Source organism: Telopea speciosissima, unplaced genomic scaffold, assembly GCF_018873765.1.
Source record: "Telopea speciosissima isolate NSW1024214 ecotype Mountain lineage unplaced genomic scaffold, Tspe_v1 Tspe_v1.0104, whole genome shotgun sequence".
Classification (NCBI taxonomy): Eukaryota; Viridiplantae; Streptophyta; class Magnoliopsida; order Proteales; family Proteaceae; genus Telopea; species Telopea speciosissima.
Genome location: NW_025317440.1, coordinates 1 through 112,035, shown reverse-complemented (window position 1 = coordinate 112,035; position 112,035 = coordinate 1). Strand labels below are relative to the sequence as shown.

The window sequence follows — 112,035 nt, the reverse complement described above, 5'->3', positions numbered from 1 at the left end:
TGAGAGAGATTGAATGATGAATCTAAATTAAAGTTGATTCAACCTAAAAACAGTATTTTTTCACCATCTTTTATTCGCTTTAATCAGTTGCTAGTGTTAGCTTTAAATTAATTAATTTACGTTTTTAGTTTCATCTTAGACTTGATTTAATATCGTGCAACTTAGCCTCTGTTCCCCGTAGTTCGATACCCGTACTTTCCACTATATTAGTGTTTAGTTAGGTTTATTTTTTATTGATTCAACGACTCGACTCGCACCATGAATCACCTCCCCGCATTCCAACTAACCCGTGGGAATATTACCTTGGCAATGTGACCATGTGGGGCCCACCTGTAAGCCTATGTACACTAGAATTGGGTGTAAGAATGCATTTTCTTAAAAACCTACCCAAGCCAAACAAAAGCCTAATCCCTATATAAACCACCTTAAGCCTTAGATTGCAACCCTATTCATTTCGTTGGGGGGAGAGGAGAGAAAAGAGAAGAGAAAGGAGAGGATGACGAGGAAGTGAAGGAGGAGCTTGGATCCTTCGTTGTGCTTGGCATCCATTGAGGTAACACACTTATGTAACCGGTTTTACGGGTCGAGGGCGCGGTCTTTATTGGTATCAGAGCCAGCGCTCGATGGGGGTGTGAATAGTGGCAAAGCTGCGTAAGCTTTAGTCCCACATCGCTCGTCGAGGCTGTATACTCTAGCTAATATATGATCCTATACCCTCACTTGTGTAACCGGTTTTACGGGTCGAGGGCGCGGTCTTTATTGGTATCAGAGCCAGCGCTCGATGGGGGTGTGAATAGTGGCAAAGCTGCGTAAGCTTTATTCCCACATCGCTCGTCGAGGCTGTATACTCTAGCTAATATATGATCCTATACCCTCACTTGTGTAACCGGTTTTACGGGTCGAGGGCGCGGTCTTTATATTCAGAGTATTCATTAATATTGCGGAACTTGATTACAACCAGAGCAGACGAGCTGCTTAAATAGAAAAACTTCTAACTACAAACATACTAAACCAAGGTTACTAACCAAGGTTAATTGAAGACATTTAATACAAACTATGGTTACATGAAGACTTTAAGACTAACTATGGTTATATGAAGACTTTATGACTAACCACAGTTACATGAAGACTTTTATGACTAACCACAGTTACATGAAGACTTTTATGACAAACCATAGTTACTGTACAATCCAAACCTGTTGACTAATACAATACAGGACAGAATAAGAAAAGACACGACAAGCACTAGTCCGTGTCGAAGTCGGTGTCACCTGTGTAAGGGATGAACATGTCCAATGCATTATCCACTTGAACTCCGGTGTTCGCTCATGATTCATTGAATGATGGGTCTTGTAATTCGTTGTTGACATCCCAAGGCTTGCGGGTGCTGCAAGAAGGCAAGTCGGCGGGGTTGTAGGATCAACATGGTTGTAGGAGCACATGGTGGTCATGAAGGTGTACCATCGTTCTTTGTGAGCCTCGGAATCATCACGGTGAACAAAGAGATCTTGATCTTAGTGCCATGGAGAGAAAAGTCGGATCATAGGCAATAAGATTGTGATTCAGATGGGAGGTGTGACCAGGTGATGATGAATGAAATCAGGTGGTCGATGGAAAATATAGGTGACGAAGGGGTCGTCATCAAGAGCAAGAGTGATAGAAGCCATTGAGGTATGGGAGCAAAGAGACGGAGAAAGCGGGCTAGACAAGGGGTCGTTGGAGATGAAAATAAACAGCCAATAGGATTGGAGAAGATGGTGGAGGCTGTACTCGAGATAGTGATAGAGAGTATGACGGTTGAAGGTGAGAGCAAGCTGTGTGAACAGCAACAAGGTGCGGAAGAACACGACACATTCTTTATCGAAGAGCGCCGGTTGATGGTGAAAGGGGTAAGGAAAGGGAAATCTGGATGACGACTACCCAATCAAACTGAAGGCCACTATTATGGACCATGGAGATAAGAACGGACTGGTAGGTAGAGATGCTATTGGTCTTGAGGGTACGAAGGGAAATATTGCGAAGAGGGATCTTTGGAAGATCGGGTAAGAGGTCAAGGAGTGGGTCGGTGGGTCGGGTGGTGGTGGAGTGGGGACGATGAGGAAGCTCCGGGGGTAAGGGGCATGCAAAGTACGAGGATGGAAGAAGATAATGGTAACTTCTTCTTGGTCCTAGAGAGGAAATCGGCAAGGACATTATCTTTGCCTTTGATGTGACGAACCGTGAAAGACCATTGTGAAAACCATTGTGCCCACCGAAGTAGCTGAGATTCAGGGAGCTGTTTTTGCTTGAACTGTAACATCTTTGGGAAAGCGGTCATGTCCATCTCGATCTGGAATGTATGGCCAATAAGGAAGAACTGGAATTTCTCGATTCCACGACGAACTGCAAGTATCTCTTTGAATGTGGAGTGGTAGTGTTGTTCATGGTTTGAACATGCCACTACGGTATCCGCATACACGTCGTAACTTGTCGGAGATTCTTCAAGTAGAACGCACCCCATTGGGTATCACTGGCATCTGACTATAGAATACGAAGTCCTGTGGATGGGATACGTAGAGTTGGTAAGGATCGGGCCGGGGCTTTGAGATCTTTGACTGCACAGGTATGAGCAGGAGGACCAGGGTGGTGCATCCTTTACGAGGAGTCGGTGAAGATGATGCGTGAATCGGACCTGGTGTGGTAAGAACTCGGTCATATAATTGATGATGCCGAAGCTGCTGCAACTCTTGCCGAGTGAAGGGGCCATCCGAGAAGTCGAGGAGGGAGAGACCAATATGTGGTGTAGCTGAAATTGTCCTTTGGAGATGGTAACTCCAAGAAAGTCAATAGTGTCGATTGCAACTTCCATCTTTGTGGGTGAGAGCATTATACCATAGGCTATGGTGATATCTAAGAATTGTAGTAGAAGAGCATGATCTTCTTACATCTTGGAAGAGGAGTATGTCGTCTATATAGATCAAAGCATGTTCTTGAATGGGAGCATAGACTGTGGCATAGCTTGTTGGAATAGGGAAGGAGCCACCTTGAGACCAAAGGGAAGAAGCGTCCTTTGGAAGTGTCCACGAATACGAGAATCCGATTTTGGACTGTCATCTGGATGAATTCAGCTGCCAAAATCCTGCTTTGAGATCAAACTTGCGAATATCTTCGCCTTAGAAAGTTGAAGTAGAAGGGCAGGCCTTGTAGGTAGCGGGAATTTGTCGTCGGCCAGAAATGCATTGAGGGGCTGATAGTTGATCACAAGCCTGAGTTTGCCACGCCTGTTCAGCTCTTTTGTTCACATAAAGGCTTCACAAGCCCAAGGGGAAGATGTCTTCTCGATAAGACCTTGTGCTTCTAGCAGGGCAACTTCTTGTCGTGCCTTTGGTGAGATGTTCGGGCTTCATACCGAGTGGTGGCTTTGGTAGGATTTGCATCCTCATTCTTTTTGAAAGGAAGCCGGATGAAGAACTTCGGTTCGCCGGAGGGGATGATCACACTTGGTAAGGAAGTCTGCATGATTCTCAGCACCACATCGGAGGAACAATTGTGCTTTAATATCCGCAATAGAAGTGATTAGTAGTAAATTAGGAACAGTTGTCCATGGGATGAAATGCTTCTTGTGGCTGAGACCATGTACACTCCATCGGAGGTGGGGTAACTGACAAAGGATGTCAAAACCAATAAGAGCATCACGACCTGGAAGAGAGGATCCTAGGACCGTATGACATAAGGTAAGAGAGGGAAATATTTGGAAACGGATAGGGTGTTTGGAGATGAGGTTGACCGAAAAGGTTTGACCATCGGCTGCAGTGAAGAACTGCTTGTGAGGTTTCCAACAGTCAGAAGGAAGGATATGGGGAGCTAATATGGTTGTGGAACAACCTGTATCAAAGTAACCAATAACTTTGATCGGACGGTCCCATGTGGTAGGAGATATGGAGAGGCTAGCTTGAGGAAGTGGGGTCTTGGTGATAGCAAAAGCTGGTGACTTAGAAGGGTTAGGAGGGGACAAAGGAGAGGCTATCGGGTAGATGGGATCAAATCCATCGGACTCGGAGTCGGGTGAGGAAGAGGTATCGAAGACTTCTTCTTCTTCATTTTGAAGGACAAATAGTAGGTCCGGGGAGAAGTCATCATCTACAGAGTAGAGTGATTCAACATCTGCATCTGGATCATCATTGATGGAAAAGGGGGCAAGCATATGCATTAGTTTGGCCTGCTTAGTTTTGTCGGGGGCAATTCGAGCAAAGTGGCCAATTTTTCCACACGCAAAACATTTGGTGGAGGTCTTACGCAAATTTCTTTCGTTTGAAGAACTTATAGGGCTGCTTGCCTATCTTGATCTTGATGCTTGCGTTTGAACCGATGAGATCTGTGCATTCCATTTTCTTGGAAAACCTTTACGGCGAGAATTGATCTTGAAGTGGGACGTCTTCTTGGACGGACAAGAACAGATCTTTGTCTTTGCACTTGATCTTAAGATGAGATGTGTCACACGCATCGGTGAGTCTATGAGTGGTCTTTTCCCATTGTTTGAAGAATACTTGCTGATCACACAACTTCTGCAGAGCACTAAGGATTTCTTGGTAAAGTCGACCGATAGGAGCTTGATCAATTTGGAGACCAAAATGGTGCAAGGAGTTTAGGGCTTCTTTGCCTAAGGGTTCAGGGAAAGAATTGAGGAACACTTGCTTCATATTTGGGTCATCCAATCCTCCAAGGATGTAAAATCGGTCCAACATCCGTGTATAGTGCTTAGCAAGATCATTCTTCTGAAAAGAGCAACACTTCATCTGGAAGTACTCTTCTCGGGCTTTGAGTCTGTTGTTCTCAATGGGTCCAATCATCTCATTGTACAATTGTGCGATGAAGACGTCAATAGGAATCTGAGTCCATTGGAGTTGGCGGTAACCACCAAGGGCCATAAACCATTCTCACGAGGGTTCCATGGAGTACGGGCCAAGAACTTGGTGATAACGATGCGTCGTGGCTCCGCAACTAACAATTCTGCGATGAGCCAAGCATGAAACTCCAAAATTCGCTCAGGCCATTTATGAAAAGGGAGACCATCAAAGGTGAAAAATTGCTTCGGGTCCTGATTGGTAAAGGGACTAGGATTTGGTGCCTGAGGGGAATATGAGGAGGCTGCAGGGGCGGCTCGGGCTGGTGTTCTCTTGTGGGCGATATCAACTTCACTTGTCATTTTTGTAGATAATGGGTTCATTGGAGCACGAGAGGCATCTGGCGCCGGGGGATGGGTTTGGTAAGCAGGTAGGGGACTCTGGGTAGTGGATGAGTCTGTGTCTGAGAAGGAGGTGACAGAGGCAACTTTGGCTATGGGCAAAACTGGTATGGTCTTGGGTGGAGTCAAGGTCAGCGGGTGAGAAATGTGCGAGGGTGTTACTCTGCGGGAGAGGAATAACGAGGACAAGGCTGAATCGGGGGATATCGGGTTTTGATGCAGGAGGAACCCAAGGAACAAAACCAGGGGGTCCTGGATGTTGGTCGAGGTAAAGGCTGGAAAGTGGGTTGAACCATGGGTTTTGCAAGGAAATAGGAGTAGGTTGGAAAACGAGGTTGAGAAGAGACAGGGTTAGATGTATGGGATCTCTTCGATTTCGGGGATCTGGCTTTGAGAGAAGCTAGATGTCTCTGTTGGTCCTGTAACTCCTTAAACATAGCAGTGGGAAAACTATGTGGAGCGGCATACTCATGCTAAGATGGGGTTGTGAATGAATCAGGGAAGAGAGAAGGGCTGGATGGGAATGGTTGAGTTTGAGCCACCCGAATGTTGTTCTTCCAACAATTTCTTTTCCTTTTCTCGACCGAGAGATGAGAAAGGAGGCATAAGAAGAATCTTTCACCGTCATAGCTATAGTCATCGGCTCCTGGTGGAGGGATTCAATCCGTGTCTTAAGGTAGCGGATGTCGATTCATTCTGCCGAGTGCAAGAGTATGGTGCTCTTGGTAGGAAAGAAGCTTGTTCGAATCTTGGTTACGGACCAAAGTATTTTACGCTTGCCGATTAAGTTGTACTTCAACCGTGGAATTGGCAGCCATCGGCCCATGTTGTCAAGGACATTGGGGGAGTGGCTTTCCATTTGTGGCGGCGACGATCGGCATCTTCATAGTCGTGAGTAGGAGGAAATTTACTGCTAATTCTGTGAGTGGAAGCCATAAAACATGGAATAGGATGCTGAACTTGAGTGCGCACAACATCAACGGGGGATCCGTTGGAGGGGAAGCGGGCCGGAGGTAGCTACGGTTTCGATGGGCGTGGCGGTGGAGGAGATGGAGCTGGTGGCGGAGAAACTGACCCAAAGAACGGGGTTTGTTGTTGCCATAGTCCACTATAAATTGGTATACTGCCACGATCTTCTCCAAGTGGTCCAACATTTGGACAGCCGGCTTGGTAGCGGAGCCATAGAGAATCTGGCTGGCGCTTTTTCTTCTTTGGCTTTGGAGGTGGAGGAGGTGGAGGATCTTCTTGAGATCATCGACGTCGTCCATCCAGTGGGAATGCCGTAGGGATCATAGAGCACATGTCTGCAGGCTTTGGATACGTGACAAGTGTACGGCCATCCTCAAGAGGCTTGTAGACAGGATTTGTAGCCGTCAGAGGTGAAGGAGCAGCTGGGATATTATGAGTAGACTCGTAAGCCGTGATCCATGACTCAGGAATGAGTTTGAGCAGGGCTGCTCTGTCGATTTGGCGAGGACATAAGTGATAGTAGGGATTCGGTCCTCTCAATCGAGCGAGCAGGGCTGCATCATTGCTTGGAGAATCCGATATTAAGGTTCATGGCATGATTTTGGAGTGCATGCGAACCTGGTAGTGAAGAGTGGCTGCTATATTTGTCTCTTTTGGCGCACGGTCAAGCTGTATCGAAGCTTGCTAAGCATCGGGCGGGTTCGGATCTTGCGAGAGATATGTTGTAGTTGGGATACACCGTGTAGAAAAGCGTGCCATCATTCGGGGGTGAGTGCGAGCGTCCGTAATAGTCGCATGCGGGAAATTCTTGAATACGGTGTCCGAAGATTTAGGCGCATGGCTCTTTGGGAGACCCTTACGACCGTGGAAGGTAACGGCTATTTTGACCGCACCAAGATGGAGATGGGTGTAACCTAAGCTGGATCCATTGTCGGATCAGCTCGGAAGCGATGTTCACGGGAAAATATTGCTCTTTGCCACTAGCGGTGATCGATTAGGAAAAGGAGGAGCTGGACATATTCCTTTAGACCACGAGTCTTTTAGGAGATATGATTGTCGGATCTTCCTGGTGACCGAGGTAGAAGAGCGGGGAAAAACATCATAAGGGTTTATGATGGGGAAGTTGGTAGGTGTGTTTTGTTGTTCAGCAGGGTATAATTCGAGTTCATATAAGTAGTCTACCTTAGAGGCATGGGAAGATTTAAGTGTCACTTTGGAGCGGAAGGAGGTTGTAAACTCATGATAGGAGGTAAGAGGATGTCTTCCGTCCTTGAGAGATGCACGGACTCTTATACGTCATGGGATGGGAATAGTAAGCATAGTGTAAGGCGAATAGTGTCCTTTTACGACCAGGCCGGAGGTAACCCGAGTGTGCCGGGATTTAGAGCGATCTCTGTCTGCGGACCCACACCTTACTCAAGGGACGTTACCAACCTGGTCGGAGAAGAGCACCGTACACCACACACACCTATTTACGATGCGAGAGGATCCGTCAAAGACGGCAAGCTGCGAGCATACTTAGGCTGCATAAGGAGATATCATCATCATCACGGATAAGGAGCCAAGGAGCGAGCTCCGTCGAGCGAAGGCAAAGGAACTGTCACGAGGCTCCGATACCATATTCGAAAATAGGTATCGAGGCCTTGTGAGTAGTTCCTTTGCCTTCGTCGACTCGAGCTCGCGCTCCTTGGCTCCTTATCTGTGATGATGATGATATCTCCTTATGCGAGCCTAAGTATCTGCGCGATTGCGTCTTTGCGGATCCTCCGCATCGAAAATGTGTGTGGTGTACGGTGCTCTTCTCCGACGGTGGTAACGCGTCCCTGAGTAAGGTGTAGTCGCGACGAGATCGCTCTAAATCCCGCGACACTCGGGTTACCTCCGGTCCGGTCGGTAAAAGGACACTATTCGCCTTACACTATGCTTACTATTCCCATCCCATGACAGATAAGAGTCCGGTGCATCTCCGAAGGACGAAGACATCCTCTTACCTCCTATCATGAGTTTACAACCTCCTTCTCGCTCCAAAGGACACTTAAATCTTCCCATGCCTCTAAGGTAGACTACTTATATGAACTCGAATTATACCCCTACGAACAACAAATACACCCAGCCAACTTCCCCATCATAAACCCTTATGATGTTTTTCCCAGCTTTCTACCCTGGCCACCAGGAAGATTCGACAATCATATCTCCTAAAAAGACTCAGGTCTAAAGGAATATGTCCAGCTCCTCCTTTTCCTAATCGACATCGCTAGTGGCAAAGAGCAATATTTTCCCCGTGAACATCGGGCTTCCGAGCTGATCCGACAATGGATCCAGCTTAGGTTACACCCATCTCCATCTTGGTGCGGCCAAAATAGCTTACCTTCCACTTCTGGCCGTAAGGGTCTCCCCAAAGAGCCATGCGCCTAAATCTTCTCGACACCGCATTCAAGAATTTCCCGCATGCGACTATTACGGACGCTCGTATTCCACCCCTGAATGATGGCACTGCTTTCTACACGGTGTATCCCAACTACAACATCTCTTCGCAAGATCCGAACCCGCCCGATGCTTGGCGCTTTCGATACAGCTTGACCGGTGTGCCTCAAAAGAGACAAAGCCTATAGCAGCCACTCTTCACTATCGTGTCTCACGTACTCCAAAATCATGCCATGAACCTTAATACCGGATTCTCCAGAATGATGCAGCCCTGTTCGCTCGATTGGAGAGGACCGAATCCCTACTATCACTTATGTCCTCGCCAAATCGACAGAGCAGCCCGCTCAAACTCATTCCCGAGTCATGGATCACGGCTTACGAGTCTACTCATAATATCCCAGCCTTGCTCCTTCACCTCCGACGGCTACAAATCCCGTCTACAAGCCTCTTGAGGATGGCCGTACACTCTGTCACGTATCCAAAGCCTGCAGTACATGTGCTCTATGATCCCTACGGCATCTTCACCGGATGGACGACGCCGATGATCTCGAAGAAGATCCTCCACCTCCTCCACCTCCAAAGCCAAAGAAGAAAAAGCGCCACCTGATTCTCTATGGCTCCGCTACCAAGCCGGCTGTCCAAATGTTGGACCACTTGGAGAAGATCGTGGCGGATACCAATTTATAGTGGACTATGGCAACAACAAACCCCCGCTTCTTGGGTTGCCGTTTCTCCGCCACCAGCTCCATCTCCTCCACCAAATCCACGCCTCATCAGAAACTGTAGCTACCTTCGGCTCCGCTTCCCCTCCAACGGATCCCCCCGCTGATGTTGTGCGCACTCAAGTTCAAGATCCTATTCCATGTTTTATGGCTTCCAGGTCGTTTAAGGAATTAGCAGAATTTCCCTCCTATCACCGACTTACTATGAAGATGCTGATCGTCGCCGCCACAAATGGAAAGCCACTCCCCCCAATGTCCTTGACAACATGGGCCAGATGGCTGCCAATTCCACGGTTGAAGCACAACTTAACTGGCAAGCAGAAAATACTTTGGTCCAGAACCAGTATCTGAACAAGCTTCTTTCCTACCAAGAGCACCATACTCTTGCACTCCGGCAGAATGAATCTGACATCCGTTACCTTAAGACACGGATTGAATCCCTCCACCAGGAGCTGATGACTATAGCTATGACGGTGAAAGATTCTTCTTATGCCTCCTTTCTCATCTCTGGTCGAGAAAAGGAAAAGAAATTGTTGGAAGAACAGCTCAGGATGGCTCAAACTCAACCATTCCCATCCAGCCCTTCTCTCTTCCCTGATTCATTCACAACCCCATCTTACCATGAGTATGCCGCTCCACATAGTTTTCCCACTGCTATGTTTAAGGAGTTACAGGACCAACAGAGACATCTAGCTTCTCTCAAAGCCAGATCCCCGAAATCGAAGAGATCCCATACATCTAACCCTGTCTCTTCTCAACCTGTTTTCCAACCTACTCCTATTTCCTTGCAAAAACCCATGGTTCAACCCACTTTCCAGCCTTTACCTGACCAACATCCAGGACCCCCTGGTTTTGTTCCTTGGGTTCCTCCCAGATCAAAACCCGATATCCCTGATTCAGCTTGTCCTGTTATTCCTCTCCTGAGAGTAACACCTCAGACATTTCTCACTCGATTGACCTTGACTCCACCCAAGACCATACCGCTTTGTCCATAGCCAAAGTTGCCTCTGTCACCTCCTTCTCGCATACGCACTCATCCACTACCCAGAGTCCCCACCGCTACTAAACCCATCCCCGGCGCCGATGCCTCTCGTGCTCCAATCGAACCCATTATCTACAGAGCGATGGAAGTTGATATCGCCCACAAAGAAGACTCCAGCCCGAGCCACCCCCGCAGCCTCCTCTTATTCCCCTCGTGCACCAAATCCTAGTCCCTTTACCAATCAGGACCCGAAGCAGTTTTTCACCTTTGATGGTCTCCCTTTTCATAAATGGCCTGAGCGGATTTCGGAGTTTCATGCTTGGCTCACTACAGAATTGTTAGTTGCTGGAGCCACAGACGGTACTGTTATCACCAAGTTCTTGGCCCGTACCCATGGAACCCTCAGAGAATGGTTTATGGCCCTTAGTGGTTACCGCCAACTCCAATGGACTCAGATTCCTATTGACGTCTTCATCGCACAATTGTACAATGAGATGATTGGACCCATTGAGAACAACAGACTCAAAGCCCGAGAAGAGTACTTCCAGATGAAGTGTTGCTCTTTTCAGAAGAATGATCTTGCTAAGCACTATACATGGATGTTGGACCGATTTTACATCCTTGGAGGATTGGATGACCCAAATATGAAGCAAGTGTTCCTCAATTCTTTCCCTGAACCCTTAGGCAAAGAAGCCCTAAAATCCTTGCACCATTTTGGTCTCCAAATTGATCAAGCTCCTATCGGTCGACTTTACCAAGAAATCCTTAGTGCTCTGCAGAAGTTGTGTGATCAGCAAGTATTCTTCAAACAATGGGAAAAGACCACTCATAGACTCACTGATGCGTGTGACACATCTCATCTTAAGATCAAGTGCAAAGACAAAGACTGTTCTTGTCCATCCAAGAAGACGTCCCACTTCAAGATCAATTCTCGCCCAGAAAGGTTTTCCAAGAAAAATGGAATGCACAGATCTCATCGGTTCAAACGCAAGCATCAGCATCAGCATAGGCAGCAGCCCTATAAGTTCTTCAAACGAAAGAAATTTCGGCAGAAGACCTCCACCAAATGTTTTGCGTGTGGAAAAATTGGCCACTTTGCTCGGAATTGCCCTGACAAAACTAAGCAGGCCAAACTAATGCATATGCTTGCCCCCTTTTCCATCAATGATGATCCAGATGCAGATGTTGAATCACTCTACTCTGTAGATGATGACTTCTCCCCGGACCTACTATTTGTCCTTCAAAATGAAGAAGAAGAAGTCTTGGATACCTCTTCCTCACCCGACTCCGAGTCCGATGGATTTGATCCCATCTACCCGATAGCCTCTCCTTTCTCCCCTCCTAACCCTTCTAAGTCACCAGCTTTTGCTATCACCAAGACCCCACTTCCTCAAGCTAGCCTCTCCATATCTCCTACCACATGGGACCGTCCGATCAAAGTTATTGGTTACTTTGATACAGGTTGTTCCACAACCATATTAGCTCCCCATATCCTTCCTTCTGACTGTTGGAAACCTCACAAGCAGTTCTTCACTGCAGCCGATGGTCAAACCTTTTCGGTCAACCTCATCTCCAAACACCCTATCCGTTTCCAAATATTTCCCTCTCTTACCTTATGTCATACGGTCCTAGGATCCTCTCTTCCAGGTCGTGATGCTCTTATTGGTTTTGACATCCTTTGTCAGTTACCCCACCTCCGATGGAGTGTACATGGTCTCAGCCACAAGAAGCATTTCATCCCATGGACAACTGTTCCTAATTTGCTACTAATCACTCCTATTGCGGATATTAAAGCACAATTGTTCCTCCGATGTGGTGCTGAGAATCATGCAGACTTCCTTACCAAGTGTGATCATCCCCTCTGGCAGAACCAGAAGTTCTTCATCCGGCTTCCTTTCAAAAAGAATGAGGATGCAAATCCTACCAAAGCCGTCCACTGTATGAAGCTCGAACATCTCACCAAGGCACGACAAGAAGTTGCCCTGCTAGAAGCACAAGGTCTTATCGAGAAGACATCTTCCCCTTGGGCTTGTGAAGCCTTTTATGTGAACAAAAGAGCTGAACAGAAGCGTGGCAAACTCAGGCTTGTGATCAACTATCAGCCCCTCAATGCATTTCTGGCTGACGACAAATTCCCGTTACCTACAAGGCCTGCCCTTCTACTTCAACTTTCTAAGGCGAAGATATTCAGCAAGTTTGATCTCAAAGCAGGATTTTGGCAGCTCGGAATTCATCCAGATGACAGGTCCAAAATCGGATTCTGTATTCCCGGTGGACACTTCCAGTGGATAGTTCTTCCCTTTGGTCTCAAGGTGGCTCCTTCCCTATTCCAACAAGCTATGCTACAGGTCTATGCTCCCATTCAAGAACATGCTTTGATCTATATAGACGACATACTCCTCTTCTCCAGTACAGAAGAAGATCATGCTCTTCTACTTCAGCAATTCTTAGATATCACCATAGCCTATGGTATAATGCTCTCACCCACAAAGATGGAAGTTGCAGTCGACACTATTGACTTTCTTGGAGTTACCATCTCCAAAGGACAATTTCAGCTACAGCCACATATTGGTCTCTCCCTCCTCGACTTCTCAGATGGCCCCTTCACTCGGCAAGAGTTGCAGCAGTTTCTCGGCATCATCAATTATATGACCGAGTTCTTACCACACCAGGTCCGATTCACGCATCATCTTCACCGACTCCTCAGAAAGGATGCACCACCCTGGTCCTCTGTTCATACCCAGGCAGTCAAAGATCTGAAAGCCCTGGCCCAGTCCTTACCAACTCTACAGATCCCATCCACAGGACTTCGTATTCTACAGTCAGATGCCAGTGATACCCAATGGGGTGCAGTTCTACTTGAAGAATCTCCAGACAAGTTACGACGTGTATGCGGATACCGTAGTGGCATGTTCAAACCAGCTGAACAACACTACCACTCCACATTCAAAGAGATACTTGCAGTTCGTCGTGGAATCGAGAAATTCCAGTTCTTCCTTATTGGCCATACATTCCGGATCGAGATGGACATGACCGCTTTCCCAAAGATGTTACAGTTCAAGCAAAAACAGCTCCCTGAATCTCAGCTACTTCGGTGGGCACAATGGTTTTCACAATGGTCTTTCACGGTTCGTCACATCAAAGGCAAAGATAATGTCCTTGCCGATTTCCTCTCTAGGACCAAGAAGAAGTTACCATTATCTTCTTCCATCCCTGTACTTTGCATGCCCCTTACCCCTGGAGCTTCCTCATCGTCCCCAGCTCCACCACCACCTGACCCACCTGACCCACTCCTTGACCTCTTACCCGATCTTCCAGCATCCCTCTTCAGTAATATTTCCCTTCGTACCCTCAAGACCAATAGCATCTCTACCTACCAGTCCGTTCTTATCTCCATGGTCCATAATAGTGGCCTTCAGTTTGATTGGGTAGTCTGTCATCCAGATTTCCCTTTCCTTACCCCTTTCACCATCAACCCGGCGCTCTTCGATAAAGAATGTGTCGTGTTCTTCTGGCACCTTGTTGCTGTTCACACAGTTGCTCTCACCTTCAACCGTCATACTCTCTATCACTATCTGAGTACAGTCTCCACCATCTTCTCCAATCCTATTGGCTCTGTTTATTTTCATCTCCAACGACCCCAGTGTCTAGCCCGTTTTCTCCGTCTCTTTGCTCCCATACCTCAATGGCTTCTATCACTCTCTGCTCTTGATGACGACCCCTTCGTCACCTATATTTTCCATCGACCACCTGATTTCATTCATCATCACCTGGTCACACCTCCCATCCTGAATCACAATCTTATTGCCTATGATCCGACTTTCTCTCTCCATGGCACCAGTACCGAAGATCTCTTTGTTCACCGTGATGATTCTGAGGCTCACAAAGAACGATGGTACACCTTCATGACCACCATGTGCTCCTACAACCATGTTGATCCTACAACCCTGCCAGCTTGCCTTCTCCGCAGCACCCGTACAGCTTGGGATGTCAACAACGAATTACAGCACCCAGTCATTCAGCGAATCATGAGCGAACACCTGGAGTTCGAAGTGGATAATGCATTGGACATGTTCATCCCTTACACCAGTGACACCGACTTCGACACAGACTAGTGCTTGTCGTGTCTTTTCTTATTCTGTCCTGTATTGTATTAGTCAACAGGTTTGGATTGTACAGTAACTATGGTTTGTCATAAAAGTCTTCATGTAACTGTGGTTAGTCATAAAAGTCTTCATGTAACTGTGGTTAGTCATAAAGTCTTCATATAACCATAGTTAGTCTTAAAGTCTTCATGTAACCATAGTTTGTATTAAATGTCTTCAATTAACCTTGGTTAGTAACCTTGGTTTAGTTTGTTTGTAGTTAGAAGTTTTTCTATTTAAGCAGCTCATCTGCTCTGGTTGTAATCAAGTTCCGCAATATTAATGAATACTCTGAATATGGTATCAAAGCTCCATGATCTTGCTATATAACCGTGATCCATTATGCCTACATATGAATCCCCATGGATTACTTGCTTAGGAACTAGAATTCCTTCATACATGTATGAATCTGCTCTTCTAGACCTTTCATCCACTTTTTCCTAAGTCCAGATTACTGTGATTACCATTCCAACCTATATATGACCAATTATCTTACCATATGGCAAGCTTAGAGTGTAGCTCTATGGTGTAGGACTTATTTTCCTTGATTGCATGTTCAGTCCATGACCTAAAGCTTGTATCAGTGTTGTTATAGTGTAGGTCAAACTCTTCCATGTATGAATTCTGCAATTCTTTAAGTGTGAAACCTATGCATGATGGCTATGTTGAGTCATGAGCCCCAAGATCACCATGCATGTTCAATCTTCTCATTCAACCATGAAATCCAACTCAAATATGACTTACCTACATTTCTTGATCATAAATATCAGCTTCGGATTAGTAGAATCAAGCCAAAACACTAAAATCGTACAAAATCCTTAGGCTGAACTATAACAAACAGGTCGATTGGATCAACCACTGCTAGAACTTTGAGCCAGATCTGAAACCAAACCATCCTATGGCCTGAGACATCATTTAGAGGGCCATTTGTGTAAACCAACTAGGAACCCATGACCTTTCAGCCTTGTTGTTACTTTTTGGTAATGGGTTGATTCACTCGGGTTGATTGGATCAACTAGTTCAATCAACCAGTTATGAACACTTAAATGAAACCCTTACCAAACCACATAGGAACTCTCAATTTGTCACTTGGGGCCTTGTGGAGTGAGACCATATGTGATTTGATCAAACCCCTTCAGTTTTGTTGCAGCCAGCATTACTGGTCGATTGGATCGACCACTTCAATCAACTAGTGTTGTTGTCTTCTCTATTTTGAGTCTGGTCTTGATTTAGATTTAAGACTAAAGGTAACCTTGGACTCCATGTCCACTTAAAAATTAATTAATACTTGCTTTAGATGCAACCAATCTTAGGATATAGCACTTTTCTCGACAAAGAGTATTGGAGTATGATCGAGAATTGAAAACCAGTTAAACAACGAGTTACTAGAAAAGATGAGTGGGTTTGGGTAAGTATTTGACTTGTTATTATTAAATATACATGTATCATGTTATTGCATCATTATCAAGTATGTTGCATAATCACATATTATTTATCTTGTTTGTGAACAGATATGATTGTGATATGTGATTTGCTTCACCTTGTATCAGGTTATGGTATCGGGAGTACCGGTACAGGAACTCCAGGAATGTTTATGAACTTCTATTGCTTGTCATATTGGTTTGTATGTTTCGTGTCGTGCTGGTACCCAAGTGCTAGATGGTATGGGACATTGATGCACCCGGAATACCTCTCAAGATGATACGATTTGCATGTTGTATAACTGTGCCTAGGTTTTGTTTCCCCTATGCTACGACCCTTACCAACAGGGATTTAGGTGCTAGGTGATCAAGGCTCCTTGTGCCTGTGGGGGAGAGATACTAGGTCAGGGATGACCACTGATCATTGGGGTCTACCTCTGGGTGGTTTTGATGGTTTCGACCGACGCGGGGCCCCTAGTGACAACTGAGGTTTCACTGTGGCAATAATATAAGTGATCCATGGTGTTTCCCAAGTTGTTATAGTAGCATATGCCTTGGACTTAGATTGTGTGTTAGGTGAAAAATCTATTAATATCTGTGGGCATCATGGACTATGTTTGAATTGCTTGTATGTGCATTCCCCATCCCCTCACTAGCCAGTGGAGCTTACCCCTGTTGTGCAACCCTTTTTAGTTGTATGCAGGTGGTGTTTGATGCCTCTTCCCTCCTTTTGATGTGAACTGATCGGAGTCGGTGACTTAAGGCTTTGATTGCTGGCGTACGCTTGAGGATTGTGCCATTGGGGCACAATTCTGTCTTTTATTATTTTGTTTATCATTTTCCTTGTATAACTTTGGTAATACTACTGTTGTCTCAATTTTCACTTAATCTTTTGGGTTGAAAAGTAATATTTTAAGTTATTTATCCCTTAGACTTGAACCATTTTTATAATGTAGACGCTTCCATTACTTTTGATCTCATTTTGGGAATGTAATATTCCTTTACTTTCCACACTCTGATATTACTGTAATTTAATATTAGTTCATGATTGTGGATTGGGATACTGTATATGTGATCCTGGTAGCTTAATGGGATGACGTGTGTCGTCCAAGTCACCCCTTTTATTGTATTTTATCCCTTGTCGGGATGGGGGTATGACACTAATGCTTGGGGGTTTTTCTCATGGATTATACGTGCAAGAGGGACATAAATGGGTTTGAACGGGGTACTAATAATGCACATAAAAATGTATTAAGGTGTTGATTGAGATACAATTATGTATACACAAATCAAGGAATTTTAGAATTGATGCTCACCTAGTCAAAGTCCTCCTCCGGAATTCCGAAGAACTTCCTCATTTTGACGCACACTTCACAGAGGCCCAAGTATCGATGTTACAAGACACCAGACTCTTCCTTCGGTACTCCTCAATTCGGGGGCTAGTGCTAGGAGGATAATCTATGAACTTACGGACAACGAATCTTCCCCACTCTCAATTGAGAAATCTCTCTTCTACTAGCTCTCTCATTCTTGGGTGAGAGATCTTATGTGTTGGTTTGATTGTTAGCTTAAATAGCTTGCTGGCAAAGGGGGCATCCCAAGCTACGCTACAACACATAAACAAGTTTAAATTAGCATGGATTTGGGTGCGGGTGTTACACTATTGAATGAAAATGTCGAGATACAATGATGTAATTGGAATGCATGCTAATGATGTTCGATAGATTAGATGCCATAGTCGGCTAAGAAATGAGGAGTGTGGTTGATGAGCACATTTATGTGTGAAATCTTAGGGTATAAAACATACATTTTACCACATTGGACAGAGTTACTTGGTGCTTTCATGTGCGTTTCAGGTTTTTGGGCTATTTATTGCTATTCTGGACTATTAGAGGCTACATCTCCAATTTTACACGTAAAGCTGCCCAATATTTTTGCATGGCTATAAAGAGGACTAAATTTGGAGTAGGTTGGACGTGACGGAACGCAAGTACGCATTCGTTTAGGCCTCAATACAGTGAATTATTCTTTTTAGCCCAAGAAATGATAATGGACCAGAAATGAGCCGAAACGCAAGCCCGGGCCAGTTTGAATTTTTTGGAGATTTATATTTGGCATCAAGGAAGGCGATTATGATCAAGGGTTGAGATCCTCTCAAGCATTTACCTCTTTTTGCATTGTTTGTACAATTGGAGGAGCGAGAAAAGCCAAATGGGACCCACACCTGTTCATATGTGACCAAGGGTAGGATGGGAATAATTCTCACTGAAGCTACCAAGGACAAAGGAGGAATTTCATATCTAAATTAGAAGTTTAGTGGGCTGCAAGCAAGGATCGGCCAAGATGAGAGAAATAGTAAGAGAGATAGGAGGAAACAGAGATTAAAGAAAAAAAAAAAAAAAAAAAGAGATAATCTCTCTCCCTCTTTCCTAACTTCTTCTTCTCTATCTCCCACTCACGACTCTTTCCCCTCTTTCCTAACTTGTTCTTCTCTCTCTCCCCTATTTTATCTCTCTTTCACTTTTTATTTATATTTTATTTGTTTTTTTTTTCTATTATCTTTTTTCTCTCTTATCCCATCACAAGCCCACGATTCCCATCTCTCTCTCCCACTTCCTCTTAAACTCTCTCTCCCTATCTCCTCTTACCCATCTCCCACTCACGACTCTCACTCCCCCTTTCCTAACTTATTCTTTCTCTCTCTCCCCCCTTCTCTAATTAGATTTTTACATTCTCTATCTCTTTTCTCTTATCTTTTATTTTTTTTTATTTTTATTTTCCCATCTTATCTCCTCTCCATGATTTTTAGAGGGAGAGAAGCCCCAAATTCGTTGGAAGCCTCTCTCCCCCTCTTCTCCTCTTTCCCCTATAAATACCCCCTCCTCTCTTGTAAAATGATGGATTCAATTAGTGAAATTTTCTTTTCTTTTCCTATTTTTTGCTTTAGTTCTTAGTTTTGATTTCATAAATTAGTTCTTTCAAGTTCTTAGTTTGCCTTCATAAGATTAGTTTAATGGTTGTAATTTTTGATTTCATAAATTAGTTCCTTCAAGTTCTTAGTTTTGCTTTCATAAGAATAGTTTAATGGTTGTAGTAGGTTTAGTTTATGCTTCAATGTCTTCAATATGATTGTAATAGTTTTAGTTTTAAGTTTCCTAGTCTAAGCTCCTATGTAGATGACAAGACTTGGAGATTTAGAGGAGGAAGTCATGGTAAGTTCATGCAAGTATTCATTCAAGGTTCTTCAATTAATCTGGTTCAAGCACATCTAGGTTTGCATTCTCTAAACTCTCAATCTCATTCTCTCCTTCTCCCTATATTTCTTTTATTTCTCTTATGGGTTACTTTGTTTATGTGGTTATTTTGTTTATGTGGATGTGGATATGTGGCTGCATTTTTATTACTTCCAACTTGCGTTAGTATAGGATTTTATTTTTAATTACTCTCAATTTGCGTTAGTTTGATAGGCTAGATGTTCATGTGTTAGGACGCCAACTTAATCCCGTAGATGCGGAATTTGTTAGATTCGTTAATTTAATTACCCTTAATTTAGTAATTTAATTAATTTGGTTCACTTCGCATTATTTTTAAGATTAGTAAAATAGAGTGGCGTATATCTCCTCGTGTTCGACCCGTAGCTACGATTGACCCGTACGCTTGCGGTTTTATTTTAACTCAAACAGTGGTGCCCGTAGTATGGGATGCGAATGGCACCATTCAACTCATACGATGTCATATGGAAAGCATGTGGCTAGGGATTAACATCACCCGTATTACGAACCCTTGCCAGCAGGGGTTAAGGTGTTGGATACCACAATTGTGTGAGGGCAATGCCTTGAAGGGGTGGTCAATCGGTAGACCCATCATGGTCACTAGGACATGGTGGTAGCATAGATATGTGTGAGGTCAGTGTCTTGGAATTGGCACTGGTTGGTCAGTAGATCCATTAGTCAATAGGGTTGGTGGTAGCATACTGATAACCTAGAGGGCAGGTCGGGCTGACCACGAAAGGGGATTGCAGGAGCTGGCTAGTCTTCTCTGACAACTCAATATTGTTACTACCAGGTACGGAATGCAATTTTGTACCCGGAATGCAGGTATTGGGGATTGTATTAGTACTTACTTACCTAGAGACTTAGTTTTGATATTATGTGGACTAAACAATAAAATTGAATCTCATGCATATATGATCATGTTGTGTTGCATCTGGATGCATGACTTATTATTCATTTATTGGGCTCAGCGGAGCTCATCCTCGTGGAATCTTTTCTTTTGAGATGATTTTGCGGGTATTTGTTTACCAATGGGTGATGAAGTTGTTGATGGAACTGTACATCTTCCTTATCTTGTTGTTCTGTGATGATTTTGTGGTTATTTTAATTTTCTTTCTTTCAAAAGCGTAATTATCAGGATATTGTACTTTTTTAGCATAAATAAATATGTATATGGTATAACATAGGTATTTGGGATTTTACTGTAAATGATATGATCCATCTATGGGTAGTTCAAGTCTTCTGTTGCACTTTGATATACTTTTATTATCTATCTACCCTTTTTATGTAGTTTGTGACATGTAAGTATTGCTTCTGGATCTTGGAGGATTGGCGAATATCGTAGGATATCCGGGTCGCTAGTTGAATCCTCCTAGGGGTGGGTTCGGGGTGTAATAGCAGGCCTGCGGTCTGTGCAGTAGACCTTACACCTAAGAAGATTCCATTCTTGAGGTAGATCTACGGACAATGCTGCATTATCCACTCCCATCGATCGCACAAGCCAAAATTGTTATATTTCAGCAAAGGCTTGAGTTGTTGATGGACAAAGCTCAAGGAAGCTCAAGGGGGCTTATTGGGGAGTCATTCTAGCATCCTAAGATCACCTGGGATCATTGGATTCAATCCTAATTAGGGCTCTATAGCAACATTGGGTTCTAAACTCAAGAATCCCCAAATTTAGGTGATTCAATGGAGGTTTGGCTATAGGTTGAGAAGGAGCAATTAGGGCTTGAAATTGATGCTTCTAGCATTCAATTGGAGGTCTCATTCAAAGAATTCAATAAACCTTAAGGTTTGAACTCAGAACTACAAACTACAACCTAAAACCTAGATAGAAATTAATAGAAATGAGAGGGAAATAGGATTGCTCACCAAGGGTTTAAATGGATCACTAGGGGGAGGTCCCTCAGAGCTCACTTCTACTCCTTTCTCTTCCTCTCTTCTTCTTCCCATGTTCTCCTTTGATTGGGCTAAGCTTCTAAGTGGCTGGAATCGTGAAAGAACTCATGAGGAGCTCCCAAAATGGAAGTAGGGCAGCAATGGAAGCTCCTTCCCTTCCTTTCTTCTTCTTTCCTTCTGCTTCTTTTTATTCTTCTCCACGTTTTCCCCTTTCTTGCCTTCTTGAAATGTCAGAAATGAGTATTTAGGGTTGAGGTTTTCTATTTATAGGCAGTGCCACTTAAGGGTTGTATGGCTGGGACTGTTTATTACATACTTAAATTTTTTAATCCTCGGTTGGGCTTAGGTGGACAATAGAATAGGTGTCCCAAGGGCATAGGTAGGTTAGGTAGGTCCCATACCACCTAGGAACACCAGGGGTCAATTCCCACTCACACCCATGTGGGGCCCACACACCAATAATCTTATTTCTGGGCAATGAAAACATCTGCAGATGATGCTGTGGTCGATGGACTGGATCATTTGTAGGGTCATCAGCCATGGTCCTCAAGTGTTGATTTTTGGTGATTTTGACTCCAATTGACTCGGGGTTTTCTCTGGGGTTCTCATACACACATGTGGATTTTGTTAAGGTGAATTGCATGATTTAAATGCATTAATTAACATGCATGATTAATCTAAATAGATCATTTTTAGTCACTTACCCCTAGTCCTCTAAAAGTAGCTTCGGTACCAAGTCCAGTTACTCCACTACCGGTCCTACATACAAAGTTCAAATTAGACCTCGTTCGGGTGTGGTAGTAACATATTTTCTCACCCAAAGGTATGTTATAACCCTACCTAGCCAAGTAATAGAAAGACCACCTAGTCTGAGCAGACTAGGGTGCCTAATACCTTTTCCGAACCATAACTTGATCCGTACCCAGACTAATGGACCGATCAGTCCCCAAAGGATGTTGCATGAGAGTCATGACAATTACATTTTGGGTCCTAGACCCTCCTCTAGGTAGCGACTTTGACATTCAATTCACCTCTCTTTCTCTTCCCCAAAGAGGGATGAGGTGGAGGACACATGGCGATCCCTCACCATGTCATTGTCATCGTAGATGGTCATGGTATAAACTCTACTAGGGACCTTCTGCTTCTAGTTCTCAACATTCTTCTTGATTGAACCCTCTTACTGCTCATGCCTTGGTAACCACCACCAAACCTACATTGTTTGGCATAGTGTCAACTCTTCTTGCATTTAAAACACAAGGTGGTTCCCGCCAATCATTCTCCCTTATGGTTCTTGCCACACTTGGGACACTCAATTTTGGGCACCTTCTTTTTCTGTACTTCATCCTCAGGCTGGGTGGTTTACCTCTGTTTACTCATAAATCTGAGCCTTCTACACAGCTTTTGTATAGATTCCCATCTAGAATGTAGCCATTTCCTTCCTAATATCTTGTCTCAAGTCCTGCTTGAAGTGTCTGGCCCTCAATTCCTCTGTGGTAATCATATTGGGGGCAAACTTAGATAGCTCCTCAACATTTCTCTCATAAGAGATAGCTCCTCAAACTTTCTCTCATGAGTCATCATAGACTGAGAACCCTAGGATAAATTCTATCATTTTCTTCAGCCTCACGTAAGGAGGGAAGTACTTGCTATCAAACTCTACCTTGAACTCGTCCCATAAAATGGCTCTTCCACCAGCTCCCAACATGGACTTGGTCATCTACTACCATTGGTCAGCTTCACCTTGAAGCAAGAAAATGGCACACATAACTTTTTGAACATCCGAGCACATCACAACCTTAAATATCTTCTCGGTCTCACGGATCCATGTTGTAGCGGGAGACGGATCCATACTTACACCCTTAAACGAACTTGAGTGTAATTTCTTGAAGTCCTTCAGAATGGACATATTTGTGGCTACTGAGGCCATCCGTAGGCCACTGCCACTTCCATCCACTGTACAATCACCCCCGTTAACTAATGTCTATGTTAAGTTTGTTGGCGAAATGCCCCTTAATCCTTAATAGGAATTGGATTTAGGAGGGAATAGTTAGTTAAGATTTTACATGTTTTAATCATTATTATTATTGTGTTTAAATGTTGTAGTTATTGTAGTACGTGGATAAATAGTTATAAGTAGTGGAGAGAAGTGTGGTAGTTAGAGTTAAATTAGGGAAAGAGTAAATAGTTATGGATAACTACTGATATATAAATCATAAATACTCGGGGCCAATCCCGATCCATCACGTGGCATGGCATGAAGGGAGGACAACCCAGACCTGGCTACATCAAGACCCATCTGCTAGACCTAAGAGGAAGAGACCCAGTAGGTCACGCAAGGACCAAGGTCATCACCCAAAGTCGACAAAGGGATCTTATCCCAAAGGATCTCAGATCAGTGTGTGTTCTTTCCACCGTCATGGTGAGCAAACCCCCCTGATTTCTTTTAAAGGGACCCTCTTCCCTATTCCCCAAGCATCGTTCCCCAGTACCACTGCTCCTCATTCCCACTGTCTTTTCCTCTAGAAAGCATCTGCCGTCTTCATAACCCAATCATGAGCGATATCCCACCACTCCACCTAACTCATCTACTCCCAAATCCACCACCTGCGCTAACCGCCACCCCGCACACAGCAGCTTCAACCTCAAAGGGCTCCACACCCACACCTACCATCCATCAAGATAGTGACTCAGACGATGATTTCTTTGCTCTAGACGATGACACAGAAACCCGTCTCAACCACTCTTGGGATCTAACCCTTGTAGGATATATCCTGGAAGGTAAGAGGTTTCGGCCTCAAGCGGTTACCGAAGCACTTCTACGTGCCTGGAATACGAAAGGAAAAGTCGAGGCATTCCCCATCAAGGAAAGAACCTTCACATTCCACTTTCAACATGAGTTGGGTTATGGGACCATGGGCGGTGGCTGGTAACCTTATTGTTTTGGAACGATGGAATAACGAGGAGAAGTGGAACTTCGACAGGGTGGCTTTCTGGATTCAGATCCATGGAGTCCCGCTGGAGCTACAAGACCTAAAGCTAGCACTGCAACTGGGTTCCAAGATTGGCCACTCATCCAAGGCAATGATTATCGATGGTAACCAGTTTGGTGAAAGAATCCGATTCCTTCATGTCCGAACGAGTGTCAACATCTTCAAACCTCTAAAAAACCACCTTACTCTACAAAGGAAAAATGATTCGCAATTCAAAATCCAAGTCAAATATGAGCGTATGCCATTGTACTGCTACTACTGTGGTACCATTGGACACGAGGAGAATAGGTGTACCTTATGGTTCTCGGAAGAGCAAAACCACCGTCAGGTTCATGGATGCTTAGCGGGCTCAAGATGTAAGCAACTCCCACGAGGCAGAGCTGGAACTGACATTAGAGGAATCACTCCTCCACCTCGAGTGATAGAACAGGCTGCGTGCTTGAATGTTGAAGAGTTGGAGCAGACACCGGCAGGGGAAGCTACTGGAGAAACTCCGACGTCCGGCGTCGGAAGAGATGATAGACCGCAGAGAGAGAGCAGGAACATGACCCCAAGCGAAGCAGGAAATCAGGCGTGCCCCAGACAAAATCCCCGTACTGTCAGCGCCATCAGCAGAGCTGTCGGCCCAGGTATCACTGCCAGCGATTACCCTGTTGATTGGCAGTTTCTGAATTGCCAGAACCTTTATCCTACTCCCATAAACGACACCCAACCTAACACTAATGACCCCATTACAGCCCCTCCATCACACCCCACGCAATTACTTGGCCAAAACTTGTTCTCTTCCATCATACCTAATCTCCCTGTGCACGCCTTTCTACACCCAACTTTTTCCCAATAACTACCAAATCACAACAACAACCCAACTCCAGCTACCCAAATAGCCTATCTCCAGGCCCACCTTACCCAGAGACCTGACCTCACCCAAGCTCTCCTCAGCCTTTTACCTCAACTTTCAGCGTGCTCCATTTCTAACCCTTACCAGGACCCTACCATTGACCCGTACCTTACTTTGCAGCCTTTGCTAAACCAGACAAACCTGGAAATGCAAACCAACACCCTTTTGAACACCCACCAACAACAATTGTCCCCACAAGCATTCCCAAACCAACCGCAACAGGTGTCCCCACCAGCCCTTCCCAGTATACAACCTGAGCAAATCACCCAGACTCCAGCAAAATAAATCACCCAGGCACCAAAGAAGCTGATCACCCCTACCAACCATGAACCAAGACAGGTCCCAACCAAAACAAATCCTACTGTGTCATTGGATGAGCCGATTCAAACCTGAGCCAAAGCAAAGAGAGCACGAAGGACTAAACAAAATGTTGAAACTGATATGGAGATTGAAGCAGCACAACCAGAAGGTGAACATTTTTTACTGCAGGACCCCGTGGCGGCTGGGGGATATCAGCCCCACGGGCAGATGTGAAGGTGTTGAGCTGGAATTGTCAAGGATTGGGGAGCTCCTTGACAATTCGCTCTCTGCGGAACCTCTCCAAGAGTGATAGACCGGACATTATTTTTCTTACGAAGTCGCGATGCAACAACACCAAGCTTTCCTGCATCTGTAAAAGTCTCAAGCTACATTCGAACTTCACTATCAAGCCCGTGGGCACTGCAGGGGGTTTAGCCATCTGCTGGCACTCAAGTGTAAATGTTCAAGTTTCATAGTCTGATAACCGTATGGTGGATTGCATGGTTTCTGCTAATCAAGAGGAACCATTTCTGCGTACTTGTATTTACGGCGATCTGATCCGAGCGAACAGTCAAGCGGTCTGGATAGAGTGACCAATCTGGGAGCATCGAGAACCGAGGCCTGGCTCTGTGTGGGTGACTTCAACTCCCATCTTGGTTGGTTTGAAAAAGTTGGTGGAAGTGTTAAGTCCTCATACGACTGCAGAAATTTTCAGAATATGATGGATAATCTAAATTCACGTGGAATAACAGAAGATCTAACCACGCTAATATTCGCATTCACCTGGATCGAGCTCTAGCAAATGCATCGTGGAGAAGGAGATTCGAAAATGCAGTCGTCTTCGTAAGACCGGCCATAGGCTCTGACCACAACCCAATCGTAGTCGATACAAATGGTGGGAGAGCCAAAGGTCCTAAACCCTTCCGATTTGAGGCGATGTGGCTAAGACATCCACAATGCAAAGCTACAGTGACTAAAGCCTGACACAGTCCAACGTGTGGATCGGCTGCTTTACAAGTGCACAGAAGAGCGAAGAATTGTAAGGAGGTCTTTCAGAGGTGGAACCGCGAAGTGTTCGGGGACGTCCAAAACAACATAAGTTCTCTCAAGAAGGAGCTGGACCGTTTGCAGGATTCAAGTCAATCTGATTTTTCTCAAGATTAGATCAACAAAGTCTCAGAGGCACTAGCTAAAGAATTTGAGAAAGAAGAAGACCTGTGGGCCCAGAAGTCTCGGATTGATTGGTTGAAGAGCGGTGATCGTAATACGGGTTTCTTCCATGCTACGATGATCCAAAGGCGTATCTCAAACAAAATCTTCAAGCTTAAGAGAACCTCGGGTGAGTGGACAAATTCTGATTCTGAAGTTTATGACCTTATTAAAGAGCATTTTAGTCAACTTTTTTCCTCAGAGTTAGTTGATCAAGACGGTTTTCAATTTGTTATAAATCAATTGGACCCAATGGTCTCAAGTGACCTCAATAATCTCCTCTGCATTGAACCAGCTCTTGATGAAGTCCATAAAGCGGTTTTCTCAATGGGCCCGTTGAAAAGCCCAGGCCCAGATGGGCTCCCCCCAGTTTTTTACCAAAAGCACTGGGACTCAGTTGGTGCTGACTTGTTCGACTTTGTGACTGAGTTTTTTAGAACAGGCAATATGCCCGCAGAGCTGAACAACACCCTTATTTGCCTCATTCCTAAAGTCCCATCCCCGGATTCGGTTGATCAACTGCGACCTATAAGTTTGTGTGATGTGGCATTTAAAGTGGTTACTAAAATCATGGCGTCTCGGCTTCAAGGGGTGTTGGACCATATTATTGCTCCCAACCAATCGGCGTTCATTCCTTCAAGACTCATATCAGATAATATTCTCATAGCACATGAGATCTTCCACTACTTGAAGAGGAGGAAAAAAGGCCGAAAAAAGTTTGTGGCTCTCAAACTCGATATGAAGAAATCCTATGACCGGTTGGAGTAGTGTTTTATTGAAAAGGTGCTTTCTAAATTGGGCTTCAGCGGCAGACGGGTGTCCATGGTTATGGCTTACATTTTGTCAGCTAAATATAACCTCCTTGTCAACGGCACAGTCAAAGGATCCATCAACCCGACAAGAGGAATCCGGCAAGGCGATCCCCTCTCACCGGCAATTTTTATCCTATGCTCACAAGCTCTCTCCTCCCTAATCATTAAGGCTGAAGGGTTCGGCCTTCTCCACGGTATCAAAGTTCGCAATAGAGGGCCTTCTATCTCCCACTTGATGTTCGCCGATGATTGCCTATTATTCTCAGAGCTCAAATTGGAGGAAGTCTGCCACCTCAAAGCTTGCCTAGATCTGTACTGCAAGGCAAGTGGGCAAGCGATCAATCTCAAAAAGTCCTCTCTCACTTTTAGTGCCAATACCCACCAAAAGTTTAAGAGGTGGTTCTCTAGAGTCCTCAAAATACCTTATGGTGATGGCCCAGCCAAATACCTTGGTCTACCAACGGAATTTGGGATTTCAAAAGCCCAAGCTTTCCAGGAGCTCAAAGAGAAGGTTGGGAAGAAATTCCAAAGCTGGAAACACCAACTCCTTTCCCATGCTGGACGTGAAGTGATGCTAAAAGCGGTGGCTTTCTCTATGCCAAATTTCTCGAGCTCTCACTTTAAGATCCCAGTGTCCATACATACCGAGTTAAGGAGGAAAGCTGCTGATTTCTTTTGGGGCAAGAAAGATCAACAATCCAAAATTCATTGGATATCTTGGGCCCGGCTCGGTCGCCCTAAGGACAAAGGAGGATTAGGATTTCGTGACCCGGCCCTTCAAAATTCTGCTCTCCTCTCTAAGGTCGCATGGCGCCTATGGACTCAACCGGAATCTCTGTGGGCTTTACTCATTAAGAGCATCTATTTCAAGGATACTAGCTTTATGGAAGCTAAGTTAGGGCATCAGCCCTCTTGGGCATGGAGAAGCCTATTGGAAGGGAGAAGAGTTATCTGTTCAGGTCTGTGTTGGAAAGTGGGAACAAGCTCTAGCATTCGGATTTGGGAGGACCGGTGGATACCCACGATGAAAGGTTATAAGGTAACACATCCTAAACCAGATGGGTGTGATTTATGCTTTGTTTCTGACCTTATAGACCATGACAACCGAACTTGGAAGAGGGAATTAATCTCTGAAGTGTTCTACCCTTTGGACAAGGAGGAAATTCTAAAAATTCAACTCAATATATTTCCCCAAGAAGATTCTCAGTTCTGGGCAGCTTCAAAGAACGGCTCTTTCTCGGTGAAATCGGCGTATCGCTTGCTATCCGATGAGAGTTTTCAATCACAGCAGGAGAGAGCTTCATCATCTACAACTAGACAAGCTTGGAATCAAGCTCATGACTCAGTCTGGAAGAACATCTGGGCATGCCTAACTCTACCGAAAATAAGAAACTTCTTGTGGAGGGCTTGCGCCCAAGGCATAGCATCGGCTGAGGCTCTTCACCAAAGACATATCCCTGTGGACTTATCTTGCCAGCGATGCGGAGCAGCAGTGGAAACTGTTGACCACATTCTTCTAGACTGCGATTTCTCTCGTGCGGTTTGGTTTGGATCCTCCCTCTCCTATAGTGTGCCTCGGTTGGAAGAACCTAAAGTCCACCAATGGATTCAGGCATGGAACGCCATCCACCAGGGAAACAAAAAAGTGGCGCAAGAGACTATTAGCTTGTGTTCGTTCATAGCTTGGCAGATATGGGTTGCGAGAAACGTCATTGTTTTTAAAAGGAAAGCTTGGTCCCCAGGGGAAGTGATTGAAGCAGCACAAAAAGCTTTTATTGAATTCAACCAAGTGGTGTAGAAGCCTACTGCCCCGCCTACTCCTTGAGCCGAAAACGAGAGCCCAGGCAGCTGGAAGTCCCCTCAGTAGGGTTGGTTTAAAATCAATTGTGATGCGTCATTGAAGCCTGGAGGTAATATTGGCGGTTTGGGTTTCATCTTTCGTAATCACTGGGGGGAAAGCGTGCTAGTCGTGTTGTCGCCAGCTCATTTCCAGAATATCCTGGTTGGGGAAGCTTTAGCTTTGCGAAGAGCCATCCTCCTAGCCCTTGGAGATTGCTGCGACAGAGTCATTGTTGAGTCGGATAATAGAGAACTAATTCTCCTTATCCAAGACCCATCAAAGAATAGCCCAATTGAAGTGTCCCCAGTCATACAGGACATCCACTATCTGGTTTCTCTTTTTGAGAGGTGTTCGATGAACCACATTCCTAGGGAGATTAACAGCCTTGCTGACTCCTTAGCCCGGAGGGCCCTGTCTTGTTTGTGTGAGATGGTCTGGCCCAATTCCACTCCCTGGATCCACGATCTTTGTAATCAAGAATCCTCAGTTGTAACACGAATTTTAGATCAATGAATTTGCTTTTGACCAAAAATAAAAAATAAAGCATACACGTACAAGTGGGTGATTCAGACCAGCAGGTCGCAGACAATATCAAACATACGCACGAGCCCTCTCTGCCGTAGGATAGATCTCTTAGCTCGAGATTGTGACCTCCGTCATCTTCCTCACATCTGTTGCCTGACACAGCTCAAGCTCGCTCTGATCACAGCCCAAGTTCAGTTTCCCCTGAAGGGAACAAAAACAAGGAGAATCCTTAATTCAGATCGGACCCTTTATATGTACTAAAGTTCAAGCTTGATGTACGTTTCTCAATCCTATTTTATTCCTCCCACTGTAAATTTTGATGATAGATCATGTTTACTTATTGATTCCTTAAATTATCTTCTGTGGTATACTTAATCGTTTTATAATACACATAAGCTCTTGTCCTAAAACGTATTGAGAGAACGACTTGATCTATGGGTTTCATTTCATTTTCCCCTTTAAGCTCTTGTATGTTTTTTGTTTCACAAGATTTTAAACAGGGAGAGAGAGGCTAACACTGTAGCAGAATTAGAAGTCGGTTGAGTACGAAATGTGAAGCTAGACTCTGAAATGAATTATGATCCTTCAAATTTGTCTATGAAATTGTAATAACTTTTGTTTTTTAGTGGTTATGGTGTTCAGAGTGCTTTGGCCAGAAAGGGGTGGGTGGGGGGAGGTTTCTCTAGCGAGCGAAGTTGACAATTATTGTCCTTGTCAATGGGAAAATAAGAACAAACCTTAAAAGACAAATCTAAAGCTATTTCTTGATAATTTCAGTCTAACCAAACAAACCCTTTTCAATGTTGGTCTCTAAAAGCTCAGAGGAACTGTAAAAGCCGTAATATATATTCCGTTCTCTGGGTATAAGATAGCATATTTGTGTTGGTCATCTTTTTTTCTTTTCCATACAATGTCATGTAATTGTCTCAGGAAAGACTACAAAGCTAAGATAAAGGTTACAAACTAAGGAGTTTATTTTGTTTTGTTTTATTTATTTTATTTTTAGTCCTGGAGCAGGATGTATTTAAAATTGATAAGGTTTTCCAAAGAGATCTTTTGGCTTAACATCGGGGTTACTCTAAAAATTTTATATTTCTTAACTAGCACAACATCTCCAGATTTTAAGGCCTGAATCCTATATCCTGCTTTTGGTTTCAGATGCTAATGATGTCAGATCATCGTTTTAGCTATTCATGGTCCGTGCTTGCTGACTATTATTCTAGCACACTGTCAAACAGAATCTTTTATTATATGAAGTGAAACTGCAAATTTTCCCACAAAAAAAAAGGACCAAAAATATGAAAAGCTAAGACTTGATAGTTTAGAGATTATAATTGTTTGTGAGGAGATCCAGCAAAAGAGGTTGTCTTTCTGTTGATCTTGAATGGACCGTAGAGTGATACTGTCCTTGAAAGGCATGTCTGTGAGGATGATCCAGCAAAAAAGGTTGTCTTAATTTATTTATTTGTAGACAACATAATGTATAAGTTGTAGGAAAGGTATATGCAGCATCAACTTCTTAAACTATGGATATTATAATTTCAATAATGGGAGATTTGTCTATTCATTGATTAATAAATTTTTGTGCTAGGAACCTAATGTCAAGCACCTTGGGTGAAGGATTTGGCTTCATAGAGAGTGAGAAGGGTTCTAATAGTCGAAATTTTGATGAGCATGAAACAAAAGAAGATGAGCTTTTGGAGTTTTGTGATTCACAAATAGATGGGAATAATGAGATGACACTGAAAGAAATGTCTAGAGAAGAGTTAACTCCAAATGATGAACCCTTAGAACCATACACTGGAATGTCATTTAATTCAGTAGATGATGCAAGGGAGTTTTATAGTGCATATGCGAAACATATAGGTTTCACAGTACGCACAAATCGTATTCGACATTCGCAGAAAAACAGGACAAATATAGCTCGGGACTATGTTTGCTCGCAAGAAGGTTTTCGTGCAGCAAAACATACACTTAGAAAAGATAGGATTCTTCCACCAAGGCCCATCACAAGAGAAGGATGTAAAGCAATGATACGGGTAGCTGCGAGGGATGGTAGTAAATGGGTTGTCACAAAGTTTGTACCTGAGCACAATCACAATCTAATGACTCCAAGTAAAGAACCAGGTCAACGACCCAGTCTGAGTGAGGTAAGTTTGAGATCAGCTATTATAGGTGATTGCAGTTATTAATAATCCTCCCATAATTCTTTCCCCCCTTTTGTATAGCTTATACCTGGAATTAGGGTACCATAACAGAATTTCAATCTGACTGAAAAATATGTCCTTTTCATTTTCCTAGTTCTTATATTAATGAACAGTATAACAGACTTCATTCATTTTTTTTTTGGATAGGTAGGCCCCAAGGAGAATTTCTTTATTTATTTCTATTTCCACATTGGGATGTCTAGTTGGACATGCATTTTATACCTGCACTTCTTTTTCATTAGTATTTGATGGCATTTTTAAAGGGAAAAACTAAGTGATACTGGGTCAGTGAACCTGGCAGGGCTCACTGCACATTTTTACCCTTTACATCTACTTGTTGGATTTAAGCTTAGGAACAAAAAGTAATTTGCCTTTCTTTCTCTTATTCCTTCTCAATACCCGATAGTGAAGGGCAATTTTTTCTTCTTTCTTCCTCCTTTCTGCAATTCCTACCATCTTGCTTCTCTTCACAACTCCAGTGAGCGGTTCCAGCAATACTTCATGGTGGGTTCAGTCGGTGGATTCAGGTTAAGGTTTCACAGTGGATTCATGTTGGATTCTGGTTAGGGTTTCATATTGTAAATTTAAGTGAAGAAGAAGAAGAAAGAAGAAGAGAGGTGAAGGAAGGAAAGAAACTGCACAATTGGGGCTGCAGTCGTAAGATTGACTGCTGCCAAATCAATATATTAAATAGGGTAAATAATAAACACACCATAGACAAAAATACCCCTCATTAGAGGAATCGTGAATAGGAGCTGATGCTAGCTCCCTATTCACGACTGCCCCTTACTCCTAACACTCCCCCTCAAGCTGGAGCATAGATGTTAATCATGCCCAGCTTGGTACAAATATAATTTATACTCATACTTCCCAAAGGCTTGGTGAACAAATCAGCAAGCAGCTCCCCAGTGCAAATATGACGAGGAGAAATAATCCCTTGCTGCAGCTTCTCATGAACAAAATGACAATCAACCTCAATGTGTTTCGTTCTCTCATGAAACACAGGATTCTCAGAAATATGAATAGCCGCCTGACTGTCACACCACAACAGCATAGGAGAATCATCACCAAATCCAAGTTCAGTCATCAACTATCTAATCCACATTAGTTCACAAGTGCCATGAGCCATAGCCCGATACTCTGACTCTGTACTAGATCGAGCTACTACAGTCTGTTTCTTGCTCTTCCATGAAACTAGGTTCCCTCCAACAAAGACAATAGCCTGAAATAGACTTTCGATCAATAGGAGATCTTGCCCAATCCGCATCAGTAAATCCGTCAATCCTTCTATGACCATGATTAGAGTATAAGAGACCACGCCCTGGATCCTTCTTAATATATCGCAACACCCTTATAACTGCCTCCCAATGAGCTGTCCGAGGCGCGTACATAAATTGACTCAGCACACTGACAGGAAAAGAGATGTCAGGTCTAGTCACAGTCAAATAGTTGAGTTTCCCTACAAGCCTTCGATACTTTTCTGGATCATCCAGAACATCCCCATCCTCTGCCATAAGTTTCACATTTGGATCCATAGGAGTATCCAAAGGCCTAGATCCCAATAATCCTGTCTCTGAAAGTAAATCTAGCACATACTTTCGCTGTGAGAGCGAAATCCCTTTCCTTGATTGAGCTACCTCAATACCCAAGAAATACTTCAGTCGTCCCAGGTCCTTAGTCTAGAATTGCTGTCCCAAATATGTCTTCAAGTTCTCAATACCTGAAGAGTCATCCCCTGCGATAACAATATCATCTACGTAAACTACCAAAAATATCTTCCCTGCATCTGACTGCCTGAAAACACTGAGTGATCACTCTCAGACCGAATCAAACCAAACTCCAGCACAACATCTGTAAAACAGCCAAACCACGCTCGCGGTGACTATTTCAGCCCATACAAAGATTTCCTCAACTTACACACCTTACCAGACTCCCCCTGAGCAACAAAACCGGGAGGTTGCTCCATATACACCTCCTCAAGGAGATCCGCCTGCAAGAATGCATTCTTGACGTCTAGCTGAAACAACGGCCAGTGATGTATAGAAGCCAATGAAATCAAAATGCGAACAGAAGTAAGCTTCAACCAAAGAGAAAGTATCCAGATAGTCCACACCATAGACCTGGGCATAGCCTTTAGCAACAAGACGGGCCTTCAACCAAGCCACAGACCCATCAGGATTAACCTTCACTACAAATATCCAGCGACAACCAATAGCAGACTTACCAGAGGGTAAAGAAACAAGATCCCATGTCTGATTGTCCTTCAGAGCAGATAACTCCTCAGTCATGGTAGCCCTCCACCCAGGGTGAGCCAAGGCCTCTACCACCGACTTAGGAATAGGATAACTGTCAATAGTAGACAAACAAGCAACAAAAGAAGAGGACAAACGAGCATAGGACATAAAATGATTAATAAGGTGTTGGGTACAACTCTGAACCCACTTACGGGTAGCAATAGGAACATCAAGATCAGAAATAGGAGGTACAGTAGCAGAGGAGGAAGTACTTGAAGGGGGATCTGAAGGCAAGGAGGACGTGGTAGATGGTGCTGCCTAGGTACTGTATCTCTCTATAGGTGTAATGCGATGTGTCGGCGCATCAGGTGGGCGACGACGAAAAATAGCCAGTGGTTGTGTTGGATGTGGCACTGGAGGCAAAGGATCCTGCACAGGAGAAGAAGTATTGACAACGTAAAGAGGGAGATCATCGTCCAACTCTGAAGCAGGCAGCGAGGATGTAACAAATGGAGTAGAATCAAAGGAGACATCAACGGTAACAAAATACTTTCTTAAATCAAAGAATAACAACGGTAACCCTTTTGGGTTTTAGAATACCCCACGAAAAGACATTTAAGAGCTCTAGGATCCAACTTTGAGCAACCAGGACGATGATCCCGAATAAAACAAACACACCCAAAAACACGTGTGGTAAGACAAACAATGGATGGGAAGGGAACAACAAAGAATATGGAATGCCACCACCCAAAAGAGAAGAAGGCATGCGGTTCATAAGATAACACGCAGTCAAAACAGCATCAGCCCAAAAAATTTTAGCCACTTTCATCTCAAATAAAAGAGATCGAGTAACTTCCATCAAATGTTTGTTCTTCCTCTCGGCTACACCATTTTGTTGAGGTGTATTCGCACAGGAGGACTGATGAATGATCCCATGCTGAACCATAAACTCATTAAAAGGAGTAGAAAAATATTCTTTTGCATTGTCACTTCGAAGAACTTTCAAAGAAGTAGTAAACTGATTCTGAATTTCAAGCACAAAGGTACAGAAAATGGAAAAAAATTCAGAACGATCATTAAATAAATCCAGGTGACTCTGGAAAAGTCATCTACAAAAGTGACAAAGTAACAAAAACCTAGCACAGAAGGAACAGGGCACGGACCCTACACATCAGAATGAACTAAAGAAAAAGGTTGGACGGCCCTGTTATTGACCTGAGGGGGAATATTTACACGGTGAAGTTTCCCAAACTGACAAGACTCACACTGTAAACTAGACAAGGACTGAAACCGACTATCTAAAATCTTCAAACTTTGCAATGAAGGATGACCCAAACGACAATGAATCTGATGAGTAAGTGCCACACTCGAACATGCCACAGTGGATGCGTCATCAAGAAGATACAGTTCCCCAGATACGCGACCTCTACCAATCGTCTTCCTCGACTGGAGATCCTGAAACTCACAATCATTAGGAAAAAAGGTAACCGAACAATTGTTAGCTTTGGTAAATTTTCGAACAGATAATAAATTAAAAGGAAATTTGGGCAAGTAAGAAATGGAGGACAACGACAAAGAGGGGGTAACTTGCACAGTACCTGTATCCCGAACTTTAGCAAGAGATCCATCGGCTAACACAACATTGGAAGAAGATTCACAAAATGAAGAAAAAATACCTGATGCTCTAGTCATATGGTCCGAAGCACCTGAATCAATGATCCAGGGATGAGAAGTAGATGATAGGCATGCAATAGCAGTACCTGGCTGAACTAGGGTAGCAGTGGAGAACTGAGATGACTGAGAATTCTGAAATTAAGTAAATCGCTCATAATCTTCATCAGACATAGTCACTGTTTTATCCTCAGGCTTGGAAGGAGGGGTAACCACCAGATCACTGCTGGATGAATTTGCAAACTGAGGTGGTTTACCATGAAGCTTCCAACAAAAGCGTTGAATGTGACCAGCTTTGCCACAATGATGACAAGTGCGCACCTGTCCTAAAGTCTCTGAAGTACCGGATGTGGGTGCTTTACTGTTACCTGACCCACGACCACGGCTACCACCACTGCTGCCTGTACCTGTCCCACCATTGGACCCACGGTCGGGAAAGGCTGTAAGAGCTGAACTCTCATTACCATGAGTGGAATCTTGGCTGTTCTCACGAGAAACCCGTAAAAGTCGAGAAAAAGCTTCTGGAATTGTGGTGACTCTATCCCCACCGAGGATTTGAGACCATACTGGCTCAAATTATTTTCGAAGTCCACCCAAAAATACCATAATTGCCAGCTACTCTCGCTGTTGCTGCATCTCTTTCACATCAGATGTGTTAGGAAGAATGGAATTCAACTCCTCATATAGTCGCTTGAATTCCGCAAAACATTGGGTTACAGTCAGAGTCTTCTGATCCACTTTATAAAAAGCTTGGGACAGGTCATAAATCCGAGACAAGTTGTCCTTCCCAGAATAGAGGACATTCAAGTAGTCCCATAAATCTTTTACTATGTCAATGTGAGTAACCAGGTTTGCAATTTGATTATCCATTGAGTTCAACATTTGACTCAATATTTGTGCATCCACCGTATGTCACGCCCCCATCCCAAAAAGGGATAAAATACAATAAAAGGGGGTATGATTAGGATGACACGTGTCACCCCACACCGCCAGGATCTCGATGCAGTGGCTCGAATCACAGTAAACTCAATACAACTTATATGTACGCCAAAGTGCGGGAAGAAATACATTTACAATAAAAGTAAATGTATATACAAAGTGCGGAAGCGTTTACAATAATAGAAGAGTTCAAAAGTCTAAGTAATAGACAACTAATATATTACATTTTTTCTCAAGAGATTAACTAAAACTAAAAACAACAGTAATATTAAAGAGTTTATACCAAACAAATGAGGAAACTTAAAAGGAACCAAGAAATAAGTGTCTCGATCCAAGTGCCCCATTGGCACAGTCATCAACATTTAATCAACATCATAGATAGAAGTCATCGACTGCACGTCAACAACACCGAGCAAAACTTATCCAAAAGAAAGAGCCACAGAGATTTCCACCAAAACATCACCTGCAATGCATCTAAAAAAAGTTGCGCAAAGAGGGGTAAGCTCCACTGAGCCCAGTGAGGGGATGGGGAACATACAAACAATAACACATAGTCCATGATGCATGAATTAATTAACAATATTAGCCACCTAGCAAACATGTCTAAGTCACTAGGTGCTTGCTACTACAACAATTCGGGTAACATCGCGGATCACTTATCTTATCACCGAAATGTGACCTCAATTGTTACAATGGGGTTCGCGCCGGTGGAAGCCACTCGCCACCCGGAGGCAAACCCCAATAACCAATGGTCATCCCTGACCTGGCCTCGAATCACTCCTCATGCACACAGGGAGCCTTGATTACCCAACACCTAAACCCCTATTGGTAAGGGTCGTAGCAAGGGGAACATAACCCTAACCGAATACTATATGAACTATCGTGTCGAGAGGTATTCCGGGTGCATCAATGTCCCATACCATCTAGTACCCGAGTACCAGCACGACACGGTGCATGACAAACCATATAATAGCACTAACCGTATGATGCAATATGATACTATCGTATCGAGAGGTATTCCGGGTGCATCAACGTCCCATACCATCTATCACCCGGGTACCATCACGACACGGCGCATGACAAACCAATTATAAACATGATGAAGACGTTAACAAGCCACATTCATAGCGCATACATTCGCAATTTCCACAAACATGGTTATAATAATGCAAGAATGAGTATGCATGAGAAATGACATACAAGCATAACATAATGCAAAACACTCCCAAATTAAATCAAATCCACACCCACTCACCTATTAGTTCGCGATTCGTTTATTCATCGGCGATCAACGTATGATAAGCCTCACCGTAAGAGTAATGGTGCCTAAAGAAGCGTGAGAAAGTAAGTTAGGTAAGGTAGGAGGAGGGTCCCAAAAGGTCTCCAAAGGTTAAGCTTTAAGGAAGGATAACAGAGTCCAAGTGGACTCTGAGTGGAGGCACAGTGCTTGGGTCCAACCAGGGCAAAATGCTCCAAAAACCAGGACCAGACTCTTGGGTGGACTTTGGTTGGGGTCCACTCTTGGGTCCAGCACAAACTAGCAAGCATGCGGACTCACGGGGCGGACTCTGGGCTGGGTCCACTCCTGGGTCCAACATGAACCAGCAAGCATGCGGACTCATGGGCGGACTTTGGGCTGGGTCTACTCCTGGGTCCAACATGAACCTGCAAGCATGCGGAGTCACCGGGCGGACTCTGGGCTGGGTCCACCTCGCTGCTGAATCTGAAATTCCTAAGGTTTGAGGTCCCCAACTCGATTTCACTTGGGTTTTAGTCCACAAGGACTTGGGGAAAAGGTCTTTAAGTCACCCAGGGTCATAATATCCCACCCCAATCAAGGGTTAGTTGGGTTCGAAGAGTAAATCATTTCAAATGATCAAAATCTAGGGTTTCTCCATCAAGAACCCTAGATCCAAGAAATCAATTCCAATAGAAGGTATAGAGAGGTCTTGGAGGTCAGCTTCAAGCCCCCAATAAGGTAAGATACCTAAACCATAGACATCCTTGGGTTCCAAGTGGAACCCTAGGTCAAAACCCCTCTACCTCAACGGTTCTTCCCCAAACCCAAAAGAAATAAAGAAGATAGAGAGAGACCCAAGAACTTACCTGAACTAAAAAGGCAAGAAGCACCTATAGTTGAACTCCACGAGCCCTAAATCTTCTGTTGAAGTACTGTTCATGTGACACTGTTCACGTAAACAGTGATTTGGTTGATATGTGTATCTTTTATTTTCCTAGTCCTAGTTGGAGTCCTAGTTTCTAATTATGTAAAGTCCTAATTCTACTGTGAGTTGTTAGTCTTAGTTTCAGTTTGAGTTGTTAGTTCTAGTTCTTTTCCTATTGTAACTTGGAATCCTATCATGATTAGGAATTCCTAATCTGATTAGGAGTTCCCCTTTCCATCTTCTCTTCTCTGTCAAGTTACTGGTTACAGGTCCTAGGTTTTCTACATGGTATCAGAGCTATAACCAGTTGCCGTTTTGAGAGTCGTCTTGGGTTTCTGGTTGAAGAAGGAAACCCTAGTTCAAAGAAGGAAAACTAGGGTTTTGTATGCGTTTCAATGAAGGTTTTTTATGAAAAATTATACTTGTGATTGTGAAAACGTTGTTCTGCTGATTTGATGATCGAAGATTTATATGGTCTTCTATCTATTACTGCTTCAATATTTGGGTATCGGTTTGCTGCTACTGCTGAAGATCATATTTGAACTAGGTTTTCTCGTTTCTATTGGAGGCTACACGAACAATGTCGAATTGAACAGAGATGTTGATGTTGAATCTGCAGCTAAGGGTTTCTCCACCTCGATTCCCCCTTGGATTAGTGCCTATCTTTCCTTGATTTCCACTGTGGGTTCTGGTTTCGAAAGGAAGAAGACTTCACGTTAGTTCGTTTTCTTTCTTGTTTCGATTACAAGAAAGTATTAGCTGTTGGTTTGCTACATGCGCCTCGATTTGCACTTGTTATACTACCATGATTTGTTGATCGATTGAACCGCTTTGCTGTCTCGCCTTCATTCTCCATCAAGTATTTGCTTGTTCATCAATATCTCGCTGTGCTAGCTGATCGATGCTGCGTTGTCTCAACTGGTATCGATTGTTGCTGCTATCTCTCGCCGATTGTTGATTGTAGTCCGCTATAAGAAGAGAGCCTACTCCCGCAAGAGTCGTGGTTTCACAGCCTTGTTGGTAACACTGCCTCTGTTTTGTGAGGAAGTAGACTTCCTCTTCATCGTGACTTCCCTCTTTTGCTAGTCATGGTATTTATCTTTAAACTGTTTTTAATATTGTTTCTCCAAACTACCCTTCCACTTAAAGTCCATCTACGGTATCTCCTTTAGTCATATCTTTATCTACTTTATGTGTTTCCGTATATACCCCTTCCTTTGTGGCTAAGTCTCCTTTGTCATTATTTTATAATTCATTCCAGATTTACCCTTTTGCCTTAGCTTGTGCTAAAATTGGATTTCACCTTAATTACGACTGTGCCATTCCCCTATTTATTTACCCAAGAGCCTCTTGAAAATTTTGATTATTTACCAAATTACCACTCTCCATAACCATCATTTTACTTATTGCAATCCATTGTTTTTTGATTACCAAAAAACCCTTGCAAAATTCTGGTTATTTACGGCACTGCCATTACCTATTTAATACATTCTCCTATTTGACTACCCAATTGACCCTTGAAAATTCTGGTTTATTACCAGTTTGCCCTTTGGCTTGGATTGTATTTAAAAGTGGATTTTTACCAAATTACAGCCATGCCATCCTTTTTTTCCAACACCGTTCCCTTTCAATAATTCTAATTCCCTTCATATCCCATACCTTTGGCATATACCCATAACCGCTTTGGAAGTTAATGGTATTCTCCAATTTTGCCATTCCTTCCTTTTTAATTACCCTTAGCACCTCTTGGAAAATTCTGGTATGTTATGTTTTTGCCCTATCTCTTACATCATCTCTGTTATGTCCACGTGTACTACACGTGAAAGGGGGATTTGTTAGAGTTGATAGTAAATATGTATCAGGGGTAGTTCAGGAACTAGACTTCTAACTAGTTCCCTTATTATGTATTTTTAACTTTTTATGTCTTTTTACCTTTTACCTCCCTAGGGAGGTGATTGTAATACTTTTAGTAATTCTATTTGAGCAATATAGGTGGGTTGGAGAAGTCTCTCTAACATACACAACTTTGAACCGTAACTCTCTCTTCTTCCCTCTCTTGTCTCCTTCTTCTCTAACATCTTCCTTCCTTCTCCATTGTTTCCCTAATCTGAAACTCAACTTGGTATCAGAGCAGGTTGGTTTGAGAGTCATATTTGGTTGCTCTTCTCTATTCTTTTCTTCTCTTTGGAATCCTAGGATTCAAAGGGTTTCAAAGAGAAGCTACCAATGTAAAAAATCTGTGGTATAGAAGTATGAAATAGGTTGGAAATAACCTACTCATCTATTTGGAGGTGTTCTTTGAGCTTGGTAGAAGCTATTATGAAGTTTTGAAGCCATTCCATCACCTGCAACTATTACCGCCAGCTTCAAGTTCGAGCCCCTGGTTCTCTCTCTCTCGGCCTTGGTTTCAGCCTTGGAATGGCTCCATAGAATCCCCAAGGGTGTTCTTTTCATCCCATCTCGGCCTTGGTTTCAATCTTCCACTCTCGCTTGAGCAGTACTCTCTTTCGTGGAATCTCTGTTTCGCCTAGGTAATATCGGGATGCAATTTCTCACTGCAATTTCTCTCTCCTCTTATTTACTGGACTGCTATGTATTGCTGCCTTTGCTGAGAAATGTTTAACATCAGCCTGTGTGAGGGCCTTAAGATTGTTTCAGATATGTTATTTCTTGGTGAATGCTAGGGTGAAGCCCCTTTTTCCTGCTTTTTTCCTTTACTTGTGCCTCTACAGGCTGCCTTTACTTGCTGGTTCTGTGTTATCAGACCTGTTTGGAAGTTTTTTTTATTATTTGGGTAGAGTGTGTACTCCCCACTTGAACAATGGCTGATTCTGAGATTTCGGGACCTGGTATACCTGTCCCTTCTCCTCAATTTGCCTATGAAAGCACACAGTTTCAGCTTTCCTTTGTGAAACTTGATGAGACAAATTACTTGGACTGGTCACATTCCGTGAAACTTTCCCTTAGGAGCAAAGGGAAGCTTGGGTACATCACAGGTGCTATCAAGCCTCCAGAGCCGAATGCACCTACTTATGAGAAATGGGAGACTGAGAACTCTACAGTCATGACATGGTTGATCTTCTCCATGAAGCCTGAGATTGGGAGAAGATTTATAAGAAAGGAGACTGCCAAGGCCATCTGGGATAGTGTCTCTCAGGCCTATGACAGAGTGGGTGACTCTGCCAAAGTGTATCAGCTGCACCAAAAGATTCATTCCATGCGGCAAGGGGACAGAACTATCTCTGAGTACTATCATGCCTTCCTTAGTCTTTTGGAAGAATATGACCACTACCGGGACCTCCATTTGATTAACCCGGCGGATGAAGCGAAGGTGTATCAGACCTTTGAAAGGGAGCGGGTGTTCACTTTACTTGGTGGTCTGAACCCAGACTATGAACCCATCCGGCTCCAACTCTTAGGCCGATCTCCTCTTCCATCTCTTAGTGAGGTCTGTAGTTACCTACAGAGTGAGGAGACTCGCCGTGTCACTATGGACTCCACATCAGCATCATCTCATGACAAGTCAGCTCTCAATTCCAGTTTTTTTCGAGACACCCTTGGGGGTAGTAGAGGCCAAGGGCCCACTCGTGAGGCAGCCAGTGTAGTAGAGACAATTGGTGCCAGTGGAGTTGGGAGAGACAGGTTTAAATGTGATCACGTGGGAGAACCGGGCACACCAAGGATAGGTGTTGGTCCCTTCATGGTCGCCCCTAGCACACGTAGTCGTGGTGGTCGTAGAGGGGAGCTCGAGCTCACTCCGTGACGATCGCGGATGCTCCACAGATGATCCTATCTTGGTTGACACGGCCGGATTATAGCCCGCTTGAGCACATCTCCTGCATCTACCGTGGCCAGCTCATCTTCGTCCTCAGCCTTGCAGGTCTCCGCTACAGCCTCTACTGCAGCCCAGTCTTGGGTCATTGACTCTGGTGCCACTGACCACATGACTGGTATGTCCTCTACTTATGATACCTATACCATTTGCTCTGGTAAGGATAAAGTCAGGATAGCTGATGGATCCCTTTCCTCGATATCTGGTAAAGGTAGTATCCCTGTTACCTCCTTTATTTCCCTTACCTCAGTTCTTCATGTTCCTAACCTTGCTGTTAACCTTTTATCTGTAAGTCACTTGACTAAATCCCTCAACTGTTGTGTCACCTTTTTTCCTTCTCACTGTCTCTTTCAGGATTTGGTGACGAAGAGGATTATTGGTAGCGGACGTGAGGAGAAAGGCCTTTACCTTTTTTATCCTAGTGTACCCACAGCTCAGTCCTATGTGTGTGGACGTGATGACAGTAGTTCAGCGGAGTCTGTTATGTTATGGCATCGGCGTCTAGGCCATCCATCTTTTGTTGTAATGAGGAAACATTTACCTCACTTATTTTCTTCTGTTGCATCTTCCCATGTTTTTGAATGTGAACCATGTATGTTGGCCAAACATTGTCGCTCCTCTTATCTATATCATGGTAATAGAACTGCTGCTCCTTTCCATATTATACATACTGATGTTTGGGGACCTTCTCCCACTACTTCTTTATTTGGCTTTCGTTACTTTGTCTCTTTTGTTGATGATTTTTCTCGTGCCACTTGGACTGTTCTTCTGAAAAATAAGAGTGATGTTTGTGAGGCATTTCAGAATTTTTATCAAATGATCCTTACTCAGTTTGATACTCGTATCAAAGTTGTCCGGTCTGATAAAGGGGGAGAATATATGTTTAGTGGTCTCCAAGCTTTCTTTACTAAGAATGGCATTCTCCATCAGTTAGCGTGTGTTGACACACCCCAACAAAATGGGGTTGCTGAGAGGAAAAATCGCCATTTATTGGAGGTCACCCGTAGTCTCTTGTTTGGTATGCATGTTCCCAAGACTTTTTGGTCTCCGCTCTTCTCACTCGCTTCTTTCCTCATCAATCGCATGCCAACCAAACTTCTTGGTTTCAAATCTCCCTTAGACATCTTATCTCCACAGTTTCGCTTTCTCTCTTCCTCCTAAAATCTTTGGTCGTGTTTGTTATGTGCATGTTAACAAATCACATCGCACAAAACTTGATCCCAAAGCCCTCAAGTGTCTTTTTCTTGGCTACTCTTCTACTTCTAAAGGTTACTGGTGCTACCATGCTTCTTCTCGCCGGTGCTTTACCTCTAAAGATGTCACCTTCCTTGAATCTATTCCTTTTTTTGCCCCATCTCAGCATCCTCTTCAGGGGGAGAATTGTGGGAATGAACAGGCTGCTGATTCTCTCCATTACCCACTACCTATCTCTCCCTTTATGTTTGACATTGGGAAGTCTGTGAATCTGGATGATGTGCATACTGATTCGGTGGTTGACAGAACTGCCAGTGGTCCTAGTAAGGAGAAAGATTACCACATTACATACAGAAAAGGTGAAGGCTTGCATAATGAAAGAAAGAAGACCTACCAAGAGTCCTCTTTGGATCCAGATCCACAACCTGAGATCCACTCTTCTAACTCAGGTGATCTCCCTTCTCCTTCTTTATGTGATTTAGACCTCCCTATTGCTGTTCGCAAAGGGAAAAGAGCTTGTACTAATCCTATAGCCCAGTTTGTTTCCTATGATGCTCTTTCTCCTACAGGTCTTGCCTTTGTTACTGCCCTCTCTGCTGCTTCTACTCCCAAAAATGTTATTGATGCTATGTCTGACCCAAAATGGAGACAAGCTATGTCTGAGGAAATGATGGCACTTGAGAAGAATGGTACTTGGCAACTGGTGGATCTTCCTAAGGGACGTGTCCCTGTTGGATGCAGATGGGTCTACACAATCAAGTACAAATCTAATGGGAGTGTTGAGAGATACAAAGCAAGGTTGGTGGCTAAGGGATACAGTCAAGTCTATGGAATTGACTATCAGGAGACATTTGCTCCGGTTGCCAAACACAACTCAATTAGAGTTCTTTTGTCATTGGCTGCCAATAAAGAATGGCCATTATACCAGTTGGATGTGAAGAATGCCTTTCTCCATGGGGATTTGGAAGAGGAAGTGTACATGCAAACTCCTCCAGGCTTCAAACTGCCATCAGCTGAAGGGAAGGTGTGTCTCCTCAAGAAGGCATTATATGGTCTCAAACAGTCACCAAAGGCATGGTTTGAGCGCTTTCGGCAAGCCGTTCTAAAGAATGGATATTCCCAGAGCCAAGCTGATCATACTCTCTTTACTAAGAGGGGCCATGGTACCATTACAGCCCTTATTGTTTATGTTGATGATATTGTGGTCACAGGAGATGATATAGTTGAGATAGATAACCTGAAGAGTTACTTGGCACGACAGTTTGAAATTAAAGACTTGGGTCCCTTGAAGTATTTCTTAGGCATTGAAGTATCAAGGACCAAGAAAGGAATTAATATATGTCAACGGAAGTTTGTTCTTGACTTGTTGACAGAGACTGGAATGTTGGGCTGCAAACCAGCCAATTCTCCTATTGAGCAAAATCATAAACTAGGAGAAGATTGTGGTTCTTCTCTAGTGGATGCGGGAAAGTACCAAAGGCTAGTGGGGAAGCTTATCTATCTTGCCATGACACGTCCAGATATCTCCTATGCAGTGGGAGTAGTGAGCCAATTCATGCATGCTCCCAAGAGTGGCCACTTGGATGCCGTTTACCGTATTCTTAGATATTTGAAGTCTTCTCCAGGGAAAGGATTGTTGTATGCCAGACATAACCACTTGAAAGTGGAAGGTTTCACAGATGCTGATTGGGCTGGCTCCATTACAGACAGGAGATCCACTTCCGGTTATTGCACCTTTGTTGGGGGTAATTTGGTTACATGGAGAAGCAAAAAACAGCATGTTGTAGCTAGATCCAGCGCAGAGGCAGAATTTAGAGCTATGGCCCATGGAGTTTGTGAACTTATATGGTTGAGAAGACTTGTTCAGGAACTGGGATTTGACACTGAAGGTCCTATGAGACTCTACTGTGATAACAAGGCAGCCATCAGTATTGCCCACAATCCTGTTCAACATGACCGAACCAAGCACATAGAGGTTGATAGACACTTCATCAAGGAGAAGATAGACTCTGGCTGCATTTGTACTCCCTTTGTGAAGACTGGTGATCAGTTGGCAGATATCCTCACCAAAGCTCTTGGCTCTCCTCAGTTTAATAGCCTTCTAAGCAAGCTGGGAATGCATAATATATATTCTCCACTTGAGGGGGAGTGTTAGAGTTGATAGTAAATATGTATCGGGGTAGTTCAGGAACTAGACTTCTAACTAGTTCCCTTATTATGTATTTTTAACTTTTTATGTCTTTTTACCTTTTACCTCCCTAGGGAGGTGATTGTAATACTTTTAGTAATTCTATTTGAGCAATATAGGTGGGTTGGAGAAGTCTCTCTAACATACACAACTTTGAACCGTAACTCTCTCTTCTTCCCTCTCTTGTCTCCTTCTTCTCTAACATCTTCCTTCCTTCTCCATTGTTTCCCTAATCTGAAACTCAACTGGATTATGTACAATACACCTGCAGACATTACAGAACGCAGAACTTTCAGGAACATTGGTGCAAAACATAAAAGATCAGTTTTCTCCACTATTGCCATTGGGTATCCTTCGTTATTGAGTTGAGTTTGCCGTAAGGGGGAGATTGAAGTATTGAAATATTGAAGATATTTGGTTGTTGCCTATTTGGGGACTTTCGATTGGGTTGATACAGTTTTTTTCCACTACCTGATTCAGTTTGTTTTCGCTACTTGCTGCTCTAGTTATTTCACTTCAAGATTCTATGTCACTATGACAATTTGAGATTCATCACTGGATAGCTATTGAAGATCGTTGAAAGCTGCCTTTTTTGGAAGACATTCTAGTACCGGTTTGCTGATCATGTATGTCCAAGTTTTGAAGATCTATTTTTTCAAGTTCTTGAAGGTTTATTTGGGAGCTGCATTCATATGTCAAGCTGGATTTTGCTGTACCTTAGTTTTTTCCCATTTTGTTCAAGTTGGGCATTAGTACCTTGTATGCGCCAATTTGAGGGGGAGTGTTAGCATTATTATGGAGTTCTTTTTTCCCTTTTAGTTCAAGCTGGATCTTCTTTCTTTACTTATTTGTATAATCCAGCTTGAGGGGGAGTGTTGAAGTACTGTTCATGTGATACTGTTCACGTGAACAGTGATTTGGTTGATATGTGTGTCTTCTATTTTCCTAGTCCTAGTTGGAGTCCTAGTTTCTAATTATGTCAAGTCCTAATTCTACTATGAGTTGTTAGTCTTAGTTTCAGTTTGAGTTGTTAGTTCTAGTTCTTTTCCTATTGTAACTTGGAATCCTATCATGATTAGGAATTCCTAATCTGATTAGGAGTTCCCCTTTCTATTGTAATTTCCCCTCTATTATAAATAGAGGGGCTTACCTATCAATTGAATAATTCAAGCATTACAATCAATTCTTTTTCCATCTTCTCTTCTCTCTCAAGTTACTGGTTACAGGTCTTAGGTTTTCTACATCTTCCTCCAATCTCCCTCCTTGCTTTCCTTCTCTTCTTTCTTCTTTCGTTTCTCTTCTTTCTTTTTTCCCTTCTTTTGTTTCCACGGCTCTAGTTAGGTTAGAGAAGTTATGACCATTAAATGGTTATGACCCTTATTTATTGTTGGCTTTAAGTAAGGGCATGTTTGGTTTAACCACATAACCCCAAAACCCATTTTTGGTCTCAAGTGGGTCCCTAGGCACACTTTTAAGGCCTAAAACAAAATATAAAAGAAGAGGGTGGAGCCCACTATGTCTGGGGACACCACGACGAAATCCGAGATATGGGACAATTGGGTCCCACAACACTTTATCCAAAATAAACCTTACAGCAATTGTGGACTCACCCCTGTGAGTCCAGCTCAGGGTCTAGTCCTTTAGAAATAGGGTAAACCCAAGGCAATAAACTCCGGGCTTTGGCCCATCTTTCGAGGGTTACGAAGGGAGCACGTAAACATGATATTTAAAGATTAAATGCTCACCTTCACGTGGTCACATTGCCCATTAGATCGAAATTCCACCCTTTTATTCCAGTTATCCCCCTGACTGCCATGGCTCAAGGTCATAGGTGTTGTCCATTGGCAGCGTCGCAACATCTACCAATGAAAGTTCAACGTGGCCCGAAGAATTAGGGTGTAGTTTGGGTGCGGGTATAATATTCCCCTAACCTTACAAGAAATTTCGTCCCCGAAATTTGGCATACCTTGTAACTCGAAAAGAGAGGGGTACTTCGTCTGCAATTGTATATAAGACGAGTCATAAAAGGTGGGGGACAATAAGGAGAACGAGTTGGCCCTGCAAAATGGGCTAAAATATAGGTGTTGGCCTAATCAGATTCCCAGTTGGATCTTCCTGAGAGATGATTTGATCGAAGATCCGACGGATTTTGGCTAAAACCCCAATCTCGAATTTGAAGTTTTCACTTCCCAAACCCAATTTCCAACCTTATAAATTTCTAGATTTTACTACTTTGGGTTTATTTCCAATTCTCTTTGTTCATACATGTAATGGACTAGGTTTGTGTTTTTCTTTCTTTTAAATCCATCAGCATCTAACATGCTAATGTATGCTTTATATTTGATTTAGAAAAGTCTAAGTTATTACATCAAATTTGAGATCGAAAATTTATAATCCTAAGTTGTAGAAAATTCTGCTGTCATGCTTTCTTTATTTATTAAAGCATTGTTTGTAGTTATGTCCCAACTCATTTGTATTATGGAGGCCTGGTTTAGCACTCAACTCATGGACTTTGCCCTTCCAAACCATCAATCTAAGTCAAATTTGGGAAACCCCCAACCTTACAAGAATTCTCATTCTCTCCCCGAATTAGACATGGTTTTGTGTTTTCTTTTGAATTTCTTTCATCAATTATGGCCATTGTGAGTATTCCATTTGATTTTTAAGCATTTCAAGCTATGGTCTCAACTTGAGGTCGAGAACTAAAATCCCTATTTGCAATTTTTTTTGCTGCTGTGCTTTATTTCCTATTGGTGCATTGTTTATGATTGAATCTTGATCCATTTGTCCTATGTGTGGTTTGTATAGAATTGACTCCATGTTCCTTGGCATGCTCACCAAGGGTTTCAAGAAATTTTGGGGAAAAGCCCCTACTCTAGGTCAAATCTTTCATAATCTTTGCCTTTTATTAAAGAATCAAGCACAAATGACATCAATCTTGTCATTGGAGATTGGTGTATACTACCTAGATCATCCATTCACTGATTTCAGAATTTTTATACTTAAGTTGTAATGGATTGGTACTTTTCCCTTTTTCTCATATCTCTACTTGAATGAGGTTTGATTTTTTTTTTTTTTTTTGTATTCCCCCTTTCCTTTAGTTTACATTGATTATTCTTTGTGCAAGTGTTTGTTTAACTCCAAGTCTTTAGAGCTATGCCCTCAAGTTTGGGGTCGAAATTGATAAACCTAGGTTCTTTCTCAGAACCTGCTATTGTGGTTTTGTTTCTATTAGGTATTTGTTTGCAGCATAATATCAACTTATTTACACTATATAAGGTTTATATAATACTACTTTCATGGACTTTGCATTTCCAAACCAAGGATCTAGACGAGGTTTTGAGAAAGAAAACCCAACCCGAGGTTTAATTCCCAATTTCCTTTGTTATATACGGATTGGATTGTTAATGTAGGATTTTAATTGTGTCTCTACCACTTGGTACAAGTTGTGTATATTACACCTCCCTTGTTTTACCAATCAAAACTAGATTTAAAAAAAAAAAAATAATATATGTTGAAGTTGCTTGCATGCTCTAGGTTGGATTTTTATTTCCTTTATGTGGCATACCATGTCCTAAGCATATGTTAGCATTATAGTTTCAGGTTAGTGGTGACATTTGACCATCACCTAAATAAATCTCATTTTCCTTAACTTTTAAGTGTTCTTCATTTGTGAATCAAGGATTTTCCCCTCAAAATTTACTATTTATTTTTCAGATGGAGTTAGAGATTTTGCACATGGGGCTATTAGTCTTATTTATATGCCTTACTAGGATTTTGGCATCCAAACATGCAAATTCCATTTGTTCTCTCTGTTTACGCCCTTCTTACTTGTTAACAATGTACCATGTTCGATACATAAAATAACAGTAAAACTTCATATTTATGATTCCATTTGGTCATAGTATAAATATTTCTATTTCTAACAAAATTTTCTAGGTCTTACCCCTTTGTAATTTAAGGATTAAATCCTTGATTTTGCTGTATTTTGTGAAAAGACAGAGGAATTAGGTACTTGGGTTTGTATGGCATAGGTCTGTACTACTTTTCTTACAAGGCTTTTACTCTGAAGACTTTCACTTCTGATTCTCCAATACCTAACTCAACTTTAGAATGAATTGGAATATTGATGGGATCCCTGCTGTTCACTCCTAATAACGGAGGGACATTCGGTGACCCATTACTCTACTCATACCCATTGTTGAGTAAAGTTTTGTCAAATCTTTCAGTTCCAGTTTCCATATTCTTACCCACACAAGACTACAAAACCAACACCCTACACAATACCATACACTAATTAAGCTTCTGGATCGAAAGGTTCTATCCATCGGTTTGCGGGTGCATAACTTTATCGAAACTCAACTACGTGCCTACGCAGTACGGAAGAGAAAGGTAAAACCTCCTCTCCAACCACTAGACTAAGTAACAAGCCCTTCAGTGAGTCCCTCACCGACAGTCAGACTAAGTACCAAGTGATTCTTAGCAACCTCAGCTGGCGGCTAAAAAGAATGCAACCCCAAAAGACAACACATGCACAGGTCATAGGTATAGATAAGGTACCTGTTACGGTGCCCGGTGTTGACTCTGTCTTCTCTATAGTTAAGGTGAAAAGCTACCTTAGGACCTATCATCCTATTATAGCTGCTCGGGATATGCAATATGTGGATTCGACACATACTTGGCTCCACGATATGGGCAACCCTGGCTGTATGCCCCAGCTGATTTGCAGTCGTAACACCGGAAATTTGGCCTAGACGATTGAGGTGTAACTGTGAATTGTGCCATTGGGCCAGGTAGGTTTGCATCCCTTCTACCAGAGCTTGTTGGAGTTGAACAGGATAGGGTCCTTTGGGAGCCTTACTAGGTGTCTCTGACTCTTGCGAGGTCATAGGTTTCTTCTTAGATCCTTGTGTTCGAGGTGGCGGTATAGGTTGATCCTGAGGTGCAGCGCTTGCAGATGGTGCAAAAGCTATGGAGGAATCCGCTAGCATGGTCTACGTCTGTTGTGCCAATTGGATTCATGCGTTCACGCTAGCCATGAACTCATATTGTTGCCTTCTTATGGCCGCCAACATATCCTGCACATACTTGCCTTGTTGTTGTTGAAAACTTCTCAGCATATCGTTCACTATGAAGATAACATCATCACTAGTAAGGGAAGTTGAGCAGCAGGTGCAGGAGGTGGTACTTGTGCAGGAGTCACTGGTTGTCTTTCTCCTTTCCGCATTAGAATTAGGCAATCAAGGTTTGTATGAAGGTCCAATGTTCCTGTTTCATGACTCACAACATACTCCCCAATATTGCCGTCACGTTTGCATTGTTTTAGGCAGGAAGGGAGAGTGGTACAGCCGTATCCGAGGCATCTGAGGCCTCATCATGGGGAGGGGAGAAATTCTCATTTGAACGGGTGTGAACCATTGTAAATACCTGTTCAAAATTCTCAACCCATCACGCACATTTAGTAGGTTTCAAAGCGTGAAAGAGAAATCTAAGTCTATAGAGTCCTCACATACATATATATATATATATATATATATATATATATATATATATGCGACAAATCAAAAGTAGTGAGGGAGGTTATAAGGAAAGAGTACTAAAATCTAGAGATGATTTGGCAGTGACAGTGACATGGGGCTAGGCTTAGAGTCCATGGCCCACCTTTATTATGTTTTATGCTCTTTATATTTATTGGTTTAAGTTGTAGTAGCTTATTTACTTCCTTCTATGTAAGAATAACAAGAAACCCAGTTGAATTTTTTTTTTGAGGATTCAACCTTTGTAAATGTCTCAAGGGGGAGGTCTATGTAATCAAAGCTGAATCTAAGAATGCAACCCTAATTCGTCACAACTGTGTTATATTATTCTTGTTTTATTATTGATTGATGTTATTGGCTTTCACACCTATCTAGTCTTCTGCCTTGGTTTTGTTATACAATGTCGTTGTCTTGTAAGTCTTTTAATTAAAACCTACTTGTGTAGAGTAAATCGATGTTCTGCTCGACTGTGATTCCAAGTGCAGAGCATCACGCTTTGATACCATATTGTCACGCCCCCATCCCAAAAAGAAATAAAATACAATAAAAAGGGGTATGATTAGGATGACACGTGTCACCCCACACCGCTAGGATCTCGATGCAGTGGCTCGAATCATAGTCAACTCAACACAACTTATATGTACGCCAGAGTGCGGGAAGAAATACATTTATAATAAAAGTAAATGTATATACAAAAGTGCGGAAGCGTTTACAATAATAAAAGAGTTCAAAAGTCTAAGTGATAAACAATTAATATATTACATCTTTTCTCAAGAGATTAACTAAAACTAAGAACAACAGTAATATTAAAGAGTTTATACCATACAAATGAGGAAACTTAAAAGGAACCAAGAAATAAGTGTCTCGATCCAAGTGCCCCATTGGCACAGTCATCAACATCTAATCAACATCACAGATAGAAGTCATCGACTGTACGTCAGCAATATTGAGCAAATCATATCCAAAAGAAAGAGCCACCGAGATTTCAACCAAAACATCACCTGCAACGCATCTAAAAGAAGTTGCGCAAAGAGGGGTAAGCTCCACTGAGCCCAGTGAGGGGATGGGGAACATACAAACAACACATAGTCCATGGTGCATGAATTAATTAACAATATTAGTCACCTAGCAAACATGTCTAAGTCACTAGGTACTTGCTACTGCAACAACTCGGGTAACATCGCGGACCACTAATCTAATCACCGAAATGTAACCTCAATTGTTACAATGGGGCTTACACTGGTAGAAGCCACTCACCACCCGGAGGCAAACCTCAATAACCAATGGTCATCCCTGATCTGGCCTCGAATCACTCCTCAGGCACATAGGGGGCCTTGATTACCCGACACCTAAACCCCTGTTGGTAAGGGTCGTAGCAAGGGGAACATAACCCTAACCGAATACTATATGAACTATCGTGTCGAGAGGCATTCCGGGGGCATCAATGTCCCATACCATCTAGTACCCGGGTACCAACACGACACGGCGTATGACAAACCATATAATAACACTAACCGTATGATGCAATATGATACTATCTTATCGAGAGGTATTCCGGGTGCATCAACGTCCCATACCATCTATCACCCGGATACCAGCACGGCACGGCGTATGACAGACCAATTATAAACATGGTGAAGACGTTAACAAGCCACATTCATAGCGCATACATTCGCAATTTCCACAAACATGGTTATAATAATGCAAGAATGAGTATGCATGAGAAATGGCATATAAGCATAACATAATGCAAAACACTCTCAAATTAAATCAAATCCACACCCACTCACTTATTAGTTCGCGATTTGTTTACTAGGGCTCATCGTCGATCAACGTAGGATAAGCCTCACCGTAAGAGTAATGGTGCCTAAAGAAGCGTAAGAGAGCAAGTTAGGTAAGGTAGGAGGGTCCCAAAAGGTCTCCAAAGGTTAAGCTTTAAGGAAGGATAACAAAGTCCAAGTGGACTCTGAGTGGAGGCATAGTGCCTGTGTCCAACCGGGGCAAAATGCTCTAAAAACCAGGACCGGACTCTTGGGTGGACTCTGGTCGGGGTCTAATCCTGGGTCCGGCACAATCCAGCAAGGATGCGGACTCAAGGGGCGGACTCTGGGCTGGGTCCACTCCTGGGTCCAACATGAACCAGCAAGCATGCAAACTCACAGGGCGGACTCTGGGCTGAGTCCACTCCTGGGTCCAGCATGAACCAGCAAGCATGCGGACTCACAGGACGAACTCTGGGCTGGGTCCACCTCTCTGCTGAATCTGAAATTCCTAAGGTTTGAGCTCCCCAACTCGATTGCACTTGGGTTTTAGTCCACAAGGACTTGGGGAAAAGGTCTTTAAGTCACCCAGGGTCATAATATCCTACCCCAATCAAGGGGTAGTTCGGTTCAAAGAGTAAATCATTTCAAATGATCCAAATCTAGGGTTTCTCCATCAAGAACCCTAGATCCAAGAAATCAATTCCAATATAAGGTAAAGAGAGGTCTTGGAGGTGAGCTTTAAGCCCCCAATAAGGTAAGATACCTAAACCATAGACATCCTTGGGTTCCAAGTGGAACCCTAGGTCAAAAACCCCCAACCTCAATGGTTCTTCCCCAAACCCAAAAGAAATAAAGAAGATAGAGAGAGACCCAAGAACTTACTTGAACCAAAAAGACAAGAAGCACCTATGGTTGAGCTCCACGAGCCCTAAATCTTCCTCCAATCTCCCTCCTTGCTTTCCTTCTCTTCTTTCTTCTTTCCTTTCTCTTCTTTCTTTTTTCCCTTCTTTTGTTTCCACGGCTCTAGTTGGGTTAGAGAAGTTATGACCATTAAATGGTAATGACCCCTATTTATAGTTGGCTTTAAGTAAGGGCATGTTTGGTTTAACCACATGACCCCAAATCCCATTTTTGGTCTCAAGTGGGTCCCTAGGCACACTTTTAAGGCCTAAAACAAAATATAAAGAAGAGGGTGGGGCCCACCTTGTCCGGGGATACCACGACAAAATCCGAGATATGGGACAAGTGGGTCCCACAACACTTTATCCAAAATAAACCTTACAGCAGGTGTGGACTCACCCCTGTGAGTCCAGCTCAGGGTCTAGTCCTTTAGAAATAGGGTAAACCCAAGGCAATAAACTCCGGGCTTTGGCCCACCTTTCGAGGGTTACGAAGGGAGCACGTACACATGATATTTAAGGATTAAATGCTCACCTTCACGCGGTCACATCGCCCATTAGATCGAAATTCCACTCTTTTATTCCAGTTATCCCCCTGACTGCCACGGCTCTAGGTCGCAGGTGTTGACCGTTGGCACGACGCAACATCTACCAATGAAAGTTCAACGTGGCCCGAAGAATTAGGGTATAGTTTGGGTGTGGGTATAACACTGTATCCCATGTCGTGTTTCCTTCAGGCTTTGGCTTTGTGATGATCCTGTTGATCGCGCCCTATCAAGGCCAATCGAACCACCTTTTTCCATTGCTAAAAATTAGAAATCCCTTCAAGTTTCCTTTCGGTAATGCGATGAGAAGAGGAGGACAGTTCAGTCATAGTAGTCTTTGCATCACCCATGTTTAACTAAACAAATTAAATCTTCACAGACAAGTCATAGACAGAGTGAAATTGATGGACAACAAACACCTCTTAACTTGCAAATACTTAAAATTACAAACGTTCAAAGCTGAGGACCAAGATGGTGATATGACCTTCAATCAATCACAACCAACAAACACCAGCCAGCAACAAGCAATCACCACCAAAAATAAACCACAAAACCTGAATCGATCTCAACCTTGGCACATACCAAAGATAAAACCACAAAACCGAGACCTAGTTCTTGTGTATAGTCATGAACTAGTCTCAAATAAAACCACAAAACTGCAGCAAAGGGTGCTGCATCCCCTTTAAGATAAGATCACGAGAAGTCCCAAAACCTTAAGTCTTCAAAACCGCAAGCTCATTCACATCAAAACGCAGGAACAGAGATAGGATTAAGGATGAATGATCGACTCCTACAGTCCCAGCTTTGATACCATGTAAATTTACGCGAAGAAGAAGAAGAAAGAAGAAGAGAGGTGAAGGAAGGAAAGAAACTGCACAATTGGGGCTGCAGTCGTAAGATTGACTGCTGCCAAATCAATATATTAAATAGGGTAAATAATAAACACACCATAGACAAAAATACCCCTCATTAGAGGAATCGTGAATAGGAGCTGACGCTAGCTCCCTATTTACGACTCCCCTTTACTCCTAACACATATTTTCAGGTTATGTGTTTAACTGGCCATTGGTTTCATAGGTTGAGCTTCAAGTTTCATAATTTTCATGATTTAGGGGTTTCATAGTTTGTAGTTTAAAATTTGTGGTTTCAGGTTTAAGGTTTTAAATTTTCCGGCATTTTAATGGTGTTTTCTGCCAATTTCAGTTTACTTTGTGACCCTCACAAAGTTCACCTGAGTGGTTGTTGCTTATTGTTCCTCTTCATTAAAGGAGAACTAAGCAAAAAAATGAAATGCAAGGGGGGGGGGTGTGTGTGTGTGGAGGGCATCAAAGTTGAATAGTCTTAAGAATGAGGGACTTGAAGATTGAAGCAGCTTCATACCAGCACCCACAATGCACTTACATGTTGTCAGTAAAAAAGTTCATTGTGGAGATCCAAATCTAATACCTTATAGTCAAACGCAATCTACTAAGATATGCTGAACATGGTGGGATCTCTCTCTTAGTATTCTTGATTTCCTCTCCTCTCAAGGTTCAATAGACTGGCTGCGTCTGTGCATAAAAAATGAAGTTCCCATTCTTGTTAGACCTGCAATAATTCATACTATAGAGTTAGAACTCAACAAGGTACAAGGCGACTGTTGTGACTCCTCTATTATTGAATAGATATGCTCACCTCTTAGGCTCTGATCATCACATGCTATTGTAGCCAGATCTTGTGGTGATTAGGGCAGTGTTTGGTATGCATTCTTGGAACGCATTCCAAGTCGATTTCGCATTTTCGGATGATAAAAATAATTGTTTTTATAGCCCGAGAATGCGAAGACCTAGAATACATTCCAAGAATGCATACCAAACACAGCCTAGGTAAATGACCTGGATCCCTTAGAGAAAGTGTCTAGGTTTAGGGGTGGGTTGTGAACAACATTTTTTTTTTGGGATTAGTGAGACCATTTTAATGCTTTGCAAAACATATTTGTAGAGACGAAGAATTTCACCATAGAGTTTAGAGATACAGAGGAGATTGAAGGGGTTACCATTACTAGAATGGAGCTAATAGGGCGCTGCAAGAAGCGCTTCATCTTGTAGCTGATGTGCAGATTTTGACTCTGGATGCCAGACACCTGTTGCTGTGGTTCAGTGCTCACTCGGACTTTGTTAGGGTTTGGCTCAAAGAGTTGTTTGTTGTCAAGGGTTTCCGTCTCCAGTTCTTCAAATGGATGAGGTTTTTCAAGGCAGGCAGGGAGTCCCTGATCGCCCCTGTCAGGGTTTCTTTTGCAAATCTGCCAATCAACCTCTACCAAGGGAATTTCTTTTGCTCGGTGGCGGGTGCAGTTGGGAAAGTGGTGAAGATTGACGACGCAACGGCAGGGTGTACTAGAACTGTGGCGGTGCGTGCTTGTGTGGAGGTTGATTTGCGCTCGAAGCTCCCGAATTGCGTCTGGATTGGGTGTGGTTCGACAGGTTTTTTTCAAAAGGTTATCTTCGAACACGTCCCGGAATTCTGCTTGGGGTGTTCGAAGATAGGCCACTCGTTGGTGTCTTGTAGGAAGAAAAGGATTCCGGGTCCAGAGGGCTTGGATTACCAAGAGGGTGATACAACAGGGAGAGTGCAGGCGAAGAGGCAACCAGTTCGGGCAACAGTGCAGGCGGAGAGGCAGCCAATCCGGACAGTAGAGCAGGCTGCGCAGGGAGTGGGGAATGGCAGTAACGAGGAGACTCATGTTGCAGTTGAGAGTATCGATAGGGGTTTGAGCCCGGAGAATTAAGTGCAGGTTATTGAGGATGGCCTTTTGGAGAAACCAGGAAACGCACTCAAGATTGCAGAAGTCGCAGCTACGGATTCAGAAGAGGAGGGTTGATTTGAGTAGCGCCCCACAGGCAGAGTTTTTGTTTCTTCTCATGGCGGACTATGGGTGGAAATTGCTACAGATTCTGGGGAATCCAGGGAAGGGACGGTGAATGCTGATGCTTTGGGGAGACAGGTTGAAGGAGGGTCTTGTAGAAGCTTAAATCTTCCAGGGGCAAGGAGAACAGAGGCTTTTATGCAGGGAGGAGCTCTCTCTACTCGTAATGACAGCTGGGGGTTTCAAGCAAGCAGAGCTTGGACAGACAGGAGTTAATGGAAGGGCTTCGCAACGCCCAAAATCTGATTGACTTAAGAATCAGGAGGCGGTTTGGTGGGCCATTGAAAGATCTGGATATCTTGAATGATGAGCTGGCATGTTTTCAGAGACTGGTTCGGTAGGGGAGGACCCCACACTTCGTGAGATGCAGGAAGAAATTTCGCAGCGACGACGTGAGAAAAGATCTTCGGGATCCGTGAACTCTCTCCCCTTGGTTTCCTTATGAATTGCTTATTCTGGAATATAAGGGGGGGTGGGAAATAAGCCTTCCATAAGGCGTTTGAAAGCTACTATTGCCTTTTCCAAGCTTACTATGGTGGCACTTGTAGAACCAAAATTACCTTTCTCGAGTTCTTCTCGACTCATGCATAAATTGGGTATGGAGGCTGTTTGTTCTAATGGCTCGGAGTTTGGGGACAGAATCTGGATCTTCTGGAAGGGTGACATGCAGGTTACGATTTTAAAAAACCACAGGCAATATGTGACATTGGATTTTGAATTCCTCAAAGCTTTTAATAACTTTTGTTCATGCACTGTACACGTCAGGGGAACGTCGTCTGCTTTGGTCAAGCTTAGTTGAAGATGCGGAAAACATTTTTGTCCCCTGGGCGATTGGAGGGGACTTATATACTATTGTTAACCCCTTAGAAAAACTAGGGGGTAGGCCTGCCTGCTTGTTATCTATGGATGATTTTGGTAAATTCCTTAGGATGCTACTCTAATTGATGAGGGATATGAGGGGAGCATGTTTACTTGGTGCAATAATCAAAAGGGAAGGAGTAGAATTCTTGCTCGCCTGGACAGATTCCTGTTTAATGATCGTTTGGCGATTTTTTTTGCAATAAGTAGGGTTATCCACCATAACAGAACTTGCTCTGACCACTCGCCTATTCAGCTTGATTGCTCACTGCAACGGGCTGCTCGTTTCTCAACTTTTAAATTTCAGCAGGTATGGATCTCTCACCCGGATTTTTTGAGTTGTGTGGCCAGTTCGTGGGCGGCGCCGGTGGTGGGCTCCCCCCTCTATATTCTTTTTGCCAAATTGAAGGTGCTCCGTTCGCACCTTCGTTCTTGGAATAAATACACTTTTGGTAACATTCACCAAAATGTTCGTGATGCGGAGGATAGAGTTTGTCGTATGGAAATGGAGTGGGATAAAAATCCAAGTGATTCTGCTAGGGTGGAGTTGGCTGCTGCAAAGAAATGTCTTCATGAAGTTTTGTTGCAGGAAGAGATTTTTTGGAGGCAAAAGTCTAGGGTGAGGTGGTTGAAAGAGGGGGACAGAAATACCAAAATTTTCCACACACTGGTCAATGTCCGCAGGCAACAGAAGGGAGTTAAAATTAAAAATAGTAGCGGAGTTTGGGTGACGGGGGAAGATAGAGTGGAAGAGGAAGCAGTCAATTTTTTTGTAGCAGCTTTTACTTCCCAAGATGCCCATAGGGATGATGATCATCTTCTGCAGTATATCCCCCATCTTATTTCTGAGAATGATAATGCGGGTCTCCTAGCTACCCCTTTGTTCGAGGAAGTGAAGAAGGCGGTCTTGATCTGCCGGCGGACAGCGCCCGGAGTCTGGACGATTTTATGGGTTACTTTTTTACTGCTTGCTGGGAGCATGGTACTAAATCTCGTTTCGTTTCGGTGTTTCGGTCTGACCGAAATTTCCGAGATACCGAAATTTCGTCGAAATCTCGGTCGAAATATGGTATTTTTCTGTGGGTGTAAAATGCCAAAAATGTTCGAGATTTCCGAAATTTCCGAAACGAGATGACCGAAATTTCTGAAATTTCGTGGAAATTTCATCGAAATTTCCGAAATATTCGAAATATTGCATTTTTTTCATTTCGAACTTGCATTTCGTTTCGGACAGGTCAAGATACTTGAAATATTCGATATCTCGACCGAAATTTCGCGAGTTTTAGTACTATGGCTGGGAGATCGTAGGCAATGATGTATGGGAGGCGGTCAAGGACTTCTTTGCCGGCGGTTTCGTCCCCAGGAGTTTTACATCGGCTCACCTGGTGCTTATCCCCAAGAAAGAAGACCCTGAGGTAATTTCTGACTTTCGCCCTTGTAGCCTTTGTAATTTTGCTTACAAAATTATTGCGAAGGTCATTGCATCCAGATTAGCTCCAATTCTTCCCTCTATTATTTCGGAGGAGCAAGGGGGATTTGTGAAAGGCCGATGTATCCATGATAACATTGCATTGGTTCGGGAGGTTGTGAATGATATAGATAGAAGGGCCCATGAGGGAAATGTTGTTCTCAAATTAGACATGGCCAAGGGTTACGATCGGCTTGAGTGGGACTTCCTATACAAGGTTTTAGAGAAATTTGGGTTTGCTACCACTTGGATTAATCTGATCAGAAAAACTGTGGAAAATTGTTGGTTTTCTTTAGTTATGAGCAGAGGCCCTACGGGGTTTTTTAAATCTACGAGGGGGGTGAGACAAGGTGACCCACTGTCCCCTTCTCTCTTCATTCTAGCGGAGGAGGTTTTAAGCAGGGGCTTTAGATCGTTGTTCTTGGAAGGGAGGGCGAGGTACTTTCACCTTCCCAGGGGCTGCCTAGGAATTTCCCCCAGCCTCTTTGTTGATGACACAATCATCTTTGTCAGAGGACTAAAAAATTCACTGAAACAAATCATGGGGTTCATCACCAGGTATGAGGTCTCTTCAGGGCAGCTAGTTAATAAGCAAAAAAGTTGCTTCATTGTTGGGAAAAGAATAGAGGAAGGTAGGTGTCGTCTCATTGAGAGGATCACAAGGTTTGGCAGAAAAAGACTTCCCATAATCTACCTTGGGGCTCCTCTGTACTCCAGGCGACTTCGAGTTGCTTTTTTTGATGACTTTTTGGCAAAGATGGGCATGAGAGTGGCAGGATGGAAAGGAAAACTATTATCTTCGGGAGGGAGGCTTATCCTTTTGAAGCATGTTTTGAACTCTATGCCAATCCACATTGTTTCCACTCTGAATCCGCCAAAGGCTGTTATGAGGAAATTTAATAGTATCTGTGTTGATTTTTTATGGGGTCACTCAGAGTGGGAACAGCGCCATAACTGGGTGGGGTGGCATAAGATCACCCAACCTTTGGATAAAGGGGGCCTAGGCATATGCAAATTAAATGACATCAGCTTAGCTTTGAGGTTAAAGGGTTTATGGCGAATTATGTCAGAAAATTCTCTTTGGTGCTCTTTCTTTAAAGCAAAATTTCTTCAGAACCAACATATTGCTTCGGCTGGATTAAGGAAGGTAGGAACAGTTTCTTGGAGAAATGCTCTAAATCACAAGGAACTGTTAATTGCTAATTCCAGATGGCTCATTGGCAAGGGTGACATTAACTTCTGGCTTGATAACTGGTCAGGGTGGGGTCCTCTTATGGACTATGTTGACGAAGCAATCAATCTTGATTTAGAGACTCAAGTTAGGGAAGTGATATAGGCTGATGGTAGTTGGAAAGATAGCATTCTGATGCAAATAGATTCCCATGAAGTCATAGACAGTATTTTGGGTGGCAACTTTTCACTGTCACACAAGGAAGACAAATTAATTTGGTCATTCACTAGTGATGGTATCTTTTCGACAAAGTCAGCTTGGAATCAAATTAGAGTCCCTTCCGCTTGCAAACCATTTGCAAAATGGTTCTGGAACCGATCCCTCCCCCCTAAAATCAGTTTCTTTTCCTGGCAAATCATGTGTGGGAACATCCCAACACATGAGTCATTGAAAAGCTTGGGTGTTCCTTTGGTTTCCAAATGCCTTTATTGTGCTTCATCAACTTCTGAATCGACCTCCCATTGCTTGGTGGAGGGTGTGATGGCGTCCAAGGTTTGGAAATACTTCGCCTTAATCTTTGATGTAGTAGTTCACACGTCACAGGATGCTAGGGGTCGTATGTTATTTTGGCATGAGCAAGCCAAAGGGAGAGGTGATAGGGGAAAAATCATGGGCTTGGTGGCTTCCCTCATCATTTGGGAGTTGTGGAAAGAAAGAAACAATAGAAGACAAGGCGGGAGACCAAGACCTGCTAGTGTCATCATAAAGGTGGTAAAGAGTTGGGTGAAAGAAGCTTTCTTCGTTGATTTCCCTACAAGACCTCCCTCTTTTAGAGAAAACCTCGTCTTTTAAATTTTTAATATTACACCAACCCCCCCTCGGTTAAAGCCGCCTCTTGCTGTTTATTGGTGCCCCCCCCCCTTCTTTGCAGGAAAGCTTAATGTGGATGGAGCTTGCAGGGGAAACCCCGGTGTGGGTGGAGGAGGATGAATTATTAGAGATGGAGAAGGAAAAGTCCTGGCTGCCTTCGCTAACTATTATGGAGCATGCACCAACTCAATTGCAGAATTCAGGGCCTTAAGGGATGGTCTGAAGCTCTGTGTGGAGATGCAACATTTGGAAGGGGTGGTATTGGTTCCATGAGATCCTGACTTTGACTCAAGCTTTTCAGCCCATGGTTACTTTCACCTTTAGAGAAGGAAACAGAGCAGCTGATTGGTTAGCCACTATGCTTGTGATTCGGCGTCCAACACTACTCTCAATGCTTGGGCGGATATTCCGCCAGAGCCAAGGAAAATTACTTGGGAGGATGCCACGGGTTTATCTGTAATTCGTACATAGTATTCTTTTGTGGGTACAAGGTTTTTAGTGCGCAGATTCTTTATTTGATGAGAGAGTGAGATTCTTTTGTATCCTTGGGTTGGGGTATGGTGGGTTATGTCCCCCCCGTGTAATTCTTGATCATTTAATTTTGGATTATTAATAAATTGCCAGAGGCCAGCCCGGGTCCCAGATAATAAAAAAAAAAAATGGGGCTAATTGGGAGACCATGCAGCTAACAGAAAATGTATGTAGAGGTTTCTGGAAGTGTTGATAGAAGATGTAGATGATTAGATTACTGATTTTGTAAGACACATGTAATCTTATTGCAATGTGAAAATTAGATTTGAATACAGTGAAATGCTCTGGTCTTCATCATAGTGAATAGTTAAAGGTGCTTCCTACGGGAAGGACATCTTATTGCTGTCAGACTTGTGTGTGTAGTTGACACAGGGCTGGTGCATATGCTGCCAGGTAATAATCTGATGTGCTACCAATTAGCATTGCAATAGAACCTACACAACTTCTACTAGTTAAAGAGGCTGCAATGCAGCTCCAGTACTAACGAGAATGCATAGTGCTCATCATAGTTGTCAAGGCGCGCTTAGGGATCATTTAGGTGCCGCTTAGGCATCCAGGCTTTTTCTTGGGTCAAAGGTGACAGCACGCCTTGTTAACGCTTCACGAATTTACGTTGATCTATGTTTATTGCTTTGTTTTTTGATGAATATGCTTATATTACATCTTATAATTTGCTTATTATATGTCGGTCTTCTCATATTAAGATATTGCTATAAGTCTATAATAATATCATATTGCATTGTTATGGCTTCCATGTTGCATATAAAAATAGTTATATAAATTATCATTGTTATATTACATATCATCATTAATGCATGCCTAGGGTGCCTAGGCAATGGCTAGGCTGGCGCCTTGTCGCCTAAGCGCTCCTCAGCTCCTTGGGCGCCTAGTCGACTTAACAACTATGGTGTTCATTCCTGTGGGGTCAAACTTGAGCTGAAAATCTCTCCCCACCCTCCCCCCCACAAAAAAAAAAAATCTGAATCAGCTAAAGCTTTGAAGCAAGATACTTTTTTCATAAATGAAATCAACAAAGGAGTTTAATCAAAATCTGCAAACCATTGGTAATCTATCCAGAAAAAAGAAAAATGGAAACCATTGGTCATCCAAATCATGAGCTGAAATCAACAAAGAAATTTGATCAAATCTGCAAACCATTGGTAATTTATCCAGAAAAAAGAAAAATGGAAACCATTGGTCATCCAAATCGTGAGCTGACCAGGTTGTTCAATCAAGTCAGTTCACTTAAAACCAGAAGAAATGACAAGGATAGAAACCCTAGTAAATCTCCAATCAAGTTGATTCTATTAGGTTTAAGAGGCCACTTATATTGGTGATATACCGCAAAATACCAGTTCAAAGCAGTAGCGGTAGCTTTTGTTTTTATGGTTCGTGACCAGACTGAATTTTCTGGTCCAAATGATATTTTTTACGTTGCCACCTTCACAAATGCAATTTAAGAAGATTTTTAACTATTCACTCTGAGGGCAGGCCTTGATGCAACGGTAAAGGTTGCTTCATTGTGACCAAGTGGTCACGGGTTCAAGTCTGGAAACAGCCTCTCTGCGAAAGCAATGGTAAGGCTGCGTACATTATGACCCTCCCCAAACCTTACAGTGGTGGGAACCTGGCACTGGGTATGCCCTTTTAACTATTCACTCCATCACACAATTGTCGTCTATGGAAAATCCCAGATTTTATGGAGGCTTAGTTAACGAATAGAAGATCCACTTCTTTTCCAATATTTCCTCATGAGAGATCTACTACCTTTGCCACTTTGTTATAAATTTTGAAAATATGGTAATAAATGACTGAGTAATGTAGCTTATCACAAGAAAAAAAAAAGGACAAATATAATGAATTTATTAAGTCCCATAACTTGATCTGTAAGGTGCATATACATTTTTCGTATAGCTAAAAGAGATATTTGATAGTCACTATGGGACAAAACCATAGAGGATTATGAAGTGCCCATAGTCATTGTTGGCTTTTGTTATCTATGTGAAGAGTCAGATCTATCCGATTACTTGAGTTGTAAGATGTTGATGTCCACAACTATGATCATCCAACCAGGAATGGATACACAGACACTTTGTATATAGCAGTTGTATTCAATTAAAAGTAAGCAAGTTATATACTAGATGCATTCAGTTTCTCCATCCCAAAATGGAAAGATTTAACAACACAAGTATGCAGTTATGTGCTTGCAACATGACATTAGGGACTACAAATATAATAGTTCTGTAAAATCTAATATTCATGGTTAAAAATGATTAGGGACTGTTATGAATACAAGTTAACAGTTGTTGTGTAGCTGTACAAGTAATTGCTACACTGTCAAAAAAAAGTAAAGAAATAAAAAAAAAGGTATAGATTTGGTGGTTCTGTCATATATCCCACAACATTCCCAATTCTAGTTATGTGAAGGTCCAGGTATTGCAGTGAAAAAAAAAAAGAATTGCTGCGGTTATGGTATTAATATGATAGGGGTTCCATAACGGCAGTCAGTTGGCTGTGGAAAGAAATCCTTGCTGCAGTGAGGAACCACTTCTTATTTTTAACAACAACAACAACAACCATAACCTTATCCCAACTAAATGGGGTCGGCTACATGGATCCAGTAAATAACAGAGAAATAGGAGAAGGGAAAGAAAGAAAGAAAGAAAAGAGAAGAGAAGAGGAGAGGAAAATGGGAAAGTTGGACTCTCAATAATGTGAGAGAGGCCAGTATTATCATTAATATATAGAGACCTTTATAGGGGTAAAACAGGAATCAAAAAGAGAGGAGACAAGCCCAGCGCCATATGGCTGACGCTGTTCTCAAGAATGGGACATACCCATTTTACCCTCCACAAGATACTTCTAGCACTCCCCCTCAAGCTGGAGCATATATATCAACCATGCCCAGCTTGTTACAAATATAGCTAACCCTCTCACTTTTAGAGACTTAGTAAGCATATCAGCAAGTTGTTCTCTAATCTTGACATACTTTATAGAGATTACACCCTGTTGAAGTTTGTCTCTTACAAAGTGACAATCCACCTCAATATGTTTAGTTCTCTCATGGAATATGAGGTTTGAGGCAATATGTATTGCTGCCTGGTTGTCACACCACAATTGCATTGGTGTAGAGCTCTCAAACCCAAGCTCAGTCAACAACATCTTCAACCAAACCAGCTCACAAGTAGCATGGGCCACAATTGCATTGATCTAACCACTACACTCTGTTTCTTAATCTTCCATGAAACAAGGTTCCCTCGAACAAGTATACAATAGCCTGTAGTTTACCTCAGATCCATTGGTGATCTAGCCCAATTTGCATCAGAAAATCCCTCAATTTGTGTATGACCATGATCAGTGTATACTAATCCTCGTCTAGGAGCCTTCTTGAGATACCTCAAAATCCAAATGACAGCATCCCAATGAGGCATCTTAGGAGTTGACATGAATTGACTTACAATACTCTTCAGAAATGAAATATCAGGTCGAGTGAATGTCAAGTAATTCAGCTTTCCAATCAATCTTCTGTATTTTTCTGGATCATCAAGGGCATCTCCCTCATCTGCAACAAGGTTGATATTGGGATCCATTGGGCTATCAAGAGGTTTGCACCCTAGCATCCCAGTGTCCATAAGTAAGTCAAGAGTATATTTTCGTTGTGAGAGAGATATGCCCTTCTTGGATTGAGAGCCACTTCAACCCCTAAGAAATGATTCAACTTTCCTAAATCTTTAGTTTGAAATCTCTGTTGAAGATGAGTTTTCAAACTATTGATTCCTGTAGAGTCATCACCAGTAATCATAATGTCATCAATATATACAATGTCGAGTGTTGGAGTGTGTTGCGTCAAGAAATCGTCGAGTGGTCCTGCGAGTGCCGTCACCTGCAAGTGGACCAAGGGGTCAACAGAGAGAACCGGTGTGGTTCCGGCCTGGGGCTTTCCGATGCCAAAGTTAGATCTCCTGAGCAAACAGATGAATAATGATTATTCAATATGAGTTTTGATCTCCCGCAATGGGGTTGTGTACCTTACCTTTTATAGTAGTGTATGGCGGTGTGGAGAGTCCCAGTTTGATGGCGAGTGTGCCGTTGAGTGGATAGAGGCCCTGGGTAACGGGGCTCTATCCTGATTGGCCATCTCCCCGCGGGAGGGAGTGTCTTGGTGGTATCAAGATCCTTGGCGGATAGATACCCGCGTGTGGTGATAATGTCATTGGTGCTTGAATCCGTCTGGGTGACGTGACTTCTAAGCGGTGGCCTAGAGTCCTGGTGGTGACGTGAATCTGTAGTGATACGATTGGGTCATAGACGAATGGCCCCGATGTCCGTGTACATCACGTTTGCGTCCACGATGCCGCTCCTGGGTGCAGGCCGCGCCTGGGTGCAGGCCGCGCCTGAGTGAGAGGCCACGCCTGGGTGAGTGGCCGCGCCTGGGTGTGGCCACGCCTAGGTGAGGCCACACCCGAGTGCAGGCCACGCCTGGGTGCTGGCCGAGCCCGGGTGGGACCCCCAGTTGGTTCTCCTTGGTTCTGGAGCGGGTCGCTCGGTGACACGTGGCAGCCGCTGATTGGTCCAGTGAATCTTGGATGTATCATTTGCCCCCCACTCTCTTGCCCCCCACTCTCTTGAGATAGGATGTCCAAGAGAGTAGATGCCTTTATATAGTGAGGGGTCCGCTGCGAATAAACTTTCTTTACGGGGCTTGCCTGTAAATCTATTAGTGAGGTAGGAGAGGTTGGGGGTTCAAACCTTTCCTCTTACACTTTTTCTTCTTTTGTTTTTTGTAGATATATGTTCCTCTTCTTCACTTTCTCTTTTTTCACTTCTCATTTCTCTTTCTTACTTTTTGTCTCCCCTTTTGCTCTTCTTGAATTTCTCCTTTGCATTACACTTTTGGCTTGTGTCCTCTTTTTGGTGCTCACCATGTGCTTGTCTTTGGGTCACCAAGACTAGTATCCATTTTGCTTGATTTTGGGTCCTTGTGTTTGCTTTGTGCTCACTTGGTGCCTTGTTTACTTGGAGGGCTTGAGTGGTGCTTGGCTTGGGTGGCTTGCCTCTGGTGGTCTCTGTCACTTGATCGTGCCAGTGGTGTGGCCGCGTCGTCGTGTGCCTGCCTCCCCGTGCGATCGGTTTTCCCCTTAGGTAAGTTCGATCCCTTCTCTTTCTTTTTCTCTTTTTTTTTTTATTCTTTTATGAAGGGCAGCGCCTAGGTGAGGCCGTGCCTACGGGTGTGGCCACGCTTAGGGTGGCCGTGCTTGTGGGGCGTGAGGCGCGCCTGGGTCGCCGCGCCTGTGAGGCGTGTAGCCGCCGTCGGCAGGTGTGAAGCCGTGCCTATGGTGGCCGTGGCGTGGGTGTGATGGACCCTCATGCTTCTCCACTTTTCTTCTTCTTGTCTGTGATGGATCTGCTGTTTATACTTTGCAGGTGGCCTTCATTTCATTTTTCTTGCTAGCTTCTTATCTTGGAGATCGCTTTCTCAAGTAAGTAGTCCATTCCTCTCTTGTCGTTTATGTCGTTTCCGGGTGACCTTGGCCCCGCTTCAGTCGGGGTTGGATCTTCAGAGGAGCGTTCCCCAGGATCGCCTTCTTCGGTGGGTACTCCATCCTCTATACCCTCCCCCGGTGCTGTTGATGGGGGTGTGAGACCTTCTAGTGTCTCTGGTCCCAGTAGGGATCGTAGGCCCTCTGGGGCGGCGTCCTCAGTCGCCAGTCCTGCTGATAGGTTGGGTCATGTTGCTAGCATCTTGTCCCATTCTGACTTGGTCTCCCTCCGTGAGGAGTTCCATATTCCCGCTGAGGTCGTGTTACGCACTCCTGAACCTGACGAGTATGCCTTCTCTCACCGTGCGGATGAGATCTGTCTCTACCGTTCCTTTTTTCTCCAGGGCCTTCGCCTTCCTATCCCTCGCTTTGTCCAATTGGTGTTAGAGCATTGGCACTTCACCCCTGGGCAGGTGTTGCCCAATTCTTGGAGGGTGATCTTGGGTTTCTATGTCTTTTTCGCCCGCCTGGGGCGTGCCGCCACTGTTCCCCTGTTCTCCCACTTTTATTTGTTGAAGAAAAGGAATTATGGATGTTATCACTTTGCTCGCCGCGTGCTCAAGGGGCCCTATGCCTCTTTGGAGCTTCTCACGGGGATTACTAGCAACGTGAAGTATTGGAGGGATCGCTTCTTTTTTGCCATGGTCCCTCGATGCCCACTACGGACTGTTAGGGAAGTCATTGACCTCAAGAGGGTCAACCGGGGGCTTGAGCTGAGTGATTTTGAGGGTGACTCCCTCAAGCTGTGCCTGGGTCGCGATCCATTCCACGTCCAGGAGTTGGACTCGGAGGCCTTCCTGTCCCTCTGGAAGCTGAGTCCTGGTAAGAGCACTGTCTTTTGTACTTGATTGGCATGTTTATATTTGAATATATATGTCATCTGACTGGTTGGGCGGTCTATGCAGTGGATATGCGTCCGGACTTCAGTTTGCTCCGTGGCAATCTACGGAGGAAGGCCGCTTCTCAGGGTGGTCCATCTGCTGGAGTGACAGATGTTGGTGGTCCTGTGCCTGTGGCTGTTGGAGCGAAGCGGAAGGGTGGTCCAGGACATGCCCATGTGACGAGCTCTGGTGTACGTGTCCTTCCCCGTACTTCTCCTGATGATGATGGTGTTTCGGGCTCTGTGCCTCTGCCTCCATCTGTCGCCCCTTCCGGGTCTTCTGCATTGCCCCTCTCCAAGGGGAAAGGGGTGAGTTCCTCTGGTGGTACTGCCACTGATCTTCCCGCGATGGATGAGTCCCTGGTGATCACCTTGGGTGTGCTGGAGGGCTCGACCTTGGCTGGAGCCGGCGTGTCACGGGAGTGGGTGGACAGGGGTAGGCTCCCTACCGCGAGGGTGGCCTTGCAGAGGCTTAGCGATGCGTGTTTGGCCCAGACTCTCTACCATGATATGGCTTCGGTGAGTTATCCCTTTTTTGTCTCGTCATGTTCGCTGCTCCACTTATACTAAGAGTGTTTTATCGCTTGCCATGTTGATTGTAGGTCCATCACCGTGTTGCTGAGGCGGTGCTTCGATTGGAGAGTCACGCTTCTCGCGAGGTACAGATACAGCGCACCCTGCATGATGTGGAGAGGGAGCTCCAGGGACAGATCGATGCCCGTGAGAGGGCCGAGGCCGACGCGCAGAGGGCGTCGGAGGAGCTCGCGGTGGCGTCCGGGAAGCTCCTGGAGGTGTCTGAGGAGCTTCGTGTGACCTCTGCTGGTGCGGCCGAGAGTTCGGCCAGGGTTCTTGCCTTGGAGGAGGAGCTTCATTCGTTGAGGGGGAGTCATGAAGCGGAGCTGGCATCTGCAGGCGAGCGAGCTGTGGCTGAGTTCCAAGCGTCCTCGGCGTTCTCGGTGCTGTATCAGGCGCAGCTTCAGCCGGCCTATGAGGGAGGGGTCCGAGACTTAGCCGCTTATGTCCTGGAGGTGACCCCCGATTATGACTTCTCTGTCTTGGGGTTCTCTGAGTTTGCTGTGGCGCTTCCTGGTGTAGCGGTGGTGGAGAGCGTTCCAGTGTCAGAGGTGGAGGCTGCCCTGCCTGAGGGGGGTGCTGCTGCGCGCCTTCTCGAGGTGGACATGATGTCTCTTGCTGGGTCAGAGGTGACCTACCCCTCTGTGGTCCCTTGACCCTATGGCCGTACCGATCTTGTAGACATCTTGAACTTTTTCCTTTTTGAACTTGAGTTGTAACTATTATGACTTCTCTATGTGATCGCTGTTGCTTTTCTTTGATTGTATTGTCTCTTGGTGGTTGATTGCACATTGGTGCCCTATGACCCTTGATAGTCGTGGGATTTTGGTAGTGGCGTTGTGCCTTGGTGGTCATCGGACCTTGGTGGCCTTGTGCCTGGGCGGTCATCGGACCTTGGTGGCATGACGCCTTAGGCGTAGAGCCTCAGTGGTGGCATGACGCCTTAGGCATAAAGCCTCGTTGGTGGCATGACGCCTTAGGCATAAAGCCTCGGTGGTGGCATGACGCCTTAGGCATAAAGCCTCGATGGTGGCATAACGCCTTAGACACGAAGCCTTAGTGGTGGCATGACGCCTTAGGCATGAAGCCTCAGTGGTGGCATGACGCCTTAGGCATAAAGCCTCGATGGTAGCATGACGCCTTAGGCTTTAGGCATAAAGCCTCGATGGTGGCATGACGCCTTAGGCATAAAACCTCGATGGTGGCATGACGCCTTAGGCATGAAGCCTCAGTGGTGGCATGACGCCTTAGGCATGAAGGCTCAGTGGTGGCATGACGCCTTAGGCATGAAGCCTCAGTGGTGGCATGTTGCCTTAGGCATAAAGCCTCCGTGGTGGCGTAAAGCCTTGGTGTAGTGGCAGTGATTCAATTGAGTGGTAGAAGAAGACAAGTATTCCTGAAACACCTCTTTATTTTGAATGAAAATTTTCAAATTGCCCTTGAAACAGTGATGTCGTCTACTGCTACTATTGCTGCTACTACTGCTGTTACCACTACCACTACTGCTACTACTTGATTGCTACTATTGATGGAGCTGTTTGCTTTTACTGGTAATACTTTTTCAGGTGTTCTGAGTTCTAGGTACAGTCTACCTTCTTGCCCCCCGGAGTCTTCAAGCGGTAGGTCCCTGGACGTATCTGCTTGGAGACTATGTAGGGTCCTTCCCAGTTGGCTGACAGCTTCCCTGCCTTTTGTGGCTGTGATGCACTTGCCCTCCGTAGGACTAGATCTCCCTGATGGAATAGCCTTTCCTTGACCTTGGCATTATAGTACCTGGCAGTATGTTGTTGGTAGGCGACGTTCCTTAGTAGTGCTCTCTCACGGACCTCATCTATAAAGTCTAGGTTCGCCCGTAGTCCGTCGATATAGGTACGTTCGTTGAAGTGCAGAACCCTATGGGACATGGCGCAGACCTCTACTGGCGCCAATGCTTCAGTGCCATATGCTAGGCGGAATGGGCTCTCTCCTGTGGGTGTCCGTACTGTAGTTTGGTACGCCCACAGGACGCTTGGTAGCTCTTCGACCCATTTTCCTTTGGCTCCCTCTAGCCTTTTCTTGACTCCTTCCAGTAGTGTTCTGTTGGTGACCTCCACCTGACCATTGGCCTGTGGGTATGCTACCGATACAGGCCGATAGTCGATGTTGTAGCTGTGACAGAATGCTTGGAATTTGGGGTTGTTTGCCATTGTCTGAGACGAGGATCTGTGGTACCCCAAACCTGTAGATGACGTCGTCGCGGACGAACTTCTCCATCTTTGTCTCTGTTATCTTGGCCAAGGGTTTAGCTTCGACCCACTTGGTGAAGTAGTTAATCGCAACGACTAGGTACTTTCTGTTTCCCGGTGCTGCGGTGAAGTTGCCTAAGATGTCAAGTCCCCACATGGCAAAAGGTATGGGGTTGAGGATTGATGTCAGCTTGGTGGTGGGTAGATGGGGTACTGGGGCGAACAACTGACATTGCTCGCACTTCTTGGCATATTGGATGGCCTCCTCCTGCACTCGTGGCCAGTATAGTCCCTGGCGGAGGATTTTGTAGGCTAGGGCTCATCCCCCCATATGGCTTCCACATATCCCCTCATGGACTTCTGCTAGGACGTACTCTGCCCCCTTGGGTCCTAGGCACCAGAGTAGTGGTGTTGTTGCCCCCTGCTTGTACAGTACCCCATCTAGGACGGTGTACTTTGCAGCTCTCATCCTGATCTTCCTTGCCTCGGCCTTGTCTCCTGGTAAGACGTCGTTCTGGAGGTAGTTGAGTAGAGGGTCCATCCAGCTAGGTCCCTCCTCGATTTCGTTAACCTGCTTTTCCTTATACGTTGGCTCATGCAGGATCTCAACATAGACTGCACTAGCCTGGATAGGGCATCGGCTGCGGCATTCTCGTCCCTGGGAACTCGAACCATCTCGAACTTCACGAAACCCTCAATCAATGCTTGAGCACGTGCTAGATATGATGCCATCCTATCATCTTTCGCCTCGTACTCTCCATTCACCTGATTCACCACAAGCTGGGAGTCGCTCCAGGTGGATAGGTGTGTGACTTGGATGGCTTTGGCCACCCGGAGTCCAGCTAGTAGTGCTTCGTATTCTGCTTTATTATTGGATGCTTGAAAGGTGAATCGGAGAGCATATTGGATACGGAATCCTTCGGGGCTGATTAATATGAGGCCAGCGCCGCTTCCCGCCGCGTTACTCGACCCGTCCACGAACATGTCCCACAATCCGTGATCCTTCTCCTTGGGCTCCCCTATCTCTGGTTCGATCTCAGACAGGGTACACTCTGCAATAAAATCTGCAAGTGCCTGGCCTTTGATGGCTGTCCTTGGTTGGAACCTGATGTCATGCTTACTTAACTCCACTGCCCATGCTATTAATCGTCCGGAGACGTCTGGCTTGTGGAGTATCTTCTTCAGAGGTAGGTCTGTAAGGACCGTGATGGTATGGGCTTGGAAGTATGGTCGTAGCTTCCTAGCTGGGATTACCAATGCATAGGCTACCTTCTCGATCCTAGTGTACCTGGTCTCTGCATCGATCAGAACATGGCTGACGTAGTAGATAGGCCTCTGGACTTTGTCTTCTTCCTTCAGCAGTACTGTACTAACCGCGACAGGGGTGGCGGCCAGGTAGAGCTGCAACTGTTCGTTAGGTTCTGGTCGCCCAAGCAGTGGTGGGCTCTCTAGGTACTCCTTCAATTCTTCGAACGCCTTCTGGCATTCTTCTGTCCATGTGAAATCTTTGGGGCTTCGGAGGTTCTTCAATGTTTTGAAGAATGGTAAGCACTTATCACCTGATCGTGACACAAACCTGGAAAGGGCGGCGACCCTTCCATTCAACCTCTGCACTTCCCTGACCGTCCGAGGAGGTGCCATCTCTTGGATGGCCTTGATCTTGGATGGGTTGACTTCTATTCCACGTACTGAGACCATGAACCCCAGGAATTTTCCTGACGTTACACCGAAGGCGCACTTTGTAGGGTTTAGCTTCATCTGGTTCCTCCTCAGTACTATGAATGCTTCCTCTAGGTCGGTCAGGTGTTGGTTGGCGTGGATGCTTTTCACGAGCATGTCATCCACATATATCTCCATGTTGCGCCCGATCTGCTCCTCGAACATCTTGTTGACCATCCTCTGATAGGTGGCCCCTACATTCTTCAACCCGAACGGCATGACGTTGTAGCAGTAGTTCTCTTTGTCCGTCCGGAATGGGGTGTAGGACTCATCACCCTCATGCATGAGGATCTGGTTGTACCCGGAGTAGGCATCCATGAAACTCAGCATCTCATGGCCGGCGGTGGCGTCGATCAGTAGGTTGATCTTGGGCAGTGGGTACTCATCTTTTGGGTATGCCTTGTTCAGGTCGGTGTAGTTGACACACATCCTCCACTTCCCACTTGGCTTTGGTACCATGACCACGTTTGCGAGCCAGGTTGGGAACTTCTCCTTTCTGATGAACCCTGACTGGCTTAACTTCTCGACCTCTTCCTTGATTGCTGCTTGTCGGTCGAGGGCGAAGTTACGCCGCTTCTGTTGAATGGGCTTCCTGGTTGGGTCGACATGTAGTCGGTGCTCTGCTATGGAACGTGGTATTCCCGGCATGTCGAAGGTCGACCATGCAAAGACATCCATATTCACTTGGAGGAGGTGTCCAAACCCTTCTTTCTGTTCCTTGCTTAGTAGCAAGCCAACTTGTACGACCTTGGAGGGGTCGTCCCGGCTGAGGGGCCATGGGATGAGGTCTTCTACTGCTCTTCCCCTTCTCTCTGTCAGTTCATCTCTCTGGTCACTGACTATGTTCTCTAGGCAGAGTGCCATTCCACGGGTGTTACCATTGTTCTTTTTCATGAAGGTGGCGTAGCACTCCCTTGCTTTCTTCTGATCTCCTCGGACTTCGCCTACCCCATTCTCGGTGGAGAACTTCATCTTCAGGTGAAGTGGCGATATGACTCCTCTAAGGGCTGTCAGAGATGGTCGCCCTAAGAGGCCGTTGAAGGACACCATGGACTTGACTACCATGAAATTCACCATGATAGTCACTTGTCGAGGGTGTACCCCGAAGGTGACGGGTAGTTCTATGGTATCTCTGATGGAGGCGGTGGCACCTGAGAATCCATGGAGGTAAGTGGGCTCTGGTTTGAGCTGATCGTCCCTGAACCCGAACTATCGATAGGCGTCCAAGGAGAGTACGTCAACAGACGCCCCTGTGTCTATCAGTACCCTGTGTACAAGTCGGTTGGCTACCTCCACCTGTACTACTAGGGCATCCTCATGTGGGAAGTTTAGTCCTTCTAGGTCTTCATCCGAGAAGGCGATCACCGCCTCAGTCTTGGCTATCTTGCTTGGCTTCTCTGCCACTCCTATGAACCTGGCATGGGCTTTAGCTTTTCTGGTGGACTCTTACCCCGGTCCTCCAAGTATGGTGAGGATAAGAGGTCCCTTGGTGCCACTAGGTTCTGTTGCGTCTCTCCGCTCCTCTGGGCGGTCTCTCTCTCGATCTGTTCTTCTTTCTTCTCGTCTCGGTTCCACTCTGTCTCCGTCGCGACCTCTATCTCCTTGGCTTGAGCGGTTGTCACGTCTCCCCTTCACATACTTGTTCAAACTTCCTGCTCTTACAAGTTGTTCTATCTCTCTCTTCAATTGATAGCACTCCTCTGTGTCGTGCCCATTCTCTTTGTGGAAGAGACAATACTTGTTAGGGTTTCGCTTCTCTGGTCCTGCTAGCATGGGTCGTGGCCAATGGAGTAGGTCACGGTCTTGGATCTGCATGAGTATCTGGGACCTGGTGGTGTTTAGTGGTGTGAACTCAGGGGTGCTTGCCCTCTCACTTCTCTCTGGGCGACGGTCTGTCCTCCCAGATGGGCGGTCGCCCTTCTCTTGTCGACGCTCTATCCAAGGATTTAAGTCTCGGTGCGTATCGTATCGTCTCGGCCGATACGTCTCGGTATCGGTCGTGGTCGATACGATACAGGCCGAGACGTATCTTTTTTTTTTTTAAAAATAAATGTCTCAACTGTGTCGAGACGTATCGACCGAGACGTACCGATACGATACGATACGATCGATATGTATCGATACAGCCGAGAGTTTTTAAAAAAAAGTATTTTATTATATTTAAAAAACGATATGTATCGAGACGTATCGATACGTCTCGATATGTATCGATATGTATCGACCGATACATATCGATACATATCGAGACGACTCGATACGTCTCGGTATGTATCGTTAACTTAAAAAACACATGGCCATTTCATCATTTTCACCCAAAACTCGATTTCTAGCAGTCCAGGCGGAAAAAAGGTCTTCCCAGCTTTGAGAAACCCTTCCAAAAACACATTTAAACTTGCTTTTTGGGTAAGATTTCTTGAGGGCTTTCAATTCTTTGCCAAAAACGAACTTAGAGGAGCTGAAATCACATCATTTGGTGGATCTAACAGCCTACATTCGAATTCAAAAGCTGTTCTTGAAGGGTTAGGTAAGTTTTTTGAAAAAAACTTGAATCTTTTGCTTTAATCTTTGATTATTAGTATGTTTTTTGGTATGAATCAAAGAGAATATGTTAAACAAACATAGAAATTGCATTCTTTGTATGCATTTACAAAGATTTGGTTTCAAATCCATGTTTCTTTGATCATTTTTACCCAAAATCGAAAATTCCTTCTTTAAAATGAAAATTTTTTTTTTTTTCTTCTTAACTTTTAAACAAATGGTAATGTTTATAAGATATGGAGTACATTATGTATAGATGTATGACATCCCAAGAAGATTATACATTAACCTAAAATCTGTATTTTTTTTTTTTTTGTGGGTATTTTCTGAATTTATAAAATACTGAAAAAAATGTAAAAAATCAGATTTTTCCATCTATACTCTTTCATTATAGTTTGATAAAATGTATAATTGGCTGAAATAGAATCAAAGACTTAGATTCATATATGTAGTACATTATGTTATTTTTTTTAATTATTTAAAAAATTAAATAATGTGTAACTAGTTGTAGAAAATATAAAAATGTTTAAATATTGTTTATGGCAACTTTGCTAGGTAGTAAATAAAAGAAGATGATGCAATGCATGACATGCATCATAATGTGTGTCTATACTTGTATAGTTGTATAAATAATAAATTATTGATGTGTGGATTTGAATATTGTTTAATATATATCTTATATAGTTATCTACTTTTGTTTGGTATTTAGGACGATGCCACGACAACAAGACATTGGGTGGTCTTATTGTACCAAAATAAACAATAATAGATGGCATACACAGTGCAACTTCTGTAACACCCAACATCTTGGAGGTGGGGTAACTCGGCAAAAAGAGCACATGGCAGCCTGGCAGGAGGATATGGAAATGTTTCCAAGTGTACACAGTGCCCTGTAGAGTTAAGCAGGGCAATGCAAAAACACCTTAGAGATTCCAAAAAAAAATCCAAGCAAGCACATGATGATGTTGATGCATTGGTGAAAAATTTGATGGAAGATTTTGAAGATTATGAAGGATCGGATATGGAAGCAGAGGAGGACCCAGAGTTGGCATTGGCGATGAAACAATCAAGACATGAAGCAAAAGAGCAACAATGGAGAGCTGAGCAATTGATTAGAAGTCAATCAACTCGACCCAGCCAGGGCCCTGTAGATATTGGTGTTGGCTCCTCTTGTCGTCCATCTCTAAGTAAGGGTAAGCAGCCTGTTGGCCTTAGTAGAGCAACCTGTGTGAAGGGGATGTTTGACCGGTTTACAAAGAGTGGTAAGGGTAAGAGAAAGAAGAGCCCAGATATCAGAGACATGGATCCTAATGTCTATAGAGCAAGGGATGCTAGCCAACAGAGGATTGAAGAAAGCTTTCAACCCAAAACACTTAGTAAAAGGATAGGCAGAGCAATCTCCAGATGGTTCCACAGTTCTATGATTCCACCACATAAGGCCAAAGATCCCCACTTCAAGGCCATAATAAAGGAGATTCAGCGGTGTGGAAAAAATGTTAAGCCACCCACACCTCATGAGATTGCTGGGCCTTACTTGGATGATATTGTCCAAGAGGTGCATGAGTATGTAGAGAGGTTCAAGGAGAAGTGGCCACTATATGGAGTGACCATCATGTGTGATGGATGGAGTGGACCAACAAGATTATCCATCATCAATTTTCTTATCTACTATGATGGAAGGACGATCTTCCACAAGTCGGTCAATGCATCTAGTGAAATCAAAGATGCCAACTACTTGTCCAAGTTAATGGATGAAGTTGTGGAGGACATAGGAGAAGAAAATGTTGTCCAAGTAGTAACTGACAATGCAGCAAATTTCAAGAAAGCTGGTCAGTTGCTTATGTTAAAGAGGCAACATTTATTTTGGACACCATGTGCAGCTCATTGCATAGATTTGATGTTTAAGGACATAGGAGAATTGCCCAAGGTCCAAAAGTTGGTTGGTAATGCAAGGAAAATCACCAACTTTATTTACAACCATAGTTGGGTTTTGGCATTGATGAGGAGTTATACACAAGGGGATTTAGTGAGGCCTGCAACAACTAGATTTGCAATAAATTACATTGCAATTGATAGCCTCATTTCCCGAAAGCATGGGCTGCTACAGATGTTCACCTCTACTGAGTGGTTGACTAGCAATTATGCAAGGTCTGAAATTGGGAGATTTGTTCAAGATCTTGTTACCTCCTCAAATTTTTGGGCTGCAATGGGCCGACTGTATAATGTTATGATGCCACTCTTTTGTCTGCTTCGAGAGGTTGATGGGGATAAAGAGCAGACCACGGGTAAGATGGTAGATGCCATGGGATGTGTGAAGAGAAAAATACATGAGAATAATCCAACATCAAACAAGAAGTATTTGAAGATTATATCCGATCGATGGGAAAATATGTTGGTTCAAGATGTTCATTGGGCAGGTAATCTTATAAGTATATGACTTTGGTTTCATTTTAAACACTTAGTAGTTAGTAAGTTACTATTTATTTATTTATTATTAGAATTTCTAGGTTTCTAACCATCCATTACAAACCATGTGCAGCATATTATTTGAATCCGGATATCCAATACTCCAATGATATAGGGTGTAGACCGGATCTATTGCGTGCCCTAAGGAATGTTGTGAACAGAATGGAGCCAGATGTAGCAAAGGCCACACTTGCCATGGATGAGGTTAGAACTAAATTAGTTGTATAAATGATTGAAACCAAGAATAGAGTGATTGGTGGAAGTGGAACTAATATATATATTTTTTTAATACCTCTCTAGGCTAAGTATTTTCGGGAGGCCACTCGTGGTTTTGCTGATAGAATGGCTATCCATGCTAGGAGCACACAACGCCCAGGTAAGTTAGGTTTACCTAATTTATTATATCATTTAAAATTTGTTTTAAGGTTTTGTCTTTTAATATTTCATTTATTATTGTGCAGCTGATTGGTGGCTCAATTATGGGGGTATTAGTGCTCCACACTTAACCCGAATTGCAATTCAAGTATTATCCCTGACGGCATCCTCTAGTGGCTGCGAACGTAGCTGGAGTACATTCGGGTTGATACACACCAAACCCCGGAATCGTCTCAGTTATTCAAAGTTGGAGAAGCTAGTGTATGTCCATTACAACATGAAGCTGAAGCTTAAATATTTAGAGCTGGAAAGAGAAGGAGATGATGTAGATGTCAACCCAATCGACATCAACCACCTACTTGACGATGAAGATCCAGTTAGAGCATGGATAGAAGATACCGATAAGGTATTGGTGATGGATCAATTAAGTGAGGATCGCCAGACAACCAAACCTGATCCAGTGATAGAGAGCATCATTCAACAGATGGATGAGGATGCAACACAGCCACCATCACAAGATCCTTGTCCTAATGTTGAAGAAAATGAAAGTAGCTCTGAAGAAGGTTTAGTCAGGAGGACGAGGTCAGGTCATCCGTATGGAGGAACTCAACAACATGTTGATGATGAGGATGAAGACGACGATGGTGATGGTGATGGTGATGGTGGTGGTGGTTCTGTTGTTGCTGCTGCTGCTGATGATGATGATGATGATAATGATGACGATGATGATGATGGTAGTGGTGGTGGCCATGGTGCTGGAGGTAGTGGTGGTGCTGGAGGTAGTGGTGGTGGCCATGAGGCTTCACAACATTGTGCTGGGGTTTAGTTCACATGTGAGGCAGAATACACACATACTACCCAAGATATGGATCATGGTGCTGAGCCTGCTGGCCATAAAACTTACTCGCGGAAGCCGCATAAGGGCAAGTCTGCCAAGTGCTCCCACAATCCATATGATAGTGATGTGCTTATGAGTGGCATGGAATCACTTAGCATTAGTTCTGATTATGCTGGTGCTTCATCAGGCCATGGGCATTATGCATCAGGTTCTTCTTCAGGCTATGGACATGGGGCTTTTGTAGGGTATGGAAGTTATGGATACGGAGAGAATCAAGCACAAGCACAACCTAGTGCTGTCGTGACATTAGCCACTCCAGAGCAGTACACACGATTCTACTATGAGTGGGAGAGTCACTACCATCAGTATTTTGACTGGGCTCGATTGTGCTTATGTTCGGACAGTACACAACATCATCCTAGTCGCTCCTATTGTTAAAGACCCTTACAGACATGACTTTGATCCACCCCGACATTCTTCATGGCAATAGAGTGACTCTATATGTAAAGAATTTCATCATTTAATCTTTTATAACAATTTCAAAGTGCTGCACTTGTCTGGTTATTGATTATTCACAATTCTTAGTATATATGCATAATATATGACACAAATTGCTTGTTTATATTGTTTTTTGTGTCCAAAAGTGTATTTTCATGTGTATTTTGATCATTTTCATACGTTTCTGCACCGATCGATACGTATCTCCGATACGATACGTCTCTTAAAATCGCCTGACCGATACGATACCCGATACCGAGACTTAAATCCTTGGCTCTATCCTCGACCTCTTACCTTTTTACGGTCATCAGGTGCTGACCTCTTGTTGTCCTGCTGCTTGGCCTCGATTATTTTCATTCTAGCTTGTAGTACCTCGGCCATATTTGCAAACTCGTTGCACCGCTCCAGGAGCTCTTTCATAGTCCTGGTCTCATGACGTGCTAGGTCCTTGATCAGGTCCAGGTCCCTGATGCCTCCTGCTAGGGCTGCATGTTGTGTCTGGTCGTCCAAGTCTCGAACCTCCAGGGACTCTTTGGTGAATCTGCTAACGTACTCCCTGAGAGATTCCCCTGGGTTCTGTACCACGTTCAGTAGATTGACGGTGGTCTTCTTCTGCTTGACACTGCTTTGGAAGCGGGTGACGAACTGTTCGCATAGCTCTGCGAACGAGCATATAGATCTCGGTCGTAGCCTGGAGAACCATGATGTGGCTGCTCCCTTGAGGGATGCAGGGAATGCCCGACGGGAGACCACGTCCGACCCACCATACAGCGTCATCATGCCATTAAAGTAGTTGATGTGGTCATTAGGGTCAGTGGTACCACTGTAAAGTTTAAAGGTGGGTAGTCGGAACCTGGAAGGTAGCGTGGCTGACATGATCTTTGTCAAGAATGGGTGTTGTCCAGGTACGGAATGTGTCTCGCCTTTGGTCTGCTTCTTCAGCCCTTCCAGCTTCTCATCCAGGTCGCTGAGTCTTCGATCGAGCTCCTCGTCCCGTGTCTGTCCCTCACGCCTGGCCGGACGTTCGCTGCGACCCCGTTCACGCTCTCTCCTGGATGTCCCCTCCCGCCTTGAGTGTTGGCGGGATGGTGAATGGTCACGTCGTGATGAACCCTGTCGTGAAGGTGACGGGCTTTCCTCCCTGTAGGTCCGGCTTCGTCGTGGTATGTGACCTTCTTCAAGTCGTCCGTCAAACACAGACCTCCGGACCGATCTCTGCGGCTAGGCACCCTCGCCCTGGGTGTTGGTGTCCTCCCACGTTCTGACCGTGGCGAGAGGTCTCTTGTTCTCCTGGGACGCTGGGAAGGCTCCCCCCGCTGCGGAGTGGGGGTTGCCCGTTGCGCAAGTCTCTCTGATCCCACGCCCCTGGGAGATGATCTCCTAGGGTTCGGCTCTTGTCGAGGTACGGACTTCACCCTTGCTGATGGCGACGTCCTTCGGCGGTGAGACATCGCACGCTGTGTCAAGTATTCTCGAAAGAGTCGTTGTTCATCGAGGATCTGTTGTTGCAGGTCGTTGATCTGACCCACAGTGGCTGGAGCATTGGGGTCAGGTATCACCTCCACCACCACATCGTCTGCCTCGTCATTGTTGGGCTCGTCGACCGCAAACTGGTCATTAAGGGGGATCTCTTCCTCCAGAGGGACATGGTCCTGGTCATTGGCTCTGCGGCGAGAGCATCCGTTGTTGGTGGTGGTAGTCTTCCTTCGTGCCATTGAATGTATATGGAAGCGAGCTAGTAGCTGTAATGGCTAGCGTCGTTCCCACAGATGGCGCCAATCTGTTGTGTCAAGAAGTCGTCGAGCGGTCCTGCGAGTGCCGTCACCTGCAAGTGGACCAAGGGGTCAACAGAGAGAACCGGTGTGGTTCCGGCCTGGGGCTCTCCGATGCCAAAGTTAGATCTCCTGAGCAAACAGATGAATAGTGATTATTCAATATGAGTTTTGATCTCCCGCAATGGGGTTGTGTACCTTGCCTTTTATAGTAGTGTATGGCGGTGTGGAGAGTCCCAGTTTGATGGCAAGTGTGCCGTTGAGTGGATAGAGGCCCTGGGTAATGGGGCTCTATCCTGATTGGCCATCTCCCCGCGGGAGGGAGTGTCCTGGTGGTATCAAGATCCTTGGCGGATAGATACCCGCGTGTGGTGATAACGTCATTGGTGCTTGAATTCGTCTGGGTGACGTGGCTTCTAAGCGGTGGCCTAGAGTCCTGGTGGTGACGTGAATCTGTAGTGACACGATTGGGTCATAGACGAATGGCCCCGATGTCCGTGTACATCACGTCTGCGTCTACGATGCCGCGCCTGGGTGAGAGGCTGCGCCTGAGTGAGAGGCCGCGCCTGGGTGCAGGCCGCGCCTGGGTGAGAGGCCGTGCCTGGGTGTGGCCACGCCTAGGTGAGGCCACGCCCGAGTGCAGGCCGCGCCTGGGTGAGGCCGCGCTTGGGTGTGGCCCGCCTGGGTGAGGCCGCGCCTGGGTGCAGGCCGCGCCCGGGTGGGACCCCCGGTTGGTTCTCCTTGGTTCTGGAGCGGGTCGCTCGGTGACACGTGGCAGCCGCTGATTGGTCCGGTGAATCTTGGATGTATCAGAGTGTATGGGCCAAAATACCGTGGGGGGTATTCTAGACTTTTTACTATTTCTATCTTATGTACAGCCATCTCGGCTATGTTAGGAACAATTCTGTCCATGAAATTTTGACTCTTTATTATAAATACAGAGCTTGGGGTCTGTCTTTGATCATTCAAGCATTATTCTCCAAACCAGTTTTGTTAACAACCTTTAATATTGTGCAAATTCAAAAGGCATTAGAAATTTGGGTGGTAGAGTCTTCCACTATGTGTTAGTTCTGTAACATTTGTTGATTTTCCTGTTCGTGAAGATTCCTCATCCCTTTTGTAAATAATAGTTGAGGTAGGAAGTTTTTTTGGTTCGCTGTCAACTTCAGGTTGCAGTGGTTCTGGGATAGGGTAGTTGTGTTACAATCATGTGTTATCTCAGTTCTGAAGGCTGAGGAGTTGTGTTCCTTTGGTGTCATTCAACAATATGATTTCTAGAAATGGGGAAAAGAAAACACAAGAAGAAGAAGAAGTAAAGATTTAGAAGTGAAGTATTTGATATGGTATCTATATACTGTTCAGGATTTTAGACAGGAGAAAAGACTTTGAAAGATTATTAGGAGAATATTTGATGGGAACCTCAAAGAATGTAAGAGGATACATCATCAGAACCTTAATTCCAAGATATATTCTTATTTGGCATCACCACCCACCAAGATGTTGGGTTCCTCACATGGGAATTTGGCTGGCAGTTGTTAATCCTACACGTGATTGTGAAATCAAGTTGTCACACCCGACTCCTTATAAGACCAGAGATGTGACTAGGATACCTACCAATATCCTACTAGACCTGCCAGGATCTCAGATGCGGTATCTTACACTCACAATCCACAGTCGAGAATCATAATAAATCAGAGGCAGCGAAAGAATAATGATATTATATAAACTATTGATTCTCGTATCAGGTTATCTGCAACTGATATATATTTACATAACAAGATTATGTTTGTTTTTCACTTTACACTGACGTAACTTGTATTTACAATAAAAAACTATTTACATCAAAAGTTTAATTACAACAAAATAAATATCTCAAAATATGGTAGTGAGCAACGCCACGCCTCATAAAAAAAATATGATTGAAATCAAATGGACAGATCTGGAGTTATGGACTAATTCTACTTGGGATAGGATTCTAGAAACAGATGTCCAGAACAGTAACTGGTAACAGCATATAACGGGATGAAATCAGCCAACGAAAGAAGATCAAAACCACAATAGATTCCAGAAATAGATACTAATCTGAAACAGAAAATAAAATCTGATCTTTTAAATAAGATAAAATTGAGAATCCAACCTGTTGATGTATACATTGATGCTGCCCTTCCCTAACAGTTCAAGCTTTTAGGTGAAACGGTAAGGAACACAACCTGAAGTAGGATTCCAAGAAAACAGAAACATAATTGAATTTTGAAACCATAGATCAGTAAAGCATGAAGGGGCAGTTACTGGATATATGATCAGATCTGAACTCTATGGTTTATTAATGGAGAAAACTCAGATTCAATCAAGTATGGTATACATATAACCTGAGAAAGAATTTGTTTAATAACTTGATTTTCTTGATCGATAATGAAGAAGAAGAATGGAAAAAGGATAGAAGGATATGGACCAGGCATCTCACTTGGAACTAGACGGAAATCCCATCAGCCACTATTGGCTTCCGATCCTCACAACAGATCTGAATCTCACAGAATAAAGAAAAGGTTCAAGCCAAAATCTCATTAATCAAATTCGTGTACAAGGCTGGACCCCTTTACAATCTTATATAGAAGACTCGAAATACTAAAAAATAAATAACCTAACCCAATCCTTAACTAATAAGGTAACATAAACTGATTGGGAAACTAAAATAATGAAGGAAATTGACTCAAACGCTTACTTAACTAATCCCGTATGTCTAGCCTCTACCCATATTATAGGCCCATTAAAGTGGTCCATTTACAAACAAAACCCATTGGATTAAAGGCCCATCACATACATAACATAACCCAAAGCCGTTCCAATAAAATAAATCCATTTAGGTGATATAACTGCATCAATGAGTCCTTATGTTAGTATTAAATCATCTCTTTCTCTTATGACACTTAGTCACCTTAAAACTTCACCCACATATTTCTTTTCACATCATTAATTCTGAGTTTTGCTTAACACTAGCTTTAGTACCTTACATCAGTATTATTCTCTCTGCATGATTCATCTCTCAAGAGAATGAAGAGCTAATGGTGCTATGCCATCTCCATCATTTTGTTGTGAAATCTATTAAGTTCTAGCTGTTTTGACTTTTGAGCATGTATAATTGTTGAATTAGTTATAATATCATGAGATATAGGTTTTTTGGAACATGAACAAGGAAATGTCCTTCTGCCCTGGGAGCAAGGTGTTAAGGGAAACTTTTCTCCAGAATTGTGTTATTAAACATTTCATGCAGGCTGAATAAGGAGGACAAAAATGGATGAAGAGTTGGGTGTCAACAGTTGGGAAATTATAATACGTGCCTTTCCATCTGAATGTCATGCCTTCAAGTTTTAATAAGCTAGAGAACTTCAACAGTTTGGAACATTGAATGGTTGTTTGGTTTGTGTCATATCTGTAAAAACGGTCCTTCTGGGTTAAACCTCTGGTCTGATGCAGAGAAGAACATCCTTGCACCCATTTCAACAGATCCAGTCAGGTGTTCGTCCCTTTTAAACCTGGGGGGCCCATAGGTCATTTTTTTTGGGTGGGTTAGGGGGCGGGGGGAGGAAGCGTGGGGTTATTTAATGTGCATCAGTAGGCAGAAATCTTCTTGCCTAAGATTTAAGTTGATTATTGGCCTAGTGGTAGTTTGTAGTTAATTAGAATAGTTATTTTGATTGAGACATTTTTTTGTAATCTCTTGAGTTATGGGGAATACCAGGTTGGGAGGCTGCCTTGATTTCAAGTTCCTTTAATGGTAGTTGCATCATCTATAGCATATTTAAAGGGGTGTCATTAAGTTGATTTTACGCATTACTGTAAAGTGGGGGTTGTTCCAATAGCTGCAGCCATGTGGATTGGTGTTTGGTGTTGTGTGTTGATATACATTGTTGTAGCCCCTTACTTAAAAGCTTGAGCTTTTAGGATAAACGACTATAACATGGTACCAGAGCCACGTCCGTTTGTTGTCCTCCTCAAGATGTATATCCATATGCAAAGCCAGGTATGCCGAAGCTACATGTGCGGGGGAGTGTCGAGATGTTGGGAATTATAGAAGTATAGTCCCACATCAGTTATTTGGGACCTTCGATGTGTCTTAATATACCCTTGGGCCATCTCCACCTAAACTGATGAGGGGATAGATAAGATAAGCCCTAGGTTCAGATTAAACACCTCCCAGACAAGATCCCAACAACAACAACCATAACCTTATCCCAACTAAATGGGGTCAACTACATGGATCCGATAGAGGCTATGACAGTAATAGAAGTAAGAGAAATAAAAAGAAGTAAAAAAGAGTAAAAGGAAGTAAAAAGAAAATAAGTAAAGGTAGAAGTCAAAGCAGTAGTCAAAGCAGTAGTCAAAGCAACATCCTAGGAACATCCCCCTACAAGGGGTCGGTTACACAGGTCCTTGTCCTCCAAACAACTCTATCCGCGGTCATACTAGAATCGAGCCCTACCACATGCATATCCTTTCTTACCACTTCTCCAATAGGCATTTTAGGCATGCCCCTTCCTCTTTTAGCTTCGTCAAGCTGAATCTAGTCACTCTTCCTTAGTAGTGCATCCATGGGTCTCAGTTGGACATGACCATACCACCTCAAGCGGCTCTCACGGAGCTTGTCTTGGATTGGTGTAACTCCCAAATCGGTTCTAATAGAATCATTCCTTACTCTATCTCTCCTGGTCTTGCCGCACATCCTCCTCAACATCCTCATCGCCGCTACACTCATCGTATCTATCATACTCTTCTTAACTGTCCAACATTCTACCCCAAATGTCATAGTTGGTCTTATTATTATCCTGTAGAATTTCCCCTTAAGCTTAACAAGCATGCGTTTGTCACATAGCACTCCCGATGCATCTCTCCACATCATCCATCCTACTTTAATTTTGTGGGAAACATCATCCTCTGTATCACCCTCTTTGTAAATGGTTGACCCTAGATATCTAAAACATTCATTTTGTGGTAGCTCTTGCTCCTCAAGTTTCACCACTTCATCACCTCCCCTGGTTTGATTGAAGTTACACATCATATATTCTATCTTTGTTCTGCTTAACTTAAATCCTCTTGATTCCAAGATTGATCTCCATAACTCTAGCTTCACATTAATCCCTTTCATTGTCTCATCTATCAAAACAATATCATTAGCGAATAGCATACACCAAGGAACCTCATCTTGGATGTGCCTGGTTAAATCATCCATTATGAGTGCAAACAAATAAGGGCTTCAAGCTGATCCTTGGTGTAACCCAACTGTAATTGGGAATTCACTACTTTGACTCTCTACAGTTCTGACACTTGTCATCATGCCCTCATACATGTCCTTTATTATATCCACAGTTACTTGAGGTCCTTCTCTTCCTTAAGACATGCTGCATGAGCTCTCTAGGGACTTTGTCATAGGCCTTTTCTAGGTCGATAAAGATCATTTGGAGGTTCCTTTTGTAAGCTCTAAAAATTTCCATAAGCCTCAGAAGGTAAATAGCTTCTGTCGTGGATCACCCTTGTATAAAGCCAAATTGGTTCTCCGATATATCAGTTTATCTTTTTAGATGGGCTTCAATGATTTTTTCCCATAGTTTCATGGTATGACTCATTAGTTTTATGCTTCAATAGTTATTGCAATTCTCACCTTTATTCTTATAAATTGAAACTACAGTGCTTCTCCTTCAATCATTTGGCATTTTCTTTGTACTCAAAATCTTGTTAAACAACTTAGCCAAGATACCCCCTGTATTCCTAATCTCTTTCACACTTCAATTGGGATCTCATCCAGTCCCGGTGTTTTACTTACCTTTATTTTCCGTGGGGCCTCTTTAACTTCAGCCTCGCCAACTCGTAGTAGATGTCCATGACATGTGTTGGCTTCAAAACTATTCCTCTTCACTTCTGAATCCCATCCTATCAGTCAAGGTAGTTCCATTTAGTAAGTTGTAAAAATATTCACCCCATCTCTGCATAATGTCCTCATCTCGTATTAGTACTCTACCATCCCCGCTCTTACTGCATCTAACATGGTCCAAATCTCTATTCTTCCTTTCTCTTATTTTAGCTATCTGAGAAATCGCATTTTCCCCTTCCTCTGTAATAAGTTTTTCATAAAGGTCATCATATTTCTTCACTCTTGCAGTTAACAGGAGAGATTTAGAGCTCAATGCTTGGATGTGTTAATGAACATCCAAGCCTCTTTATTTATAATAGAAGAAGGGAGAGAGAAGTTACATAATTGCCTTCGTATAACCGACTCTATTAATTAGAGTCATTACAGTGGAAAAATATAAATAAAGACAAAAATACCCCTACGGTTCACTATTACAATATTTTAATACTCCCCCTCAAGTTGGAGCATAAATATTAAACATGCTCAACTTGACTAAAATAGGATGAAAGACTTTACCACTTAACTCCTTAATGAACACATTAGCCAATTGATCTGTAGACTTCACAAAAGGAACACAGACCAGTCCTTCTTCCATTTTCTCTTTGATAAAGTGCCTGTCAACCTCAACATATTTGGTATGATCATGCTGAATAGGATTGTGAGCAATGCTAATAGCAGCCATGTTGTCACAATACAACATCATGGGGAGACAGACAGGAGCACCAAGATCTTACAATAAACTTCTAAGCCGCAACAGCTCACAAATGTCTTGTGCCATAGCACGAAACTTTGCTTCAACACTAGACCTTGCCATCATGATCTGCGTTTTGCTATGCCAAGTGACAAGATTTCCACCTACAAGGGAGCAATAACTAGATATGGACTTTCTATCAGAAGATCCAGCACCCAATCAGCATCAGTATTCGCTTTAACTCGTAGATGGCCATGAGGAGATAAAAGAATTCCTTTTCTCGAGCTGACTTCAAATAGCGAAGAATACGAAGAACATCTATATGAGAGGAATAAAGATCATGCATGAACTGACTTGCCAAACTCACGACAATGGCTATGTCTGGCCCTGTATGAGAGAGGTAAATAAGTTTTCCCACCAGCTCCTGGTAGCGACCTTTGTCAACTGGTTCACCCTCTTTTTCCTTGAGCCTTGTAGTAGCTTCTATAGGTTTATCAAAAGGGTGACACCCTAACAACCCAGTCTCAAACAATAGATGTAGGATATACTTCCTTTGAGAGAGAAAGATGCCTTTTGAAGATCGAGCAACCTCCCTAGAAAGTACTTCAGCTTTCCCAGATCCTTTATTTCAAATTTACGGTCAAGGAAAATCTTCAACTTGTTGATCTCATTACCATCATTCTCGGTCACCACAATATCATCAACATAGACTATGAGAGTGGTTATTTTATCACCATTCCTTTTAATGAACAGAGTATGGTCAACATTACTCTGCTTATATCCCATGAAAACCATAACCTTATGAAATCTTTCAAACTAAGCACGAGGTAACTGCTTCTACCCATATAAAGCACGCTTCAATTTACATACCTTGCCGCTAGTTTTGTCCATGAGAAACTAGGTGGAATATCTATATATACCTCCTCTTCAAGCTCTATGGAGGAAGACATTCTTCACATCTAACTGTTGTAAATCCCACCTTAGATTTACTGCACAAGATAATAGCACTATGATAGTGTTTAATTTTGCAACAGGTGCAAAGGTCTCCTAATAGTCAGTCCCATATGTCTGAGTAAACCCTTTGCCACCAGCCGTGCCTTATAACGATCCATAGTGCGATCTACCTTCTGTTTCACCACAAACACCCATTTACATCCTAATGGTCTTTTCCCTAGAGAAAAAACCACAAGATCCCATGTATCATTTTTTTGTGAGACTCTCATTTCTTCCATCATTGTTACCTTCCACTTTCCATCTGTAAGAGCTTCCTGCCAATTCTGGGGAATATGAACAGAAGAAAGAGAAGACAGAAATACACGAAAGGATGGAGAAAGGGAATTATAGGAGACAACATATGATATAGGATGCTGAGTACAAGTCCTAGTATCTTTGCAAAGAGCAATAGGTAACTCAGGAAAAGCGTTTTGACCTAGACTGGGAAGATGATCTGGATCCAGAGTAGGCAACTGGATGGTTATTGGTGCTGCAGTAGATGGAAGTTGCTTGTTTCTGGAACATCCTCTGATATATTTTGAGATTGGCGTCATTGATTCTCCTCTGAAATTCTCCAATGGTTTTCTGGATTGGAGTAAGCTCCCCCTGAACAGGAACTGCATCATTACCAATATCCAAGGTCTCCCCGTGTAAGATCCTCTCCATTAGACGGCATGTGAGGAACAAGAGGAGTTGGTTGAGGTTGGTTATACACCGGAGCCTCAAGAGGGGCCCCAAGAGTCAACGCATCTTCCCTGGAACTCTCCCCCTGAAGAGGTGTAGTGGGATAATAGGAAAGGGTTTCATAAAAAATAACATCCATACCACCGTACGACTGGTGGGTGGATAGTAACATTTGTAACCCTTCTGGGAAAGAGAATAACCCAAGAAAATGAACAAGAGTAGTAGGTTCAAGTTGGTTATACACCGGAGCCTCAAGAGGGGCCCCAAGAGTCAACACATCTTCACTGGAACTCTCCCCCTGAAGAGGTGTAGCGGGATAATAGAAAGGGTTTCATGGAAAATAACATCCAAACTCACCACCATACGACGGGTGAGGGGTTAGTAACTTTTGTAACCATTCTGGGAAGGAGAATAACCCAAGAAAATGCAGCAAAGGCCACGGGACTCAAGTTTACTAGGCGACTGAGTATCCTGAGCATAACAAACACAGCCAAAAAGTTTTTTTTTTGGTGAATAGAAAATTCTAATACCAAACCCCAAGAGGGGGCGGGGGGAGAAAAGGGGGGGAATATACAAAGGAGGAGAGGAGGGAGAGAGGGGGGAGAAGCAAAAGCCTCAACCTTGAGACTGCCTAAGAAGAGGTTGGAGGCTGCTAGAGAGAAATATCAAGACCCTAGGATACAACAATATGTTTGTTCCTTGGGGTATAAAAAATGGACCTATGAGGGATAAAATTGAGCTTGGAGAAAACATCGAAAGAGATGGCTTTCCAAATCAATTCAAAAGATCTAGAGTTGGAGGTCCATCTCCTAAGATTCCTTTCCATCCTGATGTGGTAAATAGCGGAGCCAAATACAAGCTTTCCAACAATGTCACAGATAGTGTCTCCAGTGAATGTCATATCCAATCAGAGCCATTCTCTATCAAAGGCCAGGGGTCTCCTGCAACGGGACCAAATGGTCGTAGAGGCTTTTTCCCAAATGGTGGAGGTAAATGAGAAAGCAAAGAAGAGATGGGCTGTGTCCCGTGGCTATTCCACCAAAAGATGCATGGGGAGACAGGGATGTTTCGGTGGAGAAGGAAGGCTTGGGTTGGGAGGCAAAGGCTAAGGGATCTCCAAACTGTGAAGCTATGGTGAGGGATGTGGCCTTTGAACCAGACTAACTTGTGCCAAGGGACAAAGGGGCCAGGGTTCCGAACAAAATTCTAAGTAGTATTCTTTTTTATCTTCTTTATCATAAGTTCACCTCCCTCAATGAACGACGAAGACCTATATTCACTTTATTAAATTTTTATTAAATTAACAACGAGATCTATTATCATTTCTCGCATGTCCTCGGAAATTTATAGTGGGTGCAAATTCTCCCAATTTGTGACCTACCATACGATCTGTTATAAAAATAGGCAAATGTTCCTTGCCATTATGAATAGCAATTGTATGGCCGATCATTGTAGGTATAATGGTAGATGCTCGGGACCAAGTTATTATTATCTCTTTTTCTGCCGTCGTGTTGAGTTTCCTAGAGCTAAAGAGGCCATTGGAGGAGGGATGCCAAATAACCTTATCCGCGTGAGTTGGGGGGGAGGGGGTGAAGGGGGGGAGGGACGGCCAGATCTAGGATAGAATAGATGGATGGAGAGAGGGGGGGACCAAGAGCCCTGAGAAATGATGGAGGGGGGCAGATTGGGAATGCCAGAAGAATAAATCGACCTGGGCCCAAAGACATTATAAAGGACCCTTAGGGGGTGCCAGGGATCAAGCCAAACGGAGGTGGAAGATCCATCAACAATAGTGGAGGAGGTGGCTCTAAGGGTGTTAACAGAACACGATGGGATGTAATGCTTGAGTGAGTAATGATCACCCCAAGCTCTTTTATTTATAATATCGAAAAGATAGGACAGAATTACAAAGAAGCGATGTGGGACTAAAACCCACATAGCCAACTAAACAACTTAAGAATACAAAAGACAAATATACCCTTTCGGGTTTGACTACTCAACACTCCCCCTCAAGTTGGTGCATAGACATGCCTAACTTGACCAAATTACGATGAAACATCTTTCCACTCTATCATTTAGTGAAGACATCAGCAAGTTGATCACTTGACTTTGCAAAAGGTATACAAATCTGTCCACTTTTCAACTTTTCCTTGATGAAGTGTCTGTCAATCTTCATATGCTTGGTATGGTCATGTTGTACTGGATTGTAAGCAATGCTAATTGCTGATTTATTGTCACAGTACAACACCATAGGACGATGAACAGAATCACTAAGATCTTGGAGTAAAATTTGAAGCCACAATAACTCACAAATTCCTTGAGCCGTAACACGGAACTCTGCTTCAGCATTGGATCTTGCCACTACATTCTATTTTTTACTACGCCATGTGACAAGATTACCTCCAACAAACGTGCAATACCTTGAGGTAGATTTTTGACCAGGATTACCTCCCCAGTCTGCATCTGTGTAAGCTTCAATACGAAGATGATCATGCAGGGACAAGAGAATTCCTTTTCCCGGAGCTGACTTCAAGTAGTGGAGAATACGAAGAACAACATCCATATGGTTGGAGTACGGAGGCATGAACTGACTGACAAGGCTTACCACAAATGCAATGTCTGGTCTTGTGTGAGAGAGATAAATCAATTTTTCCACCAACCATTGATAACGGACCTTATCAACGGGAGTAGCATCTTTCTCTTGCAGACGAGTATTAGCTTCCAAAGGAGTATCACAAGGACGACAACCCAACAAACCAGTCTCTGAAAGCAGGTCCAGAACATACTTCCTTTGGGAGAGATATATGCCTTTGGAAGAACGAGCAACTTCAATCCTAAAGAAGTACCTTAGCTGTCCAAGATCCTTTATTTCACATTTTCGCCCCAAGAAAAGTTTCAGTTTAGAAACTTCATCAGCATCATTACCAGTCACAATTATGTCGTCGACATAGACAATAAGAAGAGCAATCTTATCTCTGCGGCGTTTGATGAACAATGTGTGGTCAGCATTGCTCTGTTTGTACCCTATAGAGATCATAGCTCTATGGAATCTCCCAAACCAAGCCCGAGGAGATTGCTTCAGTCCATACAATGCGCGCTTCAGTCTGCAAACCTTCCCATGAGTTTTTTCAGAAGAAAAACCTAGAGGAATCTCCATATAGACTTATTCTTCCAGCTCCCCATGAAGGAAGGCATTTTGCACATCTAATTGGTGCAAGTCATAGCCCAGATTAACAGCATATGACAATAGGACTCTAATAGTATTCAACTTTGCAACTGAGGCACAGGTCTCCTGGTAGTCGATCCCATAGGTTTGAGTAAACCCCTTAGCGACAAGTCTGGCCTTGTATCTATCAACTGATCCATCCACCTTCTGCTTGACACCCATTTACAGCCAACCGGTTTCTTACCCGAAGGAAGAACCACTAGCTCCCATGTCTCATTTATGGATAAGGCTTTCATTTCCTCCATCATGGTTGTTTTTCATTTTGGATCTGCAATTGCCTCCTGCCACTTCTGTGGAATAGAAATAGAGGACAGAGAAGATACAAAAGTGCGATATGAAGGAGATAAGGAGTCATATGAAACAACATGAGAGGTGGGATGTTGGGTACAAGACCTAATGCCTTTACGAACAGCAGTAGGAAGATCAAGAGAAGGATCCTTACCAAGAGGTGGAGCAGTCTCTGGATCAAGTTCTGGCGATTGGGGAAGAGGTACGGTAGTGCTAGTAGTCTCAACATGCTCTTGTTGCTGCTTTCGATTTCGGGTATGGACTGTATCAACAGGAATCTGACTCACAGGTCTACGCTCCCCTTAAGCAGAAATTAAAGTAGACGTCAGCTCCCCCTGGACAGCAGGCACTAAAGTAGACGTCGGCTCAAGCACATCTTCAAGGATAACTGGAACATGCTCCCCTTGAAGAGGTGGCTGAGAATAATAAGCCAAGGATTTATGGAAGACATCGTCCATAGTCACCAGAGTACGCCTAGTGGGAGGGTGATAACACTTGTATCCCATTTGAGTAGCGGAGTACCCCCAAAAAAATACACCGAATGCTACGAGGATCAAGCTTGCCATGAGGAAGATGATTGCAAGCATCACAGATAGCCAAATATTTTTTGTGGCACCACCAAAGAGGAAGAACCCTGTAGCATGTCAACAGGAGCACGGCCAGCAAGGACAGGAGTAGGCATGCAGTTGATCAAGTAGGCAGCGGTGAGAATAGCATCACTCCAATATTGGGTAGGGACTTGCCGGGCAAACATGATGGCCTGAGCAACCTCCAAAAGGTGTCGATTCTTCCTTTCAACCACTCTATTCTGAGCAGGAGTGTCAACACAGCTTGTCTAATGAATTATCCCACTTTCGGCTAGATACATTTGGAACTGCCCCTCCATGGACTCTCTACCATTATCACTTTGCCGAATTTTCAGAGATGCATTGAATTGGGTCTGAACCATACGGTGGAAGAGCTGAAAATAGCGAAAAACTTCACTCTTGTGCTGCATCACGTACACCCAGGTAGTACGAGTATAACAGTCTATAAAGGAAACAAACCATCTAGAACCAGACATTGAAACACAATGAGAAGGTCCCCAAACATCCGTATGAACTAAAGCAAAAGGTAAAGTACTTCTTTTATTAGTGGAAGAATAACTAGAACGAGTCTGTTTGGCCAAGACACAAGCCTCACATAAAAACTCATCCTTTTTACCACCTTTGACTAACTGAGCAAATAAAAAGGCTAAAGTTCGAAGAGGAGGATGGCCGAGTCGTCAATGCCATAGGTGAAGATCAAGTGATGTGGCTGAATGTAACTGATGAACTGGAGATGGAGTTAATGGAAGTGAAGATTTACCCGTGTCGAGTAAGTAGAGACCACCATGTACCTTACCACCTGATGAATTATCCCATTTTCAGCTAGATACGTTTGGAACTGCCCCTTCATGTACTCTCTGTCATTATCACTTCGCATAATTTTCAGAGATGCATTGAATTGGGTCTGATCAATACGGTGGAAGAGCTGAAACAGCGAAAAACTTCACTCTTGTGTTGCATCATGTACACCCAGGTAGTACGAGTATAACAGTCTATAAAGGAAACAAACCATCTAGAACCAAATATTGAAACACAACAAGAAGGTCCCCAAACATTCATATTAACTAAAGCAAAAGGTAAAATACTTCTTTTATTAGTGGAAGAATAACTAGAATGAGTTTGTTTGGCCAAGACACAAGCCTCACATAAAAACTCATGCTTTTTACAACCTTTGACTAATTGAGGAAATAAAAAGGCTAAAGTTCGAAGAGGAGGATGCCCGAGTCGACAATGCCATAGGTGAAGATCAAGTGATGTGGCTGCATGTAACTGATGAACTGGATATGGAGTTAATGGAAGTGAAGATTGACCCATGTCGAGTAAGTAGAGACCACCATGTACCTTACCACCCCCAATAGTCGTCCCTGTCGCCAGATCCTGTATGACACAATGAGAAGAAAAAAAGGTTATTTTGCAGTTTAATTGTTTAGTAAGACTACTAATTGAAAGAAGATTTAGTAGAGAATGAAGGAACATGCAAAACGGAATTTAATGTAAGGAAAGGAGAACAACGAGTGGATCATTTTCCAAAGATAGGGGAAAGGGAACCATTAGCTACTCGAACTGTGTCGTTCCCGGAAGAGGAAGAATACTGGTGAAAAATATGGGAGGAACCAGTTACGTGGTCAGTTGCACCGGAGTCTATAATCCAGGGACTGGTAACAGCCGTTGCACAATAACGACCGACTAGAATACCTGAGGCAAAGTGCACAGAAGAGGTAGCAGGTGCAGCCGATGGTGTTGATGAAGCCTTGAGCATGCGACGGAAGGCTAGGAATTCATCTGAAGTAAGACCAGCGAGACTAGTGTCAGAGGATGGAGCTGCAGGAGCAACAGTAGTTTTTGTGTGATTAGCCTTGAACTTGGACTTCGCCTTAGCAGTCCGTTTAGCCTCAAAATCAGCCGGCTTTCCATGTATCTTCCAGGATGTAGCCTTAGTGTGATAAGGCTTGTTGCAGTGTTCAGATTTAACTGGCTCCTTGGAGGCAGCATTACCACTATCAATAATAGTATTAGAAGTGGTGTTAGAACCAGTTTGCAAGGGAGATTTTTCAATAGGAGTAATGTGCAACATAGTAGCTCGACGACGCTTCTCATTATTGACCAAAGCAAAAACCTGCTCCAGTGTAGGACTGGGGATTTGCCAAGAACTTGGACTCTTATGGGATCAAATTCAGCATTCAGCCCTGCCAGGAAAGTATAGATACGTCTTTTCTCCACGTGTTTATGGTAGGCAGCAATGTCGGCTGCAGTAGAAGGCTGATAATCTGAATAGTGATCTAATTGTTGCCAAAGTCCTTTTAGGGAGGCATAATATTTGGAGACGGACAGTTCCTTCTGAGTTGTTTCATGGACCTTTTTTTGAAGCTCATACACCTGAGCATCATTCCCGTTCAGCCTGAAGGTCCGCTTGGCTGCACTCCAAATAGAATAGGCTGTATCCAACAATAAGTAGTTGCTGGAGATGTCTGGTTGCATAGAGTGCAGCAAATAGGACATCACCATGGCATCATTGGATACCCATCGATCTTGAGGTAAACCATCTTCAACAGGTTTCTTTGTACTGCCAGTAATATGGCCAGTAAATCCTCGACCAGCAATGGTCAAATAAGTAGACCTGGACCACGTCAAGTAATTTGTTCCATCCAGTTTGATTGGAGCAGCGAAAGGTAAATATTCAGGCCTTGGCTGTCCATCAGTTTCAGAACCAGAAGTAGCAGTAGTAACAGTCGAACCAGGCATGGTAATTAAATAAACAAGGAACCAACAATAATGAATCTGAAACAAAGAACAACAGGCTCTATGCAACCATCCAAAGAAGTGCCAGAGTCAAATCGATAGTTTAGAGAGAAAAAACCTGATTTGTGCAACAAAAATCAATATAAATGGCTGAAAAACAGATCGAGTGCTCCCCCGGTATGGATAGAACTTCCCTCAAAAAATCAGCCAAGGATGACAACCCTAACCCTCAAATCGATTTTTGTCGGGGTTTTAGAAAGCCCTGAAAGTTGAGATCGATATAGGGTAGGGGGCTTCCATTGGTGATGATGATTGGTGATAAATGTTGTCCCAAGCTGCAAGAATGGGTCTCCAATACGAACAATCAATCTCCAATGATAATTGAGATTTGATCTTCAAGAGGGAGAATTCCCAAAAAAAATCGCAGAAAAGATGGGCCAGCTGCAACTATCGAACCTTCTTCATAATATAGTGGAGCTTCCATGGAGAGCAGCAACTAGATCATCGATCACCTTCTAAGTGCTGCCCTTCAATATGGAAAGGAAACTAAAACAGAAAAAGAAGAAGCTAAGAGAGAGGAGAGATGAGGGGAAACGATGGGGGGGGTGTTCTGAACTAGATAAATCTAGCTTTGATACCATGTTAACAGAACACGATGGGATGTAATGCTTGAGTGAGTAATGATCACCCCAAGCTCTTCTATTTATAATATTGAAAAGAGAGGACAGAATTACAAATAGGCGATGTGGGACTAAAACCCACATAGCCGACTAAACAACTTAAGAATATTGAAAAGAGAGGACAGAATTACAAATAGGCGACGTGGGACTAAAACCCACATAGCCGACTAAACAACTTAAGAATACAAAAGACAAATATACCCTTTCGGGTTTGACTACTCAACAAAGGGCAAGGGGGCGAAGAAGGAGAATCTTGCGCCAGACCCAAGAGGAGTCAAAGGGGGTGGGAACAGTCCAGATGGAATCATTTTTTAGAAATGGAAGTAAATCCAGTTGACCCAGATGGAGTCATGTCTAGAGAAGATTTTCCAAATGAGTTTCAGGATACCTGTGGTATTGGAATCGCAAATGCGGGACGAATACCCAGGCCCCCTCTTCAGATTTGGGGAGACAGATGGACTTCCAGCTAATTGGATGGAGAAATTTGGAAGTTTCTTTCCCTTTCCAGAGGAAGGCACAAAAAAGGTGTTCCATAGCTTTGATAGTGGCTTTAGGTATACTATAGATACCACACCAGTAGATGTAAGAAGCTTGGAGAACCGATCTAATGCACGTGAGTCTGCCAGCATAGGACAGCCAAAAACTTTAGGGGGTACTTTAAAGGTTGAGGAGCCATGTAAGGTCAGCTGGGGTACGAGAGTCAAGAACTCGTGTAGGCATCCTATTAATGAGGTAGGCTGCAGCAATAACAACATCCCCCCAATATTATTCACATTCCTCCCACGGAACTCCATTGATTGAATGCTCCCTGGCCATTCTCCACATGGGGCATCGACATCATAGGGAAGGTGACGCCAAAAGCATCCAACAGACATGAATTCATCCTCGTCGCCATAGATTATTACACCAAATGGGTAGACGCACAGTCCTACCCCATCTTGACGGCTGCAAAAGTAGCGAAATTCATCAAGGAAAATATCATTTGCAGATACAGAGTGCCACATGCCCTCATATCTGATCAGGGAGCACATTTTTTGGGAAAAACGGATAAGTTTTGCGCCAAGTTTGGTATCAAGAGGCACCGGTCTACGACTTACAGTCCACAGACTAACGGAGCAATGGAAGCAGCCAACAAAAATGTCAAAGTTATATTGCAAAAAAGGGCTGATACTCATAGAGATTGGACAGACAAACTCCCGTATGCGTTATGGGCTTATCAGACATCCATTTGAACTTCTACTGGGGCAACTCCTTTTTCATTGGTCTATGGAATGGAGGCAGTATTACCTGTAGAAATCCAAGTACCACCCCTTAGAGTATTGATGGACTGCAAATTACCCGAAGGAGAATGGATGTAGGAATGGCATGATGAGCTCAACCTGCTAGATGAGAGAAGGATGAAAGCCATGGATCACCTTAAAAAGTACCAACTCAGAATGGCGAGGGCTTTCAGCAAAGGAGTTCACCCGCGGAACATCAAAGAAGGAGATTTGGTCTTCGAGAGCAAAGGGCACCAGTCCACGACCCAAGGGACAAGTTCAGGCCGAATTGGAGCGGACCTTATCAAGTAAAGGAAATCCTAACCGGGCAAGCTGTTCGACTCGTGGATCTTGATGGAGAAGATGTCAAGGGCCTTGTCAACATGGACCAACTCAAAAAATATTTCGTGTAGCCGTCAGGTCTACATGAACTATGTTTGACCTGATTCCTTTTCAAAGGATACATAGATAACTTGGCATGCTCAAGTGCGGTCACAACAACCCTTCACCAGGGGCATATTCCTAAATCCGCTACCCGGCAATCTCCATCACCCATAAAAAAAATAAAAATTCCCGCCGTCTAACAAAAATCTGCCATCCGGCACCTTCTCATGTGTTACTAATAGGAGCTGACTATTCCTCAAGTTAAAAAATATATAAAAAAAAAAAAGAGATCTTTTCCAGTTTACTAAGAAGCTCTTTAGTTGGGTACAGGCAATATGCATCCCCCAAAGAGGGCAACTCTCAACGAGACCTTACGTAAATGGACTGTAGACATGAGCTCAGAAGATCCAACCGCTTTGGAAGATGTACATCTACCGATTCTTAGAAGGATTATATATGTGGAGATCCATCATGACATGCTTTGGCAAGTATACCAATGTTGGGATCCAGAACTGCACGTTTTTAGATTTGGAGTGTGAAGACAACCCTCACAATTGAAGAGTTTCAAGCTTCCATGCTTTCACCACCGTCAGAAAGACTTTTTCGTCCCCCTCTACGCAACAGCTATGAAGAAATTCTGCAAGATTTCTTCGGATGGACCAAGAAGGAAGTCAAGAAGGTCATGGAATATGGCAGAATTGACATTATGAAAGTAGCAAGAATCTTTTCCAAGTAGGAAAGCATCGGAAAAACTCGACAAGAGAACAGAAGGAAAGCCTATTTATTTTACATGATCGGGAGATATTTGCTGCGCACCCAGAGAAAAGGTGTTCTTGTGACAGCCGACATCGTTCAGCAGCTTCTAGAAGGATGTGTTATCACCCCTATAGTGCTAGCTGAGACTTTCAAAGGCCTGGACAGCATGAGTGCTTCCCAAAAATACGGCACAGATTGTTGTGCAGGATTGCCTACAATCTTACAAGTATGGTTACTAGAAAGGCTACGATTGCTCCAACCAATACCTGACGCCACGCTGCACCTGAACCATTTCCGAATCCGAAGAGAAATGATAGAGTTTCATGCAATCAAGGATTGGGGGAAATATTTGGAAGAAAGAAGGGACAAGAAGATTCAGTAGAACTGCCATTGGTGGAATACAGAAGCCCAGATCTTCAAAATCTAAGATTGTGATTATGTGTGGTTGATGGGTTTGACCCACACCACTTTCTATCTCCCTCATCTTATACCCATGCAGCATCATTTGGCTCCGAAAGCATCAACGGTGAAGATTCGACCACCAGAAGAGCTAACGCCGAAGATCGTGAATCTACTTGATGAATTATGGATGAAACATGTAATTGCGGGGTAACCTTATTGGACTATGTCTCATTTCCATCACTCTCTTTTCCATTGCCTTACCATTCCCATGCATGCGACAATCAGGGATCAAATGAAAAATGTTTGGGATTGTGCCTTGCAAAGGAAAAAGTAAAAGTTTCAAAATAATTAACCTGTTTTGTTCATAAGACAAAATGAAGAAAAAAAACTACAACGTCTAACATCCAAACAACCCATCTAAAATCCATACAATATCTAAAATCTATACAACTTTCTAAAATCCATACAAAAAAGGTTTGTTTAATAACCGGGGAGGGGGAGAAGGTTAATTCCTGCCGCCAAAGGATGAAGCCTCGCTATCAGCCTCTGGGATGAACTCATAACCACCGTCGTCGTCATCATCATCATCATTACCCTACTCTGCGGATGGCGATGGAAAAGTACGGGGAAAAGAGTCCCTGCACACGCTAGCTGCCTCCGCAGGCGCGCCATGTTCTCCTCGAATCTGGGCTGACAACGATTCTTGAAGTAGTCTCGAGATTCCCTCATCTCATTAAGCTGACCGCTCTAGAAGAGAAAAGGATTGAGATTACTTCAAAAAAAGGGAAAGGATCCCAAAGAAAAGAAAGGAACCGTCGAAAGACATAGAAGAGGAAGTACTCACCAACCACTGCATATCACGTATCCGCTCCAAGAACTCGGCATCCACGCTCGCCTGCATCTGGCGCATGTCAGCGTATCTTTCAGCACTAATCTTTTATGATGATAACAAGCAAAGGTCAGCGCCAAGACCAAGGGATTAATCATAAAGCGAAAGAGAAAGAGAAGAGGTAACATACCCCAGAAAGGGAATCGGGAGTCCCAAATCGTGATCGGAAACCCGGCAAGCAGGAAGGATAGTCTGGAGACTGATATCAAATCTGGAAGGGATGGTCCATCCCTTGTACCCTGGGATGAGGTCACCCATTTGCGCGATAGGCAAGTCAGCACCGGCAGCATGGGAAGGGTGAGAGCTCACACTGCAGCCACGTGAGGGGGGCAACCCGTACTCGCCAGGAATCAGACAGCGGCCTGGGTACTGCAAAAAGGAAGAAAGAAAAGAAGAGACAAGATTGCCAATTTCAAAAAAAAAAAATAAAAATAGAAAATCTCACAAAGGGAGATAAAATTCAAGGAAATACCACAGGACCCTCCCGGGTCAAGTGAACACAGACTGTCTTCCGATAAAGGAAGTCCTGGTAATTCTGATCTACCATAGTCAGCTCCGAAGCTGAGATCCCAGCCCTCAAGACCTCAATATCAGGAGATAATAGAGGGGCAAGCATATGAGTAGGGGGAGGTCGAGGCATCATCTGAGTAGAATGCCATTAGAGGGTTACCCTCTCCCCAAGATAGAGCTCAATTCCAGAAGGACCCTCAAAGGCTATCCACTTCTGGACAAGTTCTGAGACATACTGATACTCGTCCTGGTCATCAGGATCGTCAATCTGCTCCTAGTCGTAAGGTCGCCAGCGTATCTACCAACAGGATCGATTTGGCTAAACCAAGCAAAGGAGAACCAATTCAAAAAAAAAAAAGAGGGGAAGTTTCTTTGATTACCCAGTTGACTGCTAAATCATTAAGCTAAAGGCATACTTGCAGCTCGTCGATAAAAGAATACCCGGCCTTTCCCCAACGAGTTGCTCGGGGGATGTAAGGAGCCGCTTCATCAAGGAGACAAGGGGCATGAACCCCCCGAACCTCGTAACACCATACCTGTCAAAAAGAGAAGAGAGCAATATCAAGAACCAAACAAAGATTGAAGGCTAAAAAAGGGGCCAGGGGAGCGAAGCGTACCCAAAGAACGTAGACACAGCCAATCAAGCCAGGCGCGCCAAAAGCAAGGCGATCTAACATCTTCAAGAAATGGGTATAAGCAGACCCACCCCAGTCGAAGGACGCTGCCTCCTCAAAAATCTTCAAAAACAAGCAAGAAGGGTATCTGTGCGGCCTCGTCCATCACAGAAGAGGACATTGGAGACAAGATAAAGGAGAAAACTCCTAGCAGCCTGGTCCAATAACTCTTTAGGGGAGTTGTCATCAATCACCCGGTTGTCCTACTCTTTCTCCAAGGTGGACAAGAGAATGATGCGGGAAGTCACTTTGAAACCTAGGAGTTCACCAATCTCCTCAAGGGATTTCGTCGGAATGGATGGAGTCAAAACAGGGTCTCCTAGAGAAAGGGATCCCCGTCATCATGAAGAAGTCTACAGGGGTGATAGTTACCTCCGCAGCAGGCAGATGGAACGTTTGGGTCGATGGTCACCAATGGTCCGCAAGAGCCTGAACTACCGGTATCAAGCTTGGTTGAAACTACCTGAGCAGTACGACCCAGGCCTATCAAGTTCACCCTCTCCCTCACAGCAGGATGGAGTCACTGGTACCATGACAAGACGTCATTGGTATGACAATACTTCTTATAACTGGGCGAGTAAAGCTCCTATAAGATAATGGGCATGAATCAAATATTGAACAAAACATGCATTGCATGAAAAAGAAGAGAAGGCAAACACCACTTACCTTCTTGAGAGCCTGACCCCAGATGGTGCAACATTTGTGGAGGGCAGTGTCCACCAGAATACTGCCAGGGTACCGCTCTGCCTTTAAGTTGTTGGTCACCTCAGAAGAAGAAGATGATGGCCTACCCCGCTTTGAGGAAGACATGGCAGAGGGCCAAACTAGAAGAAAGCAGGAAAAACACAAAGAAGAGAGAGAAAGAGGAGAGAGGGCAGACCCCTAATGGAAAAACCAAGCCAAGAAGAAGGAAAAGTGGGAAATGTAGACCACCCCCTATTTATAGAAAAAGGATGCCGGTGGCACTGTGGGACCGTGAGCGCACGCCTGGCGGCAGCGCCTCGCAGAACCGGTGGCCCGGCATGGCAGCGCCGCAAAAAAAAAAGTTTCTTTTTTGGTTGCGATGCCACCTCATCGTACATTTTTCAAAACTCAATCGCGATGCCGTCTCATCGTACACTTTTCCAAATTGGTTACGATGCCATCTCATCGCACGTTTTTCCAAACTGGTCGCGATGCCATCTCATCGAACATTTTTTTTTAAATTGGTCGCGATGCTATCTCATCGCACGCTTTTTCAAAAAGTCGGCCATGATGCCATCTCATTGTACGTTTTCAAAAACTTGATCGCGCTGCCATCTCATCATACATTTCCCGAAAATTCAGTCGCGATGCCATCTCTTCGTACATTTTTCAAAACTCGGTCACAATGCCATCTCATCGTACATTCCCAAGAGAAATTTAGTCATAATGCATTCCCAGTCAAGCGTTGCTCAAAAATAGATTTCCAATCGAGTAATGCTCAAACTCTAAACTTTGCTAAACGATGCTCAAAATCAAAAATTCCTGCCGACCGTTGCTCAAAATCAGATTTCCGATCGAGCAATGCTCAAACTCTAAACTTTGTTGAGCGATGCTCAAAACAAAAAATTCCTGTCGAGCGTTGCTCAAAATCAGATTTCCAATCATAGTTGTCACGGCATCACCTTATCAACGCCATGGCGCAGCGTCATATCGCTGGAGAAGTGGGCATATCGACCGCCGATATGGATGATGTAAGAATATCGACCGATATGGCCATATCGGGCGACATGGTTGTTTCAAATTATAAAACTTAATTTTTTAACAATAAATTTTTTTAACCATTTTTTATTTTAATGTTTTTTCCTTAACAAAAAAAATTAAAAAAAATCAAACAAAAAACACTAATACATTATTGACTAATACACAATCACATATTCACATCAGCAATTTTTTTTTTAATTTAGATGGGTTGTTTATTAGCTTTATTCACTCAATATAAATTACGTTCTTGTAATTGTATTTTTGTTTTGTTACTTTTATAGTCACTTTCATATGAATCATATCTCAACTCTCATGATTTTTCAACTTTATTATTAGCAAAACTATTGCTATCAATTATTTGATAATCCATGATTTCATATGCACTAATGGATATTACACTTTCATGAATTAAACCATAGTAGATTAGTAGTACACTTTCATGCTAATTTTTTATGTATAGGGTATATATTATAGCATACTAAATGACATTAAAAATAGAGAAAATAAAAAATAAAACATGGTCCATATGATCGCCATGGCGGGCGACATGTCGATATATCGACATGACACCCCTCCACCGACTTGGATCGCCGTGACGACGTGACAACTATGTTTCCAATCGAGCAATGCTCAAACTCAAAACTTTGCTAAGCAATGCTCAAAACCAAAAATTCCAATCGAGTATTGCTCAAAATCAAAACCTCCAATCGAGCATTGCTCAAAATCAGATTTTCGACCGAGCAATGCTCAAACTCAAAACTTTGCTGAGCGTTGCTCAAAACCAAAAATCCCTGCCGAGCATTGCTCAAAGTCAAATTTCCTATCGAGTGTCGCTCATAAATCAGAATCCAATGGAGCGTCGCTCAAAACCATTCCCCTTTTTGATCTGTTGATCACCCATTGTCATCCGATCTTTCGATCGCCCGTTGCCATTTGATATGTTGATCACCCATTGTAATCCGATGTTTTGATCGCCAGTTGCCATTTAATCTGTCAATCACCCATTGTCATCCAATCTTTCGATCGCCCGTTGCCATTTGATCTGTCGATCACCCATTGTCATCCGATCCTTGAATTATCCGTTGCCATTTGACTTTTTTATCATCCGTTGCCATTTGATCTATTGATCACCCATTATCATCTGATCTTTCGATCGCCTATTGCCATTTGATTAGTTGATCACCCATTGTCATCCTATCCTTGAATCGTCTATTGTCATCTGACTTTTTGATCGTCCGTTGCCATTTGATCTGTTGATTGCCCATTGCCGTTTGACTTTTTGATCGTTTGTTGCCATTTAACTTGTTGATTACCCATTGTCCTCCGATCCTTGAATCACCCGTTGTCATCCGATTCCTGGATAGCCCGTTGCCATTTTACTCTGTGATTATCCGTTGACATCCAATCTGTTGATCGCCCACTACCAGATCTTCAATCTCCCATTGACAATCAATCCTCTAGATCGACTGATTGAGCACTAGTTGCTATCGGATGGTTTGCTGAGATAGGTTTTATCGTTCAAAATAAAAGATTTCATTAGATGGTTTGCCGAGATAGGTTTTATTGTCAAAAACAAAGGATTACATTGGACGATTTGTCGAGATAGGTTTTATCGTTCAAAACAAAAGATTTCACCGAGCAATTTGTCAAATTAGGTTTTATTATTCAAAACGTTGTCACCTATGAGAAAAGTGACGATAGTCGTTGCTCAACTCGAGGAAGTTTATCGGATGGTTTACTAAGGGACCTCCATTACCTTTAAGCAAAGTAATGGAGTAGTTGCTCGACCCAAGGAGGCTCACTGAAAAGTTTGCCGAGGGAACACTGTCACCTATGAGCAAAGTGGCTGTAGTAGTTGCTCAAAAAATTTGTCGAATGGTTTAGCGAGACACGGTTTTATCGTTCAACTCCGCCACCAATGAGCAAAGTGGGGGTGATGCATGCCCTTGGTGACAAAACCAAATGGTCTTTTGTCTTTGCCCTTCAGCTGCTAGCACAGGTCTCGGCAAAAGAGGGGCAAACTATAGACGCTGGATTTTGCCACCCCCCCCCTAGGGATGATGAAAACCGGACACAAAAGACTAGCAATTCCCTTTAAAAACTCTTTTCCTTCGGAGTGACTCGGACACCCCCTGTCCCAATCTCGTTTCCACCCGCAGTCCCCCACATCCCCGGAACGACCCCACATGACGCCCCCGGCGGCACCACGCGCGGCTGCGGCACTGCACGACAGCACCACACATGGTGGCGGCGGCACCGCGAGGCAGCGCCTCATCCAGCCTTGGCGTCAAACGACAGCGCAACGTCTAGTAAATCCTGGCCCCGCAGGGGACTCGAAGTCAAATTTTTTTGGTCCAGCGGCTCCATAGGTTTCGCCACGGCGCCGCTAGACGAAAATTTTGCCTATAAATACCCTCCCACCCCTCATTTCAACAAGTTCTAAGTTAAGGAGAGGGGGGACCCCAGAGCTCCAGCTTTTTTTTTCCTTTTTTTCAGTTTCGGGGCCCTGCCCTAGTCCGATTTTGAGTTTTCGAGCCTTGTCCCTCTATCCGGAGTCCGGGTCCCCTGGACCCGCCTTACCTAACTCGTTTCTGCCCAAAACCCCAAAGCCTCCCATAGCCTAGTCACCCTACCCGATGTCCTAATCCCTAGTTTCTGAAGCTTTTCGACGTTATTCTGTCCGAGATCCTAGTACCCGATACTCGTACACTGTTACTCTGCCCGATATCTGAGAAGCCTAGCTTCCGAAGCTTTCCAACATCGTTATTCTGTCCGAGGTTTTAGTACCCGACACCCGTACCCCGTTATTCTACCTGATATTCAGGCAATTACTTTCTGACACTATTACTCTATCTGATGAAGGACAAAGCTAGTCTTTTGCCTCCACCTGAGCTAGGGGACGTGATCTGTCTTATATAATTGCATTGGTTTAAGGCATACAAGTATTTAATCCTTTCATCGCATTTTAATTTTGTAACAATGTAGACTTTTAAATCATGTGTGTACAGTAGTTAATTTAATTATTTGTGTATCATTTTAGCTATACATGTGGAAATAGGACATTTATGAAGGAAGAATATTTGAAAATCAGCATCTAGTAGAAAGACGGGTTTACCTGGGCGTGGTGGGAACCTAACACCTTCCCACTCTCGTAACCTGACCACTTACCCCGAATCTCTTACCAGACCAAACGAAGTCTTGTGACCCCTCACAGGGCTACACCAATGGGTCCTAGACCCTAATCCTAGGTAGCGACTCCATTTCATTTAATTGTATGACCCCCATCCCCTGATAAATCATGAAGTTTGAGAAGACGCATTCCTTCTCTCTCTCCAACAAGGGAGCATAACCCAACCCCGTCCAGACCAAGCGTCGTTTAAACGTGCGTGGTTCCCGGAAAGGAACCGGTCCTCACAATGAGGAAGTTTGGTTTTAGTGAGGTTTTGGGGTGAAGAGGGGACTTCTCTAGGGGGATCCAATCTCTCCTATGTTATTTATCTTGGCAGATTAAGTTCTTTGCAGGGGTATTAGAAAGTTGGTGCAGGAAAAAAAGATGTTGCCTTTGCAGGGCCTTAGAGGTACTTCGGTTCCATCTCATTTATTTTATGCTGATGATATCTTTATCTTTTTGAATGGGTCTGTAAGATTTTCTAGGAACTTGAAAGGGTTTCTGTCAAAGTATGAGGATTTCTCTGGTCAGCTCATGAGTTTGGAGAAAAGCAAGATGTTTGTAGGGAATGTTTCTGCTTCTTGAGACAGAGATTGATTGATATCATGGGGATCTCATTGTGTCACTTCCCAACAAAATATTTGGGTGTAAATATTTTCAAAGGAAGAGTTACAAAAGACCTACTGCTGCCTTTGGTGGACAAATTTAAAGGCCGTTTGACGGATGGAAAGGTAAGCTCCTATCTACGGCTGGTAGAGTGGAGTTGGTTAGATCTGTGATTTTGGGTATGCCTGTGTAGTTTTTCGGTTTATTGGTGGCCTTCCTCCTTAATTGTGATGTTGGAACGTTGGATAAAAAAAATTATTTGGACGGGTGATGTTGATTCAACCAAAGCTGTGCTGGTTAAGTGGATTGATGTTTGAAAGCCTCGTTCTGAGGGTGGGTCGGGAATTTGTCGACTCCGAGAGCTAAATCAGGCTTTGCTATGTAAGTTGGCTTGGAATATAAAGCATGGTTCTTCTATTGGGGCAAAATTTTTTAGGGCAAGATTTTTGAATTCAGCTGGACAGATGAAGCAGGGTTGTAAGGCATCTTCGATTCGGCCTGGTGTTCGGAGGGTATGAAATTTTTTGTCTACTCAGGAAAATTGGGGTGTGGATGATGGGCATCTATTAATTTTTGGACTGACAGATGGTTGGAGGGGGGTGTGGGTGATGGGCAGTCTATTAATTTTTGGACTGACAGATGGTTGGAGGGGGATTCGATTCTGAGGCTTCAGGGTTGAATCCGAATTTTTTTCTAATTTCTCCCTGAAGGTAGCAGATTTTATTTCTGATAATGGGTGGCAGTTCCTGTCAGTTAACTCCAGCTTTTTGAGTAGTGTGTTTGAGAAAGCAAAGTGTATTAGAATTCCTTTGATTTTACATCGTGATTGGTGTGTTTGGATATTGGAGCCATCAGGCAGATTTTCTGTGAAGTCGGCTTGGGAAGAGATTCGCTTAAAAAATCCAAAGGTTCCCTGGTGGAAGGTGGTCTAGAAGTCCGGTCTACTCCCTAGACACTCGGTGTTTGGGTGGAGGTTTTTTCTTCGGAATTACCTACGGATGAGATAATTGTTTCCAAAGGGATAACTCTGGCTTCTAGATGTGATTTGTGTAAGAAAGGGGGTGACTCTTTTATGCATCTATTTTTTTGAATGTGAGTTTGCTTTGTCGGTGTGGAGTCAATTCACTGGGATTTTTGGGATATCTTGGCAATCTCACATCTCATTAGATAGTTTGTGAAATTGGTGGTTAGGAAAAGGTCGGCTGATGGGTGTGGAAGGGGCTTGGATGGCGGGGTTGGTGTTAAGCCCTTATTATGTATGGTGGGAACGGAATTCTAGAAGGTACAATGGTGTGGAGCGTCTTTCGAGATTGGTCTGTAGCCGTGTCTTGGATTCAATTAGGGAATTGGGAGGTTGTTTCAAGGATATTATAAAGTCTACCTCAGATTTGGTGGTTGCAAGCATAATTGGGATTAGTGTTCCTCCTCCTAAGTCTCCTAGGATTCTGGAGGTGTTTTGGTATAAACCTGAGGCTGAGTGGATAAAGCTAAACATTGATGGTTGTTCCATCGGAAACCCAGGGCGTGCTGGTGCAGCCAGTGTGTTTCGGGATCACACTGGAACAGTGGTCTCTTATTTCTCTATTTTTCTGGGCATAACGACAAACTTTGAAGCGGAGTTCAGGGCCTTTACAAATGGTGTTGTGCGGGCGATGGAGGCAGGGATCCAAAAACTTTGGTGTGAATGTGACTCGGCTGCAGTGGTCATTTCAGTTCAGAAGCAAGAGTGTCCATGGTTTGTTAGACAGGATTGGATGTACATTCTACCGTTCTTGTCTTCCATCTCTTGGAAGATAACTCATTGCTTCCGTGAAGCTAATCTAATTGCGGATTTTTGGCAAAAGAGGCAACAAAGCGGGGTTAATCCAGTATGGATTTTCAACTGTCAATATCGGTGCAAGATGCACTTTCTTGGGATGCAGCTGGGAAATCTAGATTCCGTTTTGTTGAGGTTTGTTGGGATTCAGCTCCTCTGTTGATGGCATTGCCGAAGGTGGGGGAGCTGGATCTTTTTTTATTTTTTCTGTTCCTCATCTAGGGTTGTCCAAGTTGAGGCGCTTTTGTACATTCTTTCTATCTTATTTTAATACAATCTGATCTTTAGCAAAACTTTTCTTCTTTCTTCTTCTCTATCCTTCTTTCTGTCTACCCTAACCCCACAACCATTTCCCCCCCCCCCTCCCAAACCCCTATAATCTCTCTATAGAACCACTATCAAATGAACCCTAAACAGCTCAATCTAAACCCCATAACAAGACCCTTGCCTACTGGACTGCTTTTCTCGTTTCTATTTTCTGATGTATCATGACAGAATCTATTAGCATTCACTAGAACAATAAGAAACCCTATTTATGCGCTAACATTCATCAAAACCTGATGCTGGAATGATCCTAAAATCCTCATTTCCGTATTATTTACCCGATTGTTTTGTCAGGGTTTTTTGGTGCTTCATCTCTATCTCTTTTGGCATGTATTGTGGGAACCTAATCTTATATCATCATGGCTTTACATATGTACTAGCCATATTATTTAATGCTGTACTCTGATGATTGGAAATGCCCCATGTGGCTTCTTAAATCATAACATGTTCGTATCAAATGTTTATTCTAAATAATAAATAGGAATCTGTTTTTTTTGTTGGATAAGGAAATGTGTTTTCATCGGATGTTTTTGAGTTTGAAGGGGAGGATTGGCATCCCTTTCGGTTCCTGGAGTAATCTCTCTAGTCATCAGAAACTGGAGCTAGAGCAAATTGGAAGATGAAATCGGGTCATTGTCTTTCAGGGCTTCCTGGAAGGGACCTACTATCAGATATCGAGGAATTGGATATTGGATATCTCCTTGACCTGTGACCTGTGACCTATGAGGTGATTGATGGAGTTCAGATTTGCCATTGGAGTTGTGCTCATGGTTGATTGAGGAAGTAAAAGTAGAAACATGTAAGACATTATGATTTATTTTTCTTTTTTTGCTTCTACCGTTCTCTGCTGTACAAAATTTACATAAAGGGACATATTCAAGCTTTCGAGCATTGCTAATAGATTGAAAAGCGAGGTGAAAAGTGAGAAGCCAGGGACTTACGCTGAAAATAAGTGAGAAGCAAGAAGCAATGCCCTCACCACCTTGTTTACTGATGGTTATTATGTTAGCAAACAACTTTAGCAACTCTTAATAGTGACCATAAAGTAGGAATAAGTATTGCAGCTGATAGAACGTGTAGTTGAGAGTATGAGTTAGTAGTAGCTTATATTCTACTGTAAACAGGAATAATAATAATTTGTATGGAGTCCCCATCCTCGGATGAGCTGTGAAGTCCAAAACCAGTTAAGAAATGGTTAGTCATGTGATGAAAATACCCCCATTGTTCAGTTCATGATCTGGTTGGGCCTTGGTGTACAATCACACAAAGGGACATACTACAATTTGATAACATGGTAACATTTTCTTCATAGATACCAAGTCATAAGCTTGTGAAAAGTGCCTCGAGTTCTCTGGGATTCTTCAAATAATATAACGTGCAGTACTTATAGAACATTGAACAAAGAACATTCTATCTAAACATATAATGTACATAATTCTGTGGGAGCTATCTTAAAGCTTCTCTTCCAAAACTATTTTTTCTCTATAATTTTGGATATGCATTTGATGGAAATTTGTCATAATTGAGTTATTCCGATCTAATGGAAATATTCCTCGGTCATTTGTAGGATGAGAAGGATAAAAAAATCCGAGATCTATCTTGTGAGCTGGAGCATGAGAGACAACGAACTACAGCTATTCAAGAACAGCTACATATGATTTTGAAATATCTAGAGGAACATGCTGAGTGCATATC

General features: G+C 43.6%; 1 protein-coding gene and 1 long non-coding RNA gene across 2 annotated transcripts; both read left to right on the top strand.

The window, feature by feature from the left end:
• Nucleotides 1-30,960: 30,960 nt before the first annotated feature.
• Nucleotides 30,961-112,026, top strand: LOC122647644 (protein FAR1-RELATED SEQUENCE 7-like; the record flags this gene model as incomplete). The annotated part of the gene is made up of 2 exons (XM_043841003.1): nt 30,961-31,782; nt 111,908-112,026. Coding segments are annotated over exons 1-2 (671 nt in total), but the record flags the coding sequence as incomplete, so codon positions are not given.
• LOC122647643 lies at nt 86,101-91,810 on the top strand. The gene is made up of 3 exons (XR_006330943.1): nt 86,101-86,112; nt 89,099-89,105; nt 91,518-91,810. It is a non-coding gene; the product is annotated as an uncharacterized LOC122647643 (long non-coding RNA).
• Nucleotides 112,027-112,035: the final 9 nt, after the last annotated feature.